The sequence below is a fragment of the Chroicocephalus ridibundus genome, chromosome 4, assembly GCF_963924245.1.
Source record: "Chroicocephalus ridibundus chromosome 4, bChrRid1.1, whole genome shotgun sequence".
NCBI classification, from domain to species: Eukaryota; Metazoa; Chordata; class Aves; order Charadriiformes; family Laridae; genus Chroicocephalus; species Chroicocephalus ridibundus.
Window position 1 is genome coordinate 1950255 of NC_086287.1, and position 140565 is coordinate 2090819.

Below are 140565 nucleotides of genomic sequence, written 5' to 3' on the forward strand. Positions count from 1 at the left end.
GATTTTTTACCATCACCTTCAGATCACCGTTTCTTAACCTTTTCTTTTTTCCTCTTTTCTAAGCAAAGCGCAACTTCGCATCCTTGGGAAAAAAAAAAAAAACAAAACAAAACAAAACCCCAAACAAAAATCCACGAGCGACCAGTTTGTCCAACGCTGGTTTCCGTTTAGAAGTCATCAACAGTTAGATCACGGCTTTGACGACTTACGGGTTTCCATTAGTTGTCACTCATTTTCTCTCCGCTTGCCTGGGAACGCATCAGGCCGCCTTCAAATCGGTTTGAAAACTTTGTTTTCTGGATGCTTTACGGCCAACGGGGTCAAAAAACGTTTTTTTCTCAATAAGTGGAAATTTCTGTGGTCACCGATATACCTTGGGAATAGCAGCTACGTCCCTACCTACCTTCCACAGGTAAAGGTTTTTAAGAGTAAAACAGGTTTTAAAGCACCATCCACCGTGCCCGCTGCGTACGCAGTCATGTATTTTTCTCCTTAGGAACTGTATTAAAGTATGTTTATACAAGGGTAGTATCCAGAGTTTTATGTTTTTCTTTCCCCCATGAGAGGAAGCGTTTACCGAAGAGGCAATATCCTTTTTATGAGGCCGATATAGTTATGGATAGGGAAAGAAAAAACCACCAAACCACACAGCCGGAGGATCAGGCAGGCACTTAGACATACCAGCGCTTTTTATAGGCATTTTTATAGGGACTCAGTAGTTCAGCCACCTTTGAGCTCTTAATTCCCTGATAGTCTCTTCAGGAGCAACCGTAAAAACTATTCCATGCAGCCGTTAATAGGATTATTTTCTTCCAGGCATTCCTTTTCCTGCCTGTATTTCTCATGGCTGTTCAGAAAGCTCCCATTCCACCGGCTCCCCTTATTCTCCCTCTCTCTGACCCTGTAAAGCCACAAGTACCGCCTTCCCCATCCCAGAATATGAATTATTACGGCCATTATCCATCTGTGAACAGCACGGGCCATCGAGAGCCTGCTTTACAAACCTACACAGACGCGTCCCTTGCTCCGCCAGGCTCCTGCCAAACTTTTGCTCATCGGTTTAATCCCGCCTTCTCTGCCGAAGGATCCCAGCACCTCGCTGTTTTTCCCCGGGGGCGGACTTCCACGCTCTTCCTCCTCATCCTCAGCCCTCCTCCGCTCTCCCTGCCCCTTTCTCATACCCTTCCAAAGAGCCCCTTGTCACCAAGTGCCTTTGTTTGGGGTAACGTCGTTCTTTTTGTACGGCACATCGAAGTCAAGTAACTCAAAGCATCGAGTTTCTTCCTTAACTCTCTTCTCCGCAAAGGACCGAGATCGCTCAAGCCGAGTCTCCTCGAGTTTCCACCTTCGGCTGCTGCCCAAAGGCAGGCGTAGAAGCGTCCCCAAGGACACGGATGGTCCCCAAAGCATTTTTCCCCACTCCAAAGGGCTAAGACCCAGAACAGACAGAGCTCGCGAGGTGACGATCGGCCCCGGTGGCAGCTAAACTGTCCCCCGGAGCCTTGCAGAGAGCCGCAGTGATGCCCCGACACCGTATTCCTCGTCCCTCTGCACCGAGAGAGCCCGGAGCAGGTTATTCTTTCTTTCCCACTCTCAAACTCACGCACAACCCTTTAGGACGTGACCTCAGGCCAATCACAACCGTCATTCTCCAGGTCAGACTCGGGAACAGCCACATACACCAGTCATGCTTCTACAGCCAGCTTTATACACGGTGCCATACAATATACAGAAACCTTTATATACATATATCTTTATATAATATGCTATATTAATCTGTATCTTTTCTTTACAGCAATATTAGTTTGGATCTTTCATACATAGGTACAAAAAGGTCACATGAGAATGGCACGTGAGGAGTGCTTTAGTTTCCTTGTAGTCTTCATGCTGGGGCAGCTCGGAGCAGGGATTCAGAGGGCAGCATTCCCGGGATGGGCAGTGACCTCTTGGAGGAGCACGGGGGACAAAGGATCCTGTGCTGTGCCCACCCCCACCCGCCCCCCCAACCCCCTCCAATTGCATATGCAACTGCTCTGGGCCCCGCAAGAGGCAGCCGGAGCAGCTGGGAGCTCCCTCGAAGGACTGGTTTCTCCCCTAAACGCAAAAGGCTTCAGCTGTAAGGAGGCAACTGGGGGCAAAGAATTTAATTCAGAGCTACCCTACCCTGAGCTGCCCCGGCACGGGAGGGGACAGAGGTGACACAAGCAGGCAGAAGGGCTTTTCCATAGAGGCATCGGTGGCCGCTGTCAAGAGGAAGGGGGGGACAAGGGGGTTATCGTATGCCATCGCTGCGTGGAGTCCCCCCCCACCCCCTCACCTCCCCCCAGACGGCTCCTGTCGCCCAGAGACCATCGGCTGGGCTCCGTCCAACGCAGCCGCCACTAAAAACCACTGAAAGAAACGGTTTCCTGCCAGTTCCTCTGGTTTTGCCGGCTCCGCTCCCCGACAAGGGAGGACAGGCCAGAGCGGCGGCTGTCGCGGCAGGACACTGGAGCAGAGAACGGAGCCAAAGGAAAAGGGTCCTCCAGGGCAGAGAGCTCCTCTCCTCTTGCCCCATGCACACGGGCAGGGAGGCGCAACCCACCACCAATAATCCCCGTGTTGACATCAGTAATTAAGTTTATCACTAATACAGGAGCTTGAGACTGACTTTTCCCCGGCCGTCACCCCTTCGGTCAGCTGCAGCTTTTGTGGAAGGGAAGCTGGGAAGCTGTAGCCTCAGATGATGCCACTCGGCCCCCGGTGGCCACCAGCAAGCGCTGTGGCCATACCGATAGAGGAGTTTAGACCCAAAAAGGTGTGGGGCAGCAGTCTAGCAAACACACAGCGCCGTGATCGAGCACGACATCCCCAAAGTAGTGCATCACGACAGGACAGACCGTCCGGGCACGTGTCACCGAGCCAGAGTGACACACACGCTCCCTCGTCCTGGTACTGCCACCAAGGGCCTCCCACTCTGAGCCATCAGAACTGCACGAAGCCCGCGATGGAAAGCAGGGCAGCGGAATCCCAATTGAAAAAAAAAAACAAAACCAAAAACCCAAAATGAAGGCTTGTTCCTGTGCTGCTCTGCGTTTAACGGTTTTGCAGAAAGAAATGAGTAGCCGGAGAGAGATGCCCTCATGGTACAGCTACTGCTGGGCGGGTAGAAAACGTCAGGAAATGCAAAAATAAGAGCATGGGACGAGATGGTGAGGTCAGAGATCTCAAACACAGCAATGAAAGCAGCAAAAATGCCCAACTCTAAAAGAAAAAAAAAAAAAAAAAGAAAAAAAAAAAAAAAGAAGAGAGCCTACCTTTGGAAGATGGCTGTTCCAGAGCCAGCGAGAGAAACGTCAGTAAATCAAAACGGCAGCGGATAGCTCAGAATATAAGTCCCTTTCAACATCAAGTTCTTGCAAAACCAGAGTCAAATCTTGACGAGTAGAAAGAGTTTTACTCGTGAACAGACCTGAGGGAGGTTTTGCTCGTGAACAGACCTGTTAAACACTGCCTGAGGCCGCGCACACCACAGCTAAGGACAGAAAACGCTCGTTTCGCACGAGATGAGGTTCCAGACGGGCAGAGCAGGGTAACGGCGGCACGGGCTCGGGGACACAGCCTGCCTCGGGTCAGGCTTCGCTCTTGGCACTCGGATGCGACCGGAGGCAGTGGGGAACCGTGGCAAGTCCTAGCTGAGGCAGAAAGCGAGGGCAACTCCGCCCCAGGCCTCGGCCGCACGGCATTCTCGGCCACGCACCCAGGGAAGAGACAGCGTGCCGAAGGGGGAAAGGGAGCCGGCGGGAGCCTGGTCCCCAAGCAGGAGGCTCGGAACTCAACCCAAAGGAAAACACAAAGGCACAACAGGTATGAACTGAAGAAAGTAAGCAAAAAAAAAAAAAAAAAAAAAAAAGAAACCAAGGGTACATGCCCTTTAAGCAGACAAAGTTTTGGCTAACAACATCCTCCGGCACAGAGAGGAACATCTCTCTGATGAAGAAAGGCTGAGGGATTTGGGTCTCTTCAGTCTGGAAAAAAGACGACTGAGGGGGGACCTTATCAAGGCTTGTAAATACTGAAAGGGGGGGTGTCAGGAGGATGGGGCCAGGCTCTTCTCAGTGGTGCCCAGGGACAGGACAAGGGGTGACGGGCACAAACTTGACCATGGGAAGTTCCATCTCAAGACGAGGAGGAACTTCTTTGCTGTGAGGGTGGCAGAGCCCTGGCACAGGCTGCCCAGAGAGGTGGGGGAGTCTCCGTCTCTGGAGACATTCAAACCCGCCTGGACGCGTTCCTGTGCCACCTGCTCTGGGTGACCCTGCTCTGGCAGGGGGCTGGAGGGGATGATCTCCAGAGGGCCCTGCTGACCCCTGCCAGTCTGGGATTGTGGGAGGTGCCGGGCGCAGATACAGCCAGGAGATGGGGAAGAAGGAAACGCAGAAGTTTGGCACTTTTGCAGTGTTCCTGCCACCCACGGAAGCCAAAAGCCTCGCTGCCCTCCGCACAACGGGTTATTGTAATCAAGGATCTCCTTCCCAAAATATTTCTCCACTCTAACGACAAAGAGTTTACAAATTAATAGGGTTTAGGTTTCAGACTCTGGCCGCCACAGATCTATCACCCGCCCATCTTGGCAGTGAGGGCCCTGGCTCTCAGAGCTGGAATCTAAAACTCTGAAGCAAACAAACCACAGCCCCCCCCCCCCCGGCTTGTCCCTGCCCTCCAACCTGCCCCATCTCGCTGCGAGGGGCAGCGGCTCCTCCCTCAAAGGGAACAGCGCAGGCACACATCCTGCTCCGGAGCTGGCAAAGAGGAAAAAAAGAAAATAAAACCCAATAAATATTGGTACAATCTACATCCCATACCTCTCAGACTTGACCCGTAACACCAGTACGACCATCTGACTGGAGTGCAGGGAAGTCCCAGACCAAGTCCCACCTCTCAGCTGCAATTTTTCCTTCTCTGGTTCTTACGGCAGCTGCCAAGAAGGGGCAAACGTTTGCCTCCAGCAGGATACACTCTGCCTGCGGCACGGAGCATCGCCTCCTCCACGCAGGAACGCCATGAGAGGGAGCTTTGGCACAAGAGATGCAGCTCTTCCCGAAATCCTGCACAAGCCCGGAGGAGAACGTGCAACAAGGCTGATTCAGCCAGCGCTTCCGAGCCCAGTGTTCCTTCCTTCCGAGCACCAGAGTGGTCCCTGCAAAACCGCTGCTGCCTTTCCAACCCTCCCTTTCCTCCGGCAGGCTGAAGAGGCACCAGATACACCTCAAGCAGGGAAGAAGCCGATATTTCACAGCTAAGAAACAACCACCATCCGCGTTAAATACATCTTGGTTTTAACACTGAGCTTTCGGGTTCCGTGCATTAACTATTTGACCCGTTTCCCTTTTATTTCCCTGTACTTCTAACTCGTTACTTCTGCTGCTACAGAAAGCTAACGAGGGAGCACTTAGCCGACAAATACCTCCTCATCCCATGCTTTTCCAACTAGAGAGAGGAACGCAGAGGTTGCCTACACGCTTCCTGAAGCGCGGGGACGCTCTGCGAGGGGCTGTTGGCGGCAGCATCGCTCTTAAAGAACAGCTCTCAGCAAAACTCCAGCTTTAGGGAGAGGAATTTAAACAGAAGGGACGGCAAACGAGTGACAGCACGGAAGGATTGTCAGCAGAAGCCGTCTCAGACTTCAGTTGTCTGAGCGAAAAGGAAGGAATATAATGCTACAGATCGGAGGAAAGCTGAAGGAGCTTTTAAGCTTTGGGTATTACATATCCCTGTTTTGCTACGAGAAAGATTTAACAGTATCCTACGGAAGGGGCAAGTATCAGGGTGCCAATACAATGGCAAACGACAAACCATGGATATTTTGGGCTAGGAAAAACTGACGCTCCTTCTCCCAGTCTTCCCTCTAGGGATATAGCCACAAAAGACAAACTCTAAACACACCAACGCATGCATTTCAGCAACCACTAACGCCAACTAATCACCATTGCAAGGGATAATTCTGCTTATACGTGCCCCAGGATGTAAATTAAACTGGGTATCTGTGCGGGCAATTCAATGAAAATATTGGTCTTTGCCTGCAGGCAGATAAAAAAGCTGGAAAAACCCCATCTGAGCGCATAAAGAATGTATTAGAAGAGGCCATTTTACAAACCAACAGGATGCTCTCAAACGCGTACAGATCTCATCGCCCCGTCTCAAAGCAGGATACAGGAAGGATTAAAATGAATGTAAAAGTGGGAAGGAACCAGAAACATGGAAAAGCTTTATAGAGAGAGCAGGGGCCCACGTTAATCTCGAGCAGCGAAAAATCAGAGACACCTGGTAAAGAAACAAAACCACTTAATATCTTAAGGGAAGGCTTCAAAATCCCTCTTAATTAGGGCGGGATTACAAACAGTGAAACTGAGCAGAGGGGAACCTTATTAGGAGATGATATTTGAAGAAGTAATGCCATATTCATGCCGTTCGCTGTGCTTGACAGAGATCAGCTCCGCTCGGTTTCTTTTGATGGAGACAGGACACAGCAGGAAGTCAGGTCCCGCAGCAGAAGCGGCTCCAAGGAGCTCACGGGATCCCGTATCCCCACGCTTGGTGTTTTCCCTCCTCCTTACGCGCCCTCGTTCACCAACGCCAACCTATTTCCCACCTAAATCCTGTTCGGGACCTTCAGCTTTTATCACAGTCTAAGCAACTATGTCCTAAAAAGCACAGAAATGGGAGTCACTGGATTTGGATGTCCACACTCACAACCAGCTTTGCCATCTCAGTCCTCTGTAGAGAGCAAAATATCTCATAGAACTTCTGTTTGCTTTGAAAAAAGTTCTTAAGAAGTTGTAGAAGTTTGGAATGGACGCTGAAAATGCTGACCACAGACCAGGTAAGCAAAAATTAGAGACAGGCGGAGAACCTCTCAGTGTTGACAGTGCTTTTATCTTTCTAGATAGCATCATCTGCCACGGAAGACAGCAGCTCTCCCAAGTCAATCAAGACAGGAATCCCACATTCAACTGTTCTGGGTCATCAGGAGATCACGGGGAATGGCTTTTCCCCGCTTAAGTGGTGCTATCATGGATGTGGACTAAGACACCATCACCCTGAGAGCAACCGAGAAGAAAGATGAGGTGGCTCCTGGTTAGGTGACAGGAACAGGGAGCAAAGAGCAAAGGTTAGAGAGGGGCAGTTTTAGGAGACAATGCGTGTTCCAAATGGAAGAGCAGGTCCCCAGAGAAGGAGAGGGGATAATGGCAAATATCAGAGAAGGGTTTTCTTTCTGTTCAGCACTCGTACGTACTCAGCACAGCAGGATCCCGTCTGTGTTCTTGGCACTGCTACAGTTAAAGCACAATAAAACCAACTACTATTGATGCAGAAGAGCCTCTAAAACCCCAGCCAGCCACCACTGCATGCTAAGGGCTTGACAATCAAAACTCTCCAGGATATTATCAATGGGATTGTTTTACTCCACTTTGGATACACCCAAAAGGGCTGGAGTGCAGTTTATAGGCGCGAAAAAATGGCCAGCAGCACCAAACCCTTCCCAGAGCAGGGTCAGAGGCGGCTCCCAACTAAGCTGTTGGATGGAGTTCAAGCCTCATCTAGTTAAGGGTTGCCCCTGAACGCTTCAAAATTACATTCCACTACAGTCTGTTGGGAATATCACCAACAATCCCGCAACAGCGAGTGCCAGTTACAGAGCCAGCCGGAATCTGCCGCACCAGGGGATCGTGGAAAGGGCAGAGAAGCCCGCCAGGCTCTTTGGCAACACCGCGCTGGTGCAGAGGGTTTCGCTTACTGCGCTTTAATTTTTCAGGTGCACAAAAGCCACTCTCTGCTCTCCAGGAACCTTACCACAAGGATCTTTGAGGGGATTTTAAGGATGTGCCACTGAACTGGGTGGCAGTGCTGGGTGCTGGGGCCCAGGGTGTCAGGCGCTACGAACTGCCCTTCCAGCGCTGCCTCCACCTGGGGTGGAACATCCCATCGAAATACCAAGGGAGCATATACAGATTAGAAGGCACAAAGCTTTAAGAGAAGGAAGGAAAAGCCAAGAGATTAAGAAATCTGAAGACGCTTCATGTTTCCAGCCGGCTGCGCAGCAGCGTGGAGCGAGGGCAGAGAAAGCAGGCGAGGGTGTGAAGTACAAATGAAGGAGGCAGCTACAGGCTCAGCATTTATTTTAACTTTCCGGATACGCTCTTCCAGGATGAAATAGGAAATCAGCCTCTCCAAATACTCTTATAGCAAAGGAGCGATGAGAATCAAGACACAGAGAAACATTTAAAGCAGAAATAATGCAAAGAGCGTGGATTTACTTTGTGAGGAACTGGGAACAGATCTGCTTGTCGCGGGAGAAGAAGGGAAAACAGGAATTACCCATAATGTGGTACAAGAACCTTAACTAAAAGGGCTGTTTTGCACCTTTCCTGCCTTGATCCATGGCAAGCCCAGGCCACAAGCATTAGGTATTTTTCCGGGCTTTTCAGAAGAAGCCTAATAATCACAGAGCACAAAGCAAAAAAAAAACCAAAAAAAAAAAAAGAATGCAGCATGCCAGGCTGTTCCCTGCTACAGCCGGCCAGGGCAAGGTAACCCCGTTCCGCTGGGACACAGTTCCAATGGCACAGAGGAGGAAACAGTCACACACAGCGATTGCGTCCTCCAGGACAGGGCAGAGGTTTTCCCAGGTTAGAAGAGACTTTTTAGTGCAATATTGCGACCCATTAAAGAGCATCAGGTCACTACTGAAACTTTTTTTTTTTTCTTAAGAGGGAGATAATCCACTTCCTTCACCTTGAATCGTCTCCCTGCCATCCTCCAGTAGGACACCAGTAGTTCCACCTAGTCTCAAAGACCGCCATCTCCTAATACCTCACTGCCAGGGACAGAGATGACTCTTCCGTTAATGTTTGTAAAGTGCTTCGCAGATATAAAGCTCTGCCTAAGTGCTAAGTGTTATTTACTACCCAGCTTCTGCCGACGATTAAGGGCAGAAATGAACTCCTTTTCCCCACTCTATCAAACGCCTGTCAGCAGTCTGCCTCAGGAGGTGAGCTAGCCTGCTAGCCTCGGCCTCCCGACGCTCGGCTCCCCTTTTCCCCCTCAAAACCACCCAGTTTATTGTGCGTGTTCCTGGACACCACCATTTTAGTGGGTTTTTGGGGCGTGTGAAGCAATTCAGCCTTACCCTGCGGTGTGCAATAGCGGATGACCTGATGGCGCTGGCACAGCTGTTCTACGTGAGCTCCTGAACCACACAAGCTCTCAGCAAGGGGGACAACGCTGCTCTTTCATCAAGGAAAGAGCAAAGAAAAATCTACAAAGAAAAATTAACTTCTTGTTGCTCAAAATGAAAGCGTTTCTCCTTTACAAATTACTTTGAGTTCAGAGGGGCTTCTACCCTCCAATTCAAGACAGTGTAGAAAAGGTCACCTTTGGAACCTAAACCGCAGGGACAGTATTTTACTGCCCATTTAACAAAGTTCCTGCCCCTCTGAAGGCACCGTAATTTGTAAGGAGCAGGGGACACAATATCCCACACCAAACTGTTGAGCGCGAGATGGGCACTTGGACACAAAGCCCAGTTCGCTTCTGAGCACCTGAAGTTCTTTACCCCAGCGCACACCGGCTATAAACGTGCTCCCGTTCCGACTCGATGGCATTTGATGCCACTCCTCCGTGTGACACCCAGGACAGAGAGCCCTGACCCAGGCCTGGGGCTCCCGGAGGCTGGGCAATGAACACAGCTGGAGGCCAGGGACAACGGGAGCCCAGGGATTTGTCACGAGCTAAGCTCCATCCTCCCGCGATGGGAATATCGCGGCTAAGGAGGGGAAAGGAGGGCAATAACATCTCTGCGAGTTATAAGGAAGTTAAAAGAGGAATTTCTTTCCCAGTGAGGGAGGACAGAGCTCCAGTGAGACTGATCGGTAACTCTGCCAAGCTTTGATACGAAGGCGTTTTGTCAATTAAAGGCCTTCTACAGGTCACGGTATGTTTAACTTTCTAGAGAGGGAGTTTCTCTCCTGTTCCCCATCACTGGAAAGCGCCTGCCCCGAGAGGTCTAGCAGGCTCCTCCGGGCACCGAGGCTCTGCGCAGCAGCGCTCAGAGTTTTCCTAGAGACTTGGTCAAGCTTTGCAAGGCGGCGTTGTGCAACTGAGAGGCGGATGAGGGATGCACGCAGCTTCCCCCAGACTCCGATCCACTTTAAAAGCAGGGGAACTTGCAATCATACCCGCCCATCCTCTCCTCCCCTCGGTCCCCGGAGGGAAGAGCACAGGAAGGAGAGAATGAACATGCTTTTTGCTTAGGGAAAGCCTCCCCGTTTGCTTAATAAATACCTTCCAAAAAGCTTAGCAGCTCTGTAAACATACAAGAGATTTCAATACTTAGTAAAAGTTCATCTTTTCCCTGAACTCTCAATGGCAGAGGCTGGCACTGATCTGCGATTATGGGTGGTGTGAGGACCCAGCGGAGACCAGGAGACGCTCCCAGGCTCCGCAGGGGCCTGGCAAATAATGCCGTGTGTCGAAAAGCCCGTTAAATTTTTAAGTTGATCCATCCATGCAGCTCTGAGATGAGAATCCTGTCAGTCCTGCAGGAACGTCGCCAGCTCAGAGTGGTCCAGGGAATTGAGGAGCGATGACGGTGACATCCAGGAGAACTCTTTCTGGCAATGGAAGGACGTGGCAGAGGGCTTTGGCTCTTCGGAACAGTGTCCTTCCCTCTCAGAAGCAGCCCGGTGGTCACTGAAGTACCCAGGGGAGAGAAAAGACAGTGCCAGCCCCATTCTGGCTGCGCCTGGCCAGGGGAGGGGAGACTGCATTTGGGGAGAATACAGCCCCAATGGCTTTAAAACAGGAGAGAGTGTCCTACAAAAAGCAATCCCTGTGGAAGTGTGACGAATTGGATCTTGGGCCAGATCCGACATGGTAGTGCAATAGGGCCCAAAGTCTCAATCCGTTCATTTCCAAAACCACTGACACGGTACCAAGGGGGCGAGACGTGGCCTGGCCCCCTCTATCCGATCCTCGAGCTTCAGAGAATCCACCCCTTCACCCCAGGGGATTCCCTGAAGCAGGGTATCTCACTCCCAAACTCAGCAGGTGCCCTGGGGCAAGGAATCTGCCTCCAAAATGAAATGAGACAGGCTGAGGTAGGGAACTTGCATCTACCTTTAGCGACTCTGACCCCTTTTAGCATAGCAGCCCTCGTAAGGCAACGCTTCTTCTCCCAGCTGCAAGCATGGGACTCCAGCACAATCCATCCTCCAGCGTGCCACCACTGTGTCACCCCAGAAGGAATGTTTCCGGCTGTCTCCTCTGACCCAAACTGCCCGGATGACCACCTCCCTCCATGTATTATCCCAGCATTCAGCCTATGGGATCAGCTCTCAGAGCCGCATCCCTTTATCCTACACTAGAGGGCCGAAATCATGAGGTCGTCCTGCTTGGCAGGGCTGGTTACGTGCCCAGAGGGGGTGGAAGTCCGGATTTTGTCAGTGGCCAAGCACTCCTGGCTGCTCACGCCTGTGGGAGTGATGTCCATGAGTTCTCCAGATGAACTAAGGGGGAAAGAGGGTGAGACTGAGATGCCCGACGAAGGATCTGTTGAGCCTGCAAACAACCTTGGGGGCTTTGGGACTAGGTTGGGTTCGTATTGTGCCCTCAACAGGATCTCCTGATCGCTGACCGACTTGGGCATCTCCGCAAAGTCACTGGAGCTGTCTGACACCATCATGCAGTAGATGTCCTGGAAGGAGCTGCTTTTGCTATCCAAATTAAAGAGGCTGTCTATGAACTCAGCAAATTCCAGCACTTGGGGACTGGGAACATCAGTGAGGCGGCCGTTCTGGAGGGACAACTCCTCGCGAGGGGCTAAGGAAACGCGATCCCCCTCGCTGCTGGCCCCCTCCTCGCTGCAGCGTCGCTGGGGGGTAGTGCCACCACTGTTGAGGACGTTGTCGGGGGCCTGAGTCTCCTGGGAGTGCTTGGAGAGGCTATCAGCAGCCAGCAGCTCTGTCCGCGAGCTGAGGGAGGGGTTTTCCTCAGGGATAACAGGGTCTATGTAAAAGCAGTGCGTCTCGTCCTTCTCCATGACAGCATGGAGGCTGGGGGAGCCCCGGATGCTCCGAAAACCAGAGGAGCGTCTTGAATCAAAGCTGTAGATGGATTCATTGTCCGAGAGGCTCTCCATGGTCGCCAGAGGGGCACGACGGTCCTGCAGCTCCACAGACAGACGTTCCTTTGTATCCAGGAGAAGCAGCTCCACGGGGTCTTTCTGCACAGGAGAAAGTGGCTTGGTCTCATAAAACCCCTCCAAGCTAATTTCAGAATGGGACTTGCTCCTGCAATGAGAAACAGACAGCGTGAGGCTGCATCACTCCGCAGAACCTCAGGCTGCCAGAACAGCCAGAGGAACCAAGTCTTGGGCACAGAGCTCCTCATAACACACCAAGGGCACACGCCGTTACTCTAACCAGAGCCATCCACAATGGCAAAAAACCTCTTATCTCTCCGTCCTCCCAACTGAAAGTATTAAGCACCGTTTCCTCCCTCTGCAAACTCAGGTTCTTGCCCTTCTGCCTTTTCTCCTGCCTCAATGTCTTCTCTCTCCAGCACCAGTTTCACCTAAGACCATGGTTCTGCTCCCAGTGAAACCTGCAGTGTTTCTAACCATGGTGCAGTCTCCATACGTGCAGAAAACCCCCGCTCTCACCTAACACCTCTGTATAAGAGAATCGAGGCAAGACAGACTGAAGGACTTGCCTGCAGTCAACCTACTACTTTCTCTTCCTTCTCACGCTCTGGAACCACTCCAGTCTCATGCCTTCCCCACCTTCTCCATGCTGGCAGTCCCTATTTTACTACCACAGAAGGCTGTTAGAGCATTGCCCATGACCAATTCGGCTACCACCTCAGGTAGCAGACTCTAAAATAGGTTAAAAAGGCAAGTTACTCGACACAAGCAAAGAGCTTCAGAAAGACTCCAGTCATACTAAGCCTTTAAAGGATCGGGCAGACTCCTCCAGAGAGACACCACGACAAAGACACAGGGGAAGGGCTGCCCACACCAGGCACATACAAAACCTGGGATTAGCTGCAGCCAAAGCAACAGCCCTAAAGACAAGAACTTAAGGAAATACCTGGGAAAAGAGCCCGAGCTTGGGAGGGGACTGCTGCACCTGCCAAAACGACGTGATGTATAGGGAAAGGCTTATAAGGCCAATATTTGATCCCCTTTGTGACTTCAACAGAGTAATAGTGATCTGAAAACAGGTTTCAAGAACCCCAGCAACCTGGCTCTAACCTTCAATTAAACACAACCAACCTACCACTGTTGCCACTCTAGCATCTCCATCCTCTCCCCCGCTCCTTTCCCTTTCATATCTTGGAATTTCCCCTCTGCTTTCACTCACCTCAGAGGGAAGCAGCTCCTTGGGTCTGCTCTGGCCATGGCACAGAACCCACAGCTCCTCTCCCTGCTGCTTGACCTCCTTCATCTTCTCAGGCTTACCGTAGCTTTCACAAACATGGGCCGATCTCCGTTCCTGCTGTTTCATCACAGCTGCCGTTCTGTTTCTAAGCTCTCCTTCACTGTCTCTAACCATTCACTTTCTCTGTGACAAGAACTTTGCCGTTTTCATACTATTTGGGGTCTTATCTTTCTTCTGAATTTAAATCTCACTTGTGTTATCTCAAGGATACTCCGCCCTCCATCACTCAGCACAGACCATCTCACACTGCCTCTTCCCACACACACGGACCTTCTTGTTGGGTCTCTCTACCTGAAACCTCCATAGAAGTGCTTCCCTTGCAAAGAAACAATCCTCTCCCACCCACAACGCTGCCTTCTGTTCCCACTCAACTCCCATTTGCTGCCTCTGACTACAAGCCACCTTCCTTCTCTCGTCTTTGTTTTGTCTGCAACTTTGCCCTATGAAATGCAATTCTGTGATGCAAGTCATGTGTCCCAACTTTGAAGTTAATCTTTGCCTACGATTTTTATATTTATTTTCTTTGCTTCTAGCACGTCTGTGGTCCTGCAACGCCTCAAATGTTACCTGAAAATCTGCAAGGTGCCTTTCTGCCCTGGGCTCCTGGAGGAAAGCTGTTTACGTACACCACAAAGAACGAGCTCTTCTCCAAACCACTCCTTTTGTATTACCTTCTTGATATTTCTCCAGCTTTTGGCCTTTGCCAGACTGATGTCAGTGCCCAGGGATGGTTCAGCTTTCAGGAAACCACCCCTTTGGCACTCGGAACGTGCCTTTTTCCCCTCACCTGCTTTCCACTGGACTGAGCCTCCTACTCTTGTCCCTCAGAAACAGGACACCAACTGCTCTCCCCCTCACCGGTATCCACGTTCCCAGACTGTCCTGTTTATAATATTGCACAAGTCACATCGTAAAGTGGCTTTAATGCACGTATTTTTGAAAGCTTATGGCTTTCACTGCTCCTCAGCTTTTGAGAAGCACCCTACGGGTTATCTTGGGGCACATAAATCGCAAAAGAAAACAGAAATTTGGCTGCAAGACTGCAAGCGTTGCCTTTACAGTTTCAGGGAAAACCCCATTCGTCTGGGTGAGGAGAAAAGGGAGTTTCTTCTAAATGCTCAACTTCTAGGTTCTCCTGACCTTGCTGCACTCACAGATTCTCGAGCAACAGAAAGGATTTCCCTCCCCCCAAACATGACACAAGACACGCTGAAGCTAAGTAAAAGCCCCCCAAAGGCAGCCCGTGGATCTGTCCTTTCCACAAACATTGATCGCGATGCCCCAAGAGAAAGAGGACACACAAAGCCAACACATTCTTCAAAGAAATCAAAAATATATTTTTACTTGGTACTGCTGTTCCTTCTGTCCACCGTTATGGCTCCGGTTCCGATCTGCACTGAGGGTCCACTGGGTAAGGGCTGATTCTGGAAGATCAACTCTGGGGTGAGATCCACTTCTGTAGGACTCACCATCACTTTGGCTGCAGAAAGTAAAGCTGTTTTCCCCTTGTTGTAATTCTCCAAGACCTGTTCAAGGCAAGCAGAGGAACAGTAGTGCTTTACCGGAGGTAGGAGTTTTGCTCTTCTCAGCTCAGGACTTTCAAACGGCTGGATTTGCCTCTGTTTCTCACCAATGCCTTCTGCAAAGGCAAGGTCTTGAGATGAAGGATTATATCAATGAATTCCGACATACTCTATGCTGTCGGAATGCCCTGCTGGGAATCCAGTGCTGGGGAGCTGGCAGAGGATGCTGCAGGAGCAGCCTTCAGACCAGCAGGGCAGAGAAGACTTGGCTAAATCTCCACGGTGGAGCTGCACGGCTAGGAACTGGAGCTTAGTGGCAGAGACCCAGTCTACAACCTTTAGGCATAAGCTCAATCACCCTTTAGACCAACAGAGCTGCAGCGTGGAGGACTTCTGTCACAGCCTGGATTTCACCTGAGCTGCAGTCTGTAACGGGCAGCTTCTGAAAGAAGGAACCAAACACCACCCAACCTCACATTATTATGACATTCTCCCCCTCTACTCTGCACTGGTGAGGCCACAACTGGAGTACTGTGTCCAGTTTTGGGCTCCCCAGTTCAAGAGGGACAGGGAACTACTGGAGCGAGTCCAGCGAAGGGCAACCAAGATGATTATGGGACTGGAGCATCTCCCTTATGAGGAAAGGCTGAAAGAGCTGGGACTCTTTAGCCTGGAGAAGAGAAGGTTGAGGGGGGACCTGATTAATGTCTACAAGTATCTAAAGGGTGGGTTTAAGGAGGACGGAGCCAGGCTCTTTTCAATGGTTCCCAGTGACAGGACAAGGGGCAACGGGCACAAGCTAGAACATAGGAAGTTCCGTTCAAATACACGGAAAAACTTCTTTACGGTGAGGGTGACAGAGCACTGGAACAGGCTGCCCAGGGAGGGTGTGGAGTCCCCTTCTCTGGAGATTTTCAAGACCCGCCTGGCTGCAGCCCTGAGGGATGTGCTTTAGGCAATCCTGCTCTAGCAGGGGAGTTGGAGTAGATGATCTCTAGAGGTCCCTTCCAACTCTGAAGATTCCGTGATTAAGTTTGGAAAGAGGACCTAGTCTGGGACTCTGGGTATTGGGATGGAGATTTACATTCCATTTCCAGACCTCGTTACATTCAACTCACGCCTGGGCATGACTGGCCCAGAGCACAATCTTCTTTCCTCCTCCCCTCCAAAATAAATGGTCTTGTGTATTTAAACAACCAGCTCTCCTGCGCAAGGACTACTTATCCCGTGTACACAAAGGTCCGTGACAAGGCACCCGTTTAATTAGCACACTAATTGCCCCTCGATCCTGATTCTCTACGTTACCTTGTTGAGCCCTTCCATGACCACATATGGGAGGTGTTCGTGCAACATCGCCGGCGAGATGATCACTTCATTAAACGCCTTATTGTCACCCCAGATAGCAAAGTAAGTGGGATCCTCTTGCTCGCAGCAACTGGAAGAGGAGTTGGGATCCAAACAGAAGGGAAAAGAGGGAGCAGGAGATGAAAGAGCAGGCCAATATTTTGGCAGGCAAAAGAAACAGCAGGTTGCAGAGACAGAAAAAGCAACAGGAGGAAAAACAGAGGGAGGAGATATTAAAGTACACATGCTACTGCCATTGCTCCACAACTCTGCACTAGCCAACAGTGACACGACTGTTTTTCTACTCTGACAGTGCAGACACTATCCCTGTCATTAAGACAGCAAAACAAAATAAATCACCTCCTTCATAGATGGCTTCCTGTCTTGAGGAGTCTTTTCCGAAAGGAAATTTTCACCCCCCACCTGTTGACTCGGCAGCTCTGCGCGTACTCACCAGCACTGCTCAGCAGGATGGTTGTGCACCACGTGGATGATGCGGCCAGGCGGGTAGAGCGGCGTGCTGGCAGACAGGGCAATGGTCAGGTCGCTGGGATGGGTCCAGAGGCGATTACTCGTTACGGAATTTTCTTCCGTCTCTTCGGGGAGCTCTGACTTGGGTATGCACTTCGTAGCACCCACGATGATTCGCCACTGTTCAACATGAGGGGAAGGAGGGAGAATATTGAGAAGAGAAAGGCATCAGAGAAAAGCAGAGTCATCTCACAAACACTATTGGTAGGTTTCGACTCAATACCTAATATCAGGGGGAAAAAAAAACCCCAAACAACACAACAGGTCTTGTGCCCCGACTGCTTAAATAACAGACAGAGAGAGAGATAACCCTGCCCAGAAAAGCTGCTGCTTCCTTTCCTGATTTTAACCTTGGAAGTGCCACCACCTCATCCTTCCTTTCTTTTGTTGGAGGATTTTGTAGAATTAGGGATCCAGAGCAAGCACCAATTCGTGCACCAACTCGTAACTGACTATCTTCCAGGATAAACAAGGGAGATGGAAACTGAATTTTTAATGTACCAAAATAAACAAAAGACTACACAACACAAACAGACAGAAATTTTGTTTAGGCCTTTCTTTATGCACTAAAAGAAGTCCTAAAAACCCACAAATTCACCAAAAAACCCCGTAAGCTGAACCACAAAAACCATAGAATGCTAACAAGAAAAATAAGGGTAAGCTCAGTTTTCTCCCTCTACAGGTCATTTCTATAATATTTTCCCCCTAAAAATCTTAATGTCTTACATTTTTTTCATCTCCGTGTAACAGTAAAGAAGCCTGGGGAGGAACAACGCTCCACATTTCCCATCTCCAAAACATTAACAGACCGCTTACCCTAGAACAGCACCACCCAGCCAGCAGGCAGCAGCGTTTATAAGCAGACAACTGTCGTGCTTCCGAGCCCGTTACCATTTGTTACTGGCCAAGAAAAGCTACAGTGGGAACACAGACTTCAAACCTGGCTCAGACGCGATTTCCTGCTCAGTTATTTCAGACCCGTGAGGGTGAGTTTACAGCACGTGAGCCGGAATCATCACACAGGCTGCAGAGTGCAGCCCTTCGCCCTGACCTCTCCAGCTGCCTTCCAGCTCTTGCCATCATGGAATCACAGAATTGGGGAGGTTGGAAGGGACCTTTCAGATCATCAAGTCCAACCATCAACCCGACACTGACAAAACCATCACTAAACCATATCTCTAAGCACCACGTCTACCTGTCTTTTAAATCCCTCCAGGGATGGCGATTCCACCGCTTCCCTGGGCAGCCTGTTCCAACGTTTGACAGCCCTTTCCGTGAAGAAATTTTTCCTCATATTCATCCTAAACCTCCCCTGGCAGAACTTGAGGCCATTTCCTCTTGTCTCATTGCTTGCTCCCTGGGAGAAGAGACCGATCCCACCTCTCTCCAACCTCCTTTCAGGGAGCTGTAGAGAGCGAGAAGGTCTCCCCTCAGCCTCCTCTTCTCCAGGCTGAACACCCCCAGCTCCCTCAGCCGCTCCTCGTAACACTTGTGGTGCTCCAGACCCCTCACCAGCTCCAGTGCCTTTCTCTGGACACGCTCCAGCCCCTCAATGTCTTTCTTGTCGTGAGGGGCCCAAAACTGGACACAGCCCTCGAGGTGGGGCCTCACCAGTGCCCAGTACAGGGGGGACAATCGCTTCCCCAGTCCTGTTGGCCACACTATTCCTGATACAGGCCAGGATGCTGTTGGCCTTCTTGGCCACCTGGGCAAACTGCCAGCTCATATTCAGTCGGCAGTAACTCTGGTTACCTAAATAATAGTCACGATGGAGCTGAGGAGACCTGGAGGGCAGGAGATGTCTGCAGTGTTGCTATGTGACACTAAAAGTTATACCATCACTGCTCAGGTGCTGGTATATCACCTTTACTTCAGGTCTCTTAATCTTTACTCTTACCTTTGGTTTGTTACTTCGTTGAAGAACATCCAGAAGCTGCCGGCGAAATCCCTCCAGCTGAGAGAGACCGATTCTGGAAAAAGAGGAAAATGCATTTACAACAGCTGGGCAGGGAACAGGACAACAGGGACACACAGCGCAGAAGAACAAGAAACTACAACAGATACTACAAGAACGCAACCCCACAATGCAGATCGTTTCAGAGGAGGGTTGTGGCATCACCCCAGACCAGTAACCAGGGTTTAGAGGCCACAGGAAACCATCGTGACAATGAAAACGGATGAAGTGTAATAGCAGAATCAGATCAGTGGACACAGATATGAGAGAGGTCAATGAACAGATAAGGAGGGAGATGATGCAATCACAGAAAGAAGTGAGCAAGAAACAAGTATAGGATGACACAGAACAGATAACATTAGAGAGGTGGCAGAGAGCTTTATGACACCACTAAACAGATTAGAGGACGGACAAGATTGTCAGACAGGTTACCAAAAGTCGTATTCAATGCCATTTAGTACTTTCCCTCCACTGAATTCTACATGCCTTACATTGTAGACAGAAATGTCAGCATTTATCTGAGGTCACCCAACAGGGCAGGAGCAGAAGTAAAACCCAGGTTGTCTGGCTCTTAGTCCAATGCCCTGTTCAGCAGAACACGTTCCCAGGAGACGATGAGAGGTGAGAAATGCCAAGCCACGAGAAATGAGGGAGCTGGTTCCGAGATGTGAGATGATATGGAAGAGGTACTCGGGGACAAACAGTACAAAATGAGATGACAGCACATCTAGTTCAGGGCAGAGCGTAAAGAGGTCCGAGATAACACAGGCAACCAGGAAAATGGGAGACGCGGCAGATACCACAATGAGTATATAATTATAAAGACAGGATATTCACCCTTTTCTTTCATACAGGCAGCTGAGAGACAGGGAGGGATATGCCTATAAAAAAAGGTGTGTGAAACACCAGCATAGGTGTTCAGGTAAAAGACACAGGGAACTAGAAAGACAAGTAAGAAGCACACGAGGGCAGGTAAATGAGGAAACTGGAGACAGAGATGATCTAGATGTTTCTGAGAGGAAACAGGTGACTTTGGGATAGAACAGCAGAAACTCATCAAGAAATTCAGACACTTCTCCACTTGCCTGGGCACTAGATCTTTGCCAAGCACGACTGCAGTCACAAACTCTTTTGAATACTCCATGGCATCCTCACTGGAAGAGAAACAGGACCAAGCAGAAGCAAACAGTGTTTCACCAGCAGCAAAACTGCATTTCATTCCCAGTTTGCCACTGGTGTCAGCGAGGTTACCAAACAGTGAACCAGCATCACAAAAACCACAACCCAAGCTGCTCGAGGCTTTTGGGACTTACAACCTGTTAAAGAAAAAAGCCTGATATTCACAACCCATGCCCCAGGCAACATTATTGTGTAAGGGTATAGCTCATACAAACAGAGCAGCTCCTTCCTCCTTACCTGCACACAGCTCTGAATATATTCGGAAAAGGAAGTTCTCTAACTCTCAGTGCCTCATAGATCTTTTCCTATATAGTTTGGGAATGGCCAGGACAGCAGAAAGGAAGGAGAAGATATTCCGTGCTCCCGAGCCTACTCTAGAAAGACAGCGTAGAACTAAGAACTTTCCACAGCAACCTGAGCACCAAGATAAGAGGGAATTAAGGCTTCCAGTCCACAAGCTGGTTCTGCAACCAGGTAACTTCCTAGAGATCATCTTCTGAATCAGTCACCCCAGACAGATGCCACACTGTCGACCTAGAGATGATCCTGGGTACAAATACAGCGCAACAAATCGTGGCAGTCAGAGGGGCCTCCTTGAGCCGCGACAGTTGAGGTGACGCAGCACAGCACGGCCCGAGCTATCACACCAACTCGGGAGTGGAAGCTCCGAGCAGAATGCTATGAAACTCTCATGAAACATTCTGCAGAGCAATTAATCTACAGCTGCAGAAGACCAGGGATTACTATCACAACAAGGCACGCTAACGTCCAGATTCATTAGTGGGATGGTTTAAAAGCCTCGTCTGCTCCTGGAACATGACGCAGTAACCATCGCTAGAAGCTTCTGATAGTCCATGGCTGCTTTCAAGTGCCCCCATGGCATCTGTCATGACTAGAAAGACCTTATTTCACATCACAGCAAATCAAGCGTGATGTTTTTGTTTGGCTACCATGTAAATAACACGACCAGCAGGTCTGTTCCAATTTACAGTGGGAGGAGTTCAGACATGTGAGGCAGCTCCCCTCGATTCCCCCTACAGCCGAGGGAGAGAAACAGGCACCCAAGAAGCACGATCCCTCCGACCTATTTTAGGCACTCACTTTAGAACGCCAGAAATCACACCCCAGAAATGCCAGTTTCATTGTCAGCTGCAAAAGGAGCCCAGACAACTAGATCAACGGATGCAGATACCTACATTTGGGCAACTACCTCCCTTATTGTGCCTATACTCACAGGAGATGGGGAGAGGACACGCTGGCACTGTGCAGAGGATAAGGAAATTGCACTCTGTCCACTCAACTTCCATTTTCCACTAGTCAGGGTGAAATCAGAGCTACGGTCGCAGACAACTAAGTCATAAACCAGAATATTTGTGAGAGTGGCCACCTTAATACTAAACTATAACAGAGAGCAAAGGCTGCCAACAACCCTCAGCTCCTACAGCTGCCTCTCCATTTTCCTGCATCCTTCTCAGGGCAGAAACTTGTCTTTTATGCTTCTTAGAATCATAGAATCACAGGGTTCAAAGGGACGTCTGGAGATCATCTAGTCAAAGCCCCCTGCCAGAGCAGGGTCACCCAGAGCACGTGGCACAGGAACGCGTCCAGGCGGGTTTGAATGTCTCCAGAGACGGAGACTCCCCCACCTCTCTGGGCAGCCTGTGCCAGGGCTCTGCCACCCTCACAGCAAAGAAGTTCCTCCTCCTGTTGAGATGGAACTTCCTATGGTCAAGTTTGTGCCCGTCACCCCTTGTCCTGTCCCTGGGCACCACCAAAAAGAGCCTGGCCCCATCCTCCTGACACCCACCCTTTCAGTATTTACAAGCCTTGATAAGGTCCCCCCTCAGCCGTCTTTTTTCCAGACTGAAGAGACCCAAATCCCTCAGCCTTTCTTCATCAGAGAGATGTTCCAGTCCCCTCAGCATCTTGGTAGCCCTTTGCTGTCCCCTCTCCAGCAGTTCCCTGTCCCTCTTGAACCAGGGAGCCCAGAGCTGGACACAGCGCTCCAGCTGTGGCCTCCCCAGGGCAGAGCAGAGGGGGAGGATGACCTCCCTCCACCTGCTGGCCACACTCTTCTTGATGCCCCCCAGGATGCCATCGGCCTTCTTGGCCACAAGGGCACATTGCTGGCTCATTAAAGCATCACAACCAGGATCCGATCCAGCTACTACACCCACCCTCTCACGCATTCTCCTGCCCCAGCACCTACCTCAGCAGCCCACCTGGGGGAGAATAGGCAAAGCACTTCAGCGATGGGTACTGGGGACGCAGGAGGAAGGACAGGATGGCAGCTGTGCCAGCGCCGAGGGAATGACCAACCACAATCAGGCCGTAGTGTTTTGTTCCTCTCCCCTGAAAAGAAAAACCAAGAAATTGAGGTCAGACTGCAAGATAAGTCCACAATCCCCCAAATCTGTCCCTTTCCCCAGCTGTCTTTCCTACATATGAGCACTCCACACTCCAGTTAACCAGCTCCTCCACCAATGGGAGCCAGTGAGGGAACATTAGATTTTGAAACGGAAGCAGAGAAGGAAAAAGGAGAGAAAAAGGAAATATACACAAGCTCTTGGAGTTATTTAGGATTTGCTACGAGCCTTTTGCTCCTCCTCAAATCTGCCAGCCTTCTGATAACATCCGAGTCGAGGCTCACACACCTGAGGCCTCCTTGGTTCTAGAAATGACTTGCTTTCATTCATTCCACCACTTGCGCAGGCTGAAAAACAGACATCCTAAGTAGCAGCTTGAACACTAGTCTTCTAAGTCTAGATGCTCTCAACAGTTGGCAACTGCTCACGTAATTCAGAGGCAAAACTATTCCTTAATGTTTTGTGCTGTTCCTGTTATTCAGAGGCTGGAGCGCTAGGCATGGTTCAGAACCCTAGAAGTTCACTAAGACAACGCTTGAAAAGCTTCAGTCTTGTTTTTCTGCAGCTCTGCCAATGCCCTGTGGGTTTTACTCAGGGAGACAGAATCCAGCATCCGACTCTCCACAGCCTCCCGTCACCACAGGGGTGGCTGTAGCCGGATTTCTGCGTAAGGTGAGAGAACATACACAGAACATAAGACCAGGCCACAAGAATGAAAGATCTATCGTTGTGTCATTTTCCTTCTCAAGATCACCTCTAAGTCACCACCGTGCCTGTTACAGTCAGTGAGGCGAATGCTGGGGGAGAATTAAAACTTTATACACCTCACTCGTTATACTTTTTCCCTAAACATCTGTTGCTAGCAACTGTCAGAGACAAGGTGCTGGGCGAGATGAACCTCTGGGAGGACATTTACGTTCTGGCCATACCACTTTTTCGGATAGTCTTCAAAGTTGAGCTGCAGACAGTACCTAGGTTTCTACACGCCTGCCAGCTGCTCCATCTCCTATACATCAAGCTCTCTCTCCAGCCTGGTGGGTCAGGTCCAGCTAGTTACGCTATTTTTCATCAATTAAGAAGGTGGACCCACCACGCATCAAGCCACCTTCAAACAGCACAATATGATACTCATTATCACGCACAGGAGACAGAAAGTGTAGAGCTCCGAACGTCACCGTATCCTGACCAGTCAGGCAGCAACTGAGCTCTACAAGACATCAGGAAAAAATCCTCATGAGTAACAGCTCACTTAAGAGCAATTTGCTCTTTCTGGGTAGAGAGGAATAAAGTACAGTATAAAGAAATCAGACGCCTGCGTATCGCTCCCTACATCTACCAAACATCACAAGGCAGATGCTTGAGTGTCGACTGGTACGACACTAGAGTTTCAGGGAGCCGTTGAGGCTTTTATCCCTCTATTCTTTCTCCCTTGAGCTATTGCTCATTTCCCCATGGGCAGCGCTCAGGCCGAGGCGCTCTTGGGGCATGAGACAAGGCCAGCTGTCTGCCAAGCAGGGGATCGGGCAGTTCAGAAGTTCCCTTCCCAATGGGAACATAGACTGCGCTATTACTGACACATAAACTAAGGTAAGCTGCTTCCTAACATCTCTCTCGGGCTCTCCGATAGCTCTCTATCACGAGAAATGTGCACACACAGTCAGTCAGCACGGCATCCCATTGCTGTCTCCAAAGAGAATCTCCATAGAGATGGGATTTTAGTTCCTGTTGATTTGTTTTTAATGTTCCCTGTCCTGCATTGCCACCAAATGGGACTTCCTGCCTTAGCTTTGCCTGAAAAAAAGAAAAGGAATCGGGAGCTCTGCAGTATCGGTGGTTTCAAAATCAAAAAGCCTTAGGGGAATGAGTAACTCGTTGCTTGTCTGGCAATCCAGAGGGATAGAACTGAAGGAAGATTTAAGCCATTAGTACAACAGATTCAGGGACAGTGTTTTAGGGGAATCTCATCTTCTGTACAGCCTGCAAGGATAGAAGAAAACGAATACTCACTAAATCTCGTCCAAAAGCTTGAGAAAGCACCATTTCTTGCTCCAATTTCTTCTTGATGTACTCAGCAGATAGCACCATTCCCTGAGGGAAACACGAAGACAGAACAGGATGTAAAGGGTTGCGTATCGGCCCAGACCTAAACATTTAGCAGACACGATAGTGCCCTGAACGCTGCATAAGCTCTGGCGTGCCACCCAGCATGTGTCAGGCTGGGAGGAAGAACACTGACTCCACTCCACATTAAGGAATAGACTTCATTAGGCAGATGTCTCAGCTCGCTGATTACCAGAGCCACAAACTGGTTAGAAGCAATGACAGTTCTTAAATTAAGATAATACTCAAAGGCCCTATTCCTTGGCTGGCGGTGCAAAGTCTAGAGAGGAAAAAAAAAGCCACAAAACCCACTTCTTAAACATAAGGTTGTGTATCTGGTAGTTCAGCAGACCCTGGGACCTGCAGTAGAACGGAGAAACAAACTTTGATTGTCTGCGTGTAACTGCCTTAACTGCAAAACCGTACTCTTCCATTTAAATCTGTGAATAGAAGCATGAACTAACCTAACTAGTTCATCGCAGGGAAAATAACACAAACCCCGAGACGCTACTGGAGGGGAAAAAGTGGCAGCGGAGTTACTGCAGACTGGAAAAGGCAGCAACTATTAAAGGGTTTCAGCTGTCAAAAGAAATTAATCACAAATTATTAAAGGTTTTTATTCACTAGAAGCTAAGAACTGCTGGAAGATGGCAAACGAGCCGACAGTCTGGTTCTAAACACTTATCCTCTGCTGATGGCTGCATCCGAAGAGTGTTTCTCCCTCTGTGTAATAATTATAAATGCAGTTGATGTGTTATAAACAAGCAACTAGAATTTGGTCTGTTGCCTACATTCTTGGTTATGCCTTTACTACAGTTTAATTCAGCGGTAAAAAAGCCCAAACTACAGTTTTCAGCCTACAAAGGCTGAAAACCAGTGATGTAGAGTCCAGGGTGAAACTGGGTAAAGAGAAATCAGCTACTTCTAATTTGGTGATTACAGACCTCAAATAATTCACACTGCCTGGGGTTGGCCAAAAACCAGGGAAGATCATCTCCTCTCCCATTCTCCATTACACCCCTACCTGAAAACAGCGGAAGCGCAAAGCCAACATTATTGAGCACTGTTTAATCTCGGAGACATAAAAGAATTCGCGGCCCCTCTCAAAAAGCAAAGAAATGTGGATTTTTATTTTTTTCCCCCCCCCAAAAGTCCTCGGTATCAAACACACCATCAAACCCAATCTGACTACCGAAGAGAAAGAGCGCAACGCGGGTGACTCTGCCGAGGCTGGAAATGGGACATCTGTAACGCCAGCGTCATTATCAAAAAGCAGGCGCCACGGTATTCCGTGCCTGCGTTCAGATCTCCCAGCGCTACCCAGCTTCAGTGCCGCGTTCCGAAGAGTCTCCACTTCCAACTCTAATGAGAAGCGAATGGCAGACTGCTTTATGTAAAATTTCTAACGTGAATTTCGGGTTCTATTTTTGAAAAGCGTGACCTAAATCCATGGTGATATTACTAATGGGCTGTTAGTCAGCCTTATAGCTATATTTTTGATAATTACTGTATATTCTAATATAGACAGTGATTTTAATATTACGGAACGAGATTTTTATCACTGCAAAGTTACATTTAGACGTTCCATTAAAGCAGACACCCTTTCAGAAGTTTCAAAGGAATGAAACTATCCGAGCTTAATTTTCCAGCTTCACAGGCAAATAACCAAACCGATTGGGGATCTAGGAAAAGCAAAATGGAAATATTTCGTATGGCTTTGCAGTTTGAAAGCACAAAACTGCTCTGTGACGGTTGAATTGGGCGTGTAAAAACCCAGAGGGCGCCTATTGGGAAGAAAAACGGGCTTGAAAGTTATTGCTGTTACTGAATGTCCTGTCGAACTGGTGAGAGCTGAGCTCTCAGGCCTTCCTTCTAGCAGCTACTTCTCCTCAGCGCTCAACACGATGAAAAAAACCTCCCCAACGCCATCATTTTAGTAGTTTTGTTCTGTACAGTTTCACCAGAACTAAGCGTGGCCTCACGCCCTTGACTTCTGATTATTTTTAAACTAGCTTTGCTATAAAATCAGTGGATTTTATTTCAAAAATAGCGAAGCTAGATTCTTTTTTTGCAGTTAATTTCCCCCACGGATCGTCAAAATCCGCCCCCCCCCTTTTTTTTTTTGGCATGCTAACCCATAAACCTTAGTTACAGCTATATTTTTTGATCCAAAATAGCTCAGAGACCTCGTATATATTTGAACTGTGGCATTCGCAGCAACCCAAGCAATCAAAGGCTTTGGGCTGTGGTACGGGCGGAGCGATAAGGCGGCTCACGTAAACATCAAGAGTTTTAATTTGTAGGACGTTTGATGGACACGGCGTGAAGCACAGGTGGAGATAAGAGGCCACGCCAACCTGCTGGGCGTGCGGGACGCAATCAGCAAGAAAAATAACACAAATCAAACAACTTACTGGAAGCTCCTGAACAGCCCGAGTACTTTTCTCCAAATGAAATGTAAGCGTTAGCGAGATACTTCATTTATTTTTGTGTTAAAGTTGACTTCGGGACATTAAAAATGCATTAAGACAGACATTTTTAAATTCTATTATCTCCATTAGTTTCCCTCAGGAATCAACAGTACATTATTGTCTGAAGATTAATATCGATAATAATTGAAGATAAAGCTATATTTCTGTACTAGTAACAATCAAAAAAGAAATAACACAAAGGCCAAATAAAAACTCAATATAGAACAAGGGAACGATCTGATAATGTTTCATATAAGTCACTGGCGTATGAATATTTTCACGTAGAGATCAAAAGAAAAAGCCAGCTTCTGCCAGGATCTGTTACTCTCTTTGCTGCACATTAAAAAATAGAACAAATTCCCTTTGCTTCCCTTTCGTTCCCTTTCACCTTTCTTTTTTGTACGAACTGTTGATCACGCTGATTGTGCAAAGTCATTTGGAGCTAAATGAGTTAGTACAAAACCAGTCCTTGACAGCAGACAGAACGCTTCAGAAGCGTTAAACAAATAGCAAAGATTCGCATAGCTAAATATCAGTTACGTGACAAGCTACTACCCCATTTATCCTTGTGTCCATAACTTGTCCTACGTAATCGCCAGGTTAATTTTCTTATTTGGGGGGAAACAAAGGAAATAGCCATTAGCCAAACAGCAGGTAGACAATGTTGTTTTCAAAAAGACCCACTCTGGGAGACCCGGAGACCACAGAGCATCCAAACAATGCTTTTTTTAGGTAACCACTTCTTTATCAGACCCATATCCAGCTAAGATAAATGCTATCAGCTCCTAACGCTCTACTTCCTAAAGCGGAGCATCAAAGTACAGATAAGAGGTTTGGCCTTCAGGCAGGATGTCAGGAATGAAGCAGGAGCTCCCAGCTCATGGCTCCCAAGGAGTTACCAGCTCAACGTCCCACCCTAAAGGGACCTGGAGCACCGCGTCCAGTTCTGGGCTCCCCGGGTCAAGAGGGACAGGGAACTGCTGGAGAGGGGACAGCAAAGGGCTACCAAGATGCTGAGGGGACGGGAACATCTCTCTGATGAAGAAAGGCTGAGGGATTTGGGTCTCTTCAGTCTGGAAAAGAGACGACTGAGGGGGGACCTTATCAAGGCTTGTAAATACTGAAAGGGGGGGTGTCAGGAGGATGGGGCCAGGCTCTTCTCAGTGGTGCCCAGGGACAGGACAAGGGGTGACGGGCACAAACTTGACCACGGGAAGTTCCATCTCAAGACGAGGAGGAACTTCTTTGCTGTGAGGGTGGCAGAGCCCTGGCACAGGCTGCCCAGAGAGGTGGGGGAGTCTCCGTCTCTGGAGACATTCAAACCCGCCTGGACGCGTTCCTGTGCCCCCTGCTCTGGGTGACCCTGCTCTGGCAGGGGGTTGGAGGGGATGATCTCCAGAGGTCCCTGCCAACCCCTGCCAGTCCGGGATTCTGTGAGGAAAAAAAAGCAGCAGCATCTCATCTCCCTGAGCAGCAGCGTTTCCAGCAGCCGCTACGGTCCCTCCAACACACGCAACCACCAGGTTGTATTTTACTTTCCCAATCTGGCACCACGTCCCGAGAGGCTGCCAAATTCCTCATAATCTTAAAACTCAGCGTGTGTGTCATTACTTTGCTGGACCGGGGCAAAGGTCGGCTGTATAATAAATTGATTTAGCCAGCTCAGTCCTGCTCGCTAACACAGACGCATCGCATCAGTCTAATTACACAGACGCAAGCCCTGCCAGGATCCTTTTCTGAGGTTCGATGCCTGCTCCCTTGCAAGTGAATTTTAAACGCATTCTCAGGGTTTGATTGCGAATTCTGAAAAGGTCATTGGAAGAAACAGTAATTTGAAGGACGCCAATAATTTTGTTCTAGGCCTCCGCAGATGCCCTCTACAGTTTCGTTTTTGCTAATTGGATGGGTTTTTTTTTTAATTACAGACATAGTGATTTTAGCTGTTACAGCTGAGGATTTTTTTTTAACATCTCAAAGCCATTTCACTTCAATTCTGTAACATCCTTCTTAAAAGCACCTCAAGCAATTGAGACCACTTTTTTTTTTTCTCTAGAATTAAAAAGTCAAAATATTAGAAAAAGAAGCAGGTGGGTTGTTTTTTTTGTTGTTTTGGGTTTGGTTTCTATTCTGTTTACACACCTTGTGTCCCAGCCACGTTCCATGGTGACCCTCAACCGGAAGGCGCTCCGCATCCCCAGTTAGGTCAGTCAGGGCATCCTGGAAGGAGAGAAATCACCGTGTTTCAGGTAAGTCAAACACCAAGCGCGAGTCAGGAAGGTCTCAGACTCTCCTGAAAGTTTGCCAGCGTGGCCAAGGGCACGGGAGGCCACTGCACAGTGCACTTACTTTTGGAGACAGAGTTCCTCGGATACTAATGACCACCTTCTTCTTATCATGGTCCACAGCCACATAGAAAGGCGTTTCATAAACCTGGAAAAGATCCACTACTGTAACAATCAGGTGAGACATTCCTGTTTACTCATTCTCCTGCTCAGGGCAAAGGAGGCAGAGCAGCGCGACAGGTTATGCCTTATGGCTAAGAACTCCTCTGAATGATCTGATTTTTGGCAGTAGCAAATATTTCTGTCCAAGTGGCAGAATTTCTTGTTGGAGAGATAGGATGGGAAGCTCTAGGGTCAGAAAAAAAAAAAAAAGGCTTAAGTTTCCTTCTGTGTACCACTACACCTGGAAGCACGTAAATCCCATTAGGAAGGGCCTTAGGAGCATGCCCCAAATACGAAGGGGGTGGCAGATTCTCCTTACTGCGTCGTGGCAAGATGTATAAACAATGTCCACTGAGGTCATATTCTCATCCAAGAAGTGGCGCCGGATGGCAATGGCATTGCAGCCACAGCAATTATCCTCTTCAATGGTGACACTAGGCGCATAGCGGGGACGTGAAGGACAGAGACAGCAACATCTGCAGAAGAAAAAAAAAATAGCTTTGAGAACACGAGGAAAGTGGGAGAGACTGGCTGTAGAGCGGAATGCCTGGAGATAAGGGAAAGACAGACCCTGCATGCCACACTGGCCTCATTAACAGCAGCGATTTCCTTCCCTCTTGCAAAAAAAAAAAAACAAACCAACCAGGACACAACTACCGCTTCGGCAGCAAAAAGGGGCGCTGGGATCAGCTGTGGTTTTCCTTCTGGGCGCCAGGGAGAGCTACAGCGCAACCAGTCCCCAGAGAACCCGTGCTCGGTGGGGCTGGGATCTCTCCTCAAGGGATCCCGCGCTTGGTAGCACAGTCCTACCTCTCTTCAACACACAACAGCCCTTCAACAGCTAGCATTTACTGAGAGCTAGGTCTATTTATAACAAAAAAGGAAAACAGGTCTAGAATCAATTCCAGAACAAAAACAGAAGCACAGATTTATTTTTTTTTTCCTTCTTTCCCATATGAGACACTTCACAAAAGTACTCGGAAGTATATTCTTCCTAATAACGTTCAGCACAGAAGTTGCCTGTGTTAAGCGCAAAAAGCTCAACCCCAAGGAGAGTCTGATGACAGAATTACAGCAGCTGAAAGCAAACATTTAAAACAATGCGGTCCTGAACTGAACTACAGCATTGCTACCATGAGGTGAGCGCTATACAGCACGGCAGAAAAACAATTAGTCAGAGAGAACACAGCACAAACTCTGGCCAAGTCTCGCCAATGCTTTAATAAAGACCCAAATGCCAGCTCCCTGCATATCTGGGCTTGCTGATAAATCTGATTTCTGAGCTCCGAGATGGCTATTTTGACTCAGTGGGAAGGCAGTCTTGCGCCAGATGAGTTCTTTCTGCTGGCTGTTCAAACTGCACAGGGCCGGCATGATCCTTAGCGCGCCAGAGAGGACAGAGCATAGGACAGTCTGGTTTATTTAACAAGATAAGCAGATAAGCAACTGTAAGGAAGAGATTGAGGAGAAAGGCGTTCGAGTATGAAGGCACAGAGTTACTGATGGAAAAAAAAAAAATATGAGAAGGGAGAAGAGGAAAAAAAGCAGAAGAGAAAAAGGAGGAAGAAACAATAAAGGGGTGATGAAGAAAGCAAACTGATGAAAGAAAGGAGAATTCTAATTCTGGGAGAAACAGAAGGGAAAAGGGAAGAAGAGAAGGCGGAGTGAGAGACAGGATGGCCACTCACGAGCAGGATCTGGCCAGGCGACAGAGTCCACATGTGGGCTTCCTCATCAGGTATATGGGCCAGCCATAGGCAGCCAGGGCAAACAGCATGTAGTAACACACCTCTTTGTACCGCTGCATCTCTTGCTGAAAGAGACAAGAGACTCACTAAAGACCTTATTCTCCTTTAGATACTGAGGTTTTTTTCTACTGTTTCCCTTTTTCCATCAGTTAAACACGTGTACCCTTCTTTCTGAGCATCAGCCTTCTCTCGCAGCACCACCAGAACAGCACTGTCAGCGCTTCCAGGGGACTGCAGGAGAGCAAGCTGGTTCTCCGGGCAAGATCCTCCCCCTCCCCAAACCAGCTATGCCTATTTTCCTGAGTGGAGGGGCGCCACTAGCTGCTTAACAAAACCAGAAGTTAGTTCTAGAGAACTCCTCCTCTGTGTCTCGAACCCCCTGCTGCAAAGAAAGGCCATCCTCTGTGGGTTCTGCCCCATCCTACCCTAGCTGAGGAGAAGATAAACTAGTTTAAGTCCCAAGAAGATGAGCTCTCTAAATATAGTGCTTTCACACAGTCACAGGCCATAAGGACGATGCCCAGAGAGGACCATTAAAGCCAGTCTGGGGCCACACGGCTCAGTGCTGTCCTCTATAAGCTCTGCTGACGCCTCTCCCCACACACCCCTGTTCAGAAGGAGAGACAGGCTGAGCACGAGCAGGACGTTAGAATTAAACACAACGCAGCCGCAAGCAGGTTAATCACAGAACCACTTGAGCAGAGATGCTGGGATTGGGTCAGTCTTGCCTCTCTTGCAGCAATATCATCTCATCAAGGCGGGGGGTGAATAGAAGAATTAAAGCCAAGCTTAATCCCCACAGAACAGACCGCAGCCGTTTCCATCCTGAGAAGTGCTGACAATCAGCCCCAGGGAGGAAGGCTCCGTCTCGCTCTGCTGGTGGTACTTCCATACGGAGCTCTGCAGGACGCTCCCGGATGCAGCGCTCAACTCGTACCTCCGGCTTTGGAGAAACCTCCCACCGCCATCCCCCACCCGAGTGGAAATGCTCCCACTTCCCGCAAAGTGGAGGACAGAGACACATAAGGCTTTAAAAGTGATCTGGAGACAAAATGTCTCCAGAGAGCAAGTGGTGTTATTATATTCTGTTGTACTAATCTTTAATTTCTTTGATCATTCCAGAGAGCGGCAGAAAGAAATACAAGAAGCCACTGGGAAAAAGAAAATGCGCTACACGGGGAAGCCTAGGGAGTTTGCAAGAACACAGTCCGGAGACTTACCGCATTTTTCAGATCCAGATACTTCGTATTCCTGGTCACTGGCATCCCAGACAGAAAAGCTAAAATGTCATTGTTTGCCTGTAAGTCGAAAACAGACATAAAAATTCTTCTCTGTGACACCAAGACAAAATCTACGCCTGAGAAACAGAAAGCTCTACGTAACCTGGGACGAGCCACTTACAAGTACCCCAACCAGTCTCTTCAACTGGTTCCAATTCTGCTGTTCCTACTGCTGCCTGATGTGATCACTGCTGTTTGAACCCCACCCTCTGGGGAAAAAAAAAAAACCCACCCAAACAATCTTCTACTGGGTTGACAATCTGCTAACCTCAATACCAGTAACGGCTTGGGAATTTAGGAATTTTTCCCTAAAGTTCCTCCTGCAGCTTTACCCAGATGCTGGAGTTTTTTCCACATCACCAGATAGGGGAAATAACCTCCCCATTCGCTTTCAAGTACCTACCACCGCCTTCAAGGCAGTTGTCCATTTGGGGTCAAGAGCTAAACCTGTATCTATCCCCTGCCTAGAAGAGACGACAGGTTCCACAAGCTTGATTTGGTGTCAGTTGGGCCCTTCGGGAGCCTCAGAAAAAGCTGCTAAAGAAGTCGGTATTTTTATTTTACAGCTCAGTGACTGGCAGTAGCCCATCGCACGACAGAAACAAGGTGGGCAGAGTCATGCGGCCGTCACACACCGAGTCACGAGAGCAGCAGGTAAGTCAGAGGCCAACTGAGATGCCCACCACCCCCGTGCGTGGCCGTCTCCCCCCGCCACCCACCTCATCCAGCACAGCGTTGCGCTTCGCCCGCTGCCGTTGGCGCAGAAGAACCAGGCCTGCGATGATGTCAGATGGGACGATGTCAAGGTCTCGGAAAAACTCAGCAAAAAGGTAGGCGATTTCAGAGTAGGCGTCCTGCAAAATCCAGGGAGAGAAGAGTTTAAGGAGGAGGAGGAGTTTGGGTGTGGGGAGCCTCAAAACAGGACACAGAACGAGAACCAATGCGGCAGCAATGGCCTCATTTCTGTAGCGGCCTCTCCAAAACATCCACAAGATTTCCTTCAGGGAACACCATATCTGGTCTCATCATATTAATCTCTCTTATTTATTGTAGATAGTCACACTCAGAGGCCTCAGCTGAGACTGGATTTGTAATCCACTGGGTGCTGATGTGTGGGCAAGCAGACCACCTCGACGTCCAAACAGACAAGGCAGACACGGAGGGAGACAAAGGAAATATTTGCATCTCTACATTGTAAATAAGACAGAGGAAGATAAGAACCAAGGAAATCCCAACCCAGTGTCACCTTCAGGGTCATCCTTTCTCCTCAAAAGCAACTTCATTTGAAAAAAGGCTATTCAGGAAAAAAAAAAAAAAGAGCACTGATTTCGTCCTATTTAACAGCTTCTTCAATGCTGTAACTGTCCTGGGATCATTTTGCCCATACTTAACCCAGACCCCACCATCCCAGGCATATCCCAGAGGAAGTGACACTTTTTGGAGCTCTGTAGCTGTTCATTCTTCGCCATCGCGCTCTTTGCTACGTGATTTCAAAGAGTTAATCACAACAAGCACATGTCACACATGGCAGCTCCCGGTACTGAAGGAGCTGAGCGAGTTACCAGGCTTTTCCAGGTTTATCTTGGACTACACCCAAGCAAAAGGGCCTGAAAAGGAAAACCTGGAAGAAGATCTGAGTCATTAAATACAGAGTTCCCAGAAGAGAAGGTGACCAAACCCAAAAAAGGAAGACACCACAGGAAGGACAGAAGTGGAAGTGACCCCAGAGGGTCAAGCAAAGGCTCTGAAGCAGAGTGACAAAGATACTTTGAGAAGAGATGTTATTTTCTCTTTAGCTCTGTGACTAGAAAAAAAAAATAACACACAAGATCTTAAGTGAGAATGGTTTGGGAGGTTGGAGATGGGCTGGACTGTGAGACGACGCTGATCTGGCCATCGCTCAGACCACTAAGCTTGAGACAAGGGTGACCCAGAGGTTGGATCAACAAAAAAGGGGACTCAGCAAGAGCTGTAGTACACCAGTGGCCAGTATTTTAACTCCTGCCATCAAACTTTCCTACTTTTCGGCTGTGTTTTCCTAGCATCCTTTCCTCAGCGCCCAAAGCTACGCGACTGCAGTCTTGTCTGTAGAAAGCCTGAGCCGTGCACTTGAAGAAAAGCTGGTCTTCAGGACAGGATCTCTCCATCCCTCTTCTTTGACAGGCAAGAAAGTAAATCCCTTCTCTCCCGAGCAGTCTAGCAGAAAATGACCTACATTCTTTTATCTCTGACAAACTCCTGGAGTGCAAGATTACTTGCTATCATTTTTCACTTGCCTACAAAAGCAAGTTAAATCACCATTAAAGAATGGGGCTTCAGGTGCCAACTGTGCAGGTCTCCATGCCAGCTGTGCCTTTGAAGAGCAAATGGACCGGCATTAACCTCTCCACCATTACAACTGCAGTATCCTTGAAGTCCTGACCCCATAAATCTCAGCACAGTTCCTATAAGCAGACAAGAAATGCAAAGAGCCTCAAAGTAAAATATGACGAACACCCGTTAACCCAAAGCGACAGCTTAACCCTCGGACCAAAGTAAAAAACCATAGTGGAAGTTCAACGTGTACGTTTTGTTCCGAAAGAAGAGTTTTTGCCGGAGCACCTGATAATTATATTCTAGGATTGACTACAGCGTTCTTCTACAAACCCTGCGGGTCTGGGACTGGCAGAACCGGTGGAGATTTAGCACTTCAGACTTCACTCCAGACCCCTAAGAACAATTCTCGCCCCGATGCCATGTCCACTTGGCAGAACTATTTTCCAGCCCAGAGGACGATGATCCTCTGCTAGAACATTTTTTCCATGAAGACCGGGAGAGACAGCAATGGATTCATTGCTGATCCATGACACATGCATTCATTCCACACACTGTCATACCAGGACACACAAAGTCAGAGCTTGTTTCTGCAAAGAAAAGAGCCTGGAAATTGCTCAGGCTGAATGTAAAATGGAAATTTAATAACAGGAGGAATTTGGAGATTCCGGTATCTGCTTTTATCCTGAACTAAAAAAAAAAAAAAAAATAAAAAAGTAGAAACAGAAAGCCACTACAGAATGAAAAGTTTCTTAAAGAAAAGCTTGACATGAAGTGAAATATTCTGCATTCCTGAATAAAATAGAGTTGTTCAGAAACCAGGCCATTGGGATGCCTGTCGGGGCTCTGGAGCCGGGTTGCAGCACCCATGCTGCACCCTCAGGCCGGGTGTCTCTGGGCACGGCCACCTGGTTGTGCTGTCGGGGAAGGGAAGCTGATGCTCCCAGAAACGTCTCTGCTGTGGCAGCGCAGGCAAGCCGAGGAGCAGCAAATTCCCCCCGAGGAAATGCTGCTCTTTGAGCTGCCATGACACAAAGCTTGGTGCCTTTCAGTTTTCCAGATGGATTTTCCTAAGCGGCTCTAGCAGATGATCCGTGAGAGCTGGCAGTCCTGGGCTACGACTTCTCAGCGGGACAGCAGGTTGGGGCTGGGACGTTCCCTGGGAACGTGGTGGCATTTCATCCAGTACTGCAGGCGCGTGCCACTGGGAGGATGAGCGTGCCAGTACACGTCGCTGGATTTCTGCAAAAGGGTTCTGACAATTCCTGCAGCCATCCACGCTTCGGAAACTGCAGCCTGCGGATAACTACACAGCACTTACCAACAAATCCTTTTAATCTAATTCATACTGGTTGCCATCTGTGATGAACAAATGTTCAGGTAGCCTTCACCTGACTCTCCATTATACTTCCGCAGCTCTTCATCTTATTACACGTTTCCCTTTTGAGGTTAAAATCCCAGTCTCATTTCTCTTCCTGTACAAGTTCATATCCCCGCCAATATGCTCCTTTTTCTGCTGCATCTTTTAGGAGACCAAACACCAGCCTATATTTAGTGAGGACATCACCCATGTCGGTCCCTTGGTGTTTTCCCTGTCATTTTCTATGCCCTTCTACTGAAGCTAAACTTTTTTTCTGATTTTTTGGCCACTGCTGTGCACTGATGTCTTTGTCGAAGTGTCCTTGATAACTCCTAGCTCTTTTCCTGAGAGGTTGTAACTAATTCAGAGCCTGCACACATGCAAGTATTAGAAATTGCTTCCACAGATGTACACACATTACCTCATCTTTATGACTTCCTTTTATCTTTGAAAACAATTCCCTGGTTCTGCTTGGTCCTTCAAGAGTTCTCAAATACTCACATCATTCTGACCAACTTAAACATTACCTGTAATCAGAAAAATTTTCCACCCCAGTACTCACCTCTGCAGCAGGTCCTCGGGAGTCCTGTTGAATACCACCCCTACGGCACCAACCTGCTCCCACTGCTTCCAGTAAGGACTGCTAACTTTTGGGGAAGCAATAGCAAACCCCTTACCCTTCCCTGCTGGACAGATAACAGCAAGGAAAAATCCCAACTGTCGCAACGTGAAAACATCAAACCAACTATCTTCACCTGAATCTATGGATTAAATAATAATTTTTGGCCGTTAGCGATCCAGAAGTATTCTTCTGCTGATTCCGAGAGGTTTACTTTTTCCCGTTTTCAAAGAGGTCTCTCTCCTTAAGTGCATGAAACTGATGCAAACAATGGGAGAAACTGCCTAAGCAAACTGGCTGATAAAGGGAAACTGAAGCTGACCAAAAAGTGCTGTCAAATATTGAACATAAACATAGTGAAAATATCTATTTCTTCCACTGATATCTTAATTTAAAATTATTATACCAGTTCACTGCAACAGTGGGGTAAAGAACGACTTCAGAAGAGTTCAAGACTGACAACACCGCTTTTCAGTGTTAACTTTACCTTCAGAGTCCTGTAATACTCAAAACCAGAGGGTTAAGACCAGCCACTTTGAAAAGCCACCTGCTCTACTCAGCGATGTCACATAGAATCATAGAATCATAGGGTTGGAAGGGCCCTCTGGAGATCATCTAGTCCAACCCCCTGCCAGAGCAGGGTCACCTAGAGCAGGTTACACAGGAACACGTCCAGGTGGGTTTTGAATGTCTCCAGAGTTGGAGACTCCCCCACCTCTCTGGGCAGCCTGTGCCAGGGCTCTGCCACCCTCAGGGTAAAGATGTTTCTCCTCATGTTTAGGTGGAACTTCCTATGTTCAAGTTTGTGCCCATTGCCTCTTGTCCTGTCCCTGGGCACCACTGAAAAGAGCCTTGCCCCATCCTCCTGACACCCACCCTTTAAGTATTTATAAGTGTTGATAAGGTGCCCCCTCAGACATCTTTTTTCCAGACTGAAGAGACCCAAATCCCTCAGCCTTTCCTCATAAGAGAGGTGTTCCAGTCCCCTCAGCATCTTTGTAGCTCTCTGCTGCACCCTCTCCAGCAGTTCCCTGTCCCTCTTGAACCGGGGAGCCCAGAACTGGACACAGTACTCCAGGTGCGACCTCACATCTGCATCTAGAGGGAAACATCAGCTTGTGTTTCTGCACGGAATACCCAGCTGCCCCCTGCAGAAATGCAAGTGCTCGTTCAGGCTGCTTGGGCTGAGAGGAAGGAAACGGAACCCGCATGCAGCAAGATTTCAAGCCTGGTCATTCTGAGGGTAGCTCAGCTTGCTGCTTTTGGAAGGGATTTCCAGTCCTTTGCGTGCACTACTGTCTAGGCTCGGTGGATTCCTTGTGCCTCGAGATCTCAAAGAACGGTCACAGTGAAAAGGGACACACATCGTCCAGGTTTGACAGCAGGAACCCCACGCTGCCACGCTCTGCCGAGTTCGCGTATCGCCACCGTACACGCAGCTTGCTCTCCGACAGGAGATATTTGGTACCCACCGACTGAGAGTCTTTTGTCCGCGTGCAGCAAAGAAAAACTTTGAGCCTGCGTGTCCAGCTGCTGGCTTGCCCTTCTTCCAGGCGGTGCCTATAAATAAAGGGCAGAGTATGCACATCAGGACAGGCAGGAGAACACGACTGCAAGCAAACAGTAGGATCCAGTGCAAAGTCACAAAGTCACACAGCCTATGCGATCACTGGCAAAACGCGTGCTAAACCATAGTCTTCCATTTATCCTGGACTAGCGGAGACACGGAGACCGCATATAGATTAACAGCTCAGCTCATTTTGGAGGACAGGATGGTTAATGATCAGGTGTTCCGGCCAGGACCAAGCCCCCGTATTTATATACGTGGTGTCCTGTCTGAATGGGACGGTCGTGATGAAGCTGCTGTTCTCTATCTGCTGGAAGCAGGATGTCCAAGAGGACCTGGCAATCCCGATGGAAGGAGGGTCTACTGGTAACCTGGCGGCTGCATCATGTGCTAGGGTGTACTACCACTCCGTAGGAAAACTCTGCCTCGGGGCGAGGGGGTGGGAATGGGACAAAAGACCCTGAGCACTTAGGGGAGGAGCTGTGCAATTTTTTTTTCCCCGATAAATAGCTTATTTGGAAAAATATATTTATTAAACATAATACAGTCTCAGAACTGAAACAATTTGCACTCTTTAGTCAAGTACGGTGCATAACTCTAATAAAAAAAAAAAAGGAAAGCAAGCTAAACGTTCTCTTTCAATTTAGAAAAGGTTAAAAAAAAAAAAGGCTGAATACAGAAGGTTTAGCTCAACCCACATTTGGTTTATATGACATTTCAATTTCAGCTTCAAAATTAGCTAATTGGGCAACCCTATTTCAAATGAACCACAGCTGAGTTCATTCCACTGCTGCGAGCTTGTCCTAGTTACTACTTTTTGCAGGGCGACAGTCCCTTATTTTTGCCTGGCGTACCTGCAAACAATCCTTAGATGGAGCCAGGCTCGGTGGCGTCGAAGCGGGTGACTGCGTGATTCTGTGCCAGAGCACCACGCTACCTACATGATAAAGTTCACAGCTCCTCTAATGCTGGGTCTTTTAATGTCAACACAGACTAACTCCAGACAGGTCAGATCAATCAAAACCGACCACTTATTTTCTGGCAGGTGACCCCATCAGGCAAAGACAACGGAGATGCTGGTAAAGGAGTATTTTCCTGCAACAGAAGGAGCAGATCCTGCAGGGCAATCCGTCAACTCACGGCTAAGCATTTTAAAACAACTATCCATAACCTCCAAGGAAGACTCCAAAAGAGGAACGGGAACAGGAGCGTCCTAAGACGGAGCTGGCAGTACTCAGTTTGCTCCACCAAATGCCAAAGAACTCGGGCAGCGATGCAAAGAACTTCACAACTTCACCGCGGGGGTTGAACAAGCAAGTGCGCTCTGAGCTATTTTCACTCCAACTTTTCCCAAATTCTTTCCTCCTAACGCTGAACTTCCACATGTTTAGTGTGAGCTCTAAAGCAAGTTTCTTAGAAAAGGCTCAGCAATTAGCCGAGCCTTTTGTTTTGGTGTTTTATTTTTCTTAGCTCTGCAAGAACATAAAAGCCCACACACATCACGATGCCGCTGGTAAAGGAAAGCCACTGTGTAAGAGAGTCCCATAGCTACAGCACAGTGCCCCAAAAAAGGAAGCCAAAGTTACGTTGTCTCCTTAATGTGACAAACACATCAAGATTTTTCATGAGTTAAGACAGAGGAAACACGGCTCAGGCTAAGTATAATACAAAGGCGAAATTACTGCTATACATCAGAAAGCACGTATCGCTGCAGACCAAGGGATTTCGATAGGAATGGCTGGCCCTCGGCACCTTACAGGATTCACACTCCAGAAACAGGCAGAGAATTTTATGATATATTCTTTGGAAAGGGTTGCTTTAAGCGAGCGGAGAATTTCAAAATACCTTCTTTGAAGACAATCGCTTTAGTAGCGAACACATAGTAACATTTTACGTTTCCCTTTCACATTATAGCCCACAGCATTTTGCTTGTTAACATCTGTTAACGCTCCCCTTTCTAGGGTGGAAGTGTGCGAACAGCAGGCACGAGCTCTCCGAAAATGTTACGGGCCTGGAGGGAAAAACCTGGCCGTGGCCCCAGGGACAAATACCTTCACTCCGTTGTCTGGGATCTCAAAACTTCTGGCAGGGGAGATCATTTCGGGGTTCGTTGTGATATACTTTTAAGTTCTCTGGCAAAAAAACTTGCAATCTGTGGCCCAAGAGCTCTGATGTAGCGTGGGGTACTAGATCCACAGTATCCTCATCCCGATCTCCCCGGGAATGTCCTGATCACAATGGAGTAATCACACACCTTCGGTTAACGAGGCGCTAACTCCAAATATTCGAGACTAGTGTTAGTATACCGGAAAGGTTAGGAAAAATGTCTTACATTCTGCAATTAAAAAATGCTCCATCAAACAAAACTTGCCGCGGGGTCCTTAGAAAAGTCTGTTTTTTCCCCTCGAAAAGACAACCTGAAGGATCCTTTTTCCAGACATTGGAAGAACACGTATTCAAAACACCCCTTGAATATACATTCCCAAGGAGAACGGCAAAATTCGCAAAGTATTTTTAAAAAGCCTCATTTTTTAGCATTCAAAGCCTAATGCCCTCAAGTCCTACAAAGCCACATTCCTCGCTGACCGTTACATATGTCAAGGCTGCATAAAAAATACAAAGCCTGTTTGTGTTGTCCTGCTACTGGGAAAAAAAACTTCTGAAAAATGCCTTGCTTGGTGAAAAAAAGCTTTCATATCCCCATCTGAGTAGCTCAAAGACGCAATCAATTCTTAATTAAAACATCTGACTGCCAACACAAAAGAAATTGCTTCTTGGCCAAGACCATGAGGACAAGAAACCTCAGGCCAAAAGGTCGTATATTGAAGACAAAAATAATGGAGGAAAGGGGTTTTGGAAGGTGGTGCTGCCTCAACCTAAGCAAAATTTAAGCACCGGCTCGCTGTTACCAGGTAAAATACTGCTACGGGATGGACAAACAAGCTGTCGTGGTCAGCGCTGGCTCAAGGGGCTCGTAAGGATTCATAAATCCAGTGACTAACGCACGATCCAGCCAGATACCGCATTGCTTCGCCTCTTTTGGATACAGATGCCCACACACAGCACCTGACAGTCTGAGCTGCATTCTTCCAAAAAATCACCCTCACCAAGCAAAGGGAAGCACCTCCTGAAGCTGATCGCTCCCCGAAGCAAGGCAAGGAGAATGTCAAGAACCAAAAAAAACCCCAAAAAACCACAAAGCATCCTTCCAGAAAGGGCTTTACCGCAGGTTGTACGTCCTCAGGTTGCGCTGTCTCCGCTTTGTGGCACGCAGTTTGACAAAGGTCCGACCTGTCGGGTCGAAGACGCACAGGACAGTGATGCAGACGCTCAGGATGACAACCCAGTTGCACACCACCATTCCTGCAAAGAAAGAAGTCAGGGGCTCTGCCTGTAAGTCTTGGCAGCATCGCTGCCTGCTTTTCATCACACGCATCAGACCCACCTCTATTGCTGCTGGGCAGATAAAGTTACCCCCCAAATACTCTTGCTGCCAGCTGCAGCAAAAGGAAATCCTCCGGAAAGGCTAGGTTTTCCAGCTGGTTTAGGAGACTGCCCGTGCAGAAGGCCGTTAAATAGTCCCCGAGTACCTAGGGGGACTGCAACATTAACATCACATCCCCCAGGAGACTGGCTGAGATTGAAAAGGAGTTCCAGGAAAACACTAAAGCCGTTTTGAACTGAAGAGGAACCAGGACTCAGAGACTCCCCAGCCCGACCCTTCCATGGGAACAGGAATTCTTGCCTCAGCGCAGACAGTGCAAACAAACGAACAACTGTTCTGAGCAATAACGGCTCAGGAAAACAAGCCCCACATTTACAGCTCCAATCCACTTCCAACAGTCAATCCTCACACGCATGAATGAATGAGCTCTTCCGAGGCAAGAGGATGTCTGCCCATAGACAGGAACGCACACAAGCCACATTCCAAATACGTACCCAAAGTGACGCTCTTTGCTGTGATATCATTGCAGGAAGTGTAGTACTGCGTTAGCCAAACGATGCCCACAATAGCATAGACAAACTCAATCACCAAGATAGCTGAAACAGAAGGAAGACAATGGATAGTAGCAGCACCTCCCTAAGGATTAACAACTGCCTCTCCATCGTCTGGAGAGGAAACCCAAAGACAAGTTCTTTAGCAGGACAGTTGCACAGAATAAATGACTGTAGGGCTGGGCCTCAACGCTTCCGAAGGTGATAGTCATGAAAATGAGCCAAAAATGTAATGTGTCCTTAACACTAACTACTCCCTAATGAGGCAAGGGCCACACGCGCACAGACCTGTCAGTGCCTTTGGCTGTATCAGAGGTGTGAAGCGATAGCTGTACCCTCTGCCCACTAAAGACTCCTTCAGCTAAGGAGAATCACCGGGTAACACCACCTAGGTCCTAACCACCTCAAACAGCTAGCCTGATTCAAAGGTAGGAAATAAATAGCGTGTATCTGGGATTAATCTTGCTTACTACACTTCGCAAATGTTCCCAGCACCTCTGCCCTTTCCAGCCCTTCCAGTAATAGTTCCCAGGACACGGTCCTTAAGAAGTCATTTACTGGCTCCTCAGCTTTGCACGTTACCATGGTAATGAAAAAGAAACTGGGGGTTGAGAGGGGCTCCCTGAAATAGAAAAAAAAAAAAAAAAGATGGGAAACACTGCTCTGAAGCATCCATCCTCACGCTTCCCTCTACACATTACAGCCACAAAGTAGAGGAGGGTAAATAGCTTAGTAACGCCCAGCAAGGCTTTGGTGGAGCTGAGACTGAACCCATGTTCCAGCCCAACCGACTAACCATCCACCCTCCTTATCTACATGTTGGCACAGTACCTTTCCACAAGTGGCTTACTAAAGACTCTCACTAGCCTGGAAAAACGAGTTCAAAGAGCCACGTAGCAAATAATAGTTTTCAACAGCAGTGGGCAAGGAACCAGGGCTGGACTGACCTTCTTAACCGAGAAGAACCAGCCCGACTTAGCATCTTAAACTGAGCTAGGCTTTGCCTACCTTGGCTTGTCTCCCCTCTGAAATTACCTGCTGCAGGAGCACAGGTAAGGTTTTCCTGGGTTCACATTGGAATTCCTTCCCTAGATTCATATGCACTAAACAGCACAGGCTTAAAATGGGACAGTCACATGGACCTTGCCCACACAATGGTCACACTCCTATTTCTATCATCAGAACCGATGAAGCCATTTAAGAGTAAAAAGCCTCTCGAAACAATCATATACAAGACTCAAGACAGAGTGTAACTACAGATCCTGAACAAGTGTGCAGTTTAAGGCAGACAGGGAAGAAAAGTGGATGTTTCTTGGGCAGGAAAATGGCTCTGTGGCTTCTCTCTACCTCCCTTGCCCCATTTAGTCTGGTTTTAACACGCACTCCTCAAACTGTCAGGCTCTACGTGCTTCCCTAGGGAGACTGCAGAGTGTCTGGGAAACCGGAGAGAACGATTTGTTTGCTATTCACGTTAATGATTTGCACTTTGCACCCAAAGGTGGCAATGTCTCCCAGACAGGCAAGGTTACCCGTAATTTTAGCAAATTCTGCAGGAAAACAATGCAGGAAAAACAGGGGTGCAAAACCATGAGATGCTTGGTTTGGAATGGGTTTGACTCTGCATCTCCAAAAGGTTTCTCTCTTAAAATCTTCACTCGGCACAGAAAAACCTCATCAAGTTTCTGTACCTGGAAGACAACAGAACAGAGGAGGGAAGACAAGCTAAAAGAGAAGCCTGGAATGAGACAACAAGGAACAGTCTCTTTTCTGATCTAGTTCTTGGTGGGTGAGTGGAACAGGAAATGTTTTTAGGAAGACAAATATGCACCCAGAGAGAGGATGCAACCAGTGAGCAGGTGGTAAACCTATTTCTCTCCTGGTGCCTGGAGGTGGAGTATCAAAGTGCAGGTTGCTGGATGGAGAGATGCATCACGTGTGAGTCAAGAGGTCAAGTACATGTCTCGAGGTAGGCGGGTGTAGATTTAAGTGTCTGTATGAGAGGCAAGGACATGCACATGCCTCGCGGTCAGAACCACCATGATTTACGCAGACATATGCCTGTACCATAGGAAAAGGTGTGGAAAAAAGGTGGGGGAGAGGTGTAGATGCATCTCGCTGTGGCAGATCTGTGTGGCGAGACAGAAGGGGAGCATATTTGGTTAGAGGAAAAGGATGTACCTGCATCGCAATGAGGATGACAAGTTAAAGGTTTGCTAGAAAGATATTTGGGGCATTGCATGAGAGTCTTACAGCAATGACAGGGCGCAGTATATGTGATGTATTCAGATGCATATCACATACAAGTGGCCATCTGGATGTCTTTCAGAAGCTGTGTGTTTGTCAGGGTGTGGGGAGAGAAGTCTTCTGCAATAGCAGATGGCAGTGTGGAGGCTGAGTCATTAGGAGGCCTCAGGCCGCTGCCTCTTACCCAGTCTGACATAGAGCACATACTGCATCGAGTCCCGGGGCTCTGTGTACAGGATACTGCCTCGCATGCTGAGCCAGATGATTGCCACCTCTGCGATCATACAACTGAGCAGGATGCCCAGGTAGCCTCTGCCGTGGTCCACCAGGTTAAGCGAGCAGGTCTCGTTGGGGTTGTACACCAGCCCAAAGAGCACCACAGAGAGGATCACAAACCTGCCAGTCACAAACCAGCTTGTTACCAGCAGTAAGCCAAAGAAAGCTGCACGTAATATCCCACACCTGCTCTCCTCACAAAGCTACTGAGGATGCTCAGTGTCCCACAGCTACTTATAATTAATATCAATTTGGCCTGGAAATCTCCTCCCCACAAGCCATCCAGAGGCCCTGCTACCCCGGTCAGAACAATTTGATGACCTGTGTCAAGTCACATTATCCCACAGGATCTGCCACTCCAATTGTTTTTCCTGAGCCCCTGTACAGAAGCACAGCCCCAAACTCCAGTGGACAACCTTGGGTAGCACTGGAGGATGGGGGGAGCTCTGGTCAGGCTCCCTCTTTGGAACCGGAGCTAGAACTTAGAACAGAACTTATCCAAAGAACCAGAAGCTGGAAATATGTTGGTGTCTGTCACAAATGCCCCAAACAAGCCTTCCAGCCGCATGTATAAGCGCAGGAAGAATTACAGCTGCAAGAAACAGGAATAGCCAAAAGAATTCATGGGAGAACTGAAACCATCATTCTGCCATTCTCACTTACCAGGTGGTATGCAGGAGGAAGAGGAAGACGGCTGGCAAAACCAGGTCATCGCTGCCTACAGACCAGCGACGGCGGAACACGACAATCCCTGGCATGGCTAGCGGGTCTGAGGAAGTTCAGCAGGCACGACACTCACCTCCTGGAAAAGAACAGAACCAAAAGATGCTTCAAACCCCTCAGGAGAGACCCCAAAACCCCACAGTAGCACAAGGACTGCACCTGAGAGCTATCCTATTTAACACCAAAGATGGCAGAGCTTCTTCCTTCCAGCACCAGGGGGCATGGCATGCTCGAGAAGGAGAGCACAGGAGAGGAGCGTACAGTTTAAAGAGTGGGATGTATCAGGTGAAGCAGGTGTGTAACTCACTGAACATAATCACCGCTCACCCAGCTCCACTTCACAAGATTACTTGGAATCCTGTTAGGGATGCACGTTGGTAACCAGTCACTGTGGGATGTTCTGGACAGGTTATACCGGCTTCAACTCTAAAGAAGGCCCATTACCAATGTTCTTCCACAGGCAGATCTGCCGCCTTGCCTCTTTTCTCATCCAACAGTTCCCTCGGCAAGCCAAAAAACCCATTAGAAGTTAGTGGCAGCATCTGGGGAAGCCATTGACTGGTTCCCAACAACAAGCACTTAGAGCCGAGGGAGCAAGCTCCTAGGAAATGTCTTGACCATCAGTTGCAGAGAAGCACCCTGCCAGCTCCACATCTCCTTTGTGTTCACGCTGACAGGCACTAACAATTAAAAGGTCGAAGATTGAGGGGCTGGCTGTTCTTCCCTACATTTTGTTTGTATTCCTATTTTTAAAGCCTCACAAACCCTTTTAAAAAAAGAAACAGCAGTGGTAGAAGTCACAAGACTCCACAGGGCTATCCAGACACCTCCTCCCAACACAGCTCTCCCACACCATTTCAGTTCTGCTGTACGTACTCCAGCCTGCTCCAGTCCATGTCCGCCGCATCAGGGCGGCTCCGTCCCTCCCTGCAGCACACCCCATCTCCCTTCTGCATTTCTTGCACAATGCACTTCAACCACAACCCACAAGAGAATCACAGAATCCCAGACTGGCAGGGGTTGGCAGGGCCCTCTGGAGATCACCCAGTCCAGCCCCCTGCCAGAGCAGGGTCACCCAGAGCAGGGGGCACAGGAACGCGTCCAGGCGGGTTTGAATGTCTCCAGAGACGGAGACTCCCCCACCTCTCTGGGCAGCCTGTGCCAGGGCTCTGCCACCCTCACAGCAAAGAAGTTCCTCCTCGTGTTCAGGTGGAACTTCCTATGGTCAAGTTTGTGCCCGTCACCCCTTGTCCTGTCCCTGGGCACCACTGAGAAGCGCCTGGCCCCATCCTCCTGACACCCCCCCTTTCAGTATTTACAAGCCTTGATAAGGTCCCCCCTCAGCCGTCTTTTTTCCAGACTGAGGAGACCCAAATCCCTCAGCCTTTCTTCATCAGAGAGATGTTCCCGTCCCCTCAGCATCTTGGTAGCCCTTTGCTGGCCCCTCTCCAGCAGTTCCTTGTCCTTCTTGAACCAGGAAGCCCAGAACTGGACACGGAACTCCAGATGCGGCCTCCCCAGGGCAGAGTAGAGGGGGAGGATGACCTCCCTCAATCTGCTTGCCAAACAATGACTTTTGTTTGGTTTTGTCAACATTTGGTTTCTGAGATCATGTCTAAGCGGTCTGCCCACAGTCACCAGCGATCTCCTGACTGCAGCAGTCATTCTTGTGCCTCTTCTACGCCCTAAATCCTGTCACGCTTCTTACCTGTGCTACCACAGACCAAGGGTACACCACATGATGGCCTGTGCCTCTCCACCCCAAGCCACCATCTCAAGAGTGCCAAGTTCTCCCGACTGATGCATCGCAGTTCCAAGTCACAGCACTTCTATCCTAATCCCACTGACCTCCCAATCTTCATGTTCACGCACCGCTGCCAGAGCGCTCCATCCATGACCTGCAGTGACCATGTCGCTCCAAAGCTGCATCTCCAAAGTAATAACTGTTCTTTGTTACCGATCTGGCAATTTGCTGTTAGGCTCATGGAGGCAGAAATCAAAGTGTCCACACTTGTTAGTTACGACGAACTTAGGATTCCCAACAGCATTTCAGAGGGAATATCAGCCATCATACCTCAATGCACCAAGCAAAAACCAAAACTTGTATACGATGTCTCAAATTTAGTCCTCTGGGTAAAAAAATAAAAAAAAAAGGGAGGAGTGACATGATCATATTTAAACTAATTTGAACCTTCCAAGTAAGACAAGCGTTGGTTTTGTGACAGAGCACAGACTGTGTCACAGCAGTAACAGAAACTGCCCTGTCACATTAAAACCTATTCACCAGTCAGGTGTGGTTACCCCGTCACTTACCTCCTGCGCAGACCATCTCAGAGGAGTCTCCCCTCCTGTACCGACGCCCACGGCCAGTGGACTAGACATTCCTACCCGTTTCAGTCACCAAGTATTGAAAACCTACACAAATCTTTCACACTTTCCGGGAGATTCCATAGTTAACAGGCTGACACACTTCCAGTACGTTACTCACTTGGGTGAAAGAAACGCTCTATTCCACAAACAAAGCAAATGTGAAATTACAACACCATTTGGATTCACACTTCCTTAGCACATAATAATCAGAGCACTCAGTACATTGCAGCTCTACCTTCAAACTGCTCACTCCTCTGGCCATCTGGCGACTTCTAGCCTTGCTGGGAATAACCCGCCTGCCTGTTATGCACCGCCCGTACGAAGGGCTTATATCTTGAATATTGCTAATCTCGCTCAGTATATAGAATCACAGAATGGTTTGCGTTGGAAGGGACATTAAAGCCCACCCAGTGCCACCCCCTGCCCTGGGCAGGGACACCTCCCACCAGCCCAGGTTGCTCCAAGCCCCGGCCAACCTGCCCTTGAACCCCTCCAGGGATGGGGCAGCCACAGCTTCTCTGGGCAACCTGGGCCAGGGGCTCACCACCCTCACAGCCAAGAATTTCTCCCTCTGATCTCACCCAAATCTCCCCTCTTGCAGTGGAAAACCCTTCCCCCTCGTCCCACGGCTCCCCTCCCTGATCCAGAGTCCCTCCCCAGCTTTCCTGGAGCCCCTTGAGGGCCTGGAAGGGGCTGGAAGGTCTCCCCGGAGCCTTCTCTTCTCCAGGCTGAACCCCCCCAGCTCTCTCAGCCTGTCCTCCCAGCAGAGGGGCTCCAGCCCTCCCAGCATCTCCGGGGCCTCCTCTGGCCCCGCTCCAACAGCTCCATGTCCTTCCTGCGCTGAGGACTCCAAAGCTGGACACAGGACTCCAGGTAAATATGCAGACACCCTTTCCAACATGCTCGTTCACTCTGCCTCTGGCCACCGCAGCACCTTCCAGCCAAGCTCAGAACCTCAGTTCCCATCATCCCTTGGCTGCATCCCACCAAGGTGCTTTCCACAACTCTTCCACCTCTCCAGACACAAGCTCTGCCTGCCTTCACCACCCTTCTCCCAGTTTAACAGGCAGGGTACCAGCAAGAGCAACATCTAATGTGAATTCCTTATCTACAGCAACAGATGGGGACGGAGCAGAGCAGCCTGTCACTCACTGTCACACTGGAGAATACTCACTGTGGGACTGTCACTCCTAGCTGTATGCTTACCAGGCACTGCAGAAAGAGTCCCAATTAATTTTCAAAGACTGTCTATAGAAAATCAAAACCATGAGGTCTGGGGCCTTGCCGCCGGTTTGGAAAGAAGGGAGATGACAGAAGGCCCGAGGCTGTAAAGCCCACAAAAAAAAAAAAAAAAAAAAAAAAACAACAAAAAAAACCCACAAAAAAAACCCCAAAAACTAAAGCGCTCAGTGTGAGGACTCTCTGGCATCATCCCAGGAGTTACATTTTAAGATGATGAAGATCGGATCTAGTGGAGGAATTGGGAGGAAAGCGGAAGGTCAGGGTGCAAATAGCCTGGAGACCATTGACCCTAGTTTTGCAATAGCAAGAACCCCTTGCACTGTCCCTAAAATCGCTGCTAAGAGTGAAAAATTCCCAGGACCTTGCAAGCTGAACCCCAGTACGAGCATCCCCAAGCTCCCAACACTGAAATTCCGGGGGAAGCACATGCAGGCACAAGCTTTGTGTGCAAGGAGTCCAGAGCCCTTGACCCTCCGATCACAGAGGGATCTACGGAAGCAGAAATCTTACATGGCATGTGGTCCAGCCGCTGCACATCCTTCTCTCTCGTAAGGGTATTTCAGGAAAAGTGTATATCCACGGAGACAGACATCACAAGGGAAGGAGGGAACAGCAAACTCTTCTTGCAGCCATTGAAAATCCCACTCGGCAAAGGGAAGGACGGCGTGGTGACTGCCTGCCGACAGAGCCGAGCATCATCTTCAGAGCAACTCCCTCCCTCCAAGACAGCAACCTCATTTATTCATCGTGGCTGCTGAAAACCACCGAGCCAGGGGTCGTGACTCCCCCCTTCCACACCCCCAACACCCTCTGGAAGGAAGTGACATCATCCCTATTCTGAGGAGATTGTATGTGAATTGTGGGAAGGAGGACCGGGAGCGAGAGCGGGCGATGCTGTCAGAGATGCACAGCGACGGGAGAGAAGGAAAAGCCCTCCAGCAGCAAGCTCAGCATCACAAACCTCCTCCCTCTTGCTGCTGAGAAGCCAGCACGACCAGGAACGCTATGACAGGGCTTCCGGATGGGTCCGGAGCCCCAGTTGTGTGCGGGAAGCCCCTCGGTTGCAGCCGATAGCATCAGGCAGCGCTTCCAGAGCAAGGCTGGGAAAGGCTCAGGGCCGTTGGTGTCTCCCTCTGGCATGGATTGAATGGCCAGGGGGTGGGAATTGGACTAGACACAAAAGGGGCACAGAGAAGGGGCCACCCCGGTCACAGAAAGGAGAGACTGTTCCAGAGGAGCAGCCTCTCCCAGGCCTTTTCAGCCGTTAATTCCTTGTGACATGCTCTGGGGTATGACAGGATGTGGGGGAAGGGGAGAATTAGCTGTCTGTAGGGGAAGGCTTAGAGAAAAGAGCAAGGGAGAAAAATGCTACAGCGAGACAACATTCCAGCTAAACCTAGGAGATTTAGTCTAATCCAACATCCCATCACGTCTGACATTAGCCTCCGAAGAAGGTATACAAGTAAATACAAGCTGAACACAGCCATAGCTGAAGCAAAAGGGCTGAGTAGATCTTGAACCGCAAGAGACCACCCACACCACGCCAACACCCCAGGAGAGAATCAGCTACTCCCCACCACCCAAATCCACAAGCAGGATTTGCTCTAAGCTCACAGCATCACACAGACACCCAAGGCACATTTGCACCCCCAAAACCCCACACACTCACCCCTAGCAAACCCTCACCCCTGGATCCACAAGGGATGTCCACAGACTCACTCAGCATCCCCACCTCCGTCACCCAAAAACCTCCTCCCGGTCCCCACTCAGCCTCCTGCAGTTCAGGCCGTCACCTGCTGTTGGTGTCAAGCAAAAGATGGGAGGCCAACACCACGATGAAATCAGAAATAGTTTCTTCTGACTTTAACAGCCCACTGGCGGTGTCTGCAGAGGCACCAGGAGGAGAAACACCCCTGGCCCAATCCGTTTCTCACCTATCTTTTCCCTCAGCCTGAGACAGTGACCTGCTTCCAACTTCACACAATCCAGGTACAACAAAGCAATCCCATTTAATCTGTGTTTCCCATCTGTCCGCACCCTCTTCCAGCTGATGTCCCCAAATTCTGCACGCAACCTCCTTCAAAAGGAATTCAGCTGTTCAAAGCCCAGCAATCAGACCTTCATCTTCACTGCTTAGGGCTACGGGAAGCCAAGAAGAAAGGGGATTCCTAGGTCTTAGCTCTGTGGATGGTTGCAGGAGTCACTACAGGACAAAGCCCTTTGCTGCTCTGCAGAAATCCAGCGACGTGTACTGGCACGCTCATCCTCCCAGTGGCACGCGCCTGCAGTACTGGATGAAATGCCACCACGTTCCCAGGGAACATCCCAGCCCCAACCTGCTGTCCCGCTGAGAAGTCGTAGCCCAGGACTGCCAGCTCTCACGGATCATCTGCTAGAGCCGCTTAGGAAAATCCATCTGGAAAACTGAAAGGCACCAAGCTTTGTGTCATGGCAGCTCAAACAGCAGCATTTCCTCGGGGGGAATTTGCTGCTCCTCGGCTTGCCTGCGCTGCCACAGCAGAGATGTTTCTGGGAGCATCAGCTTCCCTTCCCCGACAGCACAACCAGGTGGCCGTGCCCGGGTACCCAGACATCTGGGTTGTCTTAAGGGTGACCAAGATTGTCTTGAGTGCGCAGCATGGGCGCAGCAGAAGCCCCAAGAGGAGACTAGGGGCACCTCCACAGTAAGCCCCATGCGTCACCAGACTAGCCCAGGGCAGTGTCCAGAACACCACCAGATTCAACTCCATCCGCTTAGGTCCTCTACAACTGCCTTCTGCCTCCTACCACACAGGATGGCAACCGCAAGTCCTCCTCCACAGCACTGCACAACCTTCCTTGTCTCCTTCCAGCAACAGAACCACGTTCCGTCCCTTGCCACTATACCTGCATTTCCTCTTTCTGAAATTATTTATTAGAGCTATTCAAGATCTCTGTGCTTCTGGCAGATGCCAAAGTTTTTACACCGAAGTGAACTAAAAAAGCAACTGCATTTTAAAATAACCACGTTTGACAAATCTGGGTGACCAAAAATTACATTCAGCATGCTTAACCATAGAGCTTCTGACCCTTAAACGTCTGCCGCTTCATAAAATACAAACCCTTGCCCTGAAATAGCGCTTTACTAACAGATGGTAGGGTTCCAGCCCTGCCAAGTCACCCCTCCTACCTGAACCCCACATCCTTCCTTTCCTCAGGAGCGTGTCCCACATGGGACATGGGCTTTCTACCCCAGGTTGGGTCATCACCCCTGCAGCTCACAGAAACCTCCTGTTCCCATTAAGCATGCCTTTCTATAAGCGCTTACTGTACTTGACGGAAATCATCAATTAGAATTTGGCTCCAACTTCATCAGCCCTTGTCCAGCTATTTTTAAGGGTTTTCACTGGAGTTCTTTCTGTTTCTGAGCTTGGTTCCTCACAATCTGGGAATTGTTCTTCCCTTGCAGGGAGAAGGGGCGGGGGGGGATGTGGTTAGATCCATACGAAGTGTCCTGAAGCTGGCCAGGAGGCATTTGCTTGGTAATGTCTGCACACACACAAACCCATCTCTCCTCCAGCATCTCTTGCAGGACCCAGTATGCAGCGCGAACTGGATGGCAAGGTCTGGTGCTGTCTGTCTCCGCTGTACAATTCACCCATAACAACCATTAGCAAGAAACAGCAGAAACAAGCAGTAGGACAGATGAAAAAAAAAATCCAAACTTTCAAAAAAGCGCCCTTCCAGGGTGGGAATATCTCAGAGCATCTTAGCAGAGGGAGGAACACCTACTCGATGTGGAACAGAGGCTCGTAATATAATGTGGGGATAAACCGCACAGCACCAAAGGAAGACGAGTGGCGAAAGATCTCTATTTCACAAGTGGCGGAAGATCTCTATTGCGAGCGATGCCTGCAGGAATTGCAGGGAAAGCTTCTTCCCTGGGGGGAGATGCTACAGCAGCTGCCAGAAGGTTGTGAGGATAGTTCTAGCATGACTGACTACAATTAAGGCAACAGATCTGTACTTTAAAGACTACTGTATGCGTTAATGTAACGCCTAAGAGCCATATTTACAACCAAGCCCCAGGCCACTGTGCACAGTCAGGGAATGCTGGCAAAAATCAATGGTGTCTAAGTTTGGAGTATCAATTTCGCATCTACTTTTAAGATTCTCCTTTATAGTCTCCCATTTTCCAAGGAGAAGGCAATAAAATGAGTCAGTGCCAGAGCCATGGGACTAAGCCATCAGGTTTGAGAAAGGAAAGGTTCAAAAAGTCTCTTGTGGCTTGGCACATTTCAGAGGCAGCTCCCCCAGGACGAGGCCACCGCACCACAATCATCTCCCTCCAATGTCATCATTACACAACTAATATGATTAGGTGAGATCTGGAACTACAATACTGCCCACTGACACAAATACCCAAAATACATCTCGGAGAATAAACTGACCTTCAAAACCCAGGGGGCAAGAGCTTACCTGCACATCCCACCAGCTTAAATCGTAAATGCTGGCTTATATAAATACACCCTTGGAAGTGCAATGGTGATGGTCACAGGAATACACTGGTAGTAACAAGAACAGACTGGCCAGTTGGCCCAGTGCTGGCCCATCTCCATCTCAGCTTATTCCTCCCTAATGTTCCTTCAAAGCCCCTTTGCCTCAGGCAGCATAAACACATCGAGATGTTTTCGAAGCACACGTGCTCCTTGCTTAAATCCATCTTCTTTGTCCCTTTCTCCAAACAGCTCTTGCCTTGGGGAGAAATAGCTCTCACCAGTCCCACACTATCTTCAAACACAGACAACATCTCCTACCTGTTACCTTCTTGAACCTCGCAGCCTTACAATTTATACCCTGGAATTTCAAAAGCCACTTATCAGAGTTTTTCTGAAATGGTTCCTCTTCTCTCACGAGGAAAAAAAAAAAAAAAATCAGCTCTCAAAACCTTACTACTAGTGCAGAAGATTCAGTATCACCTTTGCTATTCACTCCAAACTCATTATTTTCCTATAGAACAACGCAACCGCAAAGGGTCCAACACTGCCCTTGAGCAATGGTATAGATAACCCCAGGTAGCCTAAGCCATTACCTAAGACATCAAAATTCACAAGTATTTTTAAAAAGAGATGCTAGCATTCAAATATTTAAGTCAGATTTTTGGGCTCTGCACACAAAGGCTTCAAGTTTTCAAGCACTTTTTCTGCAACTACAAGGTTTAGTACTTTTCCCCTAACAACAACATGAGAGAAAGTGATTGTTTAAGGAAAACAACAACAAATACACCGCAAGTTGGCAACAGCTGTTTTCCTCCATTCAATGGAGTCACACAAACACACAACATGCAAGGGGAAACCCGGCAAAAATGTCACTTTTAGCCTGGGACAGTGGCACATTTGCTTTTGGAGGGCTGGTAGGCATACATACCACTGCTGCCTTCAGGAATGAAGCTATTCTTTGCAAAGTTGAGATACAATTTGAGCTGAAATGTATTTTCTGAATTATTATTTTTTTCTTATAGAGACACCAGAGCAACCAACGTATCTGCTTGGTACATATTTGTCTACACTGGTGTTGTCTTTGGGGAAAAAAAAAAAAAAAAGTATTATCTTGCAAATATCATTGGTTTTAGTGCAAGAGGATGGAAAGGTCTTAAGTAAAGTTAAATGATACCAAAACACTATTCACAGCATTTGTTCACACCCCCCCCCCCTTTTTTTTTTCTTTTTCCAGCTGGGATACTCCATGGGCCAGGATTTGTCCACAGACATAAAAAAAGGAAGAAGTGTGTAGGGATAAGCAGTCCTCTGAAAAGCGCTTTCATTTGAGTACATAAAGACAGCGATCACCATGAGCCATTTCAGCCGCCCAAATTAAAGGAAGAATAATGTTCTGAGAGAAACGAAGGGAGCCTCACCCTACAGCTCCAAGACTACTAGGACGTTTCTCCTTGACCTCAGTAGGAGCACAATTTAAACTCCAAGCTTCATATTTGTCAGACTACAGAAAATTAAAAGTCTTGATGAATAACTGGTCAAGAAACAAGGGAAGTTGACAGATAAGCTTACCTTAAAATGAGCCACTTAATTGAAAACCTAGGAGTGGAGAAGGAGCGCAATCCAAGTCTGCTGACACTAATTTAGTTAAAAACAACACCCAATCGTTGTATCAATGCCGACATATCTGCAACCACCTACATTTTGTGCTAGCGAAGCCCACAATCTGAGCTTTCTGACAATTCCAAGCTCGAGCAAAAAAAAAAATGTCCAAGTTGCTAGGGGGAAAAAAAAAAAAAAACGTATTAAAAAGTGAAACTAATTTTGTATTTTAAATAGAACTTGCTGTTCTACAGGGTAATAAAATCTGCTAATGTTTAATAGTCAGCAATCAGTGACAAGAAAAGCTGGGCTTGAATGGTGCAGGGGAAGGACGTGGAAAAATATCGTTCGGATGAGCTGACCTAACTCCGTAGATACGAGCACCTCTCAAAAATTCTGAGCACCCCAAATCTGAGTAGCATCCGCCGGCAAACAACCCTGGCCAACCCACACTCACATATGTGGTACAACACTCTAATTTGCCCTGGACACAATTATTAGGGATCGAAGTTCTTTGTTTTTGTTGTAACGTCCCATGGCTGTATTCAAAATCTGTTAATTCACGGTTGTAAACCACACAACCGTTAATTTGTCTATAGGAAAAATAACAATGGCTGGGTTAAGTCAGCCAGGGCAGAATGAAGTGGTAAATGGTACTTACGAAAGGAGTATTTCAGATGTAGCTGACTGGTGCCAATCTGACAGCCTCATTTCTTTAGGGAAGCTATTTTTTTTCCACTACAATACTGGTAAATTCAAAATCTGTCAGTTTTACTCCACCCTGGAATGCTTACCAGATCAGCCACCTTAAAAAAAAACAGGAAAATAAATAAAAAAAAAAATCAGGAGGAGCATCTTTCAAGGTGAAAATAAATATATTCAGCAACGTATCCCTGCTACAGCTAATCTTGAAGTGACCTGCCTTTAGGAAGAGAGAGGACAATCCCTGCCACGCTAAAAAATAACTGTCTCTCTACGATACAGCAGGCAGGCTCCCCGGCTTCCTAGTTTACACTAGTGGGCAAACAGTTTTCCCAATAACTTGACTCATTGCTTCAGGAATTCCCTAGAGGATGAGTCACATCCAGGGAAAGCCACCAGTCATTCTACGGGAGCTAAACGGGACCACCGCTGCCAATAAGAGAAGAGTGAAAGAAGTGGGAGAACAGAAGATCGGTGCCAAACTCGGGGAAAAAACTGTGCGGTCAACACCACCACTCCTTGGCAGTCCTTCCCGGCTCTTCTCCCCAAAAAACGTGCCGGCGAGCAGCTGCACACCCGTTCGAGCAGCGGAGAGGCAGCACCAGGCTCCCGAGCAAACGGAATCACCGCGGAACTGTTTCCTCCACATGCAACTGCCAGGACAGAAGGAGGAAACGCTGTCTCTGCTCACAGACCGCTTGATACAGGAAGGGAAGGTGGCTCTGGAAGGAAAGGATGCTAAGGAATTAAAAATTGCCTCCTTCTCCCTCCACGCTAGCACTGGAGGGGATATAATCAAGAGTAATAGGGACACAGGCAGAATTTCAGGGCCTCTAGCTCCTCACTCCGCATTGCAATCCCCTCAACACCAGGGTTCACAGACTGCGCTTCTTTTTCTGCTCCACAACCCACTACAACTTATCCTGGGTTTTTGGTTTTTTTGTTTTTTTTTTTTTTTTTTTTTCCTTTTCTCACATCCCATTGTTGAGCGGTTAGGCAGGTGTATGCCCCGTTGCAAATCAAAAATGCTGCGAATCATTGCGATGTGGCAAACTGTTTGGTAGACTACACCCTAACGCACCTTTTTTTTTAATACAATTTGTAATCATTAAATGTGGATGTTAACGGTAGGAAACTGCCAGGCTCAACTATGTTGGAAATTGGCTTCTGAGAATCCAGACCTTACTTGGATGCAATCCGCTCATTTTACTGGTGCTGCCCATTTATTTCAGCGATTTCCCCCCATCGTGGCCCTGATCATGGGACCCTGGGCTGACAGCTCTATTTCTAATCAAGCTTCTGGCCTCTACGTTGTTCCTCTGGTCTCCGCATTTTACATTTGCACTAAAATACATCTGCTGATCTCGTCGGACGGCTTGTGCCTCCGCTTGGGTTCAGACTGCCGCTTTTGCTTCGTATTCTTTACTTTGGGCAAGAACACGCCTGTATCTTACATTCTTAGAAACCAGACTGAAAAGATTGGGTCATGGAGGTCATACACCCCAAAGGCCACGCGTGTTCTGTCATGTCCTCAAATCACCCAGGACGAGATCTGAATTTAAGAGCGCTCTCTAGGTTATCGTAAATGACTCAAACAATTAAGCTCTCACTGCTTTTCCGTGTCATTCACCACTAAGGATTGCTTCTTATAACTTGCAACGAATTACCCTTTGCGCTAAATGTTCTCCCGTTACATCTCTACTCCCCCAAACAGCTCCATGAATGCAGTTAACCCATTTCACAACAATCTTTTAAACAGGTCACTCCAAAACCACGAACTCCTAGAAGCCCACCTCTCCTGTCAGTCCCCCACAATCCCCGATCCATGTTTTTTTCCAATGTTCAAATAAAACTCCCAGTAGATAGACATTAACACACTATTCATGGGGTCCACCTCATTCTGCAGCAGTGTTTCAAAAAGGGAGTATTCTCAACTGCTGTGATTGCCCTGAAAATGTATTTCAGGGAATATTTCCCATGTCTGTATTTCATCACAAATGCACACATCTGCCTTCTCCCTTTACTCCCCAAATCTTCCCAGGTTCCCCCTTTCCAATAGCTTATTCCTCCCGAGAGCATCAGCCTCGCACCTTATGAAGCAGAATCTCTCCTTTTTCTTGCCCACAACTCTGGATTTCTTAGCGCCTTCCCTGAAAACTAATCTAACATCAGAATACACCTCAAGCAAGGGTATCAGTTATTCTTGCAAACACATTTAATAAAACAGACCCTAAAGCAGTATTTACGGCATCCCGTTTAGAAACCTACTTCTGTATTAAGATCGTTCCCCCTCCTCAGTATAAATCTGACTTCACAGAAGTAACCTCAAAAAAAAAAAAAAAAAAAAAAAAACCACACAACACAACATCCTGAATCCATTTTTTTTTTCTCCAGTGAGACCTTGTGAAGTCTAACGATCTCCTACCATCCAGGGGACTGCTGCTTTCCAGAGGAGGGCTTCTCTCGGCACAAATCCCGGCCACGTGCCCCTGTGATGGAGCAGATCCAGTTTCACTTGAATGTTTACCCTGGGGCATTAATGAAGTAAAGATCAAACACCAAAGTAACGAGCTCTACCTGCTGAAGGATGTGTGTGTTGCACAGGTAGGCATTTTTACCAACGCAAGTGTCAGCGCCGCAGTGACTACCTTTAATACACGCCCCACACAGCACAAACACCACATCATATTTGCTAAAATCCTGTAGCAGAGAATGGTGAATTTCAGCTTGGAATTTTCCTTGCCTTGGATAATAACACTTCCATATATACACTGTAAGAGGCCTTACAGCATGTGACAACAGAGCATTGCCACCGTCTGTCACAGAAACACAGATATTAACCATCTGTATCTGTACGCTGACCCTCTGTGGTTCTCAATCCATCACTTTAAAATCTGAAAAGCTTCCTTTTGAGCACCCAAAGGAAACAGGCTTTCAAGGTAAATGACAGCAGAACAGCTTTGTATTGACTAACGTGCTTTTCTCATCCTAGACCAGCCCCAATTAGTACAGATTAGAATCTTAAAAAGATTTTTTTTTTTTTCTATCGCTTCGAAGCTCAAAGTGAACATTTAAAGCCTAACTCTGGATTTTCAGATGCTGGTTTCTGCAACTTCAGAAGAAATGTGGTTCTGCCCCTCCCACCTCGTGGCTTCCACCTCAGTGCACGAGAACAGCCCTTGAAATAAAACAAACGATCAGGCTAAGTAGTCCCAGAAGAAAAGGAAAAAAAAAAAAATCTTTCCTTATTCCTGCAGGGAGAACAGAATCTTCTAAAGAAAGCTGCCAGCTCTGACCCGGCTCATGTAAAGCTTGCTAATTACAGTGAAAATCTGAAGAAAGCAAGAGCAGGAGGGAGGGAGAGCCAGACTCCAGCTCTCCGGCTCACACAAATGACAGCTTGAGCAAACTTTTCCTGCCTCAGTGGTTGCTGCTATAAATAACACCCTCCAGGGCTCCGTGCTGCCGGAACCCAAATCCCAGTCACCTCCCAGAGACCCTTCTGGGATCTGCACTGCTCTGGACACACACAGTGCTTTACAAGCAGCCTCCTTCCACGGTTACGCACACACCAGCGAGCTTCTCCTCCCTCACACATCCTCCCAGACCTGCCGGTGACAGCACCTCCCTGCACTCAGAGCAGTCCTGTTCTCACACACACCCCTATGCACACCAATTTCTGAAAGCCTCCCTTGTCTCCTCACCCAGTCCTTTGGATTTTATACATCTTTTCCCTCCTCTGGCAGCCCACTCCCCCATTAGACTGTCATTCTCTTACTCCCTTTTCTTTTTCAGTCTCCACATTTTCTGTGGCTTCCCCTGATTCTGCTGCTTTGCAGCCCTCCATCTATTTCTCCATGTTTTTTGTTGCTAAGATGCCCTGGAGAATCTCGAGAGAAGCAGAGCTCCTCCTTGCCAGCTGCTGCCAGCTGTTCGCTAGCCCAAAAGGCTTGTCCGTTAGGAATCACAAGGAAATCACCGAGGAAGAGCGCAGCGTGCCTGCAAGAAGTAAACCCACCAACTGTTCAGCGCATCCAGCTCCAACTCCCTCCCGGCTTAGGAAATTAAGTCCCAAATTCAGACCCAGTGGACATCAAATCCGGGCAGTTCCCCCATGACTTAGTTTGCTTTCCCTCTAGCCACTTTCTCCAGCTGGTGCTTCAGATAAAGATGCTACAACCGCACGTGCTGCAAGAGGCACAAGAAAGCAAACAACAGAGTAGGTCCCACACCTCTACATACCACCCATCGCCGGGACAAGCAGACCAAACGTTTCCTTCTCTTCCTAGAAATTCTTGCTGGTCCAGTGCTTCCCTAATGACACAGCAAGATAAAACCTGAAATCCTGGGCTGAATCCTGCCAAGCTTGAAGGCTCTTCCTGAATCTTAGATTTGGATGCGTGCAATAGAAGGCAGGAATCCTATTTTCATTTTGCTTATGTAAGCAAGGATGAATCAAGCCCAGGTTTCTCTGATCTCGTGTCATATATAAGCCTTATATATATCTCTCTCTCTTTCCAAAACCCAGAGCTAAAAAGCCCTTCTCTTCAGACAGAGCCTCCATTAGCTACACTTCTAAACACCAGCACACACATCCCTCCTCCGCACCACCCACGCACAGCACCTTCTTCTGCACACACATACAGCATGGATTCGGCACGCGAAGCTCCTTCACAAACCCTCCGGGCCCTCGGTGGGTGTGCCGAGCCCGGCGGGTAACAGCACACACACCTCAGCCCACCCCTCGTGAGCAAGTATCCCGTCCTGCTGCTCCCCAGGGAGAGCCAGATCAGTAGAGACCTCAGTTTCTAGCTCAGTAATTATTTAGACAACTCAATTTTAGAAGATCTCCTATTTCAGTTCTACAGTCCTGTAGTTTTCCAGCTACGAGTCCTGCAAATATTCTTCATTTACTCCAACTTTTTTCTTGTTCTGTCACAGAGCTCACAGACTTCTTATGCCTGCTTTTCTCTGTGGGTTCATCACTCTAGTGTGTGGAACAGCTAATTACCATCTCATCCTCTGCTCCCCAGATGTCTGACAAACTACAGGCAGCACAGCCACATGCTCTGTCTTCAGCCAGGGTCCCAGGCATCTCCTCGTGGCATGCCCAAGTTTTCACACATTGCCTAAATTATCACTCCCCAATTTTCTTCAGGTGTCTCCTTGCTATATTGACCATCTATACCTCCCTACTCTACCTTACAGGTCTTCCCAGTTGAGGGTGCTTTCCAGCTGACTTTCCTTGCGCCTTGACCAGGAACCTCACACAACAAGCTATTCGCTGCTCGTTTCACAGAATCATGGAATTGCCTGGGTTGGAAGGGACCTTTCAGATCATCGAGTCCAACCATCAATCCAACACTGCCAAAACCACCACTAAACCATATCTCTAAGCACCACGTCTACCTGTCTTTTAAATCCCTCCAGGGATGGCAACTCACCCACGTCCCTGGGCAGCCTGTTCCAATACTTGACAACCCTTTCAGTGAAGAAATTTTTCCTAATATCCACCCTAAACCTCCCCGGCGCAACTTGAGGCCATTTCCTCTTGTCCCATCGCCTGTTCCTTGGGAGAAGAGACCAACCCCCCCACAGCTCCCCCCTCCTTTCAGGGAGCTGTAGAGAGCGAGAAGGTCTCCCCTCAGCCTCCTCTTCTCCAGGCTGAACTCACCCAGCTCCCTCAGCTGCTCCTCACAAGGCTCCTGCTCCAGACCCCTCGCCAGCTCCTCTGCCCTTCTCTGGACCCGCTCCAGCCCCTCAATGTCTGTCTTGTCGTGAGGTGCCCAAAACTGGACACAGCCCTCGAGGTGGGGCCTCACCAGTGACGAGTACAGGGGCATTCATTACTCTGGCTCCAGAAGAAGGTTACGTGACAGGGCAATATGGAGCAGACTGTGGGGATTACTCCTACTTCTTCATACAAACGCATGCATGGCATAACTTGTAGCTAATTATATAAAATCTCAACATAAGCAAAGTGTTTCTAGCCTGTCCCAAGGACTACCTTGATAATTTCATGAAAACACATATATTTTTCTCCCTGTTGCCACCATCCTCCTTGTTTCCATAGACTCCTCGCTTTCTCTCCTTAGCTGCTGTTGGAGAAGTCACTAAGCACATGTTGGTAGGAGCTAGAAAAGCCTGTCACTTCAGGGACAGCATCGCTACCCTCCTGGCCATCCAGCTTGGTACCTAGAATGAGTTTAGCAAAGATGGACAAAAGCAAGGTGAAAGGAGGTGAGGCAGAAGCAGACATCCCACGTGACGAGAGGAGAGCTGCAGCAGAAGAAATACCCTGGAAAAAAAAGCATTCCTTGGCTTCAAGCAGCTGTACAGACACACATTGAAAAGCACAGATCGCAACTGTCTGTGTGGCTAACAACTGGTTATACTCAAAGAAAAGTCAGGAACAATTCTTCCCCAAGCTAACAGAGTGCAGGAAACACGGACTAGCCACACACAGGAGTCCGCTAACTCCGGCATTGCAGACTGTTAGGGCTGCGGTAGGAGGTACAAAAAAGCAGCAGGAGACTATTCAGAACATAAATCAAAACCATGGTTACTAAAATAGAGAGAGGAGAACCATGAAAATAAGATGAAAGGGATCAGAGATCAGAAAAGAGGGACTGGGAAAGGAGCTGGGTATCTCCTCCCTGCCAAAGAGAAGCGGACAAAATTTAGGTACAAACTCCATCTAAATGACATCAGTTTGGTTCCAGTGAACTGCAAAGAAGCCAGAAACATGAATAGCCGCCTTACCTGTGAGCAAGTAACACGTGAAGAGATCTGCTAGACAAAACAGCACGGCCACAGGCCCTCCAGAAAAAAAACCCACCGCATCCTATTTTCAAAATTGACTCAGTTGTGCTATTCTCTTTTCAAAAGAGGGTGGACTGGACCCTAAAACCATCACTGAAGTCCATGTCTGGCTGAATCAAACAAGGAAAACGTCATCTTTCCCAAAGAAAATCAACAGGGTCCTGCTCAGAGCTGGACATCACCTTGTTATCCGCTCCCGGGTACAAATCCAGGAGCTGTGAGGATGAGTGATCTGGGACCCGGCTGCTGCACATCCTGGATAAAAGCCAGGTGAGCCCAGTTCAGATCTCTCTCTCCATTGAGCTAAAGTCAATTGGAAAATTCAGACATGGGTAACTTAGCAGGTTTTGTAAAACAAAAGGAAAGCAATTTCCCTTTTCCATCAATGAGAAAGATAAAGAAGAGAAGTTGACCCCAGATCTTGTCCAGAAAACTTAACTAACAGAGGCAGGCTCGTACTCAGCAAACGGACAGGATCGTTACTCCAGCAGCTGTTTGGAAAAGGATGCACTTCAAAAATTGATTTCCATAAGAGAAACCACCTTTCCTCTAGTCTAGCAGATAAGACTTTCGAATGCTAAATGAGTCTTCACACTTGAACTTATAATCCAAACAGGATTATAAGAGAAAAAAAAGCTGTTTATTCAGACATACCCCAGGACAAGTAATTGGCTCTGAGCCAACGCACTTTTAGGCTATTAGAAGAGAAAGTACTTTTTTCCTCTTATGCTGTAGGCAATGCATCATTATCCCTGTAATTAAATCTAGTGCCTTTGTGGCAATGCCTTCTGCAGGATTTATCTAGGTGTGGACTTTTTTTTCCCCTTGCCTTTAATTATACTATAATTAACCATGAAGTGTCCGTTCATTTCGAGCTTTTCACTTGGGCTTCAGAACTAAGTGCCTGAAACAGTCCTTGGCGAGAACGTTGTAATAATCTTGGAAGAGATCACAAGCACAAGATCTGGGGTTTGGTAACCAATTCATTTATTGTGAACTTTCAAAGCCTGCAAAAAAAAAAAAAAGTATCTTTATTTCATCTTTTTCAGCTATAGTACTTGATTAGAGCTCAAAGGCTTCAGAGCAATATTATACTGCAATTAACCCAGCTGATTAAGGCACAATCAAGCACCGAAGTATCAGGCATAAGCCTAGCCCAGATCTGAGCTCTTCTGCATCATAATCCTGTGCTACTTTTTCCCCCTCCCCTCAATTTCTTCACTCAGTCACTTAAATTCTGAACACAGGCACAAACATTCAAGCTGAGGTTTCCTACAGTTCTTTTCTGGGCAATGCGGGAAAGTGTTCCCAGCCCTTTTGAAGGGGAATTATAGGAATTACGCCTGCATTCTTGCAGAAATGTTTTGTTCGCCTTAAACTCTGCCTAGACCTCGCAGACCACCAAGCACAGCCCACAGGACTAGAAAATTATTATCTTCAAATCGCAGTCTGAGAGCTTCTGTGTGTACAACAGCATGCGAGGACAAAAGCTACAGCAGCGTCTTGTCGGATGGCTCCAATTCTCTCCCAAAACATGACTGTAATCACAATCTCTTTGAGAAGGCGATCCGAGTGCTCCATAACCACATCACAGGACAATTGCATTCAGATGCCAGGTAGCTTTTCACATACCTTCACGGCATTCTTGCTGGCAGTCTGTCCCACGCTCCACGCTTACTCCAGTGAAAAATCTATGCCTCTAACATCTGAAAAATCAAATTCTGGTGACCTCAAGAATCCATGCTCGGTCAAGCACTCATCTCTCTCCAGCCTTTCCCCATATGCAGCCGTCCATCAGTCAGTTCAGTTTTCTGCATTCCTTCCTTAGAACTTGTAGCGTTGGGGATACATGCCAAGAGGTGCATCACAAAAGGGCACCTGATGAAAATACTGCATAACTTTCATTGTGTGGAAGATTCATTATCAGAACCAGTTAGCGATTAGGTTACTGTTCGAAGCAAGATAACGAAGAACTCTTATTTATACATATTAGTCTCACTGTTCTTCACATGAACAACTCATCTTTTTGTATATCTTAGGATGCACAGCATCCAATACATCCCGTGGCAGCAAGCTACATGATAATTTATGATTTTATTTTCATTGCAAAGAGGAAAACAGCAGAGCAGACAAACCCAGAGAGCTTAGTCTGCTACGGCATCCAGTTTTGAGCAATGACTTGCCCAACACATGATGAATTCGGGCATTCTTTAAACTGGAAAAAAAAAAAATGAACGTGCACTGGCTTTTTCCCTCCTCTGCTGCACTCCTCAGCCAGAGCAAGGAGCAGAGGGTCCAGCCGAAGAGCACGCAGCAGCATACAGTATCCCACTTCAATTGAATGAATGAGACCAATAGGCCAAAACGCTCGCTCTGGAGTAAGGAAATAAGAATACTGACGGAATGACACTATGAATAATTCACCGGCAGTTCAGTGATCTCTCCTGGCACCACTGAAATTTTAAAAGGTGTTCCAGCTGCCAGACTGAAGTTAATCTGGAAAAGGAAAAAAAAGTATACAAAGGACACAAGAATGACCCCACTCCCTTTCCACGAGTAGGTTTTAAATTGCAACACCAGCAGCCTACACATGCCTTCCTCCCTCTCTCCCTCCTCCTCTCCCTATGCTTTACCCTAATACGCCAGGGAGGAGACAAACACAGCAAAAGGGAAAAATTATGCATTTCCACCAGTGACAGGCTGTACATGAAAGAAGCAGGGGAAGGGCAGAGAGACAATCTGGTCTTTGAAATGTGTTAGGTTATGGCATAAAAAGCTCACCTACACACACAGGAGCCCAGAGACACAATGGCAAGTGGGGGAACCCAAATAACAGCCTCACCTAGGTCCCCCCAGGCCCATCACAGGAGCCATCACCCATCAAAGGCTCATCTCCATGAGTACAGAGGCACTATGGCAGGCAGGGGAAGCCCATTAACCTAGATAGAGAAGCAGAGCCTCTGCCCTAGCTTCTCTCCAGGCTGTCACAGGACAGTAAATACATATATATATATGTACATTCATGTACGTGTTGTATATGTATTTGTGGACTTACATGCTCAGCCTCACTGTTGGCTGCATCTGGGCCACAGCGCTTGAGTGGCCTCACCTCCATTTGGCTACCAGATCTGGCAACCCCTAACAAAACGTACAATAACAACTTACTGTCTGACTCAAGCAGTTGAAAAAGGATTTGGAAAGTAAATAGAAGACGAGGAGGGAAGACGTTGGAGACACTGAAGGAGTACAGCCAGAGCCTGCCGCTTTAACACCCCTCCCTCAGCTACAGCCCCAGGCATCACGTTCCTGCTCCGGGCTGCCAGCAAGGGCTGCGAGTGACCTTTGCGCTATCCACCTCTGGAGAACACCAGAGACACGCACCAGAAGCGCACAACTAATATTCAGTTTTTCTTCAAGTGCCTCCAACTTTTTGACATACCGGTTTTAGGGGAATTCGAGATAAAATTTTGTGATTTTTTTGTAGTCAAGAACAGAAGCTCAAACTCTCCCCCCCCCAGCCATTTCTAGGGTGAGCTTTCCTCCCTCCACAAAGAAGCTGAAATCATGTTCTCTAAATAGTTCCAAGTCTTCAGTAAGCACCCTCAGTATAAAAGGCAACAAAGAAGCCAGAGCTATTCTTTAACTAAAGCACTTAAAATGTTCTGCACACCTAAGTGATCTTAATTCAAGTTGCATTCTACAATGTTGGTAACACAGAAAACATACAGACTATGAAAAAACAGTATTATTTACATACGGTGGAGTTTTTAAGTACCAAGCAAGCATCATATTTAACGGTCAGCTACCTACTCTAATTGATGACCCATACTTTTGACGGCAGGAAAACTTGACAGCCATCCTCCTTATAATAAAACAAGAGACAGTAACCTACAGGCAGGAGTCCCCAGATGTGCCGACAGCCACCCAGCCAAAAGGAAAAGCTCCACTGAGCACAGCTGCTTCAGTCAGGGCCCCAACACCTTTTTTTATCACTGCACCAGCGAACAATCCTCACCGCGGCGCTGACGAAGCATTCCTGCAGTCTCAGGCACCATACCCACTGCTCATACCATCAGCAGATGTGAGCCACAGCCCTAGTTTTGCTCGCTGGCCATATTGTGTTGACTTTGTAACAGTCAAAGAACCAGGATGTGCAGCTAAAAAGATAAGGTATATGAAAGAACATGAAAGGGAACTTTTTCTAAGAGGGAAGTGCAAGATGATGGGTTTTACTCACCCGACAAAGTCCATTTTAAGACCAACACCCCTTCTTTCGCTGAGCCTTTAGCTACCATGACAAACTGCCAAAGCCACCAGATTTCTCCTTTTTCTTTTTTTTTTTTTTTTTTAAAAAAAAATAAAAATCTGTTGCTGGTGCCCAGGAAGCACACCCATCCAAGAGTCAGCAAGGCACCACCCCTAGGCGGGTGCCTGCTTTCCACTGAACTTAGCTGGAAACAAGACGCTTATTGTTAGAAATCTAAACCTCTTCATTAATCGAGCTCCTTTCTTTCTGCCATTTCCTTTTCAATTTACAGGGAGAGCAACCTCAACTTTGGGACCGCAATTCCTCCTAGGTCACATAATGCAGCTGTTTTCCTTGATATACCGTGAATCTTTTGCCACCCAGGCATGCTGAAGAGGGAGAACCTACTCACAGCATGTCGGCTGATCTCCCCAGGAAGAGCCACGTGCCAGACGGGACTGGGCAAAGTCCTGTATTTCCTAGGAACTGCTCTAACAACAGGCTGCAGCTCAGTGCAGCGGAAACAAATCTGGATATCCCTGCCCTGAACATCTTATCTACTTTAAATGAGGTGGTAAGAGTGGATTCAGAAATAGTTTAGTCTGGAGCATTCATTCAGACGGGGTTACTAACCCTGCTGCTGTGTTTGCATTCTCATCCAGCCGCCTTTTTGCTGGCCCCCTCCATCCAAAAAGAGCGACTGAACTGCTGAGCTGGTAAAACGGCAGCAGGGTGGACTCGTGCATCTCATCGTCCAGCTTGTAATTAACTCTGTGGCCATGCAGCAACGAAGCAGCCTTTGAAGACACTGCACAAAATCCTGTCTCCTCTGCGGCAGAGACAAACTTGCAGTCAGGAGCCAATTGGGGAAAGAATGAATATTAGTTTCCCACTCAAATCAGAAATTAAATCCTTTTCCCACTTTTCTTGACAAATCCCCTTACAGTTGAGAATTCAAGCCCTTGCATCTCCTATCTGTTCCCATAGGAACGTAAGAGCCACAACTGCTTCCAACCTTTTCCAATAGCAGAAATATCTAATGAAGTCTTGGTGGCCTTGCTCCTCTGCAGCAGGAACACTATGAATATTTGAAGAAAAGAAAGATAACGCTTTTCTCATCTCTTCTACTCCTGCTCCCTACAAAAAGGGAGCAGCAGCCACGCAGTCCTGAGGGCCACCGAGTCTTGGATAATCGTTATCTTCCTCCCTTTTCCTCTCTCCTAATTGGCATCCGCCAATTTTTGCCCCTCTTGAAAAATCTAGTTTAAACAAAAAACTCCATTATGAAATGCAAACTCCTGGAAAACCCCTGCACAGAGGCAGCAGTTAGGTGCAAGGCAGTTGAGCAAACACCAGTATATTCATTTAAAGCACAAGGAAACAGGCGGACACATTTGCTGGAAACAGGATCTCCTGCTTCTTTAGGCTTGGAGAACCAGGAGTTCCAGTATCCCACCCTCTGGCACTGCACCTTTTCCACAGCAAAAGCCTTGCACCTCCAGATCCAAAGGCAGAAGACCAGTCTGCAGTTCCTACTGGTAACACAAAAGCTGCAAGCCCAGACATACTGGAAAGACGAAAGCAGTCCAGTGCAGAACAGGAAGAGAAAAGGGGGGTTCACTCACACTCCCCCACCCAAAAGGCTTCCTCAAATATTAACATAAATGCAGGATATTACTGAGATGGTTCCTGCTGAAAGAACTGAAAGTTCAACTTACTCTTTCTTCGGGAGGGTTTAGCCCTTGTGGTCTGGAGCAGAGGCTCAAGAGCTGTATTTTCCCATGCTAGCCAAGAGGGAGTGTTTTGGCGTAACACCAGGTAACTTACAGTCCAATGGTTTGCAAAACAAATCTATGTTAACATTGAGATTTTCATGTCATAAATCAGGTAATTTAAAGTGAAAAGGTTCCCGATTGCTTTAACCACACCCTTTCACGCTTTGGCACTCAAAGGGATTTCGTTTCATAGCTACAATATACAGAGCAGTGACACAAAATGCCAGAGACCTGCAGCTACAGCACCAGGAACCAATGTGATATTTTTTTTCCCCCCTCTCAGTTTAACTACGTTATTTTCCAAAACACATGCCTGCCTCCTTGTCTGGTGCTGTGATCATCTGAATCAAAGGCCTTATTCCGTAGGAACACATTTAAGTGGGAGCAAGAGTGGAGCTTTCTCTCTCTCGCTCTCCTCTCTTCAATTAAAACCCCATCCATTGTCCTGCTTAAAGTCTTTTTTGTTTATAACAAATTAAGAGTTCAGTAGAAAAGAAAGATGAGCAGAGCAGCTGGAAAAAAACCCCCAGTTTTTCACAGGATAAATACAGCAGCAGCTGGGGACATAAAGGACATTGACTTGTCCATTACACAGCATTGCAATGCTTTAAAATAATTAGCTCAGGTATCTCAGAGATGAACAGTCCAGCATAGTCGGTGTTGGAGAGACTTCCATGTTGCCTTGGGCAGTTCCATCCTCTTCCTCAGCCTGCCCAGGCAACTTCAAGCTAACAAAAGCACCCCGCACATCCAGTAGTAGCTGTCACTTAATTTTAAAAAGTAATCTAAGACTTCATATTAGCATACTTACTCATTTCAGAGAATAAGCACAGCGTATTTACTTCCCTTCTCTCAACTCAAGATATATTTCTGAGAGTTGGGAGTCATTAGAAGCGGTCTCAGAGCAGATCTGCTGCTTCACCTCCCCGGCTTCTACAGCATAACCTCAAAATGCAGAACAGCAGCAAGTCTTTATCAGGCTTTCAGTTCACATTATGCCAAAAATTCAAGTTCCACAAAGACTCATTTCCTTTTCTTGTTCCCAATGCGGGACACTTTTCGTTAATTTATTTCTCTGCTAACGCCTACCGTCTTGAAACATCCATTTAACCTCACCTAGCCACCCCCAGCTCCTCCATCAGCAGGCCCAGACACACACCAAAGCGCAGGAGAACAAAGATGTGAGAATCTGTCGGATAAAGAACAGCACAGAGCAGCCGTCTGAATTCCTTCGCTCTCCATCACTCCCAGTAGAAGGAAAATCGCTATTTCTGAGGTGAAATCACAGAATGGTTAGAGTTGGAAGGGACCTTAAAGACCATCCAGTGCCAACCCCTGCCCTGGGCAGGGACACCTCCCACCAGCCCAGGTTGCTCCAAGCCCCGTCCAACCTGCCCTTGAACCCCTCCAGGGATGGGGCAGCCACAGCTTCTCTGGGCAACCTGGGCCAGGGGCTCACCACCCTCACAGCAAACAATTTCTTCCCAGTATCTCATCCAAATCTCCCCTCTTGCAGTGGAAAACCCTTCCCCCTCGTCCCACGGCTCCCCTCACTGATCCAGAGTCCCTCCCCAGCTTTCCTGGAGCCCCCTGAGGGCCTGGAAGGGGCTGGAAGGTCTCCCCGGAGCCTTCTCTTCTCCAGGCTGAACCCCCCCAGCTCTCTCAGCCTGTCCTCCCAGCAGAGGGGCTCCAGCCCTCCCAGCATCTCCGGGGCCTCCTCTGGCCCCGCTCCAACAGCTCCGTGTCCTTCCTTGCCAAGAACTCCAAAGCTGAACACAGGACTCCAGGTGGGGTCTTCACCAGGGGCAGAATCCCCACCCTCAACCTGCTGGCCACGCTGCTGGGGATGTAGCCCAGGATGTGTGTCCTTATCATCCCCTTGGGGACCTGGTCAAGGTAACTTATCACAAAACAAGCATTGCGTGTCTCAAAGAATAAAGGTTAAGATGCAAGATACCTTAGAGTTCCAAACCAGAGGCTTTCAAGCCATTCCAGGGAACGAACACCTGAGGAGCCAGCAGAATGAGGGACACAAAACACAGGTTCCTTACACCATGAAGGGCATGGGTGGTGTTTCTAAATGCGAATCTAAAAACTCAGGCATATGTCCTGCAAACTTGCCCACTAGATTATAGTGAAACCACCAAAGTATGCATATTTATGTTTCTTCTCCCCGAGTACCTGCTCCCCACCTCACAGCGGTTTTTCAGGCTTCCTGCACAAGCTTTGACACCCTCTCCCGCTTCACTGGGGCAAATTAAACATACTTGACACTTCTGGGCTTGCGTGCAAACTCAAACACCGCATACTCCGAATTCACAAACTCTGTAAATATTACCAGCAGGCTCCCATGAGGCACTTGAGATGCATGCACCACACTTACTCAGCCACCCGTTCACAGAAGAACGAGCATTTTCTGCAGCATCCTACGTGGTTCCCACCTCCAAAACCGCCTATACTAATTCCTCCGCCCTCATCCAAGAGAAAGTCAGACCAAGGCCTCAGAGAATTGATAAATTCGATTCTCTTTCCCACCAGCAGAGAGCTGGGGTCCTATAAAGCAAGGTAAACTAATAGTTACAGGCAGCCTGCAAAGTTCTCCATCTCAGACTCTTCCAGGCCGGTAACATTTGGAGGCACCGAGGACAACACTGCATTTGTGGATGTCCCCATTTCCTATCAAGTTAAATTTGATTACGTCCCCTGAGGTGTTCAAAAGGCTTTATTCCAGATCTGAGAGCAAACCATGTTCCTTTTTTTAGCTTTTTTTTCTTAAAAAAAAAAAAAATATCAATGAGGATAAAAGACTGTTTTCCAAAAGCAAGATATTGAACCACGAATAGGCATGAAATTTAGAGGGGAAAGGGCTTCTGGAGAAAGAAGCCCATGGCTTCCTGCAGAGCGAAGCTTTAACACCACAATTATACAAAGGCATTTTTCACTGTGCTCCTCTCATGTCACTGAAGTTGGAGGAAAATTCTGCTCTTTCCGGTTTTAGAATATGCACGTAACATCTCAGGAAAGGCATCTCTCGCTTCCTATGCGCTTCATTATTCATGTGCCAAATAGTTTTAGCCCCATATTAACCTCGGAAGGAAGACTTGAAAAGAAAGAGCAGCCTCTTTCTCTGCTAGAAAATAAGTGAAAATGACAGAAGTGAGGGGAAGAGCAATCCCACAGCACACAGACAGAATCTCTCAAAGAAATCTGTCATTATTCTCCATTCTATTCAGGGAATAAAAAAAAAAAGCACCCACTACAACAGGAACTTAAGAGAAGTCGCAAATTACTGCTTCTTCATTTTGTTTTAAGGATGTAACTTATCCAGAGCAAATGGGAACTTTTTTTACTTCTTCTGAAAGGGGAATCATGGGCACACGTTTCCCCTCCAAGCAAAAATACAGAAGTTCTTATCTGAATACTCTCATTTAGTGAAGCGGTTGTCAGTAGCGGATGCTTGGATGCCGTGGAGATGGTGACAAACAACTGAATCAGAACAGAATCACAAAAAGGGCACTGTAGTTTAAAAGGTTGAATCTGGCTGAGAGGTAACGCTCACACAGGACCTTTGAAATGGAAGGACACATCGTCTTTGCAAGGGTATCCTGGAAGGAGAGCCAGGCCACCAGGCTAGAAAACCTCTGCTGTTTCCAGAGGGTCTGAAGTTCTTGAAGGCTGGCTGGTGCACTTTTAAAAGAGGGCTTGTTTTGAGTTCAACAGCAGACAAGCAACAAAGTGGTCCACTTACTGTTCCAGAAACATTTATCAATGGAGAGTTGCACTGAGTTCATTCATTTCTCTTCATATCTGAATTTTCAAACACCAAAATCCAAGTTGTGTTTCCAAAAGGAAAGAAAATACATTTTGGACACCGACAAAGCCAAGCGTAAAGGGAAATTATCAGACAGCTCTAGGTTGAATTTCAGTGATGAACACTTTTAAAGGGTCCTGATACGACCAAGAAATATAGTATGCAAGACAACACAAGAAGGTAGGATTCACTTTATTCAGGACAGTCAGAGGCTGGCTGAGATGCTGCAAACTCACAAGAAGCATCTGACTTGCTCGGATTTTATGGGAGGTGAAATAGTTAATTTCCCATAAGAGAATAAAGCACAATTTTGCAAGATCATTTGGCAGATCACATGGGGAAAAGACAAGCTTCCAGAAGCTCAGACTTTTGAGCTGGAATCTATATTCCAAAAATACATCAAGGCTGTATCTATGGCTGTAAACACCAGCAAGTACATTACATAGATCTGTGCTGAAAAGACAAGCCATGACATAGTATTAGATTTCATTCTTCTTTCTAAAAGATGCAGAGCTGTGTAAATTCCAACTTTTAACAGACATGGAGCAGCACAACAGATCTGAATGGAAACCTTTCAGGGTAGAATTGCACTAGAGCTTTTTTTTTTTTCCCATACAGGCCTTGCCATTTCTATTGTACTTACTGCAATGAAACTGTAATAGCAAGGTCCTGGATTTCCTGGTTTCTTCCTATTATCCAGTTCAATTTTATTTAAGGTGGCCTAAGGGATTCACCAGTTTATTTGCACATTTGTTGTTCTTCAGAAAAGTATAAGGACTCAGTCTAGAAGCCTGCCTGGATCTAAATTCAGAATCTCTCAGATGTGTGCTGATAATCTAAGACCAACAAATCACAAAGAAACAGATGTTACAGAGGAATAAAAGACATGGCAAATGCTCAGAGCACCTATTATGGTAGCCTTCTCATATTTATTGATTAGCTAATTACTCCTAGTAACCATAAACACTGTTTCAAATTATCTTACTGTGTCTTCACAAGAAGAGGAGAATCTCATACTATCAATTTCAGTACCAGCAAGTCTCCGCTCTCCTTCAGCAAAAAGTAATTAGCTCTTCAATAATACGACACTCATTGTTTAGACGCTCCAAGCAAATCTTCCTGTCTCGCATGTCGCAGAGCGCCAAACTGTATGAAATAAGCTATCCCAGCAGCAACGGTGGGAGAACAAACTCCTGAAAAGGATCATCAGTGCTCACTCATCCCTAAAGATGCCAATGCCCCAACAGAACCCAGCATGCTGAGGAAGAGGGACTGGCACAGATACCTTCCAGGATTGTGCCTGACAGCTTTCGCAGCTGGATCCCACCCAGGGCACAAGGACATTCTCACTCCGAGTTAAGACTTGGAGAAAATGGAAGTGCATGCAAGCAGCACGATCCTATATCTACAGGGAGGAGCTTACAAAACTTCTTATGAAACAGCAGGCATTTAGAAAATACACATAACTTAGAAAATACACATTAACACACATTAGGCACAAACTCCACCCCAACTAGGATTGCCACAATAACCCTACCAACAGTCCTCTGCAGGTGTGTGCTGGAGCAATCACCAGGTTATTGCTGATGCGGCAATGTAGATCTGTGTATAAGGTTATGGAAACGCGATCAGTTTAAACAAACTCGGACACAATTTATCAATCGTATTATTAGTTTACTAGAAGTTAGTTGCACTGCGTTTGTTATCATTGCTTGCTGAACAGCACCTTTGCCCAATGAAATGGCAAGAGCAGAACACAAGGAAAATTAGAATTTTTAAGACTCCAGGATTGTATCTTGTATCCTGTTTTCAGGGAGAAATTCTTATTAAGGTCAAAGACATCACTGAGGAATCCACTTGTAGTTTTAATTTCACCCAAAGGGAACAATGCAAGAACCAAAGCAGCCTGGCTACTGATTTGACAGCTTGAACAGAACTAAAAAGCCATGAATTCTCACGCAATTCCACAGACATTTGGAGTCAACCTGAAGGAGACCAGAAGGTCAGGCCAGAGGGACAGAAACTCCAATGGGAGGGCAGTGAGGAGGAGGACTTCCAGGGGTCTGCAAGAGCCCGTAGGAGCACAAGTCTAGTTAAAGAAGCCTTGGTATAAAAGGAAAGAGTGGAAGCTTGAGGGTTAAGAGCCCATGAGAAAACTCCTTGTTAGTCAAGCAGTCTCTGCTTGCCATGCAGATTTTTCTACTCTTGCTGCAAGGAAAAGAAAAATAATCAGCAGCCTTTTTTATTTAATCTTTTAGCTTGACATCTTTTCAAAGAAATCCAGTCTATGAGGTAAGGGACCTGCACCCCTTTCACCAGAAGGAGCAGGGAAAAGGATAAAAAGGAGGAAGGGAAAGAACAGAAAAGGAGAAATGACTGAAGACAGAGAGCACATTTTTTCCAAAGCTCAGTAGGAATTCTGCCTTCTATTCAAAATCATCAAGGTACAGCAGCATTATGCTTTGCATTTAAACCCAAATTTTGTATGCATTTTATATTAGGATATTCCACTTTACTATATGTTGCTTCTAAAATATAAACCCATCAATTTTCACATGCATCGTTATCATTCTTTAAAGCTTGTAATGATGCTTTAAATAGTTAATTAAGTAGTCCATGGCATTCTAGACTTTTTTTTTTTAAAAAAACGGATCAGGTATGAGTACATTCTTATATACACTTAGTTTTATAATGATCTTAAGTCATGGTGCCTGGCATCTTGATCCTAACTCATGCACCCAAACAAGCCAGCAGAACAAGAGTGCTTAACATCTTGCACTACAGAATTATACGCAGAGGAAGGGCTGCTGTAGGAGACAAAAAAATATATTGTATTACTGGAAAGCAGAGTGAGATCTAGTGAGCAGGATCAATGTGGCTGCACAGAGGGAGCAGACTCTAGAGTCTATGTCTGTGCCCTGTGAGTAGACTGTCAACTCCCAGCTATACTTGTGCAATTTGATTTTAGTTTTTTAGTGGAGAAACTTTTCGATTTCTTATCAGAATCAGAAAAAAAAAAATTCAGTTTCATCTGCCTTAAACATTCAAAGCTGGACAGATGCTGCACCTGGCAAATTGTCAAGATTTTTCCTCTGATTTCTCTTTAGAGATACACAAAACAAAACATCAGCTTGAAAACAAAGGAATGTAGCTCTAACTAGAAGCATCGCAATGATTCTCACCCCCATGAAACACGTGCCATGTTTGTTTGTTCTGGCAGACATATGCTTAAATTAACAGTATGATGTATGTACAGTGCAGAATAAAGAAAATAGCAGTGCAAGCTAGCTTCAAGTTAAAAGTCTGATTTACTCAAAAAAAAAATCTATTCCAGTGAGAACAAACATCCCAAAGCTATCCACAGATCCCAGAAGAGTCCATTTGTCACGCTGCTGATAGCACAAAGGGCACTTTCATGAACTCCTTTCCCCCAGCTCTCTAGAAATTCCAGCCCTGCAGCTCTCTAAAAGCAGATGAAAATCAGTTTCGCTCTTCCGAGCATCTCAATTGCTGTCTCTTTAAATGTAACTTCCTCAGACTGCTGAATCCAGCTCAGGATGTACTTATTCATCTGCTGGATCATTGTCAGAATCCGAGAGACTGCCAGCTTTAACCAAATATTATTTGCTGCTACCTAAGTGGCAAGCTGAAAAAAAGGAGTATGCTGATTACTCAAAGGAAAAGCAGGGTGCAGGCAGACTCCCCAAAGTAAAAGCTGCTTGTTTTAGGGTAGATATAAAACTTTGCTACCCAAGGAAGAAAAATCTCAAACATCCTTCCCTTATCCGAAGGCATAACAGAATCACTGCTGCTTTAATTCAAGTGTTAGCACCCTCGTATCTGCTACAGGTCTCCAGCTTGCTGGTCCTTGCCTGAAAGTGACCCACAAAACCAAGAAGATTGGTATTTATGTTGCTTGAAGGAGAGTTTTCTAAATCACAAAGGCTTGGAAAAAGTATATAAATCTTGTTTGCAAATCCGTACAATTTTATTGCAACTCAGAAAGCAAAGTGACCTAGTTTTGATGAGCTAACTCAAAATTAACTCACTTCTAAAGATGAAGTTGCACAGGAAACACCCCTCTGCCCGTTTTTACACTCGGCACCGTAAAACTCAATTACCTGCAGCACCCTGGGATTAAAGGTCGCATCACAAAGGCATAACCTGAACTTCACATGGATTACGTGGGAATCCACAGCTGGTACACTCAGATCCCACAGGAAATGCCAAACTGTTTTACAGAGGGAAGCAAAGGCAGGTGGGACTGATAAAAACATGCAAGTCAAGTGGGTCTATCTGCTAGAGGGCTTCCAAGTTTATGTCTCCAGTTTCTGTTTAGATATACGCAGTGTTTAAGGAATATATAAAAATCTCTTCTGTCTTAGAACTGAGGCAGACACAGCGCAAGGAATGTGACATTTATATTCCCACCCAAAGTCCAAAAGCACATCTGTGCGCTTACATACAAAGAATTTTTTGTCATAACTATTCGTTCATAGGAATTTTGACAAAGTTTCATAAAACTCTGCCAAAATCTAGTACAACGCAGACGCACTGAGTATCTGCTGAAGACAAGTCTTCTCAACGCTTTTAGAAAGTCTGTTATCTACATTCAGATATTTCATGAAACAGACTGATGGGTGTTTTGGTTTGCCCTATTTCTCTTCTCTAATTTTTTTTTTAAACATAACTTTGTCATTGGCGGGAGTATTTTTGTCCTCCCTACTTTTCTTCCTGGAGCAGCGCATTTCTCAATTTTAACCACTCAGATCACATTGTTGCACAACCGGCCCTTCCTAAGGCTCTAAAGAGGAACGGGTGGACGCAGCCCACTGAAGTTTGCCTTTCTCACTGCCCATTTCCCAGCAACGATTATTAAGCTGTCAGGGACTTAGAGCAATCCCTGTTTCTTTGACTTCTGGTTTGATTTTGTCTATAGCAATCAAAAGGACCTAACCCAGTGCCTTAAGTTAAAATGATCAAATCTGTTTTTACAGGTTGGCGCTATCAAGATCAGTGCCAGCAAACATATGCAGTTCACGCCTGTAATTTTGACTCTATGGCATGTTAGAGAGGGAGTAAGTTTTTTGTAAAACAGCAGAGATGGTTAACTCCCAAATCTGTTCTTTTATTTAAATACGGATTAAAGGGGAACATTTGTCCTCCTCCTTTCTGAAGGGTTTTGGTTAGAGAAGTTCCAGGCTATATGCATCATTTACCACGGAGCAGATGCTGTTCAAGTTTCTTGTCCCTGTTAGCCGTTACTGGTCTGCCTGTCCGCTACAAACTGACACACACTCAACTGCGCTGAGCAGTAAGCTAATCAGCAGCTTTAAGAACCCAATGTAACTTTTATCACACAGAAAGCTAACACCTAGGACGCTAATAACTTCACCTAGATAATGTTTTCTACTTTGAAAGCTTTCCACTGGTGCCCAATAGATACTCCTTCCTCCTCAACCACAAACTAACCTCCTTAACAGTTTAGATACTTCCCCACTAGATACACATTTCACCGAAGCCAAATGTCATAAAACCGAGAGATTAAAGACTGTCTGTCTTTACAGAAGCCACTTCCTACAATTTCAATATCTCCCAACCACGACTATTTTAAAAACTCTCAGCCTGACCGCACAAGCTCAGATACTTCTCCAGAAAATGACACTCAGCGGGATGTAGCAACTCATCACCAGGTAACACAAGGTTTTATCCTGGCAGGCAAGTAATCCCCTTCCCACCTTGGCAGAGGTTATACTTTCCCACAGAACTACTTCCTTCAACATGCTGGCTAATCCATCGCGTGGAGATTTGCTGCTTTCAGTACGCAACACTTAGAAACACTCCAGCGTCCCAGAAGCTGTATATACTATCTTTGGCAATCATTATGCCGTTTCCCACCTGGAACTGGCTGTAAGTACCATCCCACATATCAGGACCTGCAGACTCGGCAATCCCCATTCCTATATTCCAAGTGACAACTGAAGCCTGTCCCAAACACACCGGCAGGTACCAATTCCTGGAACGGGCACAGCATGAATTCTGGCTGAGTGGTCTGGCAACATCCCAGCTATAAGATCTCAGAGCGATCTATCTTTTACTTCTACAAGCACGCAGGTCTCTGTGACCCTAACTGGGGATTTCTATCGTCAGGGCTCATCACCCACTGTGGCAGATCCACGTCACTGAACTTCTTTTAGTGCCAGCTAACTGTTTCAGATACCGGTCCCTGTGGAAATGTAATAAAGGCTGAAAGAAAGAATCCCTGTGTCACACCCACCCTCCACACACCACCAGCTTCTCCCTGTACAATCAGCCAGCAGCACCCAGCCAATCTCCCACACTGGGCTAGCACTGACAGCCGAGGCCAGCTTGGACTGGGGTCTTGAGTGCCATTTCTGACCCCGCAATCAGCCTGATGCACTGCCTTGCACCTGTTTGGGGGGGGGGAAACCGCCTATTTCTCTAGGGAGCAGGCCGCCTTGTGAGGGGGCCCTGCAGCTGAAAGGGAAAGAGGCGGCTCCCGCAGGAGACAGCCGCCCCGCCGCCCCTGCCCCGCCGCCTCCCCGCAGCACCGGAGGCAAACGCTCCCTCCGGGCACAGCTCCGCCAACCCCTCCCACACCTACCCCACCGCCTCCGGAGCGGGGCGGGACAGAACAAAGCCCCGCCGGGGTGAGGGGACAGCGGCCGGCAGTCCCCGCCAGGCCCGCACCAACGCCCGCTTCGTCCCCAACGGCCTCCTCCCCTCACGGCCCGCGGGGACCTGCCCTCCCGCCGCGAAGAAGGCCCCGCCGGGGCGGGGGGCGCTGCCAGCCCCCCACCGGGGCCTCCCCCGCCGCCCCAGGGCGCGGGGGTCGCCACCGCTCTCCCGCCTGCCCTCACCTCTCCGCCGCCGCAGGCCCAGGGCCGCCGCCGCCGCCACCTCCATCCCGGGGGCCTGGCGGCCCCCCGATTCTCTAACACCGCCTCCGCCCGTGCAGGGGCCGCCCCCGCCCGTGCCGGGCCGCCCACTGCGTCAGCTTCGTAAGGGCCGCTACGCACCCAGCGGTCACCATGGCGACGGCTGGAGCTAGTTTGGGGGGAGCGCGTACGTGCGGGAGGAGGCGGCGGCGCCCCCTGGCGGTGCTGAGGCGGCGCCGCGGGCCGGGCCTTCCCGCCGCCGGCTGGAGGCAGGAGCCCCGCCGGCCCGTAACGCGGGGCCACCACTGGCCAGGCCGCACTCGCCCCCACCTCGGCGGTAGCCGAGCCCGGCCAGGACCACCCCTTTCCCCCAGGACCACCGTCCGCCTCCCCTGCTTGGCGTCAGGGCCGCAGCACCCTGAGGGAGCCCACTCCCTCCCCACTGCCAGCCCCCAGCCAGGGTAGGTACATCCCGGCCCTGCGGCTTGTGGGAGCCAGAGCCCCCCTAAAAACTACTCTGGGCATCAAAGCAGCTTTATTCCCCCAGCGCTGCTTTCTGGACAGCCCCACCACCACCTTTCAGAGGGAAGGTGGGCATACCCAGCTCTCCCCAACACCCCTTTGCCAAGAAGAGCCCCCCAGCACAACATGGCGGCCTCCCTCAGAGACACACACACACCCTCCCAGGCCAGGCCCCTGCTCTACTACAGCTTGCGCACTTGGCACACCGCTTTCAGCCCCCAGCGTGGAATAGGCAACGGTTTACTACAGCTGGGCTTGAAATATAATCGCCTTTTAATCAAAAGGCTTCAAACTATTGCGTGAGTTAAATGGAAATAACGTTTTGTTGGCTGTAGTCGCTTACAGCTCTGTGCGACCCGGCCAGTGCTCTGGGTGCCATTTCTGTTTCAGATACTGGTTTGCAATCCGACTGCAATTTTTTCCTGCTCATGCATCACTTACCGACAAAATCCTCATAAGGATGGATTCGCTAACAGCCTTCCCCTGGTCATGGCGCTTGGGTGGGAGGAAGGACAGCAGTGGCTCAGGTTGGACACAGCAGTGACCTCAACGTATCAAAGTATCAGCCAAGGACATCACTTAGATGCTCTTATTGCCAGAGACTAGAAAAGTAGCAAAAAAAAAAAAAGTTTCCTGTGGGTAGGAATACATGTCCCAGAAAACAGCTGAGCTCATTCAGCGGGGGATAACGGCATATACCCGTCTGTCCATTCCTCCTTAAAACAAGTAGAGCAGCCTTCAAATGGTCTGCTCAGTGATATCACCGTACCTTGAAAATAAAATAGCCTGACAGTACTATAGGTGGTAGAAAAACATTCAGCAAAAGCTTTGAAGCTCTGGTATTCATTTATGCTGAGGTCTTTGTATACCATTCAGGCACAAAAATCACACTCACGCTCATTTTAAGTCCCTTTATCTTGCCAGACAGGTGTAAAGTGGCTTGGGTTTAGATGAAAAGCTGGTGCCAAATATAGTATTTAGACAAATCATTTTATCCTGCGTGTGGCACTTCCAAGGTCTTCCTTCAGCACGAACCGTTCTCAGCAGAGCGGTGCCAACCCGGTGGGCAGGGACTCCTGGAAGCGCTGAAACCTGGAGCAGGTAGAAGCAAGAATCTCAGGAAAGCTCTAAGTTGCTATTTTATTAATGAAAATGCGATCAGTTGCTGCTCAAGACTTTCAGTTCAAGGGGTGGTATAGAGTGTGTACCAGCCCAGATCCTGCCAATTGAATCCTGCCATCCTGTACCCAAGTCATCACAGGCAATTAATCTCACACAGCTCAGGCTTTCTGCTTGCGAGCAGCCCCGGCTGCCCGTATCTAACTCAGCTCCACAAAAGCTCGGCTGGTTCGCCAGGGCCAGGCTTTATTTTATTTATTTTGTGTATTTATAGCACGGCTCCAGCAACAGAGTGCATCACAGCCATCGGCAGCTCTTGCTTTCCAGCCTCCTATATGGCAGTGACACAATTTACAAACAAATTTGGACTTTGTTTTCCGGTAAGCCTGTTTCCCTAACACTCCCTCAAGTGTTAAGGGAAGGACTTAACACCCCCCCAGAAATCCCCCGTCTCTGCCCTCGCGCGAAGGGCACTGCCCTCTCTCACTGCACGCGAGGGCGGGTGGCAGAATAACCACTTGCCAGAAAAAAAAGCTGCTTGATTAAGACATTAACGGGTGTCTATCGCAAGAAATGGGATGTTCGCTAGGCCCCAGAGAACCTTTTTAGCCCTCCTGAGCCCGGTCCCCACCTACATCCTCCGCAGCAAGAACATTAAGTTAGAAGTTTCCCCAACCTGGGGAAAATGAAAGAGTTTGGGTTTGAGTGCCCAGGGCAACGGTGCAGAGATGTACATGCCTCAGTGCCAAGTCCTACACCTTAGGAGGGATGTAGGAGAGCGGAGTTACAGCATCAGAGGTAACTATACATATATCAGCTGGGTTATCGCAGCGGATAACTCGGACACACACCTATTCGGGTGCACTTACACAGCCTGCTTTATTGCCTCTCCATCAGGAGACCTCCTCCGCTGACACGCCGCTATCGGTTTCACAATAAAACCTTCAGCAGCAACACTGGCTTAATAAATTGCCGGGCCCTCGCCATCCCTGCTCACCCCTGGACTATTCTGGCCTGTTTATGCAGCTGCTGAAGAATAACCCAGGAACACAAGGACAGGGGACGTTCTCTGTGTTCGTCTTTAAACAGGAGTGTGTTGTACCTCAAGCACACAGGCAGGTGTGGCACAGGGCTGCTCTGGCACCTTGGAATCACTGATATCAGCTCTCCAGAATGACTGAAAAGTCCAGACCGCTGTGGGCAGACTTGGTGGAGCTCCAGAGATCTCTATAACATGCCAGCAGCGCACAGGAAGGATGCGATCAACAAAGAACCCATCCAGGTCTGCTGATCTTGGTGTCCTGAAGAAAGCCGGTGGGATTCCGGGGTTAAGGATCACATTCTCCTGAACCTAGAAGCAAAAAAAAAAAAAAAAAACCCTCTCCTCAGGAAATTTGGAAAAGTAACGAGTCTCTGAAATATGTAAACCCAGGAGCCATCAGCTACCAAAAATAGCTGTGTACATGGGAAGATTTTTATTATTATTATTATTATTCAGCTTGTTTTAGTTACCACCGCCCCCAAGCGCGGCACATCCAGTCTCTCTGCTCTTAAATCCTGCTCCCGCTTGCCTCCCAGGCAGAACCAGACAGTTCGTTACTCCCGTGGTAACGAGCCCCTCTCCTCCTCAATCCCAACCCTGCCAGTTTCCCTCAACCGCTTCGCAAGGATTACAATAAAATCATAGCGGGGTTTCGGGGGGGGGGGGGAAGTTATTACCAAGCCTACACGGGATCTTCTGAGAGCACAGCGGTCTCCTTGACACGGCGGTTCAAGCGTCCAGGTCACCCAGCCGCCTTCTGGCTCCTGTTCAAGCCCTACAAAACACCAGACCAGGATGAACCCCAGCAGCTGCAGGCATTGGGCCAGGTTTCATCTCTATTTCTTCTTCTCTTGCCGGCTAAAACTGCCTTCAGATCGCTTTTTGCATGAGCGCGAACTCTCACCACCAAATGATCATCCCACAGCTTCTTCCGCCACGTGCATTGGGAAAATAAAGTCATCTCTTCGCTGCTTTGTGACAGCTTCTTCACAGCGGAGGGTATGGGATGTCTGAGAGAAACCAGCCTCCAGCCCTCGCCAGGACCCGCAGGTGACAGTGGCTGTTTCACACGGCTAAATTCAAAAGGGGGGACTGCAACAAGTGCCTGGGCAAGATGTTTCTGTCATTCTCAAAGGGAGGGTCACTGGGGACAGACCATCACCAAAAAGATGAACAATAATATTACCCCAATATTCCCTCCAGAGGCAAACACCCCGGTACCTCACCCACCATCTCTCACTCTCCTGGGAACGTGCATCAAACCTATTTCCACAGAGAAGTATCACCAAATCGGAGAGACACCACACTGGGTTTCCTTCAGGCGATGCCAATGCCAGATACAACCAGAATCTGGGAAGCGCTTTTAAAAACCAAAGCAAGAGGCATCCCTGTCGCCCATTTCCATGGCATCAAGCGTAAAGTGCCTGTGTTTGCCTCCAGCACCCGTGGTAGCCGTGCCTCCCCAGCCTGCCTGGCAGCTCTCCGCTACCCAGCGCGACTCCCGCCTGCAATTAGCCACAGCCACCAGCTCCCCATCGCCTACAACCAAAGCGTTTCTAAACTAGCGCCTTCAGGCGGATCCCGCACAGCTTCCGAGAAGCTCCCGGAAACCCAAGTCCTTCATCATCCACTGTCAGACCTCCCGAGAAGCCTGCTCTGCCTGGGTGCCCACAGAAGCAGCTGTAATGCCGCCACGCAAAGCCACCACCTCCCAGATTGTCCCTGTCTTCTGCTTCCTCCCATTCCTGTCGCCTGCACTGGCACTGTAAAGCTCTCAAGGCAGGGACTTGCAGGTACTGATGGCCCCCCAGCAGGACCAGCTGCTGCAGCATTGCAGACAAACAGCATTACTCAAGTCTTAACTAAAAATCACTATCCTAACGACAGTGCTTCTCCTGTGCTCAGCGTGCTTGCAAAAATCTCCCCCCGCCTTGGGTCAGAGCCTTCTGTGGTTCCTCCAGGCGATGCCCTGGAGGGGAACCACTCCCCCGCTGCCACCTCCTCACACCATGTTCCGGACTCTGCACCCAGGCTCCCCTCTTGTTAATGAAGTCACAGAATCACAGAATTGCAGGGCCCTCTGGAGATCATCCCCTCCAGCCCCCTGCCAGAGCAGGGTCACCCACTGCAGGTGGCACAGGAACGCGTCCAGGCGGGTTTGAATGTCTCCAGAGACGGAGACTCCCCCACCTCTCTGGGCAGCCTGTGCCAGGGCTCTGCCACCCTCACAGCAAAGAAGTTCCTCCTCGTGTCCAGATGGAACTTCCCGTGGTCAAGTTTGTGCCCGTTCCCCCTTGTCCTGTCCCTGGGCACCACTGAGAAGAGCCTGGCCCCATCCTCCTGACACCCCCCTTTCAGTATTTACAAGCCTTGATAAGGTGCCCCCTCAGTCGTCTTTTTTCCAGACTGAGGAGACCCAAATCCCTCAGCCTTTCTTCATCAGAGAGATGTTCCCGTCCCCTCAGCATCTTGGTAGCCCTTTGCTGTCCCCTCTCCAGCAGTTCCCTGTCCCCCTTGACCCGGGGAGCCCAGAACTGGACACAGCGCTCCAGCTGTGCCCTCCCCAGGGCAGAGCAGAGGGGGAGGATGACCTCCCTCCACCTGCTGGCCACACTCTTCTTGATGCCCCCCAGGATGCCATTGGCCTTCTTGGCCCCAAGGGCCCATTGCTGGCTCATGGGCATCCCGTTGTCCCCCAGGACTCCCAGGTCTCTTCCCACCGAGCTGCTCTCCAGCAGGTCACCCCCAACCTGTCCTGGTGCGGGGAGTTATTCCTCCCCAGGTGCAACACCCTGCACTTGCCCCTGTTGAATTTCCTAAGGTTTCTCTCTGCCCAACTCTCATTAGCGTTTTACAGGCATGTTCCCAGCTAAGCTAGCCAGCAGGAGTACCCAGGGAAAGGCTCAGGGAGTTGTACAAGGCAAAGCAGGGATGCTGCTGATTCAAGTACTCTACAGGTACTGCTGCCAGGGTCCCCCAGGAGAGGGGTTTGGTGCCTGTTGGAGACAAACAAACTCCCACTCAGTGCAAGCTGGGTGCTTTGGCCCCCCTTCGTGCCTTTTAAAAAGCAAGAGGCTGGTCTAATGTGGAGCATCCCAGATTCCTGTCCCACACCATGTGCCTGAACCCCTAGAATAAGCTGATTCCTGCTGGAAGCACTAAGGCTCATTTCGGAGCTGAGACCTCTCCAGCCTCAGCCAGTCTAACCTGGGGACAGATGCTCTGGAGACAAGCTGGAAGCGCAAAATCAGGCTCTTAGACTGACACGCTGGGGTTTACAGACTGCTCCGGGACCTGAAATGCCACCCAAAGGAAGGGCAGGGACTCTACTCACAGGGGTGACGAACCTCTGCCAGGCAGACCGTTATGGGGCTGTGGGGCAGCACCCAGTTCCCAGTACAAGCAAGCAGGGCAGAGCACTGCTGGCACCTTCCCGACCAGTTTGGCACCTCCTTCGCCTGGGCACAGCTCTTTCCTTCCACACCAGCACTGGTGAGCTGCCTCTTTTGCCCAGTTGTGACGTTTCCAAGCTTTGCCTCCACAGTGAGACCATTTTTCCAGCCATAAAGCTGCTTTCCCGGGTGCTGCTCTGCAAGATCCCTCCCTTTTCCAAGCCACCTTCCACGCAGGGAGCCAGGGCGCTACATGCCTTTACAACGCCGCGGGTTCGCTTTTGGCATGTAGTAAATACATACGTGTGCGCATGTATTTATTTTGCCGGCCTTGACAGAAAGCCTAGAAACGATTTCTCCCCCAGGTTGCATTTGGTAATTCAGCGCAGCCCTCGCTGCTAATGATTCCAAGCACAAACTCATCCTCCAGCTGCTTTTCTAAATTTGTGCCAGGATCTAACTATGGAAGCCAAGCCTCAAAGACCTGCTATAAATCCCGCCAGCGCTTCCCCCCCCCCCCCCTCCCCGCCTCCCAAGGACATTATCCGGCATTACCCAAGCTGTGACTCTTCAGCCCAGAAATTTCTCACTGGTAAATAGCCATCTCCACTGAAGAGGAACATTAAATAACATTTCACCGGAGTTCTCTCGCTGCTGCTGAGGCTGCTTAGCAAAGCTCAGGGCCTTTTCCTGCCCAGCAGCTGCAGGTGGCCTCTCCATCAGAGACAAGCGGGTGAGTGGTTAAAGCGATGCTCTGGGCCATGGGTACATTTGCCGTCGTCCTCCTGCCACCATCCTTCACCAAACCCCTCATTCTCAGCAAGCCCCGCGCTGAAGTTTGCTTTCCCCCCCCACCCCACACCATCTTGGATTGCAAAGCCCATGGTTTTGCAGGCAAAAAAAAAAAAAAAAAAAGGCAGCGTGGAAATGAACCCTAAAGGCTCAGAGGGGAGAAAAACGGGGACCTGACTCATGACCTTGTGTTCGCAGCGCTGGCAGCCCAGCGGAGGCCCCGGCTTCATCGCAGCGCTGCCTAATTCAGGTGCAACAACCTGAATAAAAACAAAATGTCATTTTCTTTATCTGCTTGACCCCCCCCCCCCCCCCGTCAAATTCCTACATGCTCTCTTATTTCTGCTCACCACCCACCTTTCAAATGCCCCTGGCTCCATCCTCCTTGCTAAAAACCTCTTTTGGAAGGAGAGCTCTAGCCCAGAAATGAATCAGGATTTTTTTTTTTTTTTTTTAACAGGATCTTTAGGGATGTGGGATGCATTCACCCCCACAAGCCGGAGAGCTGGCCTTTTCCCAGGGCTCCACAGGACTTGGGCAGGTGGCATTACCACAGCTTCCCTGCGGAGGAATGTTGGCCGAGATATCAAAACCATGAGAATTTACCCCACGGGCTGACCAAGAATGAGCTGCTTCTTGATTGTCAGGAGCTTGCTAAACCTCCTGTGAGGGGAATCGCTGCGGCAGGATAGGGAAGTTTACGGTTCAGCTGTGTTGTGGCTGTCAGCGCTGGAGAGAAGCAGCGACAAGAGAGCACCATGTCTGCTTCTTCCTTCACCAAGCAGCACCTGCAGCCTGCCAGGCTCTCTAGGAAGCGAGAAGGACCGTGAACACCGCGGTGGGATGTGGGCACCGCAGACGCTGCACAGAGGATGCCACCCCTCCCTGTGTTTCTGGCCATCAGGCAGATGCAATTAAAAAAAGCCGCAGCTGGAGCCAGGGCGGTCGGATAATTTCATTAGGCCAAACGCGCTCCCCTTCTCTGCTCACTCCGGAATCTGCGCTCGCTTCTGGAGGCGACTCTTAAAGCAGGGCTGAGGCAGTTGGACGGAACCGGGAGGTTTCACATTAAGGATTCCTCTCTGGCTCCGCTCCTGGCTCCTTTCCCTCTCCTCACACCAGGCTGCAAAGCCGGCCTTCGGTTCTCCAGGACCTCAAAGACCTTTCTAACCCACTTGGCTTTAGCCCAGCTCTGAACTGCCGGAGGGGGAGTCTCTGCTCTCGCCTGGAGACTCGGCTTCCCATGGAGATCCTAATCCTCCTACTACTATCAGTTAGAGCACGGCGCTCCTCCGCAAAGCCGTGCACAGAGGTGTTGGGATCACAGCCCGTTGGGCAGATGGGATAGGGACCTAGGAACAAAGTGGAGGTTGCTATGATCACCAGTATCCCGGCATAATTATCCTATGGAGAAGTTCCCACTTTTCCCTTGCAGACAGCAGCTCTTTTTTGTTCAAGCCCATGAAGCATCGCAGAGCAGCGCGTCCTCCCTCCCTCAAATACAGGTCGTTCAGCGCTTACAGCAGCCGAATGTCACCGCTGTGCCTTGAGTCTCCAAGATGGTCTTGGTTTTGCAGGGAGTAGGGCAGCCTACCTCCCCATGGATCTCTCCTCCAGGACCTCTCTGGCAGAGCCCTGCTGTGCCACAGCAAGAGATACACGGCAGTTTTTGGGTTTACGGTGCACCAACACCCTTATGCTTGCCCCAGAAGGACAAACCAGCCCAGTATTGCATCCAGTTGTCCTCTAGGAACTGCCCTGACCACCCAGAACCCATTTCTGATGGGAGAAGAGCAGCAAAACCCAAGGCGATCCTTCCTTGTGCACCTTTGGGTCAAACTACAACACGGGGAAGGAGCAGAAAGAGATAAAAAATTGTAAGCAGCAAGGCTGAAGCAATGGAGCTGTTAGGCAGATGTGCGGCATTGCCAGGGGTGCTGGGTTCCTCTGCAGGCTCATGCCAGGGACCAGAGGCAACATGAGGAAGAGCGAGTATGGACAGCAATTTTCCTAAGACAGGCGTAGACAGTTGTGGGGGTTCAGCCTGGAGAAGAGAAGGCTCCGCGGAGACCTTCCAGCCCCTTCCAGGCCCTCAAGGGGCTCCAGGAAAGCTGGGGAGGGACTCTGGATCAGGGAGGGGAGCCGTGGGACGAGGGGGAAGGGTTTTCTACTGCAAGAGGGGAGATTTGGATGAGATATTGGGAAGAAATTCTTGGCTGTGAGGGTGGTGAGCCCCTGGCCCAGGTTTCCCAGAGAAGCTGTGGCTGCCCCATCCCTGGAGGGGTTCAAGGCCAGGTTGGACGGGGCTTGGAGCAACCTGGGCTGGTGGGAGGTGTCCCTGCCCAGGGCAGGGGGTGGCACTGGGTGGGCTTTAAGGTCCCTTCCAACTCTAACCTTTCTATGACAGGCAGTGCTGGAAATGCAGCTGCCCAGCTTTGTTGGCCATGCCCAGAGCAGAGATGACGGGTGTGCAGATGTTGAGAGATGGGGTGTTGGGAGCAGCCTGAGCCCCAGCCATGCACCTCAGTGCTATAATTTAAGCTATTTTGTCCTGGAAGTCTCTAGTTCAGTACCCACATCATCAGCCAAAACAGCAGCCATCAAATCAACACATGCCACAGCTCCGGATGCAAATTTCCAAAGCCTCTTCCCTAAGAATTACTATTTAATCTTTACCCTGCAGCCAGCAGCCCGGTGGGTCGGAGCCCAGGTGTGCTGGGGACATAAGTGCCAATCCTTGTTCCCTTCCAAAAAAACCAGCGCAGGCTGAGGAGGCAGCACATGGATCAGGGTGAAGGCGAAGGAGAAGGAACTGGAAAAGATCAGGCTGGAAAGAAATAGCCAGCAGGCAAGCGCAGAAACCAGAGCCCGCCCAGAACGTGAGCAAACACAGAGCCTGTCAAAACACGAACGCGGCCGTGTCCCCTGCGTGGGAGGCCATCGTGTTCCTAGGTAAGGAGGCTGCGCAGCAGTGACAGGCAAGAGGGATGATCCAGAGAGCCAAACGCAGGCGAAAAGGGAAAGGAGAGAGGGTCTGACAGTCAGGATCTGCTTCAGACACTTAATGAAGGAGAAAAGGACGAACGGTTGCTAAGGGAAATGGGACAGATGGCTGGCACAGAGAACTTGCTGACTCTTGGAGACTTAAAACTCTTTTTTTTTTTTGGGGGGGGGGGTGGGGGGGGTGGCAGAGGAGAGCAGGCAAATACGCAGCAGCAAAAGCGAGGAGATGACCAGTTGCCCCTTTTCCCCCGCCCCCCCCCCCCACCTCCAAGTGTCAGGGTAGATCATCTCAGAATGGAAAAGGTCACGCAAGCAGCAGGAGACAAGATGCACTTGCACTTCTGCTCATCAAGAGCTCTCCCCCCAGCACCGCCAGCCCTTCATCCCCGCTCCTCTTCACCGGAGGCCGCAGACACCGGCATCATCCCCACGCTCCTGGGCTGGGAATGCCACGGGCAAGTCACAGCACTGTCACACAACAGCAGGCCTGGGGACAGGACCGGGCAAAGTCACAGCTCCAAGAGAGAGGAAAGCCAAGGGGATGCTGGCTCTGGAGATCAAGCTGTCTGTAAAATACCACAGCTCCTGGACATGCTGTCTCTGAGATACATTTACACCTCTCCCTGACATTTAAAACCATCTGAGCCTTTTGGCTTCTGCTGCTGTCATCCCTGTGCCAGGTCTTTTCTGGCTCTAAAAGTCTCCAACTTGATTTCCCTGCAAAGACAGCCCTTCCCAACAGGTCTCAAACCGCAGTGGCGGGGCAAGGGCGGGAGTTTCGGCTCCCATGGCATTTTGCTGGGGGTGGGAGAGCTGCCAAGAGCCTGTCAAACCCTGACGGCCATAAACAAGTCTCTGAAGGGAAGAGCTGAAAAGGAAAAAAAAAAAAAAAAACACAAAAAACCAAAAAACCTTGGCAGCAAAGGCGGCAGAGCTCAAACTGAGACACGCACCACTGTGTGGTGCCGAACACAGCAGCTCTGTGCTGGGATTTGTGGGGCGCGAGGTCTAACAGGTAGAGCCATGGGTTTGGGGAAACCTCTGCTCTCCTGGGGCTGGACCAGGCTGCCTCCCGTCACCGCCTCCCACACCCCCAGGGTGTAATCCAGAGGGATTTGTGAAGCAAGGCAGGGCTCTGGGGGGTAGCAATCGTGACTCCGCCACCCAGACTGCTGTCACAGGAGCCTCTCGGACTTGAAATCACCCCAGAAAGTCCAGGAGGAGCTGCAGATCAGCAAGCTGCCCATATGGGACCCTCACCAGGCACTTGTTCCCAGCAAACACACATCCATGCACAAGCACACACGCAGCCCTGGGGGGATTCCTGAGCAGCAGGGACAAGATCAGCCACTTCCCAGGGCTGCTCCGCTCCTGCTGCCAAGAGGAAGAGGGAGAACTTGCTCTGGAGGAGGAAGAATTTGCTCTGGCCACGTCGGCAGCCCACAGCTCCATCCACAGAGCACCTCCACATCCCAACCGTGGGGACCCGCAGCTGCCTCAGGAGGCACAGCTGGAGCCAGCATTACGGAAAACATCCTTGGATATTTCAAGGCAGCTGATGCTCAGCAGAAGGAGGATGCACCGCTGGCAGGGCAGGACACGCCACCATCCTGCTGTGGCTTTGCTTTGGGCCACCATGGATTACCAGAGAATATGAGGATAGGTGCAAGTGCCAGCTCGGAGCCGCTCGCCCAGACCGTTCAAGCTGACTTGTGTAGGCAGCTACATCTTGGAGCTACGTTCAAAGAAGCTGCACATAGCAGCAGCTACCATATTGCGTGCCAAACTGCCATGGCTGCTGTTGAGATAAACCCACACAAACAAACAGATGCTTAGACAAGCCAAGAAGATATAATACATCAGCCCCGCTCGCATGCCACGGGCTGGCCGCAGGCTGGCCGCTCTCCAGCTTGTCCTCTCCTAGCGGTCCTGTCGGGAAGGAGAAGCCATCAGCACATCTCGTCCCCGTACATCAGGGCGACAGGGGGGGTTGCCAGGAGCACACACGCAGCCCCCGCCTGTTGTGCCTGTGTGACAGCAGCTCAAATTCAAGTCCAGGCAGGCAGCAGCGAGCGGGAATGCCCAGGGCTTGGGTGGTAGAGCTTGGAGAGGAGCATCAGCAAACAGACACAGGGACCAAAGCAGCCTGCTTCGCTTGTGGGCCACGCTGTCACTGGAGGCCACCGCCGTGCTTGGCCTCCACGTCGGCAAACCCACCCTGGGACACTAACACAGCACCTCTCACCGGCAGAAAACTGCTTTAAAAGTAAGTATTTCGGAAGACCCTGGGAGAGCCTAGGTGTAGGTGGCTGGGAATTCAGGCACCTCTGGAGCTCAAAAGTGTTTTTTTCCAAATCCTCCCTCCTCACCTTACAACCGCCAAGATAGAAGGACATGAACAAAAGTAAATGCGTTAAAAAAAAAAAAAGGATGCTGTCCCAAGCCTTTGGCTTTCCTCTGCCCATGAACCCAGAGCCTCCCCCTGCCTCTGCAAGGACTTCAGTGTCCTCTGTCCCTTCTGCCTCCAGCTCAGCCCCACCGGCTGCCTGGGTGCTGATGGGGGCACACCTTCCCCTTCCCCTCCTGCACTGCGGCGGGCAGCGAACCCCCCTCTTTCGGGGCAGAGGGACAAGCGGTTGTGCTCTGTCCACCTCTGGCGGGCACGGGGCCAGGGACACGCGGGCGTCACAGCTGCCCGGCTGTTGGCACAGCAACCCCAACTGCGACAGGGCCGTCCTGCAAATGAGCTTGGCAAGACCTTAAGAGCCTGATTTTCAAAATTAGGCTGAGGTAATTACTCATCCTAAAAGCACCGGCCTCAGCTGCTCGCGGTGATACCAATTACACCCCAGCACCACACGGTCGTTCCTGCTGTTGCTGACGGGTCACCCGAGTGCACTGGTACTACAGCCATCCGACAAGGCACGGAGCACGGCACAGGCACCGCTGGCCTCACGCGGCACAGCCCGGTGCTGGCTCTTCCCAAGGTCCTTTCAGCAGAGTTTTGATGCCACCGGCTTGGGGGTTGGCACAGGCACAAGGTGACGCTGCACAGAGCTGCTCTCGCTGCTGCTGGGACAGCCCCCACCACGATGCTGAGGTGCGGACACGCTCCAGACGCAAGACCCCCAGGGTCCGCACCCCAGAGCGGTCACGCAACGGGGGGACCTGGGGCAGGCAGCTCCTGGGGATCACACCACCGATGTAGCCCTGTGAAGCGGAGCTTTAACAGTCTCTCCTTGAAACGTTGGGGTTTTTTTTTGCCTGGTCACCAGCCCGGTTATCAGCGACACTGACTCATCCTCAGGAGTGCTCTCGCTGCCGGTTGCACTCCAGATCCTATCAGCCAGCGATCCCCACTCATCTCCTTGCCTTCTCTCTGCCATACGCTCCCAGCCCATGGAGGAGCATCACCAGCTCTACCAGCCAGCTGCTTCTCCTAGCCAGAGGCTGGCTGGGCCACCAGCAGCGTGTCCTCAAAGCCACAAGCACCCAGAGCCCTCCCAGTGTCAGGGAAGCAGCTTTCTGATGGGAGGGACACAATTTCCTTACAGTGACATTACAGCAGGGCTTGGGCCAGCCCAGGACCACGATCTGGGGTTCAGCCACAAAAAAATGGCGTCAAATAAGAGCAAGAAAAGGTTTTATAGCAACACAGATGAGTTTAACAACCAACAGCCAAGTCACGAGCAGCTCAACCAGAAAGGGCCAGGGCTGTGCTGGTGTCCCTGGGCAGAGTCACAGCCAGGCAGCAATAAAGGGGGGAAAAGTTATTCGGGATGAAGTTGGAGGCAAAACCCTGGTCCATCCACAGGGCCATGCGCTCTAGCCAGGCTTCAGGAGGTAACTCACCCTCCTCCGATGCTCCAGAGCCCCATGTTGCAGCCAGGCCTTCAGCCACAGCAACAGCCCTGAGACTGTGCTGCTCTCTTCCTAAAGAGGCTCTGCCTGCCTTGATTGCTCTTTTATCAGGGCCCGTGTTACCGCTCATCTGCTCCAGGTGGGAGGGCTTGATGCCCAGCACCTGGGCAAACTGGTGTGGGCAGCTGGGGCTCAGTCCTGCCTCCAGTTCACCGAGGGAAGCCCCAAGCCAAGGGCGATTTGAGGATGCTGGAGCCCGTGCTCAGCCTGGACGCATGCGAGCCTCCCCGCTGTCTGTCCGTCCGTCCATCCCTGACAACGCCGTGCCTTCCCTCCCCTCAACCGGCCAGCCCGGCGTTACCTCCCCACCTTTCAGCTTGCGCCCATTTCCTTGGGATAATGGGCCCAGCTGTCTTTCCCTCCCACCCAGGGGTTTCCAAATCCCCTCCTCCTCAGGGCAGAGGCCGATTTGCACGCCCCGGCCCCGCGTAGGTGCAATGCGGAGATGGAGGCAGCTAATGAGGGAGCTCATTTAGCCGCTCACATCCGTGACCTAGATATGCTGGCATGCTCTGCTCCCCTGCCTCGGCGCCTCTGTAATCCGGGGAGGGGCACGAGTGGGATTTCTTTGGGGGGGAAAAGGGCCAGCCCCTCTCCCTCCCGAGCCTGGACCTGCAGGGTCCCCCATCCCTGTCCCCTCTTCCCGGGGGGGTGCTGTTCATGCTCCCTGCCGTGCTCTCTGCTTGGTAGCCCTCCCTGAACCCACAGCAGGGGGGCTGCAGCGTGGGGCTGCCACCCCACAGCAGCCCCGAGGGAAGGGCTAGCCGGGCTCTGCTCCTGCCCAAATCCCTTCTTCCCACTGGGAAATGATCCCAGGGGAAAGAGGGGCCGTGGCTGCTGGCAGCCACCCCGTCCCACTGTCCAACCCTGCTCCAGGAGGGGGACGAAGCCATCGGGGACCAGCCTGACCTCCCTGCGAGGAACACGGGCTTGGGGCAGCAAGGAGCAAAGAGAAAGGGGTGGCTGCGGTGGAATATTCCAGCACGGCCAGCCTCACCTCCTCGTCTTTGCCTGCTACTTTTTAAAGCCCGTTTCCCTCGGGACGACACAGCTAATTTCGCCAGAGGTCAGTCTCCCTGGGTCAGCGCTGAGGAAGGATGCAAATGGGACAGCTTGCTATAAAAAGCGCCTCGCAGCTGCCTTTTTTTTTTTTTTTTTTTTTGCAGCCAGGTATTGATTTTTCCTTGTGTATCTATAACTGGAGGGTACAGGGTGTGGGAGGGGCGGCTCTGCCCACGGGGGATCTGGCTGCCCCTTTCCCAGGCGAGCCATGGAGCAGAGCCGGGTGCGATCCCGTCAGCAGCACATCCCACTTGCGTCGGCTGGTAAAGGGTGATGGGAGGAGGTGGAGCCCCACCATGGGGTCCCAGCACCCAAAACCACCCCGATCCCACTCTACTCCTCTCCCCTTGCTGCCAGCCATGCCTGCGACACTGCCAGACCCTGCTGCATCCATGGGGGACCGGCAAGGAGGAATTCCCAAGGAGCATTTCCCATGGAGCAGCAACAACCTGCCGGGATGGGGACACAATGCATTCCGCACAACCCCTCCGGGCATCCCCACGGTGCAGGGAAAGGGGCACAGCCCTCCGCAAACGCGACCGCACGCTGCCCTGAGGGTCCGGGTTGTTCCCGTTCCTCCTCTCCCCCTCTTATTTTAAATACCTTTGCCAGCAAGGGGAAAAAAAAAAAAAAAAAAAAAGAAAAAAAAGAAATTGCTGCTCGCAGCAGAAGTGATTTTCCACTCGCAGCGCTCCTGCCGCGCTCCCCGCACTCCTACCCAGCCGGGGACAGTGGCCTGAAATCATATTTCATGGATTAACTTAATGCTTTCCTGGAAGCAGGCAGAAACCCTACCCCGCTGCCGCACCGGGCTCTCTCGGGGTGGCTGGTGGCTCTGCGCAGAGAGTGGCCCACGCTGGCCGGGTCCCCATGGGAAAGCGAGCCAGGGATGTGGCCGTGGTCCCATCCCGGGTGGCTGCGGGGCCAGCTCCATCCCTGTGCCGGGGTCCCCGTCACCCCGCGTTTCCCGGGGCGGTGACCCCGCGGGGTGGGAGAGAAGCACCGGGCCGTGACCCCACGTCCCGCCGCCGCCGCCTCGCACCTCGGCCCGGCCCCGGGGCTCTGACGGCGGCCGCTGCCGGTGCCCGGTAGTTCTCCACGGGAGCCACGAGGAGGAGCTTTCAGACCGCACCGCCGCCCGGGGCTCCCGGCGCATCCCGGGGTTCCCGGAGCATCCCAGAGCTCCCTCCATTCCCAGGGCTCCCGGTGCTCCCGGAGCATCCCAGAGCTCCCTCCATTCCCAGGGCTCCCGGTGCTCCCAGAGCATCTCAGAGCTCCCCCTGTTCCCAGGGCTCCCGGTGCTCCCAGAGCATCCCGGTGCTCCTTGTGCATCCCAGAGCTCCCTCCCTTCCTAGGGATCTCGATGCTTCCAGTTCATCCTGGTGCTCCTGTTGCATCCCAGAGCTCCCTCCATTCCCAGGGCTCCCAGTACTCCCAGAGCACCCTGGTGCTCCAGTTGCATCCCAGAGCTCCCTCCATTCCCGGTGATCCCAATGCTTCCAGTTCATCCTGGTGCTCCTGTTGCATCCCAGAGCTCCCTCCCTTCCCAGGGCTCCCAGTGCTCCTTGAGCATCCCAGAGCTCCCTCCATTCCCAGGGCTCCCAGTACTCCCAGAGCATCCTGGTGCTCCTGTTGCATCCCAGAGCTCCCTCCCTTCCCAGGGCTCCCAGTGCTCCTTGAGCATCCCAGAGCTCCCTCCATTCCCAGGGCTCCCAGTACTCCCAGAGCACCCTGGTGCTCCAGTTGCATCCCAGAACTCCCTCCATTCCCAGTGCTCCCAGTGCTCCCAGAGCATCTCCGTGCCCCTGTTGCATGCCAGAACTTCCTCCATTCCCAGGGCTCCCAGTGCTCCTGGAGCATCCCAGAGCTCCCTCTGTTCACAGGGCTTCTGGAGCATCCCTGTGCTCCCAGTGATCCCGATGCTCCCAGTGCATCCTGGTGCTCCTGTTACCACCCCGGGGTTTCCTCCCTTCCCAGGACTCCTGGTGCTCCCAGAGCATCTTGGTGTTCCTGTTGCATCCCACAGCTTGCTCTGTTCCCAGGGCTCCCAGTGCTCCTGGTGCATCCCAGAGCTCCCTCCATTCCCAGAGCTCCCAGTGCTCCTGGAGCATCCCAGAGCTCCTTCTGTTCACAGGGCTTCTGGAGCATCACTGTGCTCCCAGTGATCCCGATGCTTCCAGTGCGTCCTGGTGCTCCTGTTGCATCCCAGAGCTTCCTCCCTTCCCAGGACTCCCGGTGCTCCCAGAGCATCTTGGTGTTCCTGTTGCATCCCACAGCTCCCCCTGTTCCCAGGGCTCCCAGTGCTCCTGGAGCATCCCACAGCTCCCTCTGTTCCCAGGACTCCCAGTGCTCCTGGTGCATCCCTGTGCTCCCAGGGATCTTGACGCTCCCAGTGCATCCCAGTACTCCTGTTGCTCACAGTGCATCCTGGGGTTCCTCATGCTCCCGTCACATCCCGGTGCTCCCAGTTCACCTCAGCCCATCACACCCATCCCCAGGGCTGCGCTCTGGGAATGCTGGAAGGGGTCAAGGCTGCAGCGCCCTGGGGGTGGCAGGAGCTCTGTCCCCAGCCCCGCTCCTCCTGTGCCATCCTACGGGAAGCCACCCAGGAAGGGCTGGATTCAGGCTGGAGCTTTACTGGACCCCCCCCAGGTGCTGCTCAGGCTCCTGCCTTGCGGAAGGTCCCCCATGGGGTCCCCCATGGCTGTGTGGCTCGATAGCGGCGATCGGGGGACGTCACCGCTGAGAGGACAAGCAAAAGAGACGTGGGAGCAGCCCCAAGATGTCCAGTCCCACCACCATGGTCCTCCCTGTGCACACGGGAACTGGAGGTGGATGTTGCGCTGCTGGGAAAGGGCTGCGTGGACTTTTCCTCTGCTCTTGGAGCGAGTTATTCGCAGCAGCCCTCCGCCATAGAATCATAGAATGGACAGAGTTGGGAGGGACCTTGAAGACCATGCAGTGCCACCCCCTGCCCTGGGCAGGGACACCTCCCACCAGCCCAGGTTGCTCCAAGCCCCGTCCAACCTGACCTTGAACCCCTCCAGGGATGGGGCAGCCACAGCTTCTCTGGGCAACCTGGGCCAGGGGCTCACCCCCCTCACAGCCAAGAATTTCTTCCCCAGATCTCATCCAAATCGCCCCTCTTTCAGCTTAAAACCCTTCCCCCTCGTCCCATGGCTCCCCTCCCTGATCCAGAGTCCCTCCCCAGCTTTCCTGGAGCCCTTGAGGGCCTGGAAGGGGCTGGAAGGTCTCCGCGGAGCCTTCTCTTCTCCAGGCTGAACCCCCCCAGCTCTCTCAGCCTGTCCTCCCAGCAGAGGGGCTCCAGCCCTCCCAGCATCTCCGGGGCCTCCTCTGGCCCCGCTCCAACACCTCCGTGTCCTTCTTGTGCTGAGGACTCCTTGTGCAGAATCCCCCCCCTCGCCCTGCTGGCCACACTTCTTTTGATGCAGCCCAGGCCGCGGGGGGCTTTCTGGGCTACCAGCACACATTGCCGGCTTGTGTTGAGCTTCTCATCCACCAGCACCCCCAAGTCCTTCTCCTCGGGGCTGCTCTCCATCCATTCTCCACCCAGCCTGGATTTGTGCCTGGGATTGCCCTGACCCAGCTTCATCCTCACTGCGGCTCTGCACGGCTGCCCAAACCCTGCGCTCTGCCCGGCGCGGAGGACGGGACACCCCATCACAGGGCTGAGCGGCCACAGCCCCCTGCACCCCCCCTGCTGCCCCATGGCTGGGGGTGTCCTCCCCACGGCACCCCTCCGGGGCCGGTGGCAGGGAACACGATGGCAGCCCCTGCGCCAGCGGCCGGGGGTGTCTGATTCCTCCCTGACACCGCCGATAAAACCTTTCTAAATGCGGCACCCGGCGCTGGGGGGGTGGGAAGGAGGATTTGCGTCAGCGGGTGACACTCAGCCGCGGAGGGGGACTCCGTCGGGGGAAGCAGGAGCGGTTGAGTCACGCAGGGAGAAGTTCCCCGAGGCGGGACGGGGCCCACGACGGTCCCTGAGGGGTGGGAGACCCGCCATGCCAGCCTGCTACGTGCAGAGAGGATGAGGATGGCAGGAAGGGGGAGAGGAGCCTTTTGCGGTGCCCCCCCCTCCCCCCCACCGAGGCGTTTGCCAGCTCCTGGCAGTGGCACGGGAGGTGCCAGGCTGGGACCGTGTGCTGCCAGGAGGGCTGAGCTCGGCCCCAGTGCTCCCCCCTGCCCCATCCAGCGGGAACAACCTGCCCTGGGCTGTGTTTCCGCTGGCCGGGAGGGAGCAGGGGCTCACTCACACTTGGAACCCCCAAACAGCAGTAGCCGGCGGAGACACCCCACTTGGATGCTCCTCAGAGGGACACTTTAGCCATCTCATCCCATCCTATCATCCCATCCCATCCTCTCCCATCTCTTCCCACCCCATTCAGTCCCATCCCTTCACTTCCCATCCCATCCTACCCCATCCTGTCCCGTCCCGTCCCATCCCATCCCCATCCTATCCTATCTCATCCCGTCCCATTCCCTTCCATCCCTTCCCATCGCAACCCATCTAATCCCAACTCATCCCATCCTCTCCCATCTCTTCTCATCCCATCCCATTCCATCTCATCCCCATCCCATCCTATCCCATCCCATTCCTTCCCATCCCATCCTCTCCCATCCCATTCCTTCCCATCCCATCCTCTCCCATCCCATTCCTTCCTATCCCTTCCTATCCCATCCCATTCTGTCCCCATCCTATCCCCATCTTATCCCATCCCATCCCAACCCATCCCCTTCCCTTCCATCCCTTCCCACCACAACCCATCCCATCCCACCCAATCCCCATCCCATTCCTTCCCATCCCAATCCCACCCCATATCCCATCCCACCCCATATCCCATCCCATACCTTACCCACTCCCATCCCGCCGTGTGCCAGGAGGGATTTCTTCCGAGCGAGTGGAGAACCCAGCCCCAAGGCCGGCCCTGCCCAAGGAGGGAGAAACCCCCCTCTCTGTTGAGGACGAGCTGCCACTAACGAGGGCAGGACACAAGAGAGCCCAATTAAGTGCTGGTGCTGCCCCTGCTCATGCAGATCCGAGCCTGAAATGCCTTCCATGCGTGGAGTCGGGAGCCCAGAGATCGGGAAAAGGCAAATCCTTGTGCTGCTCTAATCCATCCCGCACCCTCCTCCAGCTTCGTGATACCACCCCTAATTGACAAGGTCACGGACCCTTCTGCTGCCACCCCCCCACGGGGACAACCCCGGAGCCTGGGGGATGCCAGAACCCCCCAGCTCCTCCCCAGCTCTCGGAGGGGACCCGGGGAGAGCGGCAGGCGCTGCTCAAGCGCTGCAAATCCACATTTAGGCGATGAAACGGCCCGTTCCCAAAATAAGCTCGAGGCTCCCGCATCCAGATGAAGGCAGCAGGTGCTGGGCAGGAGGATGCTGCCTTTTAAAGCCTCTCCGGGAATTCAGGTGGCCGGCTGCGCCGTGGAACAGGTCCCGCACCATCCGCACGGGGCTAAGGGGCTCGGTCACGGAGGTGCCGTGAGCGGGTTTGTCCGCCCGGTGCTCCCCGCCGCGTCGGGAATTGCTTTCCTGCGCTGCGCTGGAGCACCGGGAGAGGCCCATCTGGCGCTCCCGGTGCCGGCTGAGCCGTGGGGCGATGGAGAGCGCGGCGCACGCCAGAGGGACCCGGTGTTGGACATCTGCTGCCAGCCTCGGGGCCCGCGGTGGCAGGAAAGGCGGGGGGGGGAACACACGACACCAGTATCAGGCAGCAGCGCGTGATACTGGAACCCGCAGGCTGCCGAAAGCACGCAGGGCGTTAACGGCCCCGACATCTGCCGGCAAGTGGCTCGGCTGCTGGCACGGCACGGGAGATGCTGTGACCCATCCCTGCCCGGTGGGTCGCGTTCCCGGGGCGGACGGTGCGTTCGGATGAGGGCTGAGAGCCAGGGAACGGGTGCGGAGCAGAGCCAGACTGTCCCGGGGAGCCTTCTCCAGCGTCCCCCTCCCCGGCTGCAGGACACAAAGCCTCCCACCAGGCAAAATCAGGTGGCAGAAGCTCTAGGGATGGCGGCGGGGAGGAATCGGATGGGATGAGGGCTGCTGGCTTAGCTCTGCTGCTGTCCCCAGAGCGGAGGGGACAGGGTGAAGCCTCTGTCCCCGCTGCTAGGTTGGAATCGAGATGGAAGCCAAGGATGGAGAGCGCTGGTCCAGGGGGTGGCAGGGAGCAGGAGAGCTTGGAGGGCTGGGGGACAGTGGCACAACCCCTCCTGGGGCCTGTCACAGGCGGGACAGGGTGCGTCCGTCCCGGGCCAGGTCTGCAGGAGTGACGGATGGCTGCTTGGGGACACGCGCGGGACAAGCGAGGCTGCCAGGCGGTGCGAGGGCTCCCATGGGTCCCCTGGAGCCCGAGGAGCCCCTGGGTGAGCCCGGTCCCTGCCCGTCGCCACGGCCCCCACCGCCCAGCCAGGCACGAGAGGTTATTACCACGTCCTGAAGCGTCCGCTTCCCCGGGATGGCTGTGAGCGTGGTCATTACCATGTAATAACTGCTAATCCCCTCATTACCAGTTATCTCTGCTCACTAGCTGCTCAGCCGCCATGCAAAGCCACGTCCCCCCACTCCTCCTCCTCCTCCTCCTCCCTCTGCCCCAGGGGCCGTGGGCAGAGACCGGTCCCAAGCCCAGCATGGCCATGGTTGCCTCTGCCAGTGCCGTCACCCATCCCACGGAGGGACGAGACCGTCAGGTCCTCTCCTCGAGCGCAGACACCCCCTCTGTCCCCTCCCAGCCCCAGCTGTCCTTGGGCTCCCCCCACTCCATCTCCTGCCACCCCTCTGTCCCCTCCAAGCCCCAACTATCCTTGGATTCCCCCCTCTCTCTATCTCCTTTTGTCCCTTCCCAGCCCCAACTGCCCTTGGGCTCCCCCCTCTCCATCTCCGTCCACCTCCTTTGTCCCCTCCAAGCCCCAACTGTCCTTGGATTCCCCCCTCTATCTCCTTTGTCCCTTCCCAGCCCCAACTGCCCTTGGGCTCCCCCCTCTCCATCTCCTGCCACCTCCTTTGTCCCCTCCAGGCCCTGGCTGCCTTTGTGTTTCCCCCTCTCCATCTCCTGCCACCTCCTTTGTCCCCTCCAGGCCCTGGCTGCCTTTGTGTTTCCCCCTCTCCATCTCCTGCCACCTCCTTTGTCCCCTCCAAGCCCCAGCTGTCCTTGGATTCCCCCCTCTCTCTATCTCCTTTTGTCCCTTCCCAGCCCCAACTGCCCTTGGGCTCCCCCCTCTCCATCTCCTGCCACCTCCTTCGTCCCCTCCAAGCCCCAGCTGTCCTTGGCCTCCCCCCTCTCCATCTCCTGCCGCCCCTCTGTCCCCTCCCAGCCCCAACTGTCCTTGGATTCCCCCTGCTCCATCTCCTGCCACCCCTCCGTCCCCTCCAAGCCTTGGCTGCCCTTGGGCTCCCCCGTCTCCATCTTCCACCTCCTTTGTCCCCTCCCAGCCCCCACTGTCCTTGCCCCCCCACTCCCCCTTTCCAGCTCCTCTCGCTGCCCACAGCTGGTTTGGATGCCGGTGGCAAATCTCGGCGCTTCCAAATCCCCCCGGGACCTCTGGCATCCCCACGGCCCCCTGGAACCCCCACTCCCGCCTGCCCCCCTCCCAGGCTGGCGCTGGCTGACGCAGGCGGTGGCATCTCGGGCTGCCTGGGATGGGGCCGGGTTCTTAACGCGAGCGCCCTGGGCCCTGGAAGCGACCGCCGGGCTGGGAGGTGCGGAGCTGCCCTGCCCTGCGCTCCCCCATCTCCTTCAGCGCTGATTACCTTCCAGGAGGCAATTAGAGGGGTTTGGCACAACCTGTTCTTAATAAACCCGCGTCGCTCGCCGGCTATCAGAAACCTTTCTCCTGAGCGCTCGCGTTAGTGAGTCCGCAGATGGTTATTTTTCGCCAGGGCGGGACGTCCAGCTCATTTCCCACCTTTGCTCTTTCTGGAGCTTCCCTTCCCTCTATCCTCCCCGCTCCCCACTTCTCCCTGCCCCCGGGGGGACCTGGCTTTTTTTGGATCCCTCAGGGGCAGGTGCCGGAGGATTTTCCTGCCAGCCCTCGCAGGGACACCGGCTGGCTCGGACTTTGCTCCGACACCTGCAGCGAAAGGGAGATGTTTGGTTTACAAGCGGATGTGGCAGCGCTCGGCCACGCATCACCGCCCCAGCCCCGCGCCGGCGCCTTCCCGCGGCTCCTCCGGCTACTGGCTTGGCGTGAAATTCCCCCAGGTTCTACCCCGCCGCCTCCCCGCTTCACGGCTTGCCCTGAGCCCTTTCCGCAGCCGGAATCAACCCTTCGGGATCTGCCGGTGCCACGTACGCCGTCCCCCCGAGCTGATGGGGTGCTCCGGGGTATCCTCCGGTGGGGGGGCAGGTTTTGATGGCCAAGCCCTCGTGAGCGGTGCCCGCCGGGGGATGGATTCCAGCTGCAGATTTGGGCATGGGGAGGGCTGTCTGTTGGCATGGCATGTGGCGACAAACAGAGAGAGAAAGGGCCAGGCTCCCCCGCCTCTTGGGAAAGGGACCTCGGGCACAAATTACCCCTCCGAGGTGGCAGGGAAAGGCAGTGGTGGCATCGAGCCCCCACCTGGGTGCTGCTGGGGGACGTGCCTGGGCAGCCAGGCTGTCCCTCCTCTCCCTCTCGGAGCTGCTGGGGACCTGGGACGCTGCGTCCCGGCCAGCCTCTGCTTTGGGGACAGGCTGGTCCCCGCTCCTGGGTGGCTGTCCTTGGCAGGACAGGGCTCCGCTAGGCACCGGAGCTGAGCCAGACCCCGTGGCTCTGGGGACAGTCCCTGATCCCACCCGGGGACAGCAAAGCCAAGCCCGTCCCTCCCCTGGGACTCTGGTCTTTCCGGATGGGGTCTTCTCCAGAGGGGCTTTTTCTTCTCTGGGCTACTTCTGCCCACCCTGCTGCTGCCTTCAGAAGAGGTTTTTGTGATGCCCAGGGCTTCATCGGCGCTGCTGGAGCATCTCAGGAGGCTTTGGAAGGAGGCGACGGGTCCAAGGGCTGCCCAGATGCAGGAGAGAGCCGGGGAGCTGCTGCTGCCGCTCAGGGTGATGAGTCCAACAGCGGTTTCTCTCTCCGGCCCTTTTATCTCTCTCTCTGATTTTCAGGCAGATCTTTCATTTTTATATCTCTCTCGGGTTTTTCCGGCAGGGCGGCCGGACCCCGGCGACCCGGCTCCTGCCTTTGCAGCCACGCCAGGGCCGAGAGCAGCCCCAGGAAGGGAAATTGCCCATCACCCTCGGCCAGCCCCGCCGGCTCCGGTCCATCAGCCGCCGCTCTTGCAGGGATGATTTATTCCTAATGGTACCGTTACTCGGCAGAACCTGCCTGCCTCTTCTACCCACCAAAGAAAAAAAAAAAACCAACAACAAAAAAAAAACCAACCAAAAAACCAACAACAAACCCCAGCGATGTACTTTAGGAACTCCTGATGAGACTAATAGCATGCCTAATAGAGGTCACCGTTCATTACGGAGCCGTGTACCGCATATCGTACGAACATCGGGAAGGCGGAGAGCTGTTGTTGGGGACGCAGCGTGAGCTCTCCGGACCACCTCGGCGTCGCGGGAGCACTTTACGGGTGGGGAAGTGGGGGGGCAGGAAGGGCAGCGGTTGCGGTTCTGCCCCGGCCCCAAGAGCAGCGTCTTCATCCAGCGCTGCCTTTCCCGGCCATCCACCTCCAAACCCTTCCAGCATTCCGGAAAAATAGATGCCCCGAGGCCAGGCCTGAAGGTCTCGGAAAGAAACGGGAGGGAGGATGGGGATTCAACAGGCTTTGGGTGGGGGAAAAAGCAACGAGCGGGGCCCGATGCTGCTGCAAACCTCTCCCCGGGTGTCTATCCCCTGAGCCCGGCACGGCTCGTCCCCCGGGAGCAGCCGGCACTGCCACCGCAGACACCCCCGCGGGGCTCCCTGTGCTCCGCTGCCACCGCTCCCGGCTCCCCTGGGGACCAGCATCCCAGGCGCTGGGAGCCCACAGCGCTCCCAAACCGGGACCCAGCCGGTGGGTGCCAGCCCTCCCCGTCAGGATCCAAAGGCGCAGTGGCCACCCCCGGGGGACTCTGGGAGCCACCGGCGCCCGGACGCCACCGCGGTGCCCAGCTCTGCCGACCGGCCGGGCAGCGGGGACCTGCTGAGTCAGGAGCCAGCGCTTCTTCATCGATCGAAACCTGATTCCAAACCCAGGGCCGAGAAGATGCGGCCGCCGCATCGCTCTCCCTGTCCTCGGTCCCCGGGAGGGATGCTGGCATCGGCTGGGATTTTCCAGCAGCTCCCAGTCCGGGGTGCAGGGGTGAGAGGCGCTGGGTGACCACACGTCCTTCGTTTCAGGCTGGGTGCTCCAGCAATCGTCTATCCCTTTATTTAACGGCACCTCAAAGGAGAGGAGGCATTGCCCGAGGAGGGGAAAAGGTCCGGCTGTGGAGAAAGATCCCGGCACAACCCGGCTTTTGGCTCCTTGCTGCCAGAAAGGGCAAGCGTGGTCTTGAGGCAGTTGCCCCAAGTTGTCTGCAGGGTTTTGGAGGGCAGGATTCGTGCAGCCCTGGACGTTCCTGGGGCACCGCCGCATCCCGAGGGTCTCCCCGCATCCCGGGGGGGCCACGGGCTGGGGGCCAGCGGGGAGGAGCACCCGGCCCCGTTGGGGTGGACTCGGTGCCCGTCTCACCTGCTGAGCAGCTGCTCCCGGCGATGCCGCGGGCAAAGTCCAAACCGCAAGCTTCATCCTCCACCTGCCGCCTTTCCCTCGCTTTCCTCAGGCTTTACAGCCGCCCCGGCGATGCCGAGGGACCGGGAGCCCTCCGCCTTACACCGGCAGCAGCCAGGCTGGCCATCCCTCTGGTGCCAAGCGCCATCCCCGTGGTGCCAAGTCCCATCCCCGTGGTGCCAACTGCCATCCCCGTGGTGACAAGTCCCATCCCCATGGTGCAAGCGCAATCCCTGTGGTGACAAGGGCCATCCCTGTGGTGCCAAGGGCCAACCCCATGGTGCCAAGTCCCATCCCTGTGGTGCCAAGCACCATCCCCATGGTGACAAGGGCCATCCACATAGTGCCAGGTGCCATCCCTGTGGTGAGAAGTCTCATCCCCATGGTGCAAGCACCATCCCTGTGGTGCCAAGTCCCATCCCCATGGTGCCAAGTCCCATCCCCGTGGTGCCAACAGTGATCCGCGTGGAGCCAAGTCCCATCCCCATGGTGCAAGCGCAATCCCTGTGGTGCCAAGGGCCATCCCTGTGGTGCCAAGCACCATCCGTGTGGTGACAAGGGCCATCCCTGTGGTGCCAACCGCCATCTCTGTGGTGCCAAGTGCCATCCCTGTGGTGCCAAGCACCATCCCTGTGGTGCCAAGTGCCATCCCTGTGGTGACAAGTCCCATCCCTGTGGTGCCAAGCGCAATCCCCGTGGTGCCAAGTGCCATCCCTGTGGTGCCAACCGCCATCCCCGTGGTGCCAAGTGCCATCCCCATGGTGCCAACCACCATCCCCGTGGTGCCAACCACCATCCCGGCTCCCTGTGTCACTGTACTGGAGCTGCCGGGGCTCCTCATGCACCCCATGGAGGCAGATGTGCCGACACAATCCCACCTGAGCCCTGCCCTTGCCCCGGAGAAGTATTTTTAGCCCAAATTGCTCCCAAAGAGACAAGCCAAGGTATAGAAACACCTCGAATGGGACCGAGGAGCGGGGACGGGGTGGCAGGAGGAGAGGGGAGGTGCGACATCCCCCGGGCAGCGTGTGAAACCCCCTCCCCAAGAAGGGAGCTGGCAGCGGCCGGCACCGAGGGATGCTCGGGATGAAGCCAGGGAAGTTGTCAGGGCTTTAGGAGCCCCCGTCCACAACTGCTGCTCTCTCTTCCTTATCCTCCCTCGCACCCCGTTTACCTGCCCGGGGCCAAAGGGGCGTGAATGGGGGGGTGCAGTCTGGGGTGGGGGCACACTGGGGGCTGGAGAGGGGCTCAGGCTCAGTGGGGCTGGGCCGGGGCTGCGGGGAACGGCATCGTGGCCACCCTGGCTTGCGTCTCTCCAGCCGTGTCACCGTCTCCGGCAGCGTTGCGCGTTAATTACAATTCGTGTTTCTGCTTGCGCTTCTTTTGTTCGTTTAATAAGGTTTGCTGCCCGGGAGAGGAGCAGTCAGGAATTCTTCTGATGGAGAGCACAGCTCCGGGGCTGGATGGGCGGCATCCCGGCGGCCAGAACGCTCCGTGCCGGAGCTTCCCAGCTCACCATGCGGATCCCTGATGGCTTCAACCCTTGAGGACTCTGTCCCTTGATGGGACAGAGCGCACCCTCAGCAAGTGTCCTGATGACACAGTTTGGGGGGGGTGGCTGACACCCCAGAAGGCCGTGCCGCCATCCAGAGAGACCTGGACAGGCTGGAGATCTGGGCAAAGAGGAACCTTATGAAATTCAACCAGGGCAAGCGCAGGGTGCTGCACCTGGGGAGGAATAACCCCCCGCACCAGGACAGGTTGGGGGTGATCTGCTGGAGAGCAGCTCGGTGGGAAGAGACCTGGGAGTCCTGGGGGACAACGGGATGCCCATGAGCCAGCAATGGGCCCTTGTGGCCAAGAAGGCCAATGGCATCCTGGGGGCATCAAGAAGAGTGTGGCCAGCAGGTGGAGGGAGGTCATCGTCCCCCTCTGCTCTGCCCTGGGGAGGGCACAGCTGGAGCGCTGTGTCCAGTTCTGGGCTCCCCGGGTCAAGGGGGACAGGGAACTGCTGGAGAGGGGACAGCAAAGGGCTACCAAGATGCTGAGGGGACGGGAACATCTCTCTGATGAAGAAAGGCTGAGGGATTTGGGTCTCTTCAGTCTGGAAAAGAGACGGCTGAGGGGGAACTTATCAAGGCTTGTAAATACTGAAAGGGGGGGTGTCAGGAGGATGGGGCCAGGCTCTTCTCAGTGGTGCCCAGGGACAGGACAAGGGGGAACGGGCACAAACTTGGCCATGGGAAGTTCCATCTCAACACGAGGAGGAACTTCTTTGCTGTGAGGGTGGCAGAGCCCTGGCACAGGCTGCCCAGAGAGGTGGGGGAGTCTCCGTCTCTGGAGACATTCAAACCCGCCTGGACGCGTTCCTGTGCCACCTGCTGTGGGTGACCCTGCTCTGGCAGGGGGCTGGACTGGGTGATCTCCAGAGGGCCCTTCCCACCCCTGCCAGTCTGGGATTCTGTGTGATTCTGTGACCCTGAAATCACCAAGACGCCTTTATGGAGAGCCACCACGCCTTGGGCATCAGGGTCCCCACTGTGCCCAGGGACGGGCTGTCTCTTTGCACTGGTGTGGCTGGCATGGCACGGCACGGCACGGCACGGGCAAGCCTCACGTCTGCAGCTTGTAGCCCGCAAAGGGCTGGAGCCACGCGATGAGCCAGGCAGAGCAAACAGGCAGGCTGTGCCCACGGCAAACAGCGCGGCCACCGCCGAGAGCTCCCTCCGAGCCCTGAGTGAACGCGGCGCCGAGCAGCTGTGCCACGGGAGCGGCTCATGATGGATGCTCTCTCCCTAATTAAAATACACGCCAGGGCGTTTAGTGGCCACCGGGCCAATTAATCACACGCCAGTCTCCCAGCCAGAAGCACGGCTTGTCACCGAGGGGGAGAGTGGCCCTGGCGTGCGTCACCCGAAGCAAAGGCTGTGGTGGTCTCAGCTCTTCGCCAGCCCCCGTGGGGGGGTTTCCAGCTGAGCTGCCTTCCCCGGGCAGCCACGGGCCCCCCCTCCACCTCTCGGGCGCTTCGCTCATCCACGGGCTTGTCAACCAGCATCATTTCCACGCCGGGATAACTCATCCAAGGGCTGAGCATCCTCCCGGAGCAAATCTCTGCCGCTCGCTCGCCTCCCCGTGCACCCACAGCCCCGGGCCCACGGCGCTCTCCCGGCACCCGCGACGGTAGCCACTCCCACCAGCTTGGTAGCCACCGATCCCGCTCAGCCGCCCGACCTGTTCCTCCTGGCGTTGTGTTTGCACAGAAAGGCAAACACGGCACGGCGTCGACGGGCTCCGCTTCCACCCCGGCCGCGGGACCAGGACCGGCAGAGAAGGAAGGAGAGATGGGAGAGCCCCGTCGGTCGTCGCTGCTGACGGTTCATTAACATTTTTATTAGCCGTAACAACAAGTGCCGGGTCACAGCCTGCTCTTGTTAAAGTTGCGAAATACTTTGCTTTCTAACCCCCTGTAATTACTCCCGTTAGGCTCGGAAAATTTCATCGTTTCAGATGAAATTTCCCCGGGCCTGGCCTCGGCCCAGAGATTAATTTGTATAAAAGGCTGGAGCAAGGTGGGGGGAAAAAAAGAAGGAAAAAAAAAAAAAAAGAAAAAAAAAAAAAGAAAAGGTTCTCCCCGTTCGGTGGGAAGGGAGAATAAGAAATATCCATTTTCTCCCCATCAACAAAAGAGAAGGAGAGAAGAAAAGGAGCATAATGACTCTTTTCTGAACAGTGTGAAAGCCAAAGCGGCTGGGAACTGAAAACTGCAATTTGGCAGAGGAACCCGCCTTTGCCGGGGAGCCCGGTGCCGGCGCCGCCCGGAGAAATTGGGGTTGAATTGGTGGAACTCTGGCCATGAGGAGCTCCCCGTGCCAGTGTCCTGGCTAGCAGGGACTTGGGTTGCCCAGGGGTTGGGGGTACCAAGGGCTTTGGGATGGCAAGGGTCCGGTTGCCCAAGGATTTAGGGTACCCAAGGGTTTGGAGATGGCAGGGGTCTGGTTGCCACGGGATTTGGAGTACCGAAGGGCTTGGGTTGCCCAGAGGTTTGGAGAACCCAAGGGTTTGGGATGGCAGGGGTCTGGTTGCCCAAGGATTTGGGGTACCAAAGGGTTTGGAGACAACAGGGGGCCAGTTGCCCAGGGGTCTGGGGTAGCAGGGGCTCAGGTTGCCCAGGGCTTTGGGATCCCCAGGGCTTTGGGATGGCAGGGGCTTTGCTTGCCCAGGGGCTTGGGGTAGCAGGGGTTTGGCTTGCCCAGGGGTTTGGGATCGCCAGGGCTTTGGGATGGCAGGGGCTCAGGTTGCCCAGGGATTTGGGGTACCCAGGGGTTTTGGATGGTGGGAGTCTGGTTGCCTGGGGATTTTGGGTAGCAGGGGCTTGGGTTGCCAGGGATTTGGGGCATGGGATGGCAGGAATCCAGTTGCGCACGGATTTGGGGTAGCCAGGGGTTTGGGATGGCAGGGGGCTGGTTGCCCAGGGATTTGGGGTACCCAGGGGTTTGGGATGGCAGGGGGCCAGTTTCCCAGAGTTTTGGGGTATCCAGGGCTTTGGGATGGCAGGGGGCCGGTTGCCCAGGGATTTGGGGTACCCAGGGGTTTGGGATGGCAGGGGGCCGGTTTCCCAGGGATTTGGGGTACCCAGGGCTTTGGGATGGCAGGGGTCTGGTTGAACAGGGGTTGGGGGTAGAAAGGGCTTGGGTTGCTCAGGGATTTGGGATGGCAGGGGTCTGGTTGCCCAGGGATTTGGGGTACCCAGGGCTTTGGGATGGCAGGGGTCTGGTTGCCCAGGGATTTGGGGTACCTGGGGGGTTGGAATGGCAGGGGCTCAGGTTGCCCAGGGGTTTGGGTTGCCCAGGGTTTTGGGTTGCCCAGGGTTTTGGGCGGCGGGGTTTTGGGATGGCAGGGGTTTGCAGGACCATGCAGGGTGGTCCGCTGGGAGACCGTGGTGGAGAGGAGGGGGCTGGGGGCAACCTGTATCCCCACCGTGGCAGGGAGCAAAGGGGGTGACCGCGGGGCGAGTGTGAATTGGGGTCCAACTCCCCGCAAAAACCACCTCCTCGACCTTGGGTGAGCTGTGGTTTTGGGCCAACTTTCTCCCTCCAGGGGGGCCTGACGGGCAGGGAAAAGCACCCCCGGGTGCTGGCCCCGCAGCAGGAGCCCGGCCGGTGGCGGGGGCCCGTGCGTGGCACCCATCGAGGCGCCGGGCCGGGCTCGGCCGTGAGTCAGCAGCGTTTTACACCCACTTGGCCCTCGGTGGAAGTGACGGCGGGCGGCGGCGGAGCGCGGCTGTGTGGGTGCGGGAGGTTACGGTGCTGCCGGGATGTCTGTGCGTGCGGGGACGGGGATTTTAGAGCTGAAGAGTGTGTGGGAAGCGAGCGGAGAAAAGCAGAGTGAAAGCAAGGGTTTGTGCCAAGGGTTTAATGAGAAGGTTCCCACAAAAAGGTGTGTGTGGTGGTGGGGGGGGGGAGATCAAAATAAAGCTACACATCCCCATGAGGAGGCTCTGCCAGCCCCCCGAGCGCAGGGGGGCAGAGGGCTGGTCCCTCCGGCAGCGGGTTGGCACCCGTCCCCCTCGCTGGAAGAGCTTCTCCTGGGTGTACGAGCAGAAGTTTGCCTGGCGGGCGGCTCCCCGGCGAGCCCCACCAGCCACTCTGGCTTTCCTGGCACCGGCCCCAAGACGGGCCGTCGCTGGCCCAGCTCCGAGGGGCTGGGAGAAGCTCCCCCCCCCCCCGCCCCCCCCCAGGCCCCCCAAGCGAGCGCCGCAGCAGGCAGCATGCCAGGATGGGCTACGAGGAGCCCGCGGCGTGAGTCAGGCGCACGAGACCGGGTCCCTTGTCGCCCACGCAGCCGTGCCGGAACAGGCAGCACCCAGTGCTGGCACCCCACCGCTGGGGAAGCCCCCGGCACCCGGGTCGCGCTTGCCCCCGGCTCAGCCCCATCCCCAAATCCAGTCCCTGCCAGTTCAGGGTTTTCTCCGCAGGCTTTTCTGCGTTAAATGTTTATTATGAAGTGATATTTCCTGCTTCTTTCCCTGCTCAAAACCCAGTCTGGGGGCAAGGAAAGCTCCAGGTTTAGCACCGAGAGCTTCCGAACGATGGCGGCGCTGGTTTTCTGGCTCTTCCCAGCCCAGTACGACTCCAGAGAGCTCCCACCAGACCCCCCTCCATCCCACAGGGCCAGGGTGGGCTCTGCCCCTCCGGGTCCCCACCAGCCCCAGAGCATCCAGGCGAGACTCCCAGCCCCATGGCCCCCTGCCGGGGGGGGAGAGAGTGTGTGGGGTGTGCCTGTGACCCCCTCACCCCAGCAGAAGGGAGAAGCGGGCACAGCCCCCAGTCCTGGGAGCAAAGTCCCCAGCATCATCATCCTCCCCTGCCCCATTGCACGGGCATCTGGTGGGAGGCATGTGGGGGCATCTCCTGCACCAGGTGGCGGGGGCTCCTCCTCGGCCACGCTCCCTCCCACCCCGGGGACCCCCAGGCCAGCACCTTGGGGACACGGCGGGAGGTGGGGGGTGCCCGGCAGGCCCCGCTGTTTGCGCACCCCTGAGCAGCTCTCCCCTTTGTTTGCTTTTCGCCTGCATTTCCGTAGCAAATCGCTAAAGAGGCAATAAACGCCGGGGCACAAATTGCTTTTGCCTGCTGGGGACGGGGGGACTGGGGGGGGGGACTGGGAAGGGCGGGGAGAGATAACGGGAGCCAGCGAACGGCTCGACCCCGCTCCAGGATTCCGCGCCGGGTTTTCCGCCGCCCTCCGCGGCCGCCGTGCCCGCAGTACCCCGGCAGCGCCCGCCGCGCCCCGGCGCCGGGAAAACCCGGCCTGGATCCCAGCGGAGCGGGGCAAGGGGGAACCTGCGGGGAGGGACGGGGACAGCGCGGGGTGTGGGTGGCGGGTGTGTGTGACTCCCCCCAGCCCCGCCGCGTGTGTGCGCGGTGCCTGGGCTGTGCTCGGGCTTCCGAGGGAATGGGAAACGGCCGAGGGAACGCCAGCGTGCGGGACACGCATGTGCCACCCGTGTGCGTGTGCGAGCCGCCCGGTGTCCCCGCGGCTGCGCGCACGGTGTCCCCGCGGCTGCTGCCACGCGTGTGCGCGGCGTCCCGTGTCCCCCTCCCGCCCCCAGTGTGCGAGTGGGTGCGTGGACGCGGTGCGTGGGTGCGGTGAGTGAATGCGCCCCCCCCACACACACACCCCGGCGTGTGCGGACCCCCGTCTGTATCAGCGGCTGAGGGGGTCCCCTTCCGTGGCGTGGCCCTGCGTGTCCCCGCGTGGGTGCGCATCCCCCCACCCCCCTTCATCCCTCCCTCCCTCCATCCCTCCCTCCATCCATCCATCCCCGGCGGCTGCAGTTTCCTCTCCCGCCAGCAGCGAGCAGCAAGTGGATGCGCGATCGGGGCGCGCACACACACACACACACACACACACCCGCACACACACACACACACACACACACACCCGCACACACCCCGCAGGCAGGCAGGCAGCGGGCGGGCAGCACGGGCTCCGGTGGGGCTGCCGCCCCCCCCCGCCGCCGCATGCGGGCCCCCCCCGCCCCGCTGCCGCCGCCGCCGCCGCCGCCGCCGCCCCCGGCCCCCGCCGCCGCCCGCCGCCGCCGTCTGATGAGCCGCGGCCCCGCCGAACCGGGCAGCCGCCGCCCCGCCGCCCCGCCGCTCCCCGCCGCCCGCCACCGCCATGTACCTGCACCCGGAGGCTGCCAGCGCAGGTGAGCCCGCCCTGCGCAGCGCCGAGCACCGGGGGATACACACCGGGGTCCGTCGTCGTTCCCCCCCACCCCTTTCCCCCCCACCCCTCCATCGGCCCTCGCTGCTCGGTTCCCCCCCACCCCCCAACCTCGCTTCCCCGGTTGCGGCTCCACCGGAGCGGCCGGTCGGGAGTTACCGGTAGTTTCGGGGAGAAAGTCACCGCCGCCGCTTTCAAATGAGTCACCGCCCTGCAGAGCGGCTGGAGCCCCGGTCGTGTGTCCCCCTCCCCGCCACCCCCGGGGACACCCCCCGCCTGGGGACACCCCACCCGCCGGGCCAGCACCCGGGCAAGCCCTAGCACCCCCACCCACCCACCCCCCCCCGGCGGCGAGCCCCCAGCCCTTCGGGGTGAGCCCCCAGCCCCGCTGGGTGCCGGCACCCAGACCAGCACCCAGCAGGCAGCACGTCGCCCGCCCCTCCTCATCGCTCCCCCTCCATCCTCCTGGGGTCCCCCAGCCCTGGTCCCCCCAGCACCATCCCACTGCACCGACCCCCCACCCCCCCTCCCGGGGTGGGCGACTGGGGAAGGGGCTTCCACCGGTGCGGTTTTGCTGAGCTCATGCTCCGAAGGCATCGGTCGGCCCCGTACCGAAGAATCTGGGACGCTACCGGGGAGGTTTTTGGGGGTGCAGGCGCCCGGTGAGGGCTGTCGGCAGCCGGTGCGGAGGGGATGGGATGCTGCCGGTGCGACGCATCTCACTGGGGCCTGGCAGCCCTCACCGGCGGGGTCCCGAGGCCCTGGGAGCGGGCAGAAGGACAGCGTGTCCTGCGGTGGCGTGGGGACGTGCCGGCGGGGACGCGGGGGAGCACCGAGGCGGGGAGAGCGGGCGCTGCTGGGTGTCGCTGGGGTGAGCTGCAGGCAGAGCCAGGCCTGCGGGAGCCGGCAGGTTGGGGTAGCGCTGGGGACGGCCACACGCTGTCACCCGTGGCAGGTGACAGCGTCGGTGCCACCCAGGAGTTGGCGGCTCCGGACAAGCTGCCCTCGAGGGGAAGTTTCCTCCTGCCCGGAGGCTGAGCGTTCCCTCCCGCTGCAGTCCAGCGGCAGCTCCATCCTGTGCCACCGCGTCCCCGGGACCCCACAGGGGTGCCCTGCGGGCAGGGGAGCGCGGCACGGCGCTGACAACTGCTTGGCCCAAGGTCACCCGGCGGGTCGGTGGCACAGCGGGGACACCAGCCCATTCCCGCCGGCAGCAGTGCGGCCCTTCCCGAGGTCCGCACCCCAGTTATTTCCCTTCCAAACTTCACATCTGTCCCCGGTTTGCCCCCTTGCCCCCACCGGCCATCCCCCGTTGACACTCGGTGGGCCACCGACGGCTGCTGGTGACACTCGGCAGGTGGCAAGGTTAAAAGGCAGAGCCTGAGCTGCTGGGGTTTGGGGTTGGGGGGGGCGCAGACCCCCTCTCCCCCATCCCCGCGGTGCCCGGCTGCTGGGTGTCCCATCACGTGGGAGTTTTCCCACGTCACCGGTGCCGTGGTGGGGCCGGGGCGGGGGGGGGCAGTGCGTGCACCCCTGCCAGCACCTCTCGGCTGGTGCCGGGACACCGCCTGCTTAATTCACCGTTTCCCCCTGCCCCTGCTTTTCTTCCCGGCGGTGCCATGCGGGTGCCAGGTCTGTCCCCTGCCGATGGAGACCGGGAAGGGTGCTGGTGGCTCACACCCCCGCTGGGTTTGGCAAAAGCTCGGTGTTTGCCGCCCCACATCCCTGGGGAAGAAATGCCCGAACCCCCCGGCAATGCGAACCCCCGCCTGGCTCCTTCAGCATCAGCCTCATCCCCTGCTCCCTGTCACCGGGCAGGGGACAGTGGCTGCCACCCCCCAGCACCGGCTGCGTTTTGTGGGGGGAGAAGATGCCGTACGGGGAAATCAGGGAAACTTTGCCACCATTTGCGCCGGGCCTTGCAGGGCAAGGGAGCTTGTGGGGGGGCAAGGTGGAGCTGGGAGGCGATGCTGGGGGTGGAAGGTCTGGTTCTGGGGTGGGAGACGCCGGAGGGAGCCCGGCCTCGGCTGGGAAAAGGTGTTTGAAATTGAGAGCGAGCCGAGGAGCATCCCAAAACGGCTCCCTCCAGCTGGGCGGCTTTGCTGGGGGGGCTGCGGGGGGGTGTGTGTGGGGGGGGTGGGGGTCGTGCTGCCAGTGGGGCCGTCGCCTGCGCTACCCGTGTTGTGTCGGGAGAGCTGTGACCGAGTGCGGTGCCGAGATTGGGTTTGAAGACAAAGGTGCCCTCTGTGCCACAGGGATGGATGTGTGTCCCCCCCCACGCCACCCACGCTGGCTCCGGGGGGAGCACCGTCCAGCTCCCTTCTCCCCGCTGCCATGTGAGACCCCCCGCCACTTCCATCCCCATCCCCGCTGCCGGCGCAGGTGGTTGCACCCCAAAGGGTGCATCAAGCAGGTGTGTGTGTGTGGGGGGGGTGGTCCCTGGCCCCCCCCTGCCCCACATCCCCCTCCTCCCAGGCTCCGTTCCTGCCCGTTCGTGCCGAGCGAAGCGGCGGCGCGGTGGCCCCCATGGAGGTGGTGAATCAATAACCAGGCAGCTGCCTGTTTTCCCCCAGCGCTGTCTCGGGGCCAGCGATGGAGAGGGCTGCGGGCCAGCGTGGCTAGTGGCAGCAGGTCCCCCCGGGGCTGGGACAAAAGGCGAGAGCCGGGTTCCAAAAGGACTGAAAAAAAAACCCTGGAGGAGGGAGGCGGGGGGTCGGGGCGTGCGGCTGGGGGGTGTGTGTGGGGGGGGGGTGTGCGGGGGGGACACGGCGGCGGAGCTGGGCGTTGGGGGGGACGCGTGACAGGCGGGGAAGGCAGACAAAGAGCCGAGGGCTGGCAGGCGGCTGGCAGCGTGCGGGCTGGCCGGCCTCGCCGGGAGCCAGGCACCTGCTGCAGCCACGCGTCCCGCACGACGCCGGCGGCTCCAGCGCACCCCCCCCCCCCCCCGGCACCCCCACCCTGCCGGAGGTTGGGGTTCACACACACACACACACACACACACACCCCCACACACACCCCCCACCACCAGCCCCTCTGCTGCGCCGGGAGAGGCATCAAGCCCCGGGGATGCTCCTGCCAAGCGCCTCGCAGCATCCCCCGCCTCCTCACCCTGTCCCTTCGCCCCCCAGCGCTCACGTCCCCCACCATGGCAGCACCCCCCCCCCGTGGCAGTGGGGTGTCCATACAGGTGCTGAGCCCCCCCCCCCCCGCCTCCAGGGTCCTGCTTTTGCTCTCTCCCCACCACCTCCGAGCCGTTCAGCCCCGGGGAGGCGGGGGGGGGGGGACCCACGCTTCAGACGCGTGACACGCGTGTCCCAGGGCCCCGGGGACGGCAAGGACAAGGGCCGGGGGCCGCAGCCAGGCAGGGGGTCTGCCTGATATCCCCCTCCCCCCCCCCCACGACACACACCGAGGAGCTGGAGGCGGCTTTTCCAGCGCCTGATCTCGCGGCTTTTCAGCCTGCCGGAGAAGGGCGGGGGAACGGGGAATGAAGACAGATGCAGATAATATCGCTGCCACCCCCCCCTCCCCTCACACACACCCCCCCCCGGCCCCTGGGGGCTCAGCTACAATATCTATTATGGATGGATTCAGCAGGGGAAGGGCTTTCGAAGAGCCGCCGGCGGGGCCGGCGCGCAGGGACCGTGCGCGGGGACCGAGCGACAGCCTCGAGCGGGGACCGAGCGGGGGACGGGGCTCCCCGGGGCTGCCGCTGGGGGGGTCCGGGGTGGGTTTAGGGGGCGGTGGGTCGGGTTGTGCCAAACGGGCAGGTCCCCCATCCCCCTGGGTGCCAGCCCCGTCGGGGTACGGGGGAGGCTCCGCGCCCGGCCGTGAGGTCGGGGTGCCCTGCCAGCACCCCGTCCCCCTCCTGGCGTCCCCGGGGCGGCTCCGCTGGCAGCCCTGCTGCAGGAGGGAGAGGGTCACCTTGGGGGGAGTTAATGAGGTTTGAAAGGGAAGCGGCCGATGGCGCTGACGGAGACGGAGCCGGGGCGGCGGCGGAGGGACAGCACAGCGCAGCGGCCCCTGTCCCTGCCCTCCCACGTCGGGGACATTGTGGGGACGGCCCTCAGGCTGCCATCTGGGGGGCTCCAGGCACCCATGAAACGAGGTCCGTGCGGCCTGTCCCCTCTGTGCGGGGTCTGTGGGACGCTGGTGGGAGTTGGGGGGCAATAGGTGACCGTCCCCGCTCCCCCATGGGTGACTGTCCCCACTCCCCCGGGGTCTCAGCCTGTCTCACTGGCGGAACCGGGCTCTGCAGGAGGGTTTCCACCAGCCCCACGTTCCCCAAGCACCTGCCCACAACTCTGTGTCCCCAATCCTCTGTCTGGGGCCTTCCTCGGCCCTTTATTCCCCTCCTCTGCCTCCCCTCTCCTCCTCTCCCGGATGCATTTCTCCATCTCTCCCTGTGCTCCCCACCAGCCCTCCTCTTCCTCCCCCAGCACCGCCAGCCCCCTGCTTTGGGGGCTGTGGCCGATGCTCAGCACCCCTCCAGCACTGAGCTCTCTGCAGGGCTCCTGTCCCCATGGTCGCCCTCCTGGCCACAAAGCTCAGTGTCAGCGTGGGTCTGGAGTGGCCGTGGCTTGGGGGACACTGCCCTGGAGGCGGGAGGGGGGTGTCAGGGAGGTGGGGAAGCAACGGGGGGCTCTCAGGGCTGGGTATGGTACAGGGAGCCTGCTCGCTCCTGTCCCCTGGGAGCTCCTGGCTTTCTGCTTCCCTCTTTGCCGCTGTCACCCGAAGTGGCCGGGAATGATGGAGGGCCCTGAGGCGAGAGGCTAAGTGGCGGTGGCGGCGGCGGCGGTGGCAGTGCCGCTCGGCAGGAGAGCCCAGCCTGCTCCTCCGTGCCCGCCGCCGCCGCCGGGAGAGGTTTCTGCACCCGGGTGAGGTGCCACCGGGGTGGGGGGGCGATGCCCGGGGGGCTGCGGGGGACAGGCACAGCCAGGACCGCAGCGCTCTCATGACCTGGAGAAGGGGCTGAGCAGAAGCCAGCCCCACCGAGGGGACAAGGGACATTGCGAGGCCATCGGGAGCAGGGTTTGAAAGGGGGAGGGCGATGGATGGACATCCCGTGGGATGCAGGTGTGGGGAGAGAAAGTCCTTGGGGGTTCGGGGGGGGCGGGGGTCCGGGTGCTCCTGGGGAGGAGGGACATGATGGGGACCACTAGGCAGCGAAACCACGCGCCTCTCCGGAAATCCTCCGCCAAAAATAACCCAGCACCGGGGGAAGAAGCGCCTTCGCTTGCCAAATTCTCCCTCCACCGCGAGTTCCTGCCTGTGGCCGCCCAAGAGGAGGGGGGTCCGGGTGGCAGCCCCAGCCTGGTGCCGGCACGGGGGGCGGGGGGGGGGAGGTCTGTGGCGGCTGCGTGCGTGTGTCACCCGGGGCCTTGCGGCGTCGCTGAGCGGCACGTGAACGTGTCATGCATGCAGGCTGCGCGCCGGCCGCGTACCGGAGCCGGGCAGAGGCAGGGCTGCGGCCGACGGCGTGCTGCGGGGGGATGCCGGTGGGCAGCGCTGCCCGGCTGGGGGCTTGGCAAGGCGCTGGGTGCCCTGAGCATCCTCTCCGTGGGACCGGGCTGAATCGGGAGCTCTGGGTCACCTCTCCGTGGGGAATCGTGTGCTGAGCCCATGCCAGGTGGCTACTGTCATCGCTGCTGCGGTGCTCACCGTCTCTGGTGCCATAGCCAAGCTGGGAGCGGGAGTGGGGGGGGGGTGCCTTGCTCCGTGAAGGCGGCGTGAAATGAAACCCGGGCGCACGAGGGACCCGGCAAATAAACAGCGAAACACCCGTCCCGTCCTCCGTCACGCAGGTTTTCTCCCTCTGCCCCTCACCGTGACGCTGGGGGACGCGTCCGTGTGTCCCGGTTTGAGGTCCAAGGTTGGGACAGGGGATGTCCGGCTGCCCCCGGGCACCGGGAAGGAACTGTGGGGTGTTTTGGGAGGGGGTCCTGTTTCCCCAGAGCCGGCGTGGTGGGGACGGTGCCCGCGGGCGCTGCCGTCCCCGACGCGGGGCTTTCAGCGGGTGTCCTGGCACGGCAGCAGCCCCGGCCACAGGGGGGCTGGGGGAGAGGTGCCCTCACGGGGTGCTGCTCACTGGGGTCCCCGGCAGCCGAGGCAGCCCCACGGCGGTCAGGGTTGGGGCCGGGGGGGGAAGGTCTGTGATAGTCCGGAGGCAAAAGCCCGTGGGGCAAGCAGCTCCGCGTGGGGGAAGCAGCAAGGGCCAGATTGACAGCTCCGGGGGATGGACAGATGGCTGGATGGAGAAGCAGATGTGTACGAGGGCTGGCTGGCTGGATGGATGGAGAGATTGATGGATGTGTTGGAGAGGAGGACGCCCGGATAGACAGACAGATGCACAGATGGAGAACAGACGCCCGTTCCCTTTTCCCCCTCGCCCCAGGCACGCTCGGGGTGCTGAGCTGCGGCGCTGCGCCCGTCCTCTCCTCCGAGGCTCATCCGACGGGGGGACGGTGGCCAGGACCCTGCTGGGCCAGCAGGATGGCCGGGGGCGGCGCGGGCTCCTGATGTCCCCCTGCCCAGCAGCTTGTGCAATGGACGGGTGGCATCAGCGGACCCGGCCATCCGGCTCGCCACCTCTGTGGCCACCCGGCTCTGCCCCGTGGCACGCCAAACCCGGCCCGGAGCAGCCCCAAAACACCCCGGCGGGTTGTTTCCAGGCATGGCAGCCGGGCCTTGTCTTCCCCTGACCCCTCTCGGAGCTTTTACACCCTGGCAGTGCCCCCCCGCCCCGTAGCCGGCTCCTCTCCCTCGTCCTGCGCTGGGGGCATGGGTTTCGCCTGCCCGCCGCGGTCCTGCCGCGGCATTGCGCCCCGGGATCCTGCACAGGAGCGAAAGCTGCAAATTCACAGCTTTTCAGCTGCAACCTAAAAATAAGAGGTTTGGGAAATATCTAGCAAATGAGTGGGAGGATGAGAAGAGGAGGAATTAACGGCCTGGCGCCAGGCAAACAGCATCTGGGAAGCCCCGGCGTGACAACGCGCGGCCGCCTCGGCCCTTCACCATGGCACGGTCCTCCCGCTGTGCCAGGGGACGCTCCGATGCCACGCGGGGGCAGGATCAGGTCCCCTCCTGTCCCCGGGCCGTGGCAGCGTTGTCCCCATCCCCTCCCCAGCACCGTCATCATCCCCGCTCAGGCTCCGTCCCACCTTGTCTCCGCGGCTGGCGGCGACGGCAGAAAAAAGGTGGTGGTGGGGGACGCGCCGCCGCTGCGCTTGGCGCCTTCTCCCGCTTTTTTCCACCACCACCACCCCCCCCCCCCCCCCGCCCCATCGCTGCCACCACCACCACCACCATCCCCGGGTGCGAACGCGTTTCCGCTGCCGGTTTGGCACCGCCGGGCACCCGCTCGGTGGTGGCGGCAGCGGCGGTGGCAGCGGCAGGCGGCTTGGCACGGGGAGATGTTTCTCTGCGTGGAGCCGTGGCGTGCCGGCTTTGATCGCCGCTCGCAGAGAGCGCAGCGGGCGGCTGGCGCTGGGGGCGGGGGGGGGGCCGCTCCATGCAGCTTTGATTTCCCCCCCCCCGGGGTACTTTGTAGCGTTGGGTCTCGCCGCTGGGATGGGGTGGGTCGGAAGATGCTCAGGGAGACGGGGATGGAGTACCAAGCAGCTGCGGGGGAAGCATCATGCCCACCCCTCTCTTCTTGGCCCCAGGTTGGGCATTTTGGGGCTCTGCACCCAAAAATACCACCCTGAGAGCCCAGACAGGGACGTCCTCGCTGGGACACCTGCGGAGAGGTCAGTCCCAGCCCAGGGTCGGAGGATGCTCAGGGAGACGGGGATGGCGTACCGAGCATCTGTGGGGTAGGCATCATGCCCACCCCTCTCGTCTTGGCCCCAGGTTGGGCATTTTGGGGCTCTGCACCCAAAAATATGGCCCTGAGAGCCCAGACAGGGATGTCCTCGCTGGGACACCTGCGGAGAGGTCAGTCCCAGCCCCGGGTTGGGGAGACGGGGATGGAATACCGAGCAGCTGCAGTGTAGACATCATGCCCACCCCTCTCTTCTTGGCCCCAGGTTGGGCATTTTGGGGCTCTGCACCCAAAAATATGGCCCTGAGAGCCCAGCCGGGGACGTCCTCACTGGGAGACCTGCGGAGAGGTCAGTCCCAACCCTGGTGCTGGCAGATGCTGGCAGCTTGCACCCACTGCTGGTGCAAAGCCCTTGGCTACTGGCCACTGGCCACTCCACGGAAGAGATTTCCAGCCTTGGGTGCCCCTCGTGGGGGCTCTGCCCTCCCCGCGCTGCCACGTGCTGGGGCAGGAGGTGCTGCTCCAGGGCCGTGGGTTTCGGTGCTGGTCCATGGTGGGGACCTGGGGGTGGTGGGGGAGCCGTTGGTTGGTTCCGAGTGCTGGGATGGGCACAGGGAGACAGGGGGTCCCTGCTGGGGGAAGGCCATCGGGGGGCAAAGGGGTGTAGCTGCCCTTGAGGGCAAGGGTCTCGCTGGGCCGGACTTAGGGGACGTCTGTCCTGGAGAGCTGAGGGTGCACAGGGCCACCCAGATGCACAAAACCACCGAGATGTGCAAAGCCACCCAGATGTGCAGGGCCACCAAGGTGCATGGAGCCACAAAGATGCCCAAAGCCACCAAGATCTGCAAAGCCACCGATGTGCACAAAGCCACCAAGATGCCCAAAGCCATCAAGATGCACAAAGACACCAGGATGTGCAAAAAGCCACTATGATGTGCAAAGCCACCATGGTGCACGAAGCCACCAAGATGTGCAGAGCCACTGAGGTGCATGAAGCCACCAAGGTGCACAAAGCCACCAAGATGTGCAAAGCCACTGAGATGCACAAAGCCATCAAGATGCCCAAAGCCACCAGGATGTGCAAAGCCACTGAGGTACATGAAGCCACCAAGGTGCACAAAGCCACCAAGATGTGCAGGGCCACTGAGGTGTACAAAGCCACCAAGATGCCCAAAGCCACCAAGGTGTGCAGGGCCACTGAGGTGCATGAAGCCACCAAGATGTGCAAAGCCACCAAGATGTGCAAAGCCACCGAGGTGTACAAAGCCACTGGGATGCCCAAAGCCACCAAGATGCCCAAAGCCACCAAGATGTGCAGGGACACTGAGGTGTACAAAGCCACCAAGATGCCCAAAGCCACCAAGGTGTGCAGGGCCACTGAGGTGCATGAAGCCACCAAGATCTGCAAAGCCACCAAGATGTGCAAAGCCACCGAGGTGTACAAAGCCACTGGGATGCCCAAAGCCACCAAGATGCCCAAAGCCACCAAGATGTGCAGGGACACTGAGGTACATGAAGCCACCAAGATGCTCGGAGCCACCAAGGTGCACAGAGCCACCAGGATGTGCAAAGCTGCCAAGGTGCGCAAAGCCACCAAGATGTGCAAAGCCACTGGGATGCCCAAAGCCACCAAGATGTGCAGGGCCACTGAGGTGCATGAAGCCACCAAGATGTGCAAAGCCACCAAGATGTGCAAAGCCACTGGGATGCCCAAAGCCACCAAGACGCCCAAAGCCACCAACATGTGCAGAGCCGTCAAGGTGCAGAAAGCCACTAAGATGCCCAAAGCCACCAAGATGTGTGAAGCCACTGGAACGCCCAAAGCCACCAAGATACGCAAAGCCACCAGGATGCACAGGGCCACCGAAGCGCCCGTAGCCAAGGCCCAAACCCAGGCGGGAGCAGGGAGCAGGCTGGGGGAGCGCGGGGTGTCCCCAGGCTGGGCTGTGCAGGGCCACCCGGCTCCGCTGGCACCCGCGGCCACCCCGGCGTGGGGCTGCCTCCCGGCGCTGAGCCGTGCGTTGAATCCCTCGGCACGGGCAGCTCTCGCCGCGAGCGCCTCGCCGCCCGTCGGGGAGGATCTCCAGCTTACACCCCGCTTAGAGGAGAGTAATCCCTCCCGGAATCCCGCGCCTCTCGCTCCTGCCGGCGTCGGGCTTCGAAGTGTTTTCTCCGCAGGCACAAAAGCCGGAGCTCGTTCGGAAGCAGCTAATCCCGCGCCGGCAGGAGCGGAGGCTTAGGGGACGCGGGCACGCGGTGGCACGCCGCCGTCACCGCCGCCGGCCACCGCTGCCAGGCAGGCGGGGGGCTCCGAATGGTGGGGGGTGCCAAGCGCAGGGGTCTTCTGTGCCAAGGTGCGCGCTCACAGGAGGGTGTCTGGCATGGGGACCCTCTTCCTGCGTGCAGGGACCCTCTCCCCTCAGCATGGGGACCCTCTCCCTGCATGCAGGGACCCTCTCCCCATGGCACAGGGACCCTCTCCCCTGGCACAGGGACCCTCTCCCTGCATGCAGGGACCCTCTCCCCATGGCACAGGGACCCTCTCCCCTGGCACAGGGACCCTCTCCCTGCATGCAGGGACCCTCTCCCCATGGCATAGGGACCCTCTCCCTGGTACAGGGACCCTCTCCCTGCACGCGGGGACCGTCTCCCCCCAGCCTGGGGACCCTCTCCCTGGCATGGGGACCATCTCCCTGCATGCAGGACCTTCTCCCCCAGCACAAGGACCCTCTCCCCCTGCGCAGGCACCCTCTTCCTGCGTGCAGGGACCCTCTCCCCCCAGCATGGGGACCCTCTCCTTGCATGCAGGGACCCTCTCCCCTGGCAAAAGGACCATCTCCCTGCATGCAGGGACCCTCTCCCCTGGCACAGGGACCCTCTGCCTGTGTGCAGGGACCCTCTCCCCAGCACAGGGACCCTCTCCCTGCATGCGGGGACCCTCTCCCCATGGCACAGGGACCCTCTCCCTGGTACAGGAACCCTCTCCCTGCCTGCAGGGCCCTCTCCCCCAGCACAAGGACCCTCTCCCCAGCCTGGGGACCCTCTCCCTGCATGCAGGGTCCTTCTCCCCCCTGGCACAGGGACCCTCTCCCTGCACGCAGGGACCCTCTCCCCCCAGCATGGGGACCCTCTCCCTGGCATGGGGACCATCTTCCTGCATGCAGGACCTTTTTCCCCAGCACAAGGACCCTCTCCCCAGCCTGGGGACCCTCTCCCCTGTACGCGGGGTCCCTCTCCCCCCCAACACGGGGACCCTCTCCCCCGGCACAGCCAGCTGCTGCTCGCACAGCGCTCCGCGAATCCCCCGCCGAAGCGCCGGGGCGCTAACGAGGCAGGTAATCCCCTCATCAATAACCGGCTGTAAAAGTGGAATTATATCCCATCGAGCGGCATTGAATACTGATGAAGGAGCCGCAGGGCCACGCCACCCCCGTCCCCAGCCTCCGCCGCCATCCCGGGGGGTGCGAGGGGTGGGGACAACCCCAGCCCTGGTGTCGCCAAGCCCTTGATGTCCTCCAAGGGTGGACGCGGGGTCTCCAGCTCACGGAGCAGCCCCTTGCCGTGAAGCAGGACCGGCGAAGGGCAGGTGTGATTTTGCCGGGGGGGGGAAAAGACACAGGTGGCTGCGGGGACCCCAGGGCAGGGGTGTGGACACCCCCCCCCCGGCCCCGATGCATGGGGCTGACGTGCCAGCGCTGCCGTCTCTCACGCTCCCGGCTTGTATCCGCGCCGGCAGAGCCAAGAGATTTATGGCGAGTGGCGGGGAAGGAGCGGGGCAGAGGCGGCAGTAAACAAGCGCCACGTTTGTCACCCGCTCTCGGGGCTGTGTCCCCCCGCACGCCGCGGGCCGCCCAGCTCCCCGTATCCCCCCCAGCCCCTCGGTGCCCCCGTGCCACCCGCCCCATGGCGTCCCCATGCCCGGCATCCCAAGCAGGGAGGTGATGCTGCGCCCCGGGGCAGGGACCCAGGGCTGGGGACAAGCCAGGAGCTCCCTTCCGCTCAGCTTCTCTAATTAACCAGCGCTAATTGCCCAGAAAACGAGTCATTTACATCGCTGCTGAGGGCAGCGGCAGCCTGGGGGCCAGCATTTTTTCCCCCAGCCCTGGGGACACGGCCCGCACGGGCTGAGGGACATGTGTCCCCATTGGGGAGGGCTGGCACCCGTCTGGAGGTCACTGGGGGCTAAGAGACATGCTTGTCACCAAGCCCCCAGCGTGGTGGGGTGGAACCCCCCCCCACCTCTCCGGGCAGGCATGTCCCCACCGGTGTGACCATCAGGCTCCCCGGGTGATGCCAGCCTGGGGGCTGGGGTGGCATCTTGGCACAGGGACATTTGGCCAGGTGCCGCCGCGCGCCAAGGTCCTTCTCCAAGCCCTTGGGTGACAGCGTCCGGACGCCGCGCTGGTTTTTTCCTTCCTAAGCAGGATAATCCCTCGTTTGTGCCGCGCCAGCACCTCGGCGGGCAGCACGTGTCCCTGCCCCTCGCCCGCTCCCCTTTGATTCCCCCCCCCGCGCCACATGACGTTGGGGATGAACTTGACCCCGCGAGGACCGAAGCATCTCTCGAAGCTCCGGGCTAAGGCGGGAGGGGTGGTTTTTTTACAGCGGGGGGGTCACTCCGGCCGCAGCCATTAGCATGCAGACAGGCAGGGCACCCCGCTTTCGGCACGTCACGGTGTCCCCAAGCAGGCATCAGGGCTGCGGGGAGCACCGGGGTGGTGTGGGGGGGTGAGATGGCATTTTGGGGGCGGGGAGGGGGGGGGGCTCACCCTGTTTCCTAGCCACGCCAGCCTGCCCGGTTAGCCCATGTGCTGAACTTGAACTGGTCGGGGTCTTGCACCGCCGAGAGCTGGGCATCCCAAAGGGGGGGCTGCTTTACATCCCCCCCCCCCCCACCCCCCAGCAGCTTATCTAGCCGGGGTTTATAAATGTTTGAAATTAAGGGCTGGTCCCAAATTCCCTCCTAGGCAACAGTTGCTAAGCGAGTTTTATACACAGGCTCCTCGTGACCGAGGAGGGATGGAGGGGCCCCCCTCGCTGCCTTTGGATGGGGGGAACACGTGTGCCGGCCGGCTGTGCCGCTGCCCTGGCCCCGGAGCCGGGACCCCACCCCCCAGCCCTGTCCCCCGAAACCCCCTGAGACCACCCTCCCGCCCCCTCCATCCCACCCTGGCGGTGCTGGCCGTGCGGCTGCTCGGGGGGCTTCTGTAAAACTCCCCCTTTATGGCCACCGTCCCCTTTGCTTCGCTGTTTTATTCCGCCGGAGGCCACGGGGCTGCGGGTGCTTGTGGCCACTTTGTCACCCCGGGGGTGGGAGCGGGGCACCGGTGGCACCGGGGTGCCCGCCGTGTGTCAGGGGGCGGGGGGACGGACGGACGCCCGAGCCCCCCATCTGGCCACCCAGGCCACTCTGACTCAGCCCAGCCTCTGAGCCACTGGCAAATTTCATTACAATAACAAGGTCTGCAGGCGAATTAATTATTAACGATCATTGTTTAATATTTATACTGCAGTACAGCTACAGGCGGGCGGCTCCGGCCGCGCCGCTCCCCGCCGCTGGCGGTGGCACGAGCCATGTCCTGTCCCGGTGCCGGGGTGCGGAGCGGCGGGGTCCCCACTGGGATGCCGCGGTGAGGGGTCCTGCCAGGGGCCGGGGCTGAGCTGGGTTGGGGACCCCACTGGACCCCGCCCCCCCCAAAAGCCACCTTGGGTCCATATGAATCCTCCCGCGGTGCCAGGGGCATCGCGCTCGCTGGCAGCGTGGCCGTGAGCTCGGTGGCTGTGACGGGGCGGGGGGTGGGGACACCCTGTGCCATGGGGCAGGTCCCTCGGGGGGCTGGCGAGGGGTTCTCCTGCCCCCCCGGGTTGCTGTTTGGGGTGAATCCGTGTGGGTTTGGCTGACCCAAAGAGGGAACCCCTGTGGTGGGGTGGCGGCAGGGCATCGATGGAAAGGGCACGGATACAGCAAGGAAACAGGGAATGGCTTGTCCGGAGGGGATGGGAAAGAGGAAGGGATGGGGAAAGGGAAGGGGTGGACATTAGGAAGGCAAAGGGGAAGGAAAGAGGAAAGGGGAAGAGGATGGGATGGGGAAGGGGAAGAGGAAGAGGAAGAGGTGGGGAAGGGGAAAGAAAAAGGGAAGAGGATGGAGAAGGTGAAATGATGGGGAAGGGATGAGTATTAGGAAGGCAAAGGGGAAGGAAAGAGGAAAGGGGATGGGTGGGATGGGGAAGGGAATGGGAAAGGGGAAGAGGAAGAGGTGGGGAAGAAGAAGGCAGAGGGGAAGAGGATGGAGAAGCTGAAAGGATGGGGAAGGGATGGGCATTAGGGAAGGAAAGAGGAAAGGAAAAGGGGACAAGATGGGGAAGGGAAAGGGAAAGAGGAAGAGGTGGGGAAGAGGAATGAAAAGGGGAAGAGGATGCAGAAAGTGAAGGGATGGGGAAGGGGAAGGGATGGGCATTAAGGAAGCAAAGGGGAAGGGAAAGAGGAAAGGGGAAGGGATGGACAAGGGGAAGGCACAGCGATTAGGAAGGAGAAGGGGAAGGGGAAGGGGAAGGATCCCAAAACAGCCGCTGTGCCGAGATGGCGTGGTGGGAGCCGCAGGAGGCACCCGGTGATGCTGCGACCTTTGCCGGACATGCCGGCGCTGCCGGGGTGCCGGCAGAGATTAAAGCCCTCCCTTTGCTCCGACCTGAGCTCCCGGGGAGCGCTGGGGGCCGGGGCATCCCGCCGGGAGCCAGCAGAAGGGGCCGGCAGGGGGTGACCCCCCCCCACCCCCGCCTCGCTAAGCCGTGGCTCTGCTCTGCTCCCCCCCCAGGGGCTCCCTCCCGCGATGTCCTCCTCGTCTCAGCCATCATCACCGTCAGCCTTAGCGTCACCATCGTCCTCTGCGGGATCTGCCAGTGGTGCCAGCGCAAAATGGTAAGCGTCCCCCGCGCCGGCCGGGTGCACGGGGTGGGGAGCGGGCACGGGGTCCCGGGCTGAGCTGGGACGGGGGTCCCGGCCACCCTCCGGCCCTGGGTGATGGCTGGGGTGGGGGGTCCCAGGGCAGAGAGGCTGCTGGCAGGTTTGCGGCAGGTGCCGGCCGCGGCTTTTATTTTGCTCTTTAGGAGATGCGATAATTAAATGTTTGGGGCGAAACTGTTTGTGCGGCATAAAGGGAAGTTTCCAAATACAGATAGATATAGATATAGATATAGATGATATAGATATAGATATAGATATAGATATAGATATAGATATAGATATATAATTGCGATGAGCAGTAGCAATCTGGCCCCTGTCCTGCTGGGGATGCTCCTGCCTGGAAGAGCCCCACAGGAAGGTGGCCAGCCCATCCCCGGTGGCACCGGGTGCCATGAGGCCACTATCCCCCCCACCCCCCGAGGCTTCCCTCCCCGACCCCCACTGCGGTGGGGGGGGTCCTTTAGCTTGGGACCGCTCTCCCTCCTGCCCTGCGTCCTTCCTCCTCCTCCTCTTGCTCTGGCCCCAGGATCCGGCACATTCTCGGCTGCGTTTCCTTCGCCGTCAGGTTCGAAATCTGGGTCGAGTGCTGCCGTGGTGGCGGCTCTTCCCAGGTGGGAGATGCCCACCCTGGGCATGCCGGTGGCTCCCCCCGCACCGTGGGAAGGCAGCGCTCCCCCGGGAAGGGGAGAGATGGGTCCAGCAGGGACGAGGCAGCCTTGGGGCAGTGGCCATGGCGTGTGGGGAGAGGAGGTGGGTGGAAAGGGGCCACCAGGCCCAGCCGGTGCCACCAAGGGAAGGGCAAGGTGGCGGAGGGTTAAGCACCGGGGAGGAGATGGGCCGGTTGCGCTGAAGGACGAAGCTGGCAGAGGAACAAAGAAGTATAAATTGGCCGGGAAAGCGTTCAGGCTGGGAATGGAAAGGCACATCCCAGCCGGCCCTCGACAGTGCCCGGAGCTGGAACGGCTGCATGGGAACCACGGCCAAACACGCTGAGCGCCTGCGGGGCTGGCCCCGGGACGGCTAGTGCCGGGGGAGCATGGGCCAGCAGCCGCTGCTGCCACCGTGTCCCCACGAGCCCTGTGCTGTGGTCAACTGGGGACAACGCTGAGCACAGGGCTCAGGGCTGACTCCCTCCAGGATGGTCCATGGGCATCCAAGGAGATCCAGCATCCCTGCAGCTCCCAGCTGGATGAACCCCTGGGCATCGAAGGAGGTTGGGCATCCCTGCAGATCCCAGCAGGATTAGCCCGTGGGCATCCAAGGAGGTTGGGCATCCCTCTGCCTCCTGGCAGGATTAGCTCATGGGCATCCAAGGAGATCCAGCATCCCTGCAGTTCCCATCAGGATTAGCCCGTGGGCATCCAAGGAGATCCAGCATCCCTGCAGATCCCAGCAGGATTAGCCCATGGGGATGCAAGGAGATCCATCATCCCTGCGGATCCCTGCAGGATTAGCCCATGGGGATTCAAGGAGATCCATCATCCCTGCAGATCCCAGCAGGATTAGCCCATGGACATCCAAGGAGATCCATCATCCCTGCAGTTCCCATCAGGATTAGCCCATGGGCATCCAAGGAGATCCATCATCCCTGCAGATCCCTGCAGGATGAGCCCATGGGCATCCAAGGAGATCTAGCATCCCCGCAGCTCCTGTCAGGATTAGTCCATGGGCATCCAAGGATGTTGGGCATCCCTCTGCCTCCCAGCAGGATAAGCTCATGGGCATCCAAGGAGATCCATCATCCCTGCAGATCCCATCAGGATTAGCCCATGGACATCCGAGGAGATCCATCATCCCTGCGGATCCCTGCAGGATTAGCCCATGGGGATCCAAGGAGATCCATCATCCCTGCGGATCCCTGCAGGATTAGCCCATGGACATCCGAGGAGATCCATCATCCCTGCGGATCCCTGCAGGATTAGCCCATGGGGATCCAAGGAGGTTGGGCGTCCTTGCGCTACCAGCGGGATGAGCCCCTGGCTGTCCAAGGACACCCGCACTGGGGGTGCAGGGAGTCCTTTTGCCACAGCACTGCCAAGGAGGCGGCTCCGTGCAGAGGTGACGAGGCCGGGGAGAAGGAGACAGGAGGAATATTCCCCGTTCCAGGAGCAGGCTGCGTGCAGGGCTGGCTCCTGCAGGAGGGATGCTCGCAGGTCCCGCCATGGTCCACAACCCCAGCCTGCTCCGGCAGCTGCTCCCGTCCCACCTCAGCCTCCCCGCACCTGCGCAGAGCAGGCTCCCCTCCTAATTGTTCGCTAATTGGCATTAATTGCGCTCTTGTCCGCCCTGGATCGGAGCAGCGCGCTGAACCTGCTGTCGGAAATCACAGTGAAGTGCCCTGATTACAAGCCCCAGTTAGGAGCGAGCGCCTGCTTCATTATCATATGGCAGCTCTTCCCTTTCGGTGGGGAAGGTGAACTCAATTAATTCAGGTTCAATTAATCCTAAAATTACCCGCTCCTCCCCCGGTGAGGCTGTGGAAGGCTACGCAGGCGACGGCTGCTGTTCTGTCCTTGGGGTGACGCAGGCCATGAGCCCCCTCCAGCCCCTTGGGGACGGTGCCCGAGAGCCAGGGTGGCCAGACCAGTGTCTTCCCAGTGCCTTTGCTGGCTCGTAAGGGCCGAGGGATGAAGCTGGTGGGAGTTTTACCGCCCGGCTCGGTGGGATGGAGCCCGGCGACCGGGAGGCTGTAAGGGAAAAGGGCAAAATCCAGGTCAACCCCTCCAGCTGGTGGAGGTGCAACCCGGGATCTCCCATCCCCACGCCCTGCGGTGCTATGGGGGGTCTCCCTGACCTCCCCCCCTCTCCTCTTCCTCTCCGCAGGGTAAGCGTTACAAGACTTCCCTGGAGACTGTGGGAACCCCGGACTCCAGCCGAGGCCGCAGTGAAAAGAAAACCATCAAGTAGGTGCCAGGGTCAGGGGGGCTGGGGGCAGGGGGGGGGACAGGGGCAGGGGGCTGCGGTGCCGGGAGCCTCAACGCCCACGGGTCCGGCACGGCCGCAACCCGCGCAGCGCCCTGCTCTCTGCCACACGCCGGGCCCCCCCCCGGCCCCGTCATGGGTGCCCTGCTCACATGGGGACACGTGGCGGATCAGTGCCATCCCCCCCCCCGCCACCCCAGCAGCGGGGAGGTCCCTCCTTGGGGACGGAGGTGGCCGTCCCTCGGCTGCCAGCGAGGACGGGTCCGTGTCCAGCCCTGGCAGAGCGAGTTTGGCAGCGGCTCCGGTTCCATCCCGGGGGCATGCGAGGGCTGCGGGGGAGACCGACCCCACCGTCGTGCCAACCTGCGACGGGGTGGTGCCCCCAAGTCGCCGCGGAGGTGTCCCCCAGCCCCAGCGGGAGACTGGGAGGGCTGGTGGGCCTCTGCAGCCCCCTGGGCCGCCCCTCCTGGCTCACCCGCTGAGCTGTGGCAATGAGCGGATGGCGCCATGGGGACCCCGGCGTGGTGTCCCCGGGGATGTCCCCCGGGTCTGGGCGTGCGGAGCCCCGAGCCCTGCCCCGCTGCTGGAGACCCCCCCGCCCCCGGCCCCCCGGCTCCGCAGCCCACGGGCAGCGGGGATGCGGAGGGGAAAGGAGAGCGGAGCTGGGGCATCTCACAGTGCCGGGCAGGGAGTAGAGGTGGGCATTTGGCAGCCGGGGAGGGGGCTCTCCTGGGCACCCCAGCTCCAGCTCTGCCCCCCCAGCACCCCACAAGGCTCCTGGGAGGGGCCAGGGCTTGGCCACCAGGGGGGAAATAGCCCCTGCCTGGAGTAAGGCTATTGCAAACCTCCTCCCTTGGCCTCCTGCTGGGGCGGGGATTATTGGGGTGCGGGAGTCTGGGGCTACCTCGGGCACCCCTCCAGCTCGGCCAGCTGCTCCCGGCCACACCGGGGCTGGGACCGGAGGGGAGGCACATTCCCACCCTGATGGCATGGCGCAGGCGGCTCTCCCTCCCCGGCTCCGTGCAGCCGGGCTCAACCCGGAGCCGTCGGTGGGCATCGAGGAGGGGTGTGAGGGATGGGCACCGGTGGCTTTTCACATCCCCCAGCGCCGGTGGGGGGCCTGCTCGGCTCCACAGCCCCCCGGCACGCAGCTGTGAGTGGGCAACGGGGTGCCACGGGCGGCTTGCCGCAGCCGGGAGGTTCGGGCTCGGTGCCGGCAGCGGGCTGGTTCGGCCGGAGGGGACGCGGAGGGGTGTCCCAACACGCGGTGGCGGCACGGTTAACCAAGCAGCCTGCGCTTCCAGGACCCGGCTGCTGAGGAGGCGAGGACGTACGGACACGCCAGGACGTATAGACATATAAGGACGCACGGACACGCGTGCCGAGGACACACGGACACGCGTGCCGGGGACGTCGCCCCGGCACCGCACTCGCCAGCACCTCTCTAACCCCGCTCCATCCTTCTCTTCCTCCCCAGCCGGCGGAGCCCCCCGCCTTGCTCCCGTCTCTCCGCAGCTCTGCCCTGCTCCGTCCACCCGTCCGTCTGTCCCTGTGTGTTTGTGCGTGTGTGCGCGCGCGCGTGTGTGGTGTGTGTCGGTGTCCCAGGGGTGGGCGGCCGGGCGCCCCGTCTCTCTCTCCGCAGGATGCCGGCGCTCCGGGGGCGGAGGGCGGCTTTTCTTCCCTTCTCGCAGGAATTCAGCTTCTCTCTCTTGTATTTCCCTTTTTCTTTCTCCCCTGGTCTCCGGCCGCTGTAGCGATCTAGACAGAGACTTTTGGAATAACAATGACAACACAGTGCAGCAGAAATGGAGCTCCTACCCTCCCAAGGAGTTTATACTAAACATTTCACCTTACGCCCCGTACGGTGATCCGCGGCTTTCCCTCAAGTGAGTCTCTCCTTACCGGGTTTGCTCCGTGTAGTGAGTATATGGGCAGCACCCACTCGCCTTCCTCCTCCTCCTCCTCCTCCTCCTCCTCCTCCTCCTGGGCTCCCCGCAAGCCACCCCATGGGCAGCCCCATGGAGACGAGCAACCCCTCCTTCCCGCTCCCCCCCCGGCCCCCCGGGGGAAGGGGGGTGGCCGGGGCCACGACGGGACACCCCCCCACACCCCCCCAACAACAACAACAACAACCCTGGCGGCGGCGCAGGATGGGGTTGCGCGTTGGGGGCACCCCCTCGGTGCGGGGGACGGGTCCCCCCCCGGGGCTGGGCTGCCGGCGAGCGGGACCCCCCCCCCCCCCCCACTCCCCCTACCTTGCCCCCTCCAACCTTCGTCCTCCCCACTTTATTTTTGGATGGTTTTGCCGAGGCCCCCGCGCACCCGCCCCCGGCCAGGGCCCCTTTTTCTTTTGCAGTGCTGATGTCTCTCTTTCTCTCTCTGTCTGTCTGTCCGTCTCTTGTCCGTCTGTCCGGCTCTCTCCTCTTCCCCTTGTACCCCCCACCCCGCCCCCCCGCCATCAAACGGCTCCCCCCACCACCACCATGTCCGTCCGTCTGTCCGTCCGGCTGCCTTGGTGTCTGTCTTGGGGGGGGTCCGGCCGTCGGCCCGGCCCAGTGGCTCTCTGTTATCAGGGGCCAAGCTGACGGCGTCGGCCGCCGCCGGGTTGGCGGGGGACCGCGACGGCCGCCCCGGGGAGAAGCAGCGGCTCGGCGAGGACGGCATGAGGAGCAGCGTCTCTGCCCACAGCGAGCCCGGCGCGGGGAAAGCGGCGCGTGGCCGCTGGCACACGGTGCAGAGCCACTTGGCCGCAGGGAAGCTCAGCCTGTCCAAGTGAGTGAGCACGCACGGTCCGGGCACGGCAACCCCCCACCCGCCCCGGCACGGACAACTCCCCCCCCAACTTGGCCACCGACAGCGTGCCCACTCCCCGCTGCGGGCTGCGCTTGATGGGGGACACCAAGAGACCCCCTCCGTGGTCCACGGCGCCAAGGGAGGCGAGGAGCTGGCTCCCGGCGGCGTTTTGGCAGTGTTTCGGCACGGGGCAGGGAGAAGAGGAGGGGGTTGCCAGGCAGGAGGAGCACCTTTGGGTGCCGTCGCCGGCATGTTTCCAGCCCCGAGGGTGGTGATGCCGGCGGGCATCGTCTTGGGGATGGTCCCAAAGGCAGGAGCTGCTGCCCCCGTGTCCCCATCCCGGGGATGCGGCCATCACGGTGCGTGGCTCCCCTGAGCACGAGACCCGGCGCCTCGCTTGCGGCTCCACCACCCCATCCCCAGCATGGGGGAAAAATCGGCGGTTTTAGCAGATTTAGGGAAAAACCAGAGCTTTGGCACGCTCTGCGGGGCTCGTGGCCCGGGCAGGTTGGGTGGGGGGGTCTCGGCGAGACCCTCCGCTGCCGGTAGCGACCGTAGCTCTGCCGGGGGAGACGGTGATTTATCTGCGGGCTCCGTCTTGTGTTTCTGTTCGCTCCGGTTCCCTGTGCTGGGGGTGCAGCAGCCTCCCGGCAGCCGGTGGGTCCCGGCATCGACCCCGGCACCCTCGGAGAAGTTGGTGGTGACGGCAAAGGCGCTTCCCAGGGCTGGCGTATCCCATCCCCGCTGCATCTTCCAGCCTTTTTGGCGGGGAGAAATCCTTTCCAAAAGAGAAAAATCCAGTCTTGCCACCTTGGATGAATCCCAAATGCCTCCGGGAGCGCCAAAGATTGGTGTCCCCTCCCCGGTTCGGAGCCGTGGCCGCCCGTTTGGCGTTGATGCTGGTGTTGCTGGGAGGCAAGAGGGAGAGGCGAGGAAGAGGGGGAGCTGTGCAGCCTTCAGCCCTCCCCGGTCCCGGTGGCCAAGTGGAACCCGTTGGGAGCCCCTCCGGCGAAGGAGCCGGCTGAGGGAAGGCGTCGCTGCCGTACCGCCCGGCACCTCCGCTGCCACCAACTCCGGCGGCCGTGGGGACAGGCTGCCCGGAGGGGCTGGGAGCCGGACAGACGGACGGCTGGACGTCCGCCGGGCTGGCCAGGGCAGGGTTAAGGGGACGAAGAAGCCACCGGGCGGCGAAGCATCCCGCCTTCCAGCATCTCTTTCGCGTGGAGCCTTCGGGTTTGGGGGGGTTCGTAGGGGGGTCCGGCTGGTGTACCCCCTCCCCGGTGGCGGGGGCAGCGGGGCGGGCACGGGCAGGGCGTGCTGCCGCCTGGCACGGCGCTGGCAGGAGCTCGCGCCTCCAGCTGGCGCCCGGCCGAGAGGAGCCAGATTTAGTTTCCTGTGACTGAGAGGTTGTAAATTGAACTAATTTAGGATTCGATAGGGAAGCGAAAGGAGGTCGGCGGCAGGCGATGTTGGGGGGGGGGGTGGTTGGGGGCCTGGGGGCGGCGGGGGGGGGAGCAGCGCAGCGCCTGGGCAGTGCCCTGCGTGCCTTCGGCCGCGGGGTCGGATCCGTCCCAGCTCTCCGCTCCTCTCAACTTCCCTCCCTCCTCTTTCTCTTCTTCTCACCTTTCTCTCTTTCTATACCTCTTTTTTTTGTTGTTGTTTTAATCATTATTAAGCTATTTATCCTTCCCCCCCCACCTCCCCCCACCCCGTCCCCCGCTGCTGGCAATGCACGATGGCACAGCTTCGCCACGCGGTTTCAGCCGGGGTAAGGTCGGCGGCTGCTGAAGGCGACTCCCCGGTGGTCCCGGGGGCGGGGAGCCGGAGGGGGGGGATCCCTGTGCCTTGAGGACCCCCCTGGTATGGCGGCCACCACCGGCTTTGCAGGTTGCCGCGGGCATCCGTGCGGTGCCGGCGGGCTCCTGCCCGGCTGCATGAGCCGTGCCGCGCATGAGCTGCATGGCCAGCCGTGGGCGCCGCCGCTTGCCCCGCCGCCCTCTCGCCTGCTCTTCCCTCTCCGCCGCCCAGACGAAGCCCGTCCGCCCGGGGAGACCGAGCTTCTCCGCGCTCCCCATCCCGCCGGGGCCACGTCCCCGTCGCCTCCCATCCCGCCATTCGGGGGCGGGCGGCGTGAACCCGGTGGTGTCCCCTCTCCCCGCTGGCAGCCTGGCTTGGCCTTGGGGACGCCCAGCTTGGCGGCACGCCGCGACCGTGGGGGGCTTGCCACCCTCCTCGTTGCCATGGGACAACCCCCCCCAGCCCCCAGCCGGCACGACGACCGGGGGGCTGCTGAGACCCGGCGGCGCAGGTGCTGGGCCGGGAGGGACGCGGGGACGGGGCGGGCTGGCTGGCAGCACGTCAGCGGGCGCCGGGGGATTCGCCTTCACGCAGCAGCCTAATTAGCTGGCAGACGAGGTCGGCCGGCGTGCTGGGAAGGCTCCGGCAGCCGCGGGAACGGGAGGGCACCCAACCGGCCGGGTGCCGCCGTGCCGCGGCCGAGCTCCCCGGCAGCCGACGGCGGGGGGGAAGACGGCGCCCGGGCGAGATGGCGGCGGAGCCCCGTGCCGCCGGCGAGGCCGAAGCGGGGCCGAGAGGCAGAGGAACCGGTCGCTGCATCCGCTGGCCCCTGCCGGAGCGTTCCCTGCGCTGGGGCATCTTCTCTCTAACTCTCTTCTTTTCCTTCCTCCAATTTTGCCCCTTCACCTTCTTCTCCTTTCTCTCCTCTCCTCTGCCCTTCCTCTCCCTAAGTTTCGAGGACTCCACCTTGTCCACAGCCACTACCCTTGAGTATATCCCCACCTCAGCAGGCGACCCCAAATGCCAGAGGCCCCGCACGCTCATGCGCCAGCAAAGTCTGCAGCAGCCCCTCAGCCAGCACCAACGCGCCAACCACAGCCAGCCCACCACCAGCCAGAGCCTGGGCCACCTCCAGGCCCACAGCGGCTCCTCCGCCGGCGCCGGCAACCCCCGGGGCTCCCGCGGCGGCCAGGCGCGCCAGGGCATCGCCGCCGGCTCCAAGCATCGGACGGCTGGCGGCCGGAGCCGCTCCAATCCCGGCAGCTGGGACCACGTGGTGGGGCAAATCCGCAACCGCGGCTTGGACATGAAGTCCTTCCTGTAAGTGTGCGCTTCTCCTTGCGCTCTCCATCGCTGCCTCCATTGCTCCCTCCACCGCTCTCTCCTTGCGCTCTCCATTGCTCCCTCCATCGCTCTCTCCTTGTGCTCTCCATTGCTCCCTCCATCGCTCTCTCCTTGCGCTCTCCATCGCTCTCTTCTTGCTCTCTCCATTGCTCCCTCCATCGCTCTCTCCTTGCTCTCCCTATTGCATGCTCCCCATTCTCTTTGCTCTCTCCTTGCGCTCTCCGTCGCTCACTCCTTGCTCTCCCCGTTGCATGCTCCCCATTGCTCTTTGCTCTCTTCTTGCTCCCTCCGTCGCTCACGCTCTCCTTGCACTCCCTTCTTGCTCCCTCCATTGCTCTTTTCTTGCTCTCTCTGTTGCTCTCCTCGCCCTCCCTATTGCGTGCTCTACATCGCTCTCTCCTTGCTCTCTCCTTGCTCTCCCCGTTGCTCTCTGCGCTGTCTCCACCGCTGTCTCCATCGCTCTCCATTGCTTTCCTTGCTCTCTCCTTGCTCTCCCCATTGCTCTTTGCTCTCTTCTTGCTCTTTCCGTCGTGCTCTCCTTCCTCTCTCCTTGCTCTCCCCATTGCACTCTCCCCGGCGCTCTCTGTATGCTCCATCACTCTCTCGTTTGCTCTCTCCATCGCTCTCTCCTTGCTCTCCCCATTTTGTGCTCCCCATCGCTCTCCCCATCGCTCTCCCCACCGCTCTCCCCACCGCTCTCCCCATCGCTCTCTCCTTGCTCTCCCCGTCTCTCTCTGCTCTCTCCTCCGCCCTCTCCATCGCTCTCTCCTCTGCTCTCTCCACTGCTTACCCTGGCGCGGCTGCTCAGCGGGCACCACCTCGGGAAAACGCTGCCAGCAGGGAGAGCCGGGTCCCCTCCAGCCCCGTCATGGGGGACAGAGGTGGCTCCCCCAGCCTGGGGAAGGGTCTCGCGCGCCCCCAAAACTCACTTTGTTGATGGGCTTTGCTGCCCATCAACCCCCTGCCTTGCCAGCCAGCGCGAGTGCTCAGGTCCCCAAGGGATGCTCCAGCCCATGGGACGGCCACCGGCGTTGTCCCCAGGGAGTGACATTGCCCCAGGGAGGAGAGGGGGGGTGGCAGCCGTGCCGGCGGTGACCCCCACAGAGGGGTGACTGTGTGTTTGGCCCCGCTATCGCTGCCTGCCAGGCTGCCTTCCGCCGGGGCTGGGAGCTGCCGGAGCCGTGTGATCCTTAATCTGGCTTAACCCTATCTCCCGTATCGGCGCTGGCTGCCAAACCTCAAAACGCCGAGGGCTGATCTGAGCCCGGCGCTGCCACCGTATCTCGGCACATGACATTGTCGCTCCTCCCCCAGAGACAGTCGTGTCCCCCCCCTCCACCTCCGTCCTCCCCGGGGTCCACCAGCTCCCCCCTGGCCTCCGTTTGCCCCCCGCTGGGTACCCCCAGGAGAGGGGATGCTCAAATCCTGGCAGCGCTTCCCACAGGCTGGTATTGCCCGGGGTTGGGTTGCGGAGGGGACAGGCCTGATCCTGCCCTCGCATGAGAGCGCAGAACCTTCTCCGTCAGGTGGAAAAGGCCCCGAGGGAAGCGAATTTGGCTGCCCCCGCCCCGGCTCCTGCCTGCGCAGGCAGCCCTGGAGAGAGGGTTGAGCCTTCCTCCCAGCGCTGGCACCCCTCCTCACCGCCAGCCGGTGGCTGCCCCTCTCGGCTCTGCCCTCTCCCACCTAAGAGGTTCCTCGCCGGCTCCATTTGCCGGCTTCCCGATGTCGAGATGCGGCTCATTAGCCATCCCGAGGGTCACGTTCCTCCCTGTTTACCCAGCATCGATGCTGGTTCCAGCCTTAATTGGCCAGGGCCGGGGCCGGGGGGTGGGGGGGGAAGCAGCCGCAGAGCCGGGACGTGCTGAGCCAGCCCGCCGTTTCCCCGCGGAGGAGCCGCTGCCATTTACCACCGCCGCTTTCCCAAGCCATTAACTTTGCTTTTGCTCTTTATTCTGTTTACCCTCCCGCCTGCCTCCCCGGCGCCGCGGCGTAAATGCGGTTGCGGGCCCCGGGGAGGCTGCGCCGGCGGCGCCGGAGGTGAGGGGCAAAGAGCCTCGGCCATGGCACCGCCATCTCCAACTCCGTGGAAGGATGCTGGGACCTCGCTCCCTTCGCTCTGTCCCTTGTCCCCAGCCCCTCTGGGCACCTTTTCCCCCCCTGAGCAGGACTTTAGCATCCTCCCTGCCCGGACCGGTGGAGGAGAGGGGTGGCGGTGGTATCCACGTGTCACCGAAACCGGCACCTTTTGTCCCCACAGCCCTCTGCGCCCGTCCCGGACATCGTCACCTGCGCAGGGGCCGGCGGGTAGAGCCGGGGTCCCCTCGCCCCTCGGGGGTGACCCGCGGGGTAGCGCCGCTCCTGCCGGTTCCCTGCCTGATGCTGTGTTCTCCTTTCTCTCTTTCTTTCTCTCCCGCCGCCTGCGGGGCCGCCTGGGCAGGGAAGGCCGGATGGTGGTGTTATCCCTGGTTTTGGGACTCTCAGAGCAAGATGACTTTGCCAATATCCCCGACCTGCAACCCGCTGGGACGCAGCCGAACCAGCCGAACGCTCAGGGGGACAAGAGGTATGAGCGAGGACGAGGGCAGTCCCGCAGGAGGAGGAGACGAGGGCTTCACCCAGGGTGGAGGAGGAGGAGGAGGATGAGGAGGCTGGCCTCGTGGAGCGCGAAGGTTGGAGCGGCACAGGGTGGCCCAGCGGGCAGCGGGCACGGTGACGTCTGCAGCTCTTCCTCCCCCCCCACCCCGCCAACACCGGCACCCGCGGTTCTGCACCGGAGAGGAACACAACCCCCACCCTACCCCCCCGCCCCTGCCCCGCCATCCCCTTCCTCCTCCCTCCCTGCCATCCACCCCCGGCCGCCGGCCCCCCCCCCCGGCCCTGGCTGCATGCTGGGGGGGCACACGCTGGGGAGCGGGGCGCAGGGCAGGCTGCCGGGAGGAGAATTGGGGGGTGCAAAGTGTGCGTGTGGCGGGGGCGGGTTCATTGGCGACCCCCCCCCCCACCTCAAGCCCGCCGACGATGCCGCAGCGGCAGCTGGACCGCATCCCGCAGCGCATGTCTCCTGCGCCCTCCAACCCGGCGGGGCCGTTTGCAGCCCGGCCTGGGCTCCGCAGCTCCCTTGGGGACACGGGGACACGTGTCTTGGTGACCCCAAGGCTGGAGGGGCGGGGGGGGATGCATTATCCCCCTTTTTCTCCCTGCAAGCCTTCCGGCTGCTCCCTGCCTTCCCGCGATGCCGAAGGCTCAGCGTCGCATCCGACCCTGGCGCCGGAGCCTAACCGCGGCCACTGGCGAGGGCTGGCGGGAGCAGAGGGGCCCTTCGCCGCCGGGAGCGGGTGTTGATCCCCTCCGGAGCGGGGCGGAGGTGTGAAGCGCGACGGGCGCTGCCTCCCCGTGCGCTCGGCGTGTTAATGAACTGGCACCGTTCTCGCCCACCGGCTATTTTTACCCTGCTCGGCTTGGTTTCGCTCCATCTTTTTAGCACTTCCCTCCCCGGCGTCGCGCTGAGCAGCCGGTCCCCTGCCGGGAGCACCGGCCGCCGTGCCATACCGTGCCGGCTGCGCCCCCCGTGCCGAGCGAGGGGACGTGGGAGTGGTGGTGGGGGGGGGGGGGGACGCTGGGTGCCGGCCACAGGGCGGGTGGGTGGCTGTGCCGCAGCAAGACCCTGCTCCCCGCTTCCCCCCACCTCGCTGCTCCGAAAGACCCATCCCGGCGCACGCATGGCCTCCCCGCCTCCATCCCCCCCCCCTCCCCACCCTGCTCCCCGTCCCCCCACCTTGGACCCCCGCGGGATGTTGCCGGGGGGGGGGGGGTTCGGCCGGCGCAGGGGACGTGCTCCGGCACCCTCCGCTCTCGCCAGCCCACCCGGCGCTGCCGGCCGCCCGCTCTTCTGCCTCGAAACGTCTCCTCCGTCCCCCGTTTCTCAGCTTCTTCCTTCCAGCCCATCCCCGGCAGCTCCAGCCCGGCGCCTCGGCGTGTCTCCTGTCCTGGCAACTTAACCGCTCTCCGTCCGTCCGTCCGTCTGTCCGTCCGCCGCCCTGCTCCTCTCTCCCCCTTCCCTCCTGGCAGGCCGGCAGTGGACGACGCTTTTCCTCCTTTTTCTTGCTCTTTCCCGCTCTCTCTCTCTCTCTTTCTTTCTCGCTGTCCGTGACCTCCGCCAGCCCCGGCACCCACGGCTCCACCGGCACCTCCTCGCCCAGCGCGGCCCCGCCGCCGGCTCCTCCGCCTTC

General features: G+C 54.6%; 2 protein-coding genes across 13 annotated transcripts in view; one reads left to right on the forward strand and one right to left on the reverse strand.

Moving 5' to 3' along the window:
• Positions 1-8129: 8129 nt before the first annotated feature.
• DAGLA (diacylglycerol lipase alpha) lies at positions 8130-79568 on the reverse strand. 10 transcript variants are annotated; one of them, XM_063333383.1, is made up of 21 exons: positions 79443-79508; positions 49639-49804; positions 45457-45595; positions 44702-44913; positions 42217-42318; positions 41502-41640; positions 38183-38270; positions 33138-33272; positions 32359-32436; positions 31079-31203; positions 29710-29866; positions 29293-29376; positions 29086-29163; positions 24383-24463; positions 22219-22361; positions 19916-19984; positions 18774-18846; positions 16800-16996; positions 16307-16436; positions 14823-15004; positions 8130-12329 (listed from the first exon to the last, which is right to left on the reverse strand). In XM_063333383.1, the coding sequence occupies exons 3-21, from the start codon at positions 45549-45551 to the stop codon at positions 11402-11404; spliced, it is 3096 nt and encodes a 1031-aa protein (XP_063189453.1). In that variant the 5' UTR covers positions 45552-45595; positions 49639-49804; positions 79443-79508; the 3' UTR covers positions 8130-11401. The 10 variants fall into 10 exon arrangements, with proteins under 10 accessions (XP_063189453.1, XP_063189452.1, XP_063189455.1 ...); XM_063333382.1 differs by lacking the exon at positions 49639-49804 and having other exon boundaries at positions 79443-79568; XM_063333385.1 differs by lacking the exons at positions 49639-49804; positions 79443-79508 and adding an exon at positions 79187-79279.
• Positions 79569-112606: 33038 nt separating this feature from the next.
• Positions 112607-140565, forward strand: part of SYT7 (synaptotagmin 7) — a 35297-nt gene continuing 7338 nt past the window's right edge. The window contains exons 1-7 of one of the 3 annotated variants that reach the window (XM_063333395.1): positions 112607-112737; positions 127332-127435; positions 130304-130383; positions 132157-132288; positions 132959-133174; positions 135944-136312; positions 138774-138899. In XM_063333395.1, the coding sequence (XP_063189465.1) occupies positions 112707-112737; positions 127332-127435; positions 130304-130383; positions 132157-132288; positions 132959-133174; positions 135944-136312; positions 138774-138899 (1058 nt within the window). In that variant the 5' untranslated portion in view covers positions 112607-112706. The remainder of the gene's footprint in view (positions 112738-127331; positions 127436-130303; positions 130384-132156; positions 132289-132958; positions 133175-135943; positions 136313-138773; positions 138900-140565) is intronic. The other 2 variants (XM_063333396.1, XM_063333397.1) reach the window with 2 other exon arrangements.

Coding starts and splice junctions, on each gene's coding strand:
- DAGLA (XM_063333382.1), bottom strand. CDS start 45,551: ATGCCAGGGATTGTCGTGTTCCGCCGTCGCTGGTCTGTAGGCAGCGAT. Junction 38,271..41,501: donor CTGAGGACGTACAACCTGCG/GTAAAGCCCTTT, acceptor CTTTATTTATAG/GCACCGCCTGGAAGAAGGGC. Junction 15,005..16,306: donor TCATGGAAGGGCTCAACAAG/GTAACGTAGAGA, acceptor TGCCTTGAACAG/GTCTTGGAGAATTACAACAA.